At 40.5% G+C, this 142356-nt stretch overlaps 23 protein-coding genes across 23 annotated transcripts in view; 12 read left to right on the top strand and 11 right to left on the bottom strand.

Annotated features, from left to right (window-relative positions):
- The window catches only part of MELLADRAFT_123813 (uncharacterized protein), a gene marked incomplete at both ends in the record, with an annotated part of 748 nt that extends 468 nt beyond the window's left edge, over nucleotides 1-280 (bottom strand). The window contains 2 exons of the mRNA XM_007413962.1: nucleotides 32-91; nucleotides 151-280. Coding sequence (XP_007414024.1) covers nucleotides 32-91; nucleotides 151-280 — 190 coding nt within the window. The remainder of the gene's footprint in view (nucleotides 1-31; nucleotides 92-150) is intronic.
- Nucleotides 281-3538: 3258 nt separating this feature from the next.
- On the bottom strand, nucleotides 3539-4234 carry MELLADRAFT_91192 (uncharacterized protein; the record flags this gene model as incomplete). The annotated part of the gene is made up of 3 exons (XM_007413961.1): nucleotides 3539-3569; nucleotides 3631-3699; nucleotides 3768-4234. The coding sequence occupies 3 exons, from the start codon at nucleotides 4232-4234 to the stop codon at nucleotides 3539-3541; spliced, it is 567 nt and encodes a 188-aa protein (XP_007414023.1).
- A 3554-nt stretch (nucleotides 4235-7788) lies between these two features.
- MELLADRAFT_123431 (Xaa-Pro dipeptidase) lies at nucleotides 7789-12449 on the top strand (the record flags this gene model as incomplete). Its single annotated transcript, XM_007414039.1, has 14 exons — nucleotides 7789-8034; nucleotides 8132-8246; nucleotides 8329-8457; nucleotides 8550-8601; nucleotides 8682-8828; nucleotides 8900-9486; nucleotides 9573-9702; nucleotides 9779-9898; nucleotides 9996-10062; nucleotides 10157-10179; nucleotides 10248-10298; nucleotides 11657-11862; nucleotides 11947-12015; nucleotides 12093-12449. The coding sequence occupies 14 exons, from the start codon at nucleotides 7943-7945 to the stop codon at nucleotides 12183-12185; spliced, it is 1881 nt and encodes a 626-aa protein (XP_007414101.1).
- Nucleotides 12450-15696: 3247 nt separating this feature from the next.
- MELLADRAFT_109947 (uncharacterized protein) lies at nucleotides 15697-17385 on the top strand (the record flags this gene model as incomplete). The annotated part of the gene is made up of 1 exon (XM_007414040.1): nucleotides 15697-17385. One exon carries the CDS (start codon nucleotides 15697-15699, stop codon nucleotides 17383-17385), a length of 1689 nt encoding a protein of 562 aa, XP_007414102.1.
- A 7250-nt stretch (nucleotides 17386-24635) lies between these two features.
- MELLADRAFT_91188 (uncharacterized protein) lies at nucleotides 24636-26305 on the top strand (the record flags this gene model as incomplete). The annotated part of the gene is made up of 7 exons (XM_007414041.1): nucleotides 24636-24738; nucleotides 24799-25370; nucleotides 25461-25568; nucleotides 25641-25716; nucleotides 25801-25805; nucleotides 25867-26170; nucleotides 26238-26305. The coding sequence occupies 7 exons, from the start codon at nucleotides 24636-24638 to the stop codon at nucleotides 26303-26305; spliced, it is 1236 nt and encodes a 411-aa protein (XP_007414103.1).
- A 2775-nt stretch (nucleotides 26306-29080) lies between these two features.
- MELLADRAFT_72734 (uncharacterized protein) lies at nucleotides 29081-30806 on the bottom strand (the record flags this gene model as incomplete). The annotated part of the gene is made up of 6 exons (XM_007413960.1): nucleotides 29081-29573; nucleotides 29651-29800; nucleotides 29873-30132; nucleotides 30194-30236; nucleotides 30311-30424; nucleotides 30534-30806. The coding sequence occupies 6 exons, from the start codon at nucleotides 30696-30698 to the stop codon at nucleotides 29475-29477; spliced, it is 831 nt and encodes a 276-aa protein (XP_007414022.1).
- Nucleotides 30807-51321: 20515 nt separating this feature from the next.
- Nucleotides 51322-53080, bottom strand: MELLADRAFT_72732 (uncharacterized protein; the record flags this gene model as incomplete). Its single annotated transcript, XM_007413959.1, has 3 exons — nucleotides 51322-52314; nucleotides 52477-52778; nucleotides 52878-53080. The coding sequence occupies 2 exons, from the start codon at nucleotides 52609-52611 to the stop codon at nucleotides 51604-51606; spliced, it is 846 nt and encodes a 281-aa protein (XP_007414021.1).
- An 8813-nt stretch (nucleotides 53081-61893) lies between these two features.
- On the bottom strand, nucleotides 61894-63925 carry MELLADRAFT_109943 (uncharacterized protein; the record flags this gene model as incomplete). Its single annotated transcript, XM_007413958.1, has 9 exons — nucleotides 61894-62168; nucleotides 62257-62459; nucleotides 62541-62582; nucleotides 62643-62683; nucleotides 62773-62921; nucleotides 62994-63237; nucleotides 63309-63449; nucleotides 63546-63689; nucleotides 63890-63925. The coding sequence occupies 9 exons, from the start codon at nucleotides 63923-63925 to the stop codon at nucleotides 61894-61896; spliced, it is 1275 nt and encodes a 424-aa protein (XP_007414020.1).
- A 266-nt stretch (nucleotides 63926-64191) lies between these two features.
- MELLADRAFT_72730 (uncharacterized protein) lies at nucleotides 64192-65731 on the top strand (the record flags this gene model as incomplete). Its single annotated transcript, XM_007414042.1, has 5 exons — nucleotides 64192-64690; nucleotides 64768-64859; nucleotides 64933-65079; nucleotides 65142-65255; nucleotides 65340-65731. 5 exons carry the CDS (start codon nucleotides 64234-64236, stop codon nucleotides 65607-65609), a joined length of 1080 nt encoding a protein of 359 aa, XP_007414104.1.
- A 912-nt stretch (nucleotides 65732-66643) lies between these two features.
- Nucleotides 66644-70275, top strand: MELLADRAFT_109941 (uncharacterized protein; the record flags this gene model as incomplete). The annotated part of the gene is made up of 5 exons (XM_007414043.1): nucleotides 66644-67392; nucleotides 67458-67535; nucleotides 67598-70144; nucleotides 70169-70186; nucleotides 70251-70275. The coding sequence occupies 5 exons, from the start codon at nucleotides 66644-66646 to the stop codon at nucleotides 70273-70275; spliced, it is 3417 nt and encodes a 1138-aa protein (XP_007414105.1).
- Nucleotides 70276-71420: 1145 nt separating this feature from the next.
- Nucleotides 71421-72230, top strand: MELLADRAFT_38436 (uncharacterized protein; the record flags this gene model as incomplete). Its single annotated transcript, XM_007414044.1, has 1 exon — nucleotides 71421-72230. One exon carries the CDS (start codon nucleotides 71421-71423, stop codon nucleotides 72228-72230), a length of 810 nt encoding a protein of 269 aa, XP_007414106.1.
- A 777-nt stretch (nucleotides 72231-73007) lies between these two features.
- Nucleotides 73008-74328, top strand: MELLADRAFT_49745 (uncharacterized protein; the record flags this gene model as incomplete). Its single annotated transcript, XM_007414045.1, has 5 exons — nucleotides 73008-73058; nucleotides 73156-73509; nucleotides 73596-73699; nucleotides 73829-73926; nucleotides 73995-74328. The coding sequence occupies 5 exons, from the start codon at nucleotides 73046-73048 to the stop codon at nucleotides 74191-74193; spliced, it is 768 nt and encodes a 255-aa protein (XP_007414107.1).
- A 230-nt stretch (nucleotides 74329-74558) lies between these two features.
- Nucleotides 74559-76516, bottom strand: MELLADRAFT_109938 (uncharacterized protein; the record flags this gene model as incomplete). Its single annotated transcript, XM_007413957.1, has 9 exons — nucleotides 74559-74632; nucleotides 74711-74754; nucleotides 75018-75069; nucleotides 75112-75196; nucleotides 75378-75423; nucleotides 75819-75855; nucleotides 75952-76011; nucleotides 76086-76274; nucleotides 76363-76516. 9 exons carry the CDS (start codon nucleotides 76514-76516, stop codon nucleotides 74559-74561), a joined length of 741 nt encoding a protein of 246 aa, XP_007414019.1.
- A 2306-nt stretch (nucleotides 76517-78822) lies between these two features.
- MELLADRAFT_109937 (uncharacterized protein) lies at nucleotides 78823-84395 on the bottom strand (the record flags this gene model as incomplete). The annotated part of the gene is made up of 16 exons (XM_007413956.1): nucleotides 78823-78884; nucleotides 79029-79149; nucleotides 79240-79420; nucleotides 79545-79696; nucleotides 79811-79968; nucleotides 80065-80257; nucleotides 80384-80684; nucleotides 80808-80935; nucleotides 81037-81153; nucleotides 81234-81301; nucleotides 81369-81424; nucleotides 81531-81655; nucleotides 81746-82024; nucleotides 82168-82817; nucleotides 83481-83552; nucleotides 83639-84395. The coding sequence occupies 16 exons, from the start codon at nucleotides 84393-84395 to the stop codon at nucleotides 78823-78825; spliced, it is 3420 nt and encodes a 1139-aa protein (XP_007414018.1).
- A 1890-nt stretch (nucleotides 84396-86285) lies between these two features.
- Nucleotides 86286-87573, bottom strand: MELLADRAFT_91179 (uncharacterized protein; the record flags this gene model as incomplete). Its single annotated transcript, XM_007413955.1, has 2 exons — nucleotides 86286-87257; nucleotides 87343-87573. The coding sequence occupies 2 exons, from the start codon at nucleotides 87571-87573 to the stop codon at nucleotides 86286-86288; spliced, it is 1203 nt and encodes a 400-aa protein (XP_007414017.1).
- Nucleotides 87574-95263: 7690 nt separating this feature from the next.
- MELLADRAFT_117508 (uncharacterized protein) lies at nucleotides 95264-97226 on the bottom strand (the record flags this gene model as incomplete). Its single annotated transcript, XM_007413954.1, has 5 exons — nucleotides 95264-95812; nucleotides 95883-96051; nucleotides 96128-96285; nucleotides 96370-96582; nucleotides 96654-97226. The coding sequence occupies 5 exons, from the start codon at nucleotides 97218-97220 to the stop codon at nucleotides 95459-95461; spliced, it is 1461 nt and encodes a 486-aa protein (XP_007414016.1).
- Nucleotides 97227-99663: 2437 nt separating this feature from the next.
- On the top strand, nucleotides 99664-101852 carry MELLADRAFT_109934 (uncharacterized protein; the record flags this gene model as incomplete). The annotated part of the gene is made up of 5 exons (XM_007414046.1): nucleotides 99664-100201; nucleotides 100437-100961; nucleotides 101044-101118; nucleotides 101186-101732; nucleotides 101834-101852. 5 exons carry the CDS (start codon nucleotides 99664-99666, stop codon nucleotides 101850-101852), a joined length of 1704 nt encoding a protein of 567 aa, XP_007414108.1.
- A 1035-nt stretch (nucleotides 101853-102887) lies between these two features.
- MELLADRAFT_66161 (uncharacterized protein) lies at nucleotides 102888-103818 on the top strand (the record flags this gene model as incomplete). The annotated part of the gene is made up of 3 exons (XM_007414047.1): nucleotides 102888-103344; nucleotides 103516-103689; nucleotides 103781-103818. The coding sequence occupies 3 exons, from the start codon at nucleotides 102888-102890 to the stop codon at nucleotides 103816-103818; spliced, it is 669 nt and encodes a 222-aa protein (XP_007414109.1).
- Nucleotides 103819-113768: 9950 nt separating this feature from the next.
- On the bottom strand, nucleotides 113769-113918 carry MELLADRAFT_91176 (uncharacterized protein; the record flags this gene model as incomplete). Its single annotated transcript, XM_007413953.1, has 1 exon — nucleotides 113769-113918. One exon carries the CDS (start codon nucleotides 113916-113918, stop codon nucleotides 113769-113771), a length of 150 nt encoding a protein of 49 aa, XP_007414015.1.
- A 5842-nt stretch (nucleotides 113919-119760) lies between these two features.
- Nucleotides 119761-121823, top strand: MELLADRAFT_91175 (uncharacterized protein; the record flags this gene model as incomplete). Its single annotated transcript, XM_007414048.1, has 10 exons — nucleotides 119761-119786; nucleotides 119860-119884; nucleotides 119959-119973; nucleotides 120041-120114; nucleotides 120188-120485; nucleotides 120559-120938; nucleotides 121024-121104; nucleotides 121208-121260; nucleotides 121323-121738; nucleotides 121797-121823. The coding sequence occupies 10 exons, from the start codon at nucleotides 119761-119763 to the stop codon at nucleotides 121821-121823; spliced, it is 1395 nt and encodes a 464-aa protein (XP_007414110.1).
- A 1359-nt stretch (nucleotides 121824-123182) lies between these two features.
- MELLADRAFT_109931 (uncharacterized protein) lies at nucleotides 123183-124193 on the top strand (the record flags this gene model as incomplete). The annotated part of the gene is made up of 3 exons (XM_007414049.1): nucleotides 123183-123229; nucleotides 123533-123635; nucleotides 123711-124193. 3 exons carry the CDS (start codon nucleotides 123183-123185, stop codon nucleotides 124191-124193), a joined length of 633 nt encoding a protein of 210 aa, XP_007414111.1.
- A 6228-nt stretch (nucleotides 124194-130421) lies between these two features.
- Nucleotides 130422-133079, top strand: MELLADRAFT_117507 (family 69 glycosyltransferase; the record flags this gene model as incomplete). The annotated part of the gene is made up of 6 exons (XM_007414050.1): nucleotides 130422-130714; nucleotides 130855-131636; nucleotides 131761-131888; nucleotides 131998-132305; nucleotides 132390-132576; nucleotides 132649-133079. 6 exons carry the CDS (start codon nucleotides 130439-130441, stop codon nucleotides 132780-132782), a joined length of 1815 nt encoding a protein of 604 aa, XP_007414112.1.
- A 2582-nt stretch (nucleotides 133080-135661) lies between these two features.
- On the bottom strand, nucleotides 135662-136751 carry MELLADRAFT_53349 (uncharacterized protein; the record flags this gene model as incomplete). Its single annotated transcript, XM_007413952.1, has 3 exons — nucleotides 135662-136166; nucleotides 136237-136360; nucleotides 136442-136751. 3 exons carry the CDS (start codon nucleotides 136749-136751, stop codon nucleotides 135662-135664), a joined length of 939 nt encoding a protein of 312 aa, XP_007414014.1.
- Between the last annotated feature and the right edge of the window lie 5605 nt (nucleotides 136752-142356).

The following is a 142356-nucleotide window of genomic DNA, read 5'->3' as shown; positions in this document are numbered from 1 at the left end:
TAAATATTCATTCAAGGAGATTGATATTTACGATCTCTTCCGCACTGGTTTGTTGGGCAGGTCCATACCACAGCCTTCGAGTCTCTGCAGTCTGTAAAAAAGGAATCAGATCTTTTTAAGACATGAAAAGTTTGAAAAAATTGTACTTGCCTGAGTTATCTTTATCCCTGGTGAATCCCTTGATACATTTAATTTCATCCGCTTGGATGAGAGCAAATTGTGTGATGCAGATAGCAATGAAGATGAAAACAAGCCTTTGAGGAGGTTGGTAAGCTAACATGACGAAGTGTTCAAGAGAAGTTGTGGTTTTTTTAGATGAGAAGAAGATTCGTGATACGCTGGAACTTTGACTCGTACTGTGAGGAGACCTCTGAGCAGCGCCGTAGACCAGCGCTTATGTACTCGTTTACAACGAAGCATCAGGAAGTGAAAGTGGGGGGAATCTCATCATTGGCAACCTGACATGAACTGTACATTACACGAATGTTTTGAAGAGCAGTTTACCCGAAAAATCAGCATGTACATCCTGCTCTTCTTTTTCATCGGAATAATTATTATCCTTACTCTCTCTTTTCTATATTGCCGTTGCAGAAAACAATGATTGTCGTGTTTCCTTTCATTTCTTTTCCGATTTGAGACAATCCTTTCAAAGAACTCCGCTCTGAGTTTTCTCCAAGTAAAGATTCTCTGATTTGAGATCTTTAGAGCAACCGCCAGTTTTGACTTCAACCTTATTCATTACATTTTTATTCCGATCCCTTTTTTTGATTGATTTTTTACGTTTCTTTGAACTTTTCTCGGATCACTGGATCACTGGATCACTTTTTTAACTTTTGTTTCCTTGGATTATTAAATCGCTTTTTCGCATTATTTTTGAAAGCCTTTCAACATCGCTGATTTCTCTGGTTTATGTTCAGATTTCCTGTTTCTCGTATTTCTATTTCTCACAGACTTCTCACACATTCAAGTATCAAACACACTCGGATCTACTGATTAGACTGAATTGCAAGAGCTGTGTGACTGATGATGATCCAGGTTTCTTTGAGGGATTGAAATTGTCCTTTTCCAATACTTTTACAGTGTCCTATTATCACTTGTAAGGCACTGATTGTGTTGTTGAACACATCTTCATGAGCTCCAAGATTATGGCCCCTAACTCGCTTGTCAGTTGGGATAATAATGCTCAATATGGTGTACGCCGAGTCTGCCAATAGATACTCCCCCGGTGAAAAGTACCTTGAATGATTCTGATAGAGCTACTAAGAATAAAAGAATTAAGAATTGATTAGTCTAGTCAAATCAAATGAAAACCTGAAATAAGATACTAAGAGCATCCCCAGCCGCACGCCATAAACCGTGACGTACGGAGGGTCGCACGGATTGGCTATGGTACTGTTTGGGGTATCAAAAAAACCCTGTGCACAGCCCTAATGCCGTACAGTACGGTTAGTAGCATTATTTAGCATCATTTTCTCGTATGCTATGAGTGAGTGCAAAGCACTGCAGTTTTGGAAACAAACTATTGTTCCAGACACTGTCGAACTCATCCTTTTCTTATCTTGTCATCAATCTTTCTTTCTCAAATGCCTGTTCAATCTGATCAAGACGAATTCATGGATATCCTCCTGGAAGACGACGAGGATGAGGACGCAGCCATCCAGAATTTAATGATACAAAACCGGGCTATCCTTCAACATAGACTTCATGATAGATATAGACAACCTTGCTGTCGTCTTCAAGGTTCACGTTTGAGAATTATTCGAGATCGAGCTGAAGGTCACGCAAAGCTTCATAAGCACTACTTTGCTGACTCTCCCCAATACCCACTTCATCGCTTTCGACGTCGTTTTCGCATGAGCCGCCCTCTCTTCTTTCGCATATGTGATACTTTAGAAACTTCGAATCGCTACGTTGAGCAGAAGCAGGATGCTGTGGGCAATTTGGGATTTTCTTCACGACACAAGTGCACGGCCGCGATACGTCAGCTCGCTTATGGAACAACGCCTGATCTGTTCGACGACTACCTGCAGATGGGTGAATCTACAGCAATCGAATGCCTCAAACATTTCTGTCACACTATTGTAGAAGTATTTGGCCCTGAATATCTCCGAAAACCCACCAAAAACGACCTCAAGCAACTTCTGGCTGTAGCAGAGGAACAAGGTATGCCGGGTATGTTAGGTAGTTTGGATTGTATGCATTGGGAATGGAAAAACTGCCCAACAGCATGGCACGGTCAATATTGTGGAAAGGAGAAGGCTCCAACCTTGGTGCTCGAGGCGGTGGCATCGCATGACTTATGGATTTGGCATGCCTACTTTGGATTACCGGGTACTCTCGAAGATCTCAGCGTACTTGCTTGATCACCTCTCTTTCTAGATCACCTCAATGGAAAACAACCCGCGGTCAAATTCACTGTTAATGATACCGAGTACAGCACTGGGTGTTACTTGTCCGATGGAATCTACCCGGAATATACCACTCTCATCCAGACTATATCATCTCCTGACACTCCCATGAAGCGGGTAAGTCTTTGGTTGTTTTTTTCATCCTCTAGTCATCAAGTATTAATCATTTTTTACTCTTTCCACTTGTCATGAACAGCATTTTGCAAAAGTCCAAGAAGCTCTACGTAAAGACATCAAACGAGCATTCGGAGTGTTACAGGGCAAATGGCATATTTTGCGTAATGGTGGGCGGCTGTGGTCGGACTCTGATCTCGAGGCGATTGTGTTGTGTTGTATTATATTACATAACATGAATATTGAAGATAATAGAAACACTCAAGAACCCGACCCTTACCTAACTCAAGAACATCTCTTTGTAGTCCGTCCGCCTGAAAGCAGTACAGCTTGGACAAACAATCGCGCTGGGTATTTAGCAAAGTTTAAGAACATGCGCGATAAGAAAGCTCATCATCAGCTCAAAGCCGACTTGGTGCAACACCTCTGGAATGCGAAAGGAGCAGCAGAAAAGAATGCTCCCCAATGTGGAGCAGATTAACTAGTCTCTTTTTAAACTTACTCATTGATTGTCTAGGCTACTTGTTTGGAAACATGTGAACTCGTGATTACCTACTTGTTTCTTTTTTTTTTGATTGTAATCTATGTATTTTAAAGAATGGTTTTGTTTTGGTTTTCTATTAATACCAAGTAAGCGAAATCGATAGGTTAATCATATTTTAGAGTCCCTTCAATTCTTTTTGAAAAGAATCAGCACTGGCCATTGAGAAAGATGTCATCGTTTTGGGATTCTCCAAATCGATTGATTTTTTTAATACTATCATGTTGAAAAATAAAATTGAAAAGCATTGAAATGGTATGATTTCATGACTTTTGCATAGCACACGGATTGACAACATCTTAGATTTCAAAATAAAAAGGAAAATCAATTCAAGAAATGTGGATAACACAAGCACTTTTACAACATTGGATAATTGGATGTAATATTGATCATCTACCAAGCATGATGTAATTTGATCAAAACGTTTTGTAAGATTTAAACATAGTGAACTGAGGTTGGAAAGAGTTCTTTACTCTCACTCTTTGTCCCAATGGCCATCAGTTTGGCTAATTGAAAGCATAAACCATCAGCATGGTACTGTACAATAAAAGCAATGGAAAACCTCACTTTGTTTGGGACTCGCTTTTGGTTTGTAAATCAAGATCCGTTTGTAAATCACCATCGGTCTGACTGGTTCTTGATCAGAAGAATCAAATGAACATGTTTAGCAGCAGAGAGAGAAGATCATGAGAGGAATTACTTACTCGGATTTTGTTTGATGATTGGTTTTGACCTTTTTATATCTTCCCATAATCTCTTCTTGTTTCATTCGATACCATTCGCGACGATGTCCACTCATCTTCTCTGGATCTTCCATCATGATCCGAGATTCAGATAAATCACGAATCGCGATACCTTTCTCCGCCACTGCATTTGCAAGCTTTTCCGAAGCTTGGAGAACTGCTCTATCTAATTCTTCCTGAGTTTTTGATGACGCTGCTTCTTTTTTAGCAGTTTTGGTGCCTGAAGGTCGTTTGGGAACTTGTGAGGTGTTCGAAGGTGTTGCAGACATGGTGTTCGAATTTTTGGATGATGTTGGACTAGATGGGAACGGTGCAAGTGTATTTTCGGATGTGTCTTGAAACTTCTTTGTGTCTCGGAGAATCACCCAGCAGTGTTCAAGGGTAAAATTCTCTCCGGTTTTGGCCAAGAACGTTTCCTTTGCATCCATTATCTACATATGGACGCAAAAGGAGTTCAATTGAAATCAGATAAAGTTTGTATCTGTTCACATGGGATCTTCAAATGAGGAGAAACTTACTGCATCACCGGCACCTACAAGTTTTCCACTGCGTAAATTGCGTACTGCAACTGAATGGTGATTCACAAACTTGGTGACTTGTGTGGAAATGTGGCTCCATCGCTTTTGAAGTGTAGTACTGTCACGAGAGGACCCTGGAAAGCCCCGATATACCCTCCTAATGGAAATCCCGAAATTTTCCCCTCCTACCTACACAAATTTCGCCGGTTTTCACAAAAAAAACTCGGATTCCTACCTGTTGACAAAGGACCATTTTTTTTTTCGGAGAAAGGTCCCAATATTCCTTCCATCTGCATAAGGACCCTCAAAATCTGTGTTTTTGGGCGTTTCAGAGCAATTAGACATCTTGATTTTTTTTCCGGAAAAACTTGTATATTTTTTTGGGAATTTGGTAGAAGAATCACAAGAGTTGAAGTTGTTGAGAGAGAAATAGACTAGTGAGTAGTATAGCTATGTAGTGTTATGTAGTTGAGTTTTAAAAAAAACGAGTAATTCAATTCCTGGCCAGCCACTGGAGGGACTGTGTTTCCAGTTCCTGGCCAGCCACTGCAGTCGGTCCACTGCTGTAACAGGTAAAAACATCAAAGTGAATCTCTACACATGAGGGAGATCAGGGTCTGAGAATTCAATATCAAGAAGTAGAAAAAGAGCAGTCAAACGTTTCAGAAAAGGGACTAAAGAGACTGGTATTTTTTTGAATTTGGGAGAGATGAAGCGAAACAACTTGAAGAAATAACACAAAATCAAATCTCTAGATAAGGTGGAGAGAAATAAAAACCAAGTTAGATATTACAATTCAAGTATAGCTTATTTTTTTCTAGCTTTAGCGTGTTCAACAGCAAGTTGTTCGAGAATTGCCTTGATGTACTGTTTCTGGCTCATAGCCTTTAACATAGCACGATAAGCTTGAGGAATCCATATGGTGTTAGCCTTGGGTTCAGTAATATTCATTGATGAGGTGGGGGGAAACACATAGTGAATATCTGCTATATCAAGATGCGAGAATATGAGGCGATTTGGAAAGTTTTCTTCAAAACTACACGCTCCAGGATTCCCTTTATACATGTAAAGCTGGGTAGATGCATATGAGAGCTTAGATCGAGTGGACGATTTGGTGATCCACTCGTGCTTACCATTCTGGTAAATGTAGAGAGCACAGATCTTACCCAAAAAAAGCATCTAAAACGAATCAAGAGTACATTAAATGATCAGAGTCGGCAGCTTCATATTTGAAACAGGGGATGACATACATTGTTTTTTATAACCACAACAAACTTGTTTACTTCAAGTGGATTGTCTTCTGATACATTGCCACTTGTATAAAGTGTTTGTGTTGCGATGTCGAGAGTTGTTGATGTATTTTTTGCAATCCAATTGAGGTCAAGCTTTACATGAATGTTCCATCGATGTAAGCGATCCAGAGCCTTGTCCATCTGCTCAGAGTTTTTCAGCATGATGGCTACCAATTTACTACATGTCCGAGGGTCCAATTTGGTGGCTCCATTTGCATTGGCGTGATCAGAAGCCACAGGATCCTGGTGGTTGTTTTTTTTCTTTCGTTCATTACCTTTTCCTTTTGCTACGCGAGATATAGTAATTGTGTCTAATATCAACGAAAACTATCAAGATCAAACAAAAAAAATGTTGTGATCGAGCAGAATCAAGCTGTTTCAGCAACTTTCAGGCCATTTCAAATGTTTGGACTCGGTTGAAACTGGTTGAAACAACCTTCTTGCTGACCCATGCCAGACTGTCAGACATCTCGATTTCAATGACCATCAACTGTCATAATATGACATTTTTCCACACCCTTTTACATAAAAATGTGCAAAAAATTGTCTTACCTGAGCTTCGAACTCAATACTATCATGATTGGTATCTATACACAATAACATCGGGGTTCATTGTGACTCGATGATCATTGCTACTCACCTTATGTATTGAAGTGGGTAGCCTGGTGGCCCTGAGAACCCTCTTTCCTACCTAATGTGTAAGAAACCTATTTTTTTTTTCCACACTTTTTGACATATTCCTACATACAAAATAAGGCTCCTGTGTGACTTTTTTTTTCAAATTTTTAGAATTCCTACACAGAACATAAGGACCATTTTTACCCAAAAAGGCCAATTCCTACATACCCAATTAGGCGGGTATATAGGGGCTTTCCAGGGTCCTGTCACGAGGCAAATCGGAGGGTTGAGGAACCTTATTATTCTTGTAATGCTCCTCGATGCGTTGCCACAGTCAAAGTATCTTCTGGCTCTTTCCAATGATGCGATCAGTGGATATGCTTATGTACAAATGGCAAAGCTGCTCATCCTCCGAATGAGTGAAATTCTTGCCTCTTTTTTTTGTACTCTTCTCTTCAGGTTGACTTTTGCGCTTTTTGGAATGGACTAATTCAATGTCTGTCTGGTGAGTTGTGTTGAGTTCCAAGGGAGATTGATTGGCGGTGTTTGGAACCGAAGATGTGAGAGAGGGATCCAGAATTGGATCCATGACGAGATGATGAGAATGGTGGTTGAAAAGAAATGTGTGTGATCAAAAAAGACGTGTTTGAAGCAAGAAGACGCGCTGAAGGATGAAACTGTAGTTGGGGGAACTTGTGCACTGTGGTTTTGAAATCATGGTAAAAGGAAGGTACGGACTGGTTTGTGGTGCGAGCCAAGATAGAACATCTTTGGCCTATTTGGGCTCGCACGGAGAGAACTACCTAAGCTAAGTGAGTGTTTGAGGTAGACGGCTGTGCACGAAACTACCTCAAATATCCGTACATCACGGTTTATGGCGTGCAGCTGGGGATGCTCTAACTTGTGAATATCAGAAAACTCCCTTGTCATGCACACTTCCGCACCATACCAATTTGTAGTACAGTCAATTTCACAAAGCTTGGAAAGAATTCCACGCCAATTACGGGATACAAACTAGAAACCCGGATTTGTTCCGGGTTTCCCAATTCGGACTTTTTGGCTGTGTTTGCGCAAACTGGGAAACTGGGAGAACGTGGGAAAGTTCCAAACACAGCCAAAAACAAAAACTGGGAAACTGGGAAAAAAACCCAGTTTTAACTTTGTATCCCGTAAATTTGCCCAAGTTTGGCGGGCAAAAGTTTCCAAGCTTTCTGCAATCGACTGTAAATAACTCTTCAACCAATGCCACATACAAGCATCACATCATACACACTTCAATACCAACATTCCAAGGAGACACATCGGTAGGAGCAGCTGAGGGAGCTTAATCTTTCTATATCTTCTCAAGTTCATCTGAAGCATTTTTAGATTTTTCTTTCTTTGGATTGTTAACGTTTAGGACTGGACATAGGCTAGGTACCTGACCCCTTTAGGCACCTCAAGTGGCTTCTGTTTTGAGTTCCTAGGACCGTAAGCTACCTTACCGCCTTAGGTACTCAGCCCAAGGCCCAAGGGCCATGGTGATATTTACAATTGTGTTGTTAAAAAGATTCTCACCATTTGGGATCAGTCCCACATCTTGTGGTGAGAAGCTAGCACAGAGTAGTCTTTAGTTACTGTATGCGGGAGAAACCAAATCAAAGTTCGAACAAAGACCAACAACAACAACAACAACAACAACAACAACGAAGACACGATCAAAGCAAAGATGATCTTATTCGACGACTCACCGCCTTCGCCTTCTTCAAACCATTTAAACGAATTACGTAAATTAATGAGAAATGAAAACTTACAATTCTAGTTAAGTGTCAATTCTGTTGAATCCTTTCTTTTCCGAAATCGAAAACAAATGTAAAGAATGATAAACTGATTTTCGACTTTTTGTTGGGTTTGATAGTGTTGTACCTTCAACTGATTCACATCGATCTGAATATCTTGCACCGTGTGATGAAAGAAGAGCATTTATTTCAAATTTTACTGGTTCGGCTGGAACTGCTATTATTGGTTTAGATGTGAATTCATTTTTCTTCTTCTTTTTGATTTCAAGATTTGAAAATTGAGTTTGAATTTTGAATAATATGCTTTAAAAAATAGGATGCTTGGTTGTTTACCGATTCTAGGTATTGGCAACAAGCTGAAGATGATTTAGATTTGAATTGTTGGAATTTGATGAAAGTTGGAACTTCGGGGGTTTTTGATTGGATTCGTTGGTTGGGATCTGACGTAAACTCCAATTACATTTCTTGATCGGGGTTTTGTTTCATTTATGAATTTTGATTTTTGGTTTTATTTGGGTTGAGAGGGGTTTTTTGTAGGATGTACCCAGGATGAGTAGGATTGGAATTGATTCAATGCTTGTTTCTCATAGTTGAGTTCCTTTATCCTAATCTACTACAAAACTTTTGTTGTGACGATTAAACTGATTTATCTCTTTTTTGAAATTTTAGCTGAAGTACAAACTTTGGAAGAAAGTTTACATGATCGGGAGTCAAGCTTAGTGTGCTCGAGTGAAAATTTGATTGATCAAGTATGGGGATCAAAAAGACCAATCTTATCACAAAACCCAATTTATCTACATCCACTTGAATACTGTGGTAAGTAAAATCAAACTTCATCGTTGTTAAAAATTTTGTATTCAATCAACTGATTCAATTTTTCTTTACAGGTCAAACTTCACAAGACAAATTAGAAAAACTGAAATCCTATATAAGAGAATATAAAGCAGGAGGTTATTTAATCAATTCATTATCAGAATTATGTTGGATTTTGAATATCAGAGGTTCAGATGTACCTTATAATCCTTTCCCCTTTGCTTACTTATTTGTTTCAACTTCAATTTCTAAACCTACAATACTTTTTTTACATAATCCAAAACATCAACATCAAGAAGTTCAGCAATACTTGAAAGAATTAGAAGTTCAATTAGAAGATTATGATAAGATTTGTGAATTTATGGGATCACTTGAAATTCAAAATCATATAATTATTGATTCAACTTTACCAATTGGATTATACGATACAATTGATATCAAACAAATTTCTGAAACTCCTTCAATTATTACTCAATGGAAATCGATCAAAAATCTAACTGAATTAAATGGATTTCGAAACGCTTATTTAAGAGATGCATTGGCTTGGTGTCGTTGGTCCGCTTGGTTAGAACATCGAATTTTGTCTGGAGATGAAATTAATGAATGGGACGCTGCAATTAAATTTGATGAGATCAGATCGAGACATCCAATGTTCATTAGTGTAAGTTTGTCCGATTATCACATCAGAAGTCAAAAGGACTGATCATCGATTCTCTTTTATCTTCTTTTTTACATTTTGTTAAGTAGTTATCGTATGCTAATATCAGTGCTACAAATGAAAATGCTGCTTTGCCTCATTATGAACCTACTATTAAACAAAATAGGATTATTGATTTACATACATTTTACCTAAATGATTCGGGAGCTCATTATTTAGGTCAGTTTTTGATTTTTGATTATAAAGCTTGACGAAAAACTTGAGGTTGTTCATTGGTTTGGTTGTTTGTTTATAGATGGAACTACTGATACGACTAGAACTGTATTCTTTGGAAAAAGTCCAACGCCGGAGCAGAAATTAGCTTATACTATTGTTTTACAAGGTCATTTGGCTGTTGCTAGAGCTATCTTTCCAGGTGAGTAGGTTATTTATTTAAAATTTCTTTTTTCTCCTAAGATTTGATGACTTAGGATGGGTTTTGTATCATAATGTAGGTGGAGGAGATGCGGCAGCTTTGACATTGACTCAAACTACTGGTAGTCAATTAGATGTATTGGCAAGAGAACCCGGATGGTTTGTGTTTCTTTCTTCATTTCTTCTTGATCAGGTATTTGTAACTTTCGGAAGATTGATGTTGTGTGATTTTGATTTTCATTTGGGGTTGGTTTAGGAGACATGGAAAACTCTACGGTCATGGTGAGGGATTTTTTTGAGGGATGTTTGTTTGTTGGAATACTGATTTTTTGTTTTGTGATTTTTATTAGGTACTGGACATGGGGTTGGTAGTTGTAGTTCAGTACACGAAGGACCTCATGGTAAGATCAACAGATGAACTCACCTTACTTCAAAAATTGATGGATTTTTTTATTATAATGTATGTTTACAGGAATTGGAACTTCAAATAGATCAGTAGATGTACCATTAAAGATTGGGGGCTACTAAAAAGCGCCCGCAAATAAAACCTGAGACCACCCGCTTTTAGAATCCGGTAGTTACTAAAGATGTTTGACTGAACTGTGGTTCAGTCTTGAGGAACTAATTTGTCGAGTGTCCCAAATGTGATTGAAATCAAATCAAATGGAAACCGGGCGGTCTTGAAAATGATCGACAACAGTCAGAAACCCACTGTGCAAAACCCCTCCAAAACCTCCCGCTCTCGCTACCCACATCTCATCCCTCATATTGATTGTTTATCTTGACTGGATTGTTCAGATCGGCTTGAAAGACAATCACATCACTGAACAGGACCTGAGCCTCTTAGCAATCCCCTCAGGCTTGACTATTCTCTGTTTTGTACCAGCAACAAGGCTAGAAGGCAGAAAAGATTCCAGTCTCTGAGCTCTTGTGAGCATTTGAAGGTTTTACTTGAGTTTGATGACTTAATTGCTTTGTCTGGCTCACCTATAGTCTCAAAGGTTGAGGCTACGTTCAAACACGACTTGGATTCATCCCGGTTTTGTGGATCCTAGGGGTTTATCGCGAATTTGTCTGACCTGTAAGTTGAATAGTGTCAAAACCCTTTCAAACCAATGCAAGAAGTATCTCATTGTATTCCTGCTTCAACAACTATGAGCAAGACGTGTATGCAATGAAAAGGAGAAGGGGTGGCGAGAAATCGGTGGGTTCCGAAGCGAGATAGGAAAAAGAAACGAGTGATAATCAATCAAAATAATCAACTATGTAGATTGACCGAGTGTCTTTGTGATTTTATACAGCTCTTGGATCAGATACAAGCAGATAAAGGTCTTCAACGAATAAATTACATTCCAACTTGGGTAGGAAGAAATGGACAGACTTGCAGAAGAGGGGCAGTTCTAGCTTCATCGAGTTTGAATCTAGGCAAGGAGGGTGTGAAAACCTTTTTCGCGTGTACTCATGACCACTTCTCTTAACACCAGCCCCACCAGCCGGAGCTTTATAGGTGTGGTACAGAACTTGGTTAGAAAAGAAGTAAGAAACACGCCAACTATCCTGCTTAGATGTGGGTAGCGAGAGCGGGAGGTTTTGGAGGGGTTTTGCATGGTGGGTTTTTGACTGTTGTCGATCATTTTCAAGACCGCCCGGTTTCCATTTGATTTGATTTCAATCACATTTGGGACACTCGACAAATTAGTTCCTCAAGACTGAACCACAGTTCAGTCAAACATCTTTAGTAACTACCGGATTCTAAAAGCGGGCGGTCTCAGGTTTTATTTGCGGGCGCTTTTTAGTAGCCCCCTAAAGATTGGTCATACTTTTACAATCGAACCTGGTCATTATGATTTTGAAAAAAAAATCGGAATTCGTATTGAAAGTTTTTTTGGTGTTAAAGAATGTGATGATTTGAATGATGTTAAAATGAAAGGTACTAAATGGTTAGAACTTGAAAGGTTTACACAAGTTGAGTAGTTTCACTTTTTTCGTTTCTGACAGTTTGGGAATAGTGCACACTTATGATGTGGGTTCTTTTGGGGGGTTGCTTAGGTACCTATTGCTAAGAATTGTATTGATTGGGATTTAATGAATCAAGTAGAAAAAGATTGGATTGACAGTGTAAGTTTTCTTTGACATTCAGAGAAAGGAACCAGTCAAATTGATTTTCAACATTCTCTTTGTGAATTGGGATAAAGCATAATGAAGAATGTAAGGATAAGTTGAAAGGATTGTTTGATTTAGAAAATCATGAAGATAGGATGGCATTTGATTGGTTGATGAAACAATAGAGCATTGGTATTAATCCTTGATTGGCTCTTTTAGTGGAGGTTTTGTTTTGTTTTCTTTTAATGATAGTATACGTTTTTAATGTCTGAATGCGTGGTAAGGGAATTAGATGAGTAAATATATATATATATGTGTGTGTGTTTGGTATGTTTGGTTTTCTGCAGCTTGAGTTTTGTCTTTTGTACAGTTCTTGATTGATATTGCTTTAGTATCTGGCTATCAAATTTCTGTGAATGTGATGCATCTTCGAGATTTCTTTGAACTGTACTTGTGCAACTAGCTAATGGTATCCAAAATCCTTTCCAGGATCACAACTTCAGAGTCAGAGAAAGATATTGGCTCCTGCTATTTAATGCCAGAAGATACCAATCTGGAACTTGCTGTTTCGATTGAAATTTTGTGAACAGTGATATGGGTTCCTGTAATGTCAAGATCCAACAAATGTAGTGTAAAGAAAAAAAAATCGAAAATCTGTTGTATTCGGGGACCTTGTTTGAATTCTACTCCTTCATCTATAACAAATGAAGGGCTTACATAGCTTCAAGAATGTTTGATCTGGGTGTGATGATTTGATCACCCAAGATAACCACTTTTGTTCAATTGTGTGTAGCATGAGAATGAGAAAATCTGTGCTGGTATGGATTTATCCTCTTTGGGTTATTTACTATCAAGATATTTCTCCTTGCTCTATGTAGTCTAGTATTTCTTGTCTGGCCAGCCCCATACCAGGTTTGTTGAGCTTACAACATTTCCACTTTGGCACCTTCTTATTGCTCATCACACTTTAGTTCAATTTTTGAACCTTTATCTCTCACTTTAGCTGAGGTTCCAGTGTCACTTGGCTTGTAAACGGGCTTGGCTTGTATCTACATGATCTCATTGATTTAAGTGTTAATTCAGTTTGTATCTGTTGATATACATACATGGGAAGCTGGGATTCTTACTTAAAAGATCTACATTTGAAAACATCTCCAATCTTTTTTGTTTTTTGAGACTACTTTGAATGTTTGAATAAATCCTTTGCCAAGGTTTGAAAATTAAGTTGAGTTTGATTTGGCCTCATACCTGAATGTTCCTGGTAGCATACATCATCTAGTGACTTGAGGCCAGCTTTAAACACAAATCCAATCTTGGGGGCAAAGCACTTGACCTGATTAACCCGTGGGTACCAATCTACTTAGCTGTCAGTGTCCCAGAACATGTTGGATGCCTTCTTGGCCATGGTGTTGTTGGAACACCTTAATTGGTGGTTTGAGCTAGGACGTAAAAGAAGAGATGATGCCAGCATTAAACAGAAAAATTCTAAAAAAAAGGAAAGAGAAAGAGACAAAATACTCATCTTTCTGTGTAAACCGTTGGATATTAAAAACCTCCTAACTGGCTGAGCTAGGCGCGGGTTAACATAGGTGGCTGAGACACCTATGAAAGCCTTTTGACCCCCCTTTGTTGTCCAAACATTATAAATTAGACAGAACTTACTCTTATTTGACTGTGGCAAAAAGGCAAAAGTCAGTAATTAAGAGGGGTGAAAAGTTGAGACAGAGATGGATCAGATGAGTACAAGTCTTACCTTAATTGTACCAATCACTGTAGAAAATGAATCCTGGTAGATTCCCTTGGAAGTGTCAGATGCCCAGGCGGTACCTTGCATAGTTGCCAATCTATTTGACAACTTGAACACTGCTTGAAGGGGGGATCAGTGGATCTGGCAAAAGGGAGCCCATGTTGGAGGATCCAGATGGGAGGTCAATGCTGAAAAAGGATTGAGATAAAAATGAGTCAAGAGTGATTTTTGGGTTGGCACTAGCCACTTGAGCAATGTCTTCCTGCTGTTGTTTCCAGGTTCAAGGGAGGCTGTGACCTTTTTGAATTTCAAGTCATCTTCTGGGGCATGCCGGTCAATCCTCAGCTCAATCTTGGTGTGAGTATAAGTTGTAGGGACTGTGCTTGCCTTGAGTGAAGTATCTGCAGCATTATTGACACCTAAATTGACACAGATTATCACCACTCTAGAACAAAGCTTAATGTCAGTCAGATACTCACTCTTATTATTACAGGAGAAAAGATGAAATAAATTCCAAAACCTACCTTGCCTTTCACATGTATTGGTGTCTTGAAGAACTCCAACACTTTGTACCAATGGCCAAGATGGGAACACCTGACCTCTGGGGACTCCACAACTTCCACATTGGAATCTTAATGAACATCCACCCCAACAGGAACATCATAGTCCTATGACTCAGTTTGGATACAATTGAGAGAGATGAGAAGTAATGTTTGATGTGATGACTCAGAGAAATGAGAAGGTGGCTAAAAAAATGGAATATTGACAGAAGGGATTGTTTGAGATGATTGAAAGATACATAAAAAATGTAAGAATGAGAGAAGTGAAGGTGTAATGTGATTGAGAGAACAGACAAGGGAAGTCTGAGATGAGCAAGAGAAAAGAGAAGGTAAAATAAAAAATTGAAAGAAAAATTCAAATCAAGGAAAATCAACACATGTGAGAATTAATGACAAAGACTGAAATGATCAAATGATGTACCTCAAGTACTGTAGGACTAGTTGTACCTTTTCTCTTCTTCTTCTTCTTCTTAAGAGGTGGAGAATGGTGCTGTGAGCAGTTTGAAACATTTCGAGATGCTGAATTTGTGTTACAATTCCAAGAGTTTTATTGGATAATTGTGAGACTCTTTTCTTTGGTTTTGGTTGAACACTAGCTGGTACTGAGGTGGGTGCAAGTTGCAACCCATCCTGCTTCTGAATGATAATCCTTGGTTTCAATTCCATTGGCATTGTCACTAGAATTGTCACCACCAACACCTGGTACTTGAAGAGCTTGTCAAGATTCTGGTGACAGCATCACTGTTATGACCAAGAAGGGAAGTGCGAAGAGAGAAGGAACTAGTTGTGTTGATGATAGGATTAAAACATGAGGAAAGACCAGTACAGGTAAGTCCAGCCTAAGAGCCGGTATCAGTGGGAGATACAGTACAAGCATGTGTAATATGGTAGTATGCTGATAGGCTCATAACAATCACCAGCCAGGTCAAGGGCAAGCTGGTTGACAATGTCAAACAGATTGGATGGAAGAGGGTGGAACAAGACTATTTGAGGAAACGATATTGAGGGTGGTTTGAGTGTAGTTTCTGGTTTCAGTGGTAGAAATTGGTACGAGTATTGATAGATGGGAATAGGTCAAAAAAAGACGGATCGGATAATGTGGTAAACGGGTCACAGCAGTCGTCATTCTCTTCTCAGACGATGTTCATCATCAATAACTATCAAAAGTTGACTCGAACCAATGATGTCAGAGGAAGAGAATGGACGTCTAGGAGTTGCGCTTCAGAAGCAAGTTCCCTAGTTTCCCAACAAAGAATTTCAAAGAAAATATCATATTCTTAGAAATCCATTCCATCACATTATCATTATCCTGATTTCCGTTTTTTCTCTACATCCACATAAAAGAAAAATATTTCAGCGATAACATTTTTTCATTTGCGTTTTCTTATTATGGTCATTAATAACCCCGTAACTTTGACAAACGCTACCACCGCTATTTTCGATGACATTGATAAAATCCTCACGAATTACGATGATTCAGGAGGTAGCAAAGTCACTACCATGGCGCAGTTTCGCACACAAGTCGCTTCTGTTTACTCCTATGAGGACCCCGACTTTCTGTTCCATTTCTCAGCAGTCGCACGCTGTGCGATCTCTTTGGATAGCAGAGCAAATAGGCCCGTCTACCCTGTTACGGACGTCTTGCCTGCGGTGGCTGACCCCCAAGTCATCCCCCCCATCGTGCTCAGTGATCGTTTCTCCCCTCCTCCTACAATCGACATCTACGGCCCAGTCAAAGGATTCATGGCCAGGCCAATTCCTTCATCTCCTTCTCGGTTCGAGGATTTATCTATGTTCCCAGCCAACCCTTCGACCAACTCTGGAGGGCCACCTCCCCCTCCTCCTCAACCGTCCTCTCCTAGACTTCGTCGTGGTCCGGTTTCCCATGCCAATTGCTCACCTCGAGCTTCTCCCAGAGGTCCTGACGCTGGTCCATCTCTTCTACGGCGGATTCAATTCTCAGGGAGTCCTCGAGCTCGAACTCCTTGTGCAACGACTCCAATTTTTCCGGTTTTCGAAAGACTGGATAAAGGAAAGAGGAAGAGAACTCCTGCCTCCCCGCCCTCCTCACACTCCTCTGCTCGACCACCTGTCGCAGCACCAGCTGTCTCTGGTCCCACCTTCTTGTCGGGAATCCCAACCATCCCTGGTCCCATGGTGCCAGCGCAAATCCTCACCGCTCCGTACATGGACGATAACGAACATCTTGTTCCCGAGGATTTCACTCCTATATCTTTTCACGTCAACCAGATTGCTCTCCTGTATAAGTCTGACATCAAACATCACGTCAGCGCTTTCAATTCTTGTAAGAACAGGCCTGCAAACTGGCAAAACTCCCTTACCAAAGAACTCCTGGAGTGTAATTTTGTCGATCTTCGGAAATTTTACGGAGCAGTTGCCTCCTCCGATCCCCCTCAGAGCCGCCTTTGTATTAACGCCGATGGTGACCTTAATAACGTCGAAGGAGCAGCTCCAAAAGAGATCACCGATAACACTCACTGGCAAAATCTTCTCGGCGTTCTCAAACACGCTTATATTGCCGCCTTTCCTCCTGCTGCCATTTCTATCAAGAAATACTTCGAGTACATTCTCCGCCTCCCAGGCCTCTTCCAAGCACGCGTTTACTGGGAGGACGTCAGAGACTTTGATGTCGAGCTTAGGAAAGAATTCGCTTCCCGGCCTAGTCTCGTTTGGGGAGATTACACTCACGATTCCCTCAAAGGAATCGACAATCGAGTTCTATACAGCAGCACCAGCAAACTTGGTCGTGCTTCTATTCCTACTCAAAAGTACCAATCTGTTCAATCATCTTCTCGTACTCCGAGGCTGGCTATTGAGGCTGCTCCTCCCTCCTATCAATCCTCTCGTCCTTCAGCAGCGAAGAAGCAAAAAGGAAAAAGAAACAAACCAGCGTACAAGATCCGGGACTCTAGATCTCTTCCTAAAGCTGATCAACCTTGTAACAATTGGAATCTGGGTGTCTGTCCACACAGCGACGATTCATGCGAGCGAGTTCACGGGGTATGCAACAAAGATGGATGTTTTGAACATCATCAAGGAAGCGACGCTCACAAATGAGCCTAACACCAGAACATTTCTTTGAGGTTTAGACATCGATGTTTTAGACAAAGGCTATTCAGCAGCAGTGAATTCCTCGATCCACGCCGAACCTCTTCCTTCTGCTCCCCCCCTCGACTCGGACCCTTTAGCCGCTTGCGCGATAAAACGTCGCCCAGACCTTTTTAAAATTAATTGTTCCATAAATATAGAAAATTTCAAAAGCCTTCTAAAAAACCATCCGAATAGGCCATTCGTAGACTCTATTATCCTTGGGTTGACAGAAGGTTTCTGGCCTATCTCTGAAAAACCCTCGGACAATACTGTGTTTAACACGAATCATGCCTCAGGTACGGAAGCAGAAGAAGTCCTCATCAAAACTAGAGATAAAGAATTGAAACTAAACCGCTTCTCTCCTCCCTTTTACACTCTTCTTCCAGGGATGAAAGTTTCACCGCTTTGTCTTGCCACAAACCCCTCATCCGGTAAAGTTAGGATGTGCACAAACATGTCGTTTGGCAACCCTTCTCCAAACGATCTTATACACAAAGACGACATAAAAATTGATCTTGACGGTATTCCTTATTTTATCCCGTTCTTGCTTTATCATTATTTCGGCAAACACAAGTTCATTTTATGGAAGACAGACGTTGATGCAGCTTTTCGAAATCTCCCTGTCTCTCGCCAATGGCAATTCCGGCAATTAGTCAAGATCGGAAACGCTTTCCACACTGACAGAAACGTCAACTTTGGCTGCTCTAGTTCCCCAAAGTTATGGTGCGCTTTCTTTTCCCTTGTCCTTTGGATTGCTTATTTCGAGTTCAACATAACCGATTTAAACGCCTACATGGACGATTCATGGGGGATCAGCCTAGCTTCCAACATGGTCTCGTTTAAAGGACGGAAAATTCCCTTAAATCAGGCAAAGTTTTTACACATCTTCGACTTTATCAACCTCCCTTGGGCCTGGGAAAAACAAATCTCGGGCAGCACCCTCGACATCATAGGCTATTCAGTCGATTGTGTAGAACTCTCCATCTCCCTACCAGAAGGTAAAAGACTCGCTTTGATTGCAGCTCTTAGAAACTTCATTTTGGAGCTGTCTCACCCCCTAGTCAAGTGGCAACAGATCACGGGTTGGGCCAATTGGGGGTTAAACATCTTTCCTTTAGGTAGATGGGCATTACAGTCTTCTTGGGACAAGATAGCTGGAAAAACATTAAGAAATGCCCATATTCCTCTCAACCGAACCAACGTTGACGACCTTTCATGGTTAGCAAACGCCCTGGAATCCTGGCCAGGTCGTCGCATTCTGAAACATCTACATTGGTCTTTAACGGATGCCGACTGTATGTTCTTTTGCGACGCTTGCCCAACCGGTTTCGGTTTCTGGCAACCATCCAACGGATGCGCCTGGAGCTGTCCTATTCCGCCACCGTCCAGGAACAGCTTCTGGGCTGAACTTCTAGCAGTTGCATCAGCGGTCAAGATGGCGGTTGAATTCAAGGCCTCGAAAGTGGTGATCTTCACTGACTCAGAATCGGTTTCGTACCTTTTTTCATCCCACCGTCCTAGCCCTGAAGCAAGATCCCTATTCAAGTACATAGTGAACATGATGCTCAATCACCCTATTGATGTAAAAGTTCGATTTGTTCCTCGTCAACACAATCAAATCGCAGACGCCCTTTTTAAAAGAAACTTCGACTTCGCCAGGAGCAAAGTTCCCCGTCTACATCTACGTACTTTCCAACCTGACCCAGAAACCCTCATAGGAGGATATCAAACTAGATCTTTGCCGGCTCTGCAATAACTTCTACCTCCTCAATTCACTGCTCCGCTGCTATGGCTCGAAAAAAGAAAGATAAAATCGTGCCCCTTAATTTCAAAGAACGAGAAGCCCTCTGCAAGATTGACGTCAAAAATAAACTCGAAAAATCAACAGTCGCCAAATACAATTCAGGATATCGTCGTTTTGTAAAATTTTGCGAAGAGCATTGTGTAAGACTCTTCCCAAGCAAAACAAACCTGTGCCACTTTGTTACAGTGGTCTCACGAGAAGTCAACCCAGACACAGTGGGGAAATATCTTACAGGCATATCATTCAGCATGCGCGAAGAATTTCCATCAGTTATACAGGCCCGTCTTTCTGTCAGAGTCAAAGACACCCTTTGGGGTTGCCTAAAGCTATTCTCAAAACCCGTAGTGCAATCAAATGCATTCACTTTCCACGATATCCAACTCTTCGCTTGACAATGCGCTCTTCAACACAATCCTCGCACTAGGTTTCTCAGCCCTCCATAGGTTGGGTGAACTTACAATCCCTGATTCAATCAATCTCCGCAACGATCAAAAATGCATCAGACGATCGTCCTTAGTAATCTCTCTTTGCGGCTCTGTAGCATGCTACAATCTCCCATATCACAAGGGAGATCCGAAATTCAAAGGAACTCCAGTAGCCATAGTTAGCCGTCCAAACGACCCTACTTGCCCAATCAGAACGATTCCCAACTACACAATCCGCCGCGACAAACGATTCCCAATTCACCCGTTTTGGTTAGTCAGAGAAAACGGACAACAACCTACCAGAACTTGGTTTATGAATCAGCTTCAGAACATCTTCAGTAAATCGAGATCAGGACATTCTCTCAGAGCAGGAGGAGCTACCGCTTACGCTCAAAACGGAATGGATATGGATACCATTCAATGCATAGGTCGATGGTCTTCCGAGGCTTTTCAAACCTACATCCGTACACATCCTCTCCTCAATCTGAACAAAACTCAGCGCGTTATTCAAGCTTCAGGTTTTACCACAGGAGAACACATCAGATTTCCAGGAGCTGTTCTCGTAAGCCTCCCAACCATCTGAGTCATCATGACAAAATTTCTCCATGAGTCCAATTCTCGCATTTCTCTCATGACGACTTACTAACGTCAGAATGATTCTTCGTTCTCCACAGCCGTGGGCCAGAAACGAATAATCAAACCTGCTAGACCAACCTCAGTCTCAGGTAGCGCCGAGTGAGTCTCTCCCACAAGAAGACCATAATCCTCATCGTCGTAGCGCTCATCCAAGCAAACCTTTCTTTTACAGGTTTGTGACATAGGTTCGAGATCAACGATCGCGTCTCCTACATGACTAGAGAGCAGTGGCACATCACACTCTCAAAGAACGTCAGTCATTCTAGTAGAATGAACAACTTGTTTGATTTAAGACCCAGGCTGACATAGGCCTGTAAACAAATTTTTTGACTTTCAAAAATTCGTAACTATATGACTTTGTCATTGGTTGCAGTATATACATAGAGTTCTACACCTTTCCTGATTTTCAAGAAGCCACAGCAAAATCTCCTTTCATCACTACTCAGATACTACCATCACCACTCTATATATTACGAGGGTGGTAGAACTCTGTCTTCATTCTTAATTCTTCTTGATCAGTCCGGGGGGTTTTTCTCTTACGTCATGCTTTGTTAGGTATGCTAATCAAGCACGCCTCTGTGGCCATTGTAGAACTTATAACCCAACAAGGGTTATACAGAGCTGGAAGAGGATAATCTACTAATATAATGACTAGTAGAAGTTGTCTAAGGACTGCTCTTCTAAAACAACACAATCAGAAAGAGCTCTGTTGTATTGAGTACTGATAAGGCACCAGAGAAAAAGTATCTTCACACGTATTTTAACTTCAAAAAAACACACTTTGTATTACTATCAACACTGCTATAGTGTTATTCCCAATTGATAACTAAAGAAAATAAGCAATATCTGTTTGATATTATTCCCAATAAGTCTTTATGACTATAATACTAAAGTAAATTTCTCTTTATAGCTGTAATAAAGGGCGTATTTAAGTGACCAGGTACTATTAAAATAAGTTTATGATGATAAACAAAATAATAATGGCGTAAATGATAAAGAAAAAAGGGGAACAACAGTTCCAAAACCCTCTCAAAGTATATATAACAATGTACTAGAACTTTTACAATGGTCAACAGCCTCAAAACCAATCAAATCCGCCCAAAATTCCCTAAAAACCCTATGATGACGCAATGTAATGATTTTGTTACTAATAAATGATGTAATTTTCACAGCTAAAAGTGATCAATGACGCAATAATATGATGTACAGCACTTCTTATGATGAATACAGGTGATTTTTTCCTTGTAAACTAGCTGAAAACCAATTTTTGAGATTACGAATGTTTTCAGATGTGCTCCAATTTTTGATTACTAAAGTGCATCTTGTAGCCCACGTGTTACTGATCATTTCTGACACCTACATGACCTACTTTTGATGAGTGATGAGTAAGATATTGAGTTGTGAAGTTAAGGTTTTTGGTGTTACATGTGACTTGTGACTGTAAATTCGAGATTCACACCAATTCTTTATTTGCCTTATAACTTTTTACACACACCTCCGTTACTAATGATTTAAAGTTTGTACATTATGTAATCAACTCTTCTGCGTTGAATGAGCCATTTATCAACCTATTCTGACGTCATTTGACATATGTAATTAGCTGAAAACCTCCATTTTCCACGAATTTCACCCATTTTCTTCACTTTTCACAGCTACTACTCTCTTTTTCTTGCTCATGTAATATGGCATCATCATCTATAACCTTAAAAATCCCGGAAAATCCTCTTGGCAACCTTAAATTCCATCACTACCACTATTACACATCCAAACTACACGTGTACCTCTTGTTTACCAACTTCGAAAAAGTACCTTTTTCCTAATAACTTTTGTTTCTACTTATCAACCTTGAAGATTAAAATTTTCATAGTATAATATAATGTTGTTCTTTCATATTCTAACGTCATAATACCCATAACTTTATTTTTACTAACCTAAAAACCATTTTCCAACCTATGTACCTATATTTTCGAGTTTTTCTTATGTTTTTCTTTATTTCTTTTTGTAATAAATTTGTAAGTAAACTTTAATGATCTTATGTATAATGTGAAATAAAAATGATGTAATGTTGACCTAGTGACCAATACATAAGCCTACAAGAGCTTCAATTGATCAAAAACCTCCATTTCGAATTTTCTTTCCTGCTGAAACCTGCTAATAAACTGGTAGACTGGTAATTGTGAATTTTTTAATTGATCCCATAAATTGATCACCACACCGTATAGCGTGAACCACAATACACAAGTATCCAGATCCAAAAAAGACCCATTCCTGGATGGAGACATGTTCAAATCTAAATCTGACAAGTGACACAAGTGATCTATTTGTAATGTGATAAAGGGATTTTGGTAAAATATGGGTACTTAGCTGGAATAAGGATTGCCAATAGTAAACAGCAAGACCAAATTGAATGAAAATGGAAAGTTGGGAAAAGGATGAATTGACTCACCTTAAGGCCCTTCTAAGGATGGAGTAAAGATTCTATGTTTTAGTTCTGAATCTAATCAATCCTGGTCTGACAGGTAGGCTATTGACACATTGTAAAAAGTTGAGTATCCGGTCAACGTGCTCTACTACAAGGGGGTCCCATATTCTAACGGTTGAATAGGGACGTTGAAAGAAGGTCATGTATACCTGTTGCTTCCAAATCTAACCGCCAAGCAGGAAATCACCGTTGCCAATTCTTGGACACTTACAAAGGAGTGCTGGCATTTCATGGAAGTCTAACAAAGAAACTGAATAAAGCTTTTTACATTTTTTTTCAAACTTCCCTGTGTGTGCACATTGATGTGCCATAGGAAAATGGACACTGTGTCAAGTTTGTTATTTCTGATACATAAATTTTATTTTGTGTTTTTATAAATTTGTATTCCACAACAGCTGTTGTGATTTGAGCCCTACAAGCATAAGCCACCACATGCTGACATTCAAGAGTAGATTGCATTGTGCCACCTTCTTGTGCAATAGTCCTGGCTTTATTCTTCTGCCTTGTTTGCTGCCTATGACATGGTCAATTTCTTCTCCTCTTCAAGTGAACACAGCGGATGATTGGTATAACTGGTCCTGTGGTTAGTTGCTCCAGTTGATTGACTGGAGCAACTACCACCTAAGGCTAGGTGATCTAAGCTGGAGCAGTCAAAAGAAGAGGGTGTTATAAACAGTTGCAAGGACATGGAATACAAAACATGTGAGCCATATCCTAAATGGGAATCAAACATTAGCACAAGGCAACATAGGCAAGAACACAATGGATATACATATATCAAAACAAAAACAGTTTTCAATGTGGAAAGGAATGATAAGGATCAAAAGATTGTTGATACAAAGTCTGTATCATAATTCATACTTGACACTTAGTGATTGTGAGCGCTCATGCTTGTGATGCTCAGCATTACTTCTCGGGAGCTCAACTGATTGTCCAACATACCATAACTTGTTTCTCTACTCATTCAATGTTTAGCTCTAACATATTGTATATAAACTATGTTAATTGTTGTCTCTTTCTGATCTATGTTTCTGTCTCTTGTGTGCAACAAACTATTTCATTTCATTACTTATTTGTTTGACAATGTGCCTGTTCACTCGTGTCGAGAATCTCATTTGTCGCCTTGTTGTAAGGTCTTTTGATGACCTTCACCAAGGTGGTGGATTCTCTCTGATAAGACTCTTTTGAGAGCGCTAAGTTAGGACTTCTGTTTATATTGCAAACTAGGCCTAGCTCCAGATGATCCCAGGAGTGGCTCTCAGAAGAGTCAACCAACCCTCAAAGAAGAAAACCCATAAAAAGATAAAGAAACTCACCTACAGCCTTTGTGAGAAATAATGGTTTTTTTTTGTTCTCCAGATTTTACTCGTTTTCTGACTTTTCATTTCTTGGCCCTTTTGAACTTAGTGGTGGGTGAGGAACTTGTGTTTCTCTTGCACATCCATCTTGCAAACACAACTTCTTATTGCTTATTGCTTGTTTGAGCAGGATTCCTAATCTCTCATCTCTTGTTTGAGACAAAAGACCTTGTCACCCGCTGGACTGCAATGATCTCGCCGGCCAGACAAGATGGCAGCGGGTACTGCGATTACACCATCATTTCCTGGATGCCTTTGAAGACAAGCTACTCAACCAAAAAGTCATTTCATACGCCTGCTCCTCGACCTCTTTCATCCCATTTTTTGGACACCCTTTTGGCTCGATGAATTGATTCTTCCTTTCAATATACCATTTCACTTGCTTCTTCTAATTGTATCAACTCAACCCACCCGTTTCTATCTGTTTAGCGTGGTTTATCAATCTATCACTTTCAACTTTGACTTGGAATCATCAAATCGAATCAAGGCTCTGAACAGTCAGTATTCCTATCATGATTTGGGTTGATCAAACGCTGACCTCTCTATGTTTCTTGCCAGCTATGCCTTACAAACCAATTCAGAATTGGATCCACAAGGGCAAGAATCCCGAGGAGGGTAAGTAACATGACTCTGAATGCCTCACTTCTTCATAGGACTGATATGGATCTCTTGAAGTGTTTGATCTGGCCTATTTGATTGCGGACGGGGACAAGGCCCCAGCCTGTCATCCAACGCTCAAGCGGCTCTGGCGCCAAGGAACGGAGAGCCGTAGCTTGATGGAAGAAAGCCAATCTTTCATCATTGGTGTGACTTTCAAAATTCACACAAAGAATATGGTTGAGGTTCCGCTCGGAATTGCCAAACAACCGGCTCCTTCCAAATTAACCACTGGGAAAAAGAAACCACCGCCTCCTCCTAAGTTCGCCATCATTGATTCATCAGACTTCAAGGACCGACAGGTGTTGGATTTCAAAATTTTTATGTATGGCAAGTCACTGAACAAGTTGAAGGACTTGGTTGGCGACATGTGCGACCGTTACTTCACCGGGATCAAGAAAGTTGTGCTTCATAGCGAGTTGACTCTGTTGTTGAACTGGAATGCAAGCATTGGTTCAAAGAAAACAAAATTAATTGATTTCAAAATTTATCAGGAGTTGGTCAACAATTTGGGAAAGAGTTGTTCCTCCAAAGGCATCATCCATATCATGCTGGAGAAACCGCAAGTGAAGGAAAATAAGAACACCCAGGTGAGATTGTTTTGGTGTTCCACATCCTCTCAAGTGTTTTAACTGATTTCATTTGCTTTAATGTGCTCTTCTGAACCCTGTGGCTCATAGGCTAGCGGCGCGGTGGCTTTCATTCAAGGCACCGCTGGGCCCAACACAATTGAAGCGGAACTCACAGCTTCCAAGGAGGAAACCGTGGCGGCTAAAGAAGAGACTGTGGTAGGCTTGGTGTCAACTTTTAATCCTTCCACATCTTTCTCTGATCACTTGTTTCTTTCAACACTCATGTAGGCCGTCAAAGCGGCTAAGGAACTTGAACTTGATGCAGTGTCCATTTACCAGGATCACCTCAAGCGAGCCCTCAGAGGTGATGGAGCTATCTTGACGGCCCCTTGGGACCTGAACTTCCACTATTGATTTACACATTGATGTGCGTTCATATGGGCAACAGCAGTGGTAAGCTTGTCCATCCCATCCTGTTTTCCCAGCCTAAGCTGACATCAAAGATCCACTGCAGTGTGATGGCTTAACAACCCGCGGAATATCTCCTAACACGGTCAAATACAAGCGTGAGATGTTCAAAAATGCCCTTGTTCATAAGGATATGAACGTCAAAGACCATGTCAAGAAATGCTACCCTGTGGCCACCCCAAGAGCCAAACAAACTACCTTGAAGCAAAGGAATTTCTTTGCCAACACTCCTCCCGTTGAAATGAAGATCAAGGTTGAACCAATCAGTCCTTCCGGTTCCAAACACGATTTGAAGATTAACTCCTCCTCCAGCGAGGTAGCTTCCCACAAGAAAGTCAAGAAGGAACCTTGTGAGTGTATGCAGTGTCCAGATGACCGCCAATTTCTTAACAGAGCATTGAATGCCCTTCAAGTTAGCTAATTGCCTCATTGAGGCGGCAGCCGAGGCGGATTTTCAAAATCAACCTTCCACTTCCGCCAATTGATGTTTGTTCAAATGTCCCCACCTTTTGATTAACCACTACCAAAAATAAAATTGTTCTAAATTGTTTCTTTTGGCGATTCACTTGTATTTTTGCTCATACATGCAACATTTCCCTTTTTCAATACCTTTGTTAACTCTTTCAATTTGTTACCTAGAGAGTCACTCAGTTTGTAAACGGTCTCAATGGCCTTATTTGGAATTATCACTAGGTTATTGTTTGTGAATCAACGATGCCATTTTGCCCCTGTTGGCATCCCAAAGTTGTCGCGCTACCAACTCCCCATTGACTTGTGAAAACGCCAGGAATACATGCTACCAAGTATCCCTAGCGTTTGGCAAAACACCAGTTGCAAACACAAGTTCACCATATTGAGAACTTGTGTTTTTGTCTTCGAGAGTCTTGCGGTCATAACCCTTGAAATTTTCAAGTGGCTGTTCAAAATCTCAAGAATCTCATGTGGATTTGATTGCCAATACAATATGAGACTTGATGAGCCATGGCTTTGGTTCTAATGATGGTCTCTTTGAAAACCACACAAACTACAGGACAAGCTGACTCAGCAAAGGCATGCTTTTGATTCCAAATCTTTTGATGGTTTGATTTCAACTGCCACTGTGGCATGACAGGAAACAAAATAAAGCATAGGGTACAACATCTCGATTACAACTGGTCTACATATAGCCACTACCTTTGAAAAGCTTCTCGCACAAACACTCTGTGAAAACTTCCATCATGGAAACCCATACCACAGCTTGCTCGCCATCAGCATCAATGGCCCCTTGAGGTCCCTGGGTCCTTTGGAGGTTTGCTTTCACTGGTGAGAAACCCTTCTCAATTGGATCCATGGGTCCAGCTCACCAAGTTGTCTTCCAAAAAAACTTTGAAATTGATGTGAGAATACCCACCTCACTTGATGGTGATTGCCAATAAGCCATCCAATGAAATAGCCGGTAACACTGACGAACAGCCTGATTGAGTTGGCCTGGCGAGTTAGGGGGTACACTCTCCAATGGGTGCATGTGCGTACTCGCGATACATACACCGTTTTGCAATCACGGTTTCATCTAGGGGTCCAAGACGATTGAAGAATCAGTATATAGCGAAACAATCCATAAAGAAAGCATTGACTTACCAGCAAAGACAAGGCAACAAGGGTCAATGTCCAGTACCCTTGCCATATAAGCCCCTCGGGTTGCCAAACTTTGATTCAGATGAACGGTATGTGCTTTCTTTGGTGTCCAACACAATCTGTCGCGTAGCTCAGTTGAAAGTGTCTTGATTGATACATGTTTATTAAATTGATCCATGATCTTGCTTTGGAGTTTGTCTAGGTATAATGTTGGGTCAAGGCAAAGGCTATCAAGGACAAAGAGACGCTCGGATCCTCCTAAGACTAATGGTGCACCACGATCCATACGGTCCAAGGGATTTGTTACAACGGCCTGAGTTTCCTGGTAGAGATTGACCCAGCGATGGACCGAAGTAAGGGCTAACTCCATTCCAAGAGTCCTAGAAATATTGTGAAATTGAACCCCGGTGAGGGCTAAGCAAACAACTGCAAGATTGATTTCCGGGCTATGATGAGAGACCCAGAACTGGAAAGCAGTCATATGAGCCTTGCAAGATATGAGATCAGGAAACAAAAGAAAAAGACTCACCGGTGGCATATCAGTTTTGTGCCAAATTTGAGGTAGGATGGTTGAGGTAGAAATAATAGAGGGACAAAAGAATAGGTGGATGAGGTGAAGCAAGACAGGAAATCACGGATGAGGGATACTCGAGTTGGGAAGAATGGGTGGACAAGGTGAAGCGAGAAATCACAGATGAGGTCTAACCCACTGACCCCTCTAGAACCGTGATTGGAACCTACCAGAAGATCCACCACGTGCCGCGTGAGATTCCGTGGGAATATGTCAAATACGTCGACAGTTCCCTTAACTATATCCCACTTGAAAAATAAAGAAAACTTGTTTTTTCAACAAGTCAGAAATTAAATAAAATCTAGGAGAACAAAAAAAACCATTATTTCTCACAAAGGCTGTAGCTCTAGATGATCCCAGGAGTGGCTCTCAGAAGAGTAAGGATCATCCGGAGCCAGTGTGGAAGAGGAATGTATACAACGTGTCTATCTAAACCCATCAACTAAACCCATGATGACTCTACATGTCTATGTGTATCCTTACACTCGGGCTTGACCCTCACTACAAGCATTCAATTGCTCCTCAACAAACAGCCTGTCTTAATAAAGATACATCCAGCAAAATTGGGATATCTCAAGATACGTTTCAAGAGACGATTGAGATTAATTGTAAAATAGGTTTGTAAAGTATGTGGGGCACCTCAGATCTTGTGATGAGATAGTTACACAACCTCAGATGCAGATATGGTGCTTAGTGCTCAGCTGATAATCCAAAACAAAATAGATGCCCCAGTCAAGGTATGACTTAGTGCGAAATTCTATTTGAGAGAAGGTATATGTGATTGAGGCATGCACTGGGTGGCACACATTCCAGAACTTCATTGATGTGTCGCTTTATTCTGTGTTTTAAGGAGCAAGATTTTTGTGGAAATAGAGTTTCAGTTAGCTCTGATTCTATGTGTTGTGAGGTTTCTGTGTCGCGTGAGATCTCTTCAAAACGAAAAGTAGATGAGCCGATAATCTTCGCAGGCTGAGAGTGAAGAAAGTGGGCCCCTTTGACATATTTTTATTTTGGAAGGTTATCAACATTCACAGGCATGTGTCTGGATGGCTCCTCACCAAGGCAGAGTAGAATTATGTGGTTTTCTGAACTTCATGAAATTCAAGGATGCCTCATGTCTGATAAGTTTTTGTGAACCCAAACGTCGCCGCTGTAAATTAGTAAACAATCTGAAAATCTGCGTTTTTCTCCGTGTGAGTCTGAGGTAAGCAATGAAGACATGTAAGCTCTCATTTAGGCTTGAAGACACAAGTTAGGTCAAAAGATAGGCTCATTGCTTGCATGCGTCGAAGTGAAAAATAATAAATTTGAATGATAACAATGACTGCAACTGGCGACATATAGTTCAGTGCGAGAAACGCGAGTCAGAGAATAGACAAGGCCACTGGCATACATCTATATCGTTCTGACAGTCAAGGGAGCAGATACCACAAAGGGAAGATGGAGTAACATCAAAAGAAAATTAAACCTCAAAGGAAAGATGAGACAAATACAGTCACAAGAGTGAGTGACAGAATGTCAACAGTGACCGAAAGAGACGAGCCACTAGTCTGGGATTCCGTCTGGTTCTTTAGGATAGTAATGGCGTAAGGCATGGTCAATAGTAGAAGCGTGAAAATAAAACGCGTGAATGAGTAAAACATACCGATGCAGAGGGTGTGTTACCGGTATCAGTGGCATTATTAGTCGTGGACGAGGCAGTGGGGTTACTGCCAACAGCAGCGGTAGGGTAGGACGAAGTGCTGATGGTGGCGTTAGTACTAGCTTGAGTAGCACTTCCGGCGGGAGCGGCAGTCTACATGTCCGTGGTACTTGCTTGTGATAAGTTTTGACGTGCATAGGTTTTCAGTCAACTGTGATAACGTACCACACTGGATTGGGTGTCCTTTGAAGTAGCTGTATAGCCATCGTTAGCAGTAGGAGCAACGGGATCGGGTGATGGTTGGTTCGAGCTGTCAGAAGTTGGCTGGTCTTTCGGTTTGTCATCTTTGGGTTTGTCGTCTTTGGGTTTGTCAGTGGTAGGGGCTTTCTTAGCAGGAGCCGGTTTCGCTTCAGTGGTGTCATCAGATGAAGGTTTCTCTGGGGCAGGGGTTTGCTTGTTTCCAATATTGACCCCAGCAGCAGCAGCTTTAGAAAACAAGTCAGCTCTCGATGAGAATGAAGAGAATTGAAAAAGTCTGCCACCAACCTGCTTGAGAAAGATCAAGTGAAATTCCAAGGGAGGCAGAAGTCTGAAACGAAGTGTGGTGTCATTTTCGTAGTTCATGCGGCCCCAATTGTGAATAAAAAGAAAAAATGGTCATACCTTGACCGCCCAGTTCGCCATTGCGATTTGGTCTGATGGCGAGCAAGAGCTTAGTGCACACTTAGTGACAGAGTCCTTGAAAGTGCCACTGTTAGCAAGGCACTTGAAATCGGTCTAAGCAGTGAGAAACATTGCCACATGGCAGTACAAATGAGTTAGAATTTGTTCATATAAATTCTTGAACTGGAGCAGATGATAGTCAAGTAAAAGGAGCTCTACTTACCAACGGACAGCCTGAGCTGCCGGAGGTCGCAGCTGTAATAAGACAGTTTTGACCACAGCTTGGCAAGCTAGAGAAGTCCGCAGGGAGAGCTTGTCTACGCTCTGCGCTGAAAGCGAGGGTGAAAGGAAGAGAAGCTAAAAAGAGTGTGCTGTAGACTGAAGGCATGGTTGGTGAAATCGTTATAATAATTTAGATAAATGAGGTATATCCTAGTAAAGTGGCTTCGTGGTCAGAAATGTAGAAAGTCTGCGAGTGATGCGATGAAGAAATTGGACTACATGACCATGATAGAGGGCTTTAAGTACTCTGAGCCACAGGAGGGCTAAAGCATGGGCTGCAAGAGAATCCTTCATGATTTACCAAAGAAGTGAACGTAGCATGGGAAAGTCAAGATGAAGCTCGATATGGTTAGATATTGAGCTCAATGCAGAGGCTTAGCGCGGAATTGCTTCGACTGATTATGAGTGCAGATCTGGGCTCTCACTACAGCACAGCACACTTGATCACGCAGTGCCTACGATACTTAGGTATAACCGAGATAAACTCGGGGGTGTGAAAACAATTGACGAAAGAAATGTAATTCAGCAGCCAGATCTGGTAAGAAATGATACTCTACAATTATTAAATCTATCAAGACAGCGGCGGGGAATGCGGCTTTGCTTGCACCCACCCGAGATGGGATCTGTTCGGTGTGGTCAAAATGACATCACTGCGTTGGCGAATTTGTAGCCGCGCACAAGACCTTGATGAATGACATTGAGAAGGCCATGCGTGACGCCGGTGCACAGAGTTCAAATGCCATATCCAGGATTGCAGTCCTCCCAGGTACCTGAGCGATTCCGCTTTAGGTTGGTAGGCTTTCGAGCCGAGCTAAAACGGCGCAAATTGTGTTTGGGCTTTTTGGGATGCAGTAAGATACGCATTGGAGACCTCTTGTATCCGCGGAGCTTGAAAAGATACCGCATCCGTGTGCTGCTTGTGCTTGTATATACTCCTTTGTGAACCTAAGTAGCACCTGTACTAGACAAGCTGACCATATTCACTTATGGTGTTTTACATTCAGCTTTCTCGAATAAGCCCTCCAAGAAAATCTTGTTGAACTAGTCTGAATCGCAAAAATCGCTCTTTCGACTGTGTTCTGTAGCAGCCAAAATTATGAAGGGAGGTTGAACGTGCAGATGCGCATGTGGAATAAGTTTCCAGTAGGTATGCCAGACGGCATTGGAAGAGGCTAAGCTTTATACTGTGGCCTGGGCGCGAATTTTGGGGTTTTCAAAGACACGCCTATAGTTGGGGCGCTGAGACGTGCCTCTGAGGTGTTAAAATCCCCTCAAATAGCAAAAAAGAAGGTAACATAACGCTCATGTGGAAAATAGAAGATGAAAGCAGCAGACCGTTCCTTTTTTTTAAGTGCTTATTGGCATTAATTGCATACAACACTATCTAAATAAGTTAAATAAGAAATTTAAGGACTAATTTACCTTAGAGAAACGGCCATATAGTCGGAGCAAGGGATTTCGTTGACGTTTTGGACTTCTGATGATGAACTTTTTTTTACCACATTTAGGGTGGATACTGAATGTTATTATCTTTCCGTAAGGAATTGAGGTAATTGAAAAAAAAATTGAGCTGGAATATTGAATATTCGAAAAAAACTCTTTTGTTAATCACCTTTAGGCATTTAGCCCACCCGAAGGAGGCGGTGATCCTCTATTCCTTCGCGTCTATGTGTGCGTTAAGCACTCCCAATTGAGGGATTCGGCGTTGGAGGTATGAGTCATTTAGACTCAAGCTTCTTGTGGTTTTGCAACAGCGCTGGGCAGGCATTTGATCCCCCTCCCTAACCCCCTGTCCTAGAGTCAACCGGAGTCACGGGGGACAGCAGACCGTTCTAAATGTATTGTATCTCATAATACTGCTGTAGATTAGCGGGTCTCAAACCTAACCCGGTTGCCAAGAACCCCGGTACACCCAGTTGCTTTTTTGGCGGTAATTTTGTGTATTGAGTTGACATTTTTGAAACCTCCCAGCCAAAAACAAAACCAGGTTTGGTTTGAAACTGGCTATTTGATTGACGATTATTAAAAAAAACATCAATGAAAAGATTGTCTTTGTCCCAATATTTGTTCCCAGGTCCCTGATCTATAACAATAGGAGCAGGTGTTTCTGCTTCAACTCTAATATTAAATAATCTTCAATCAAAAAGTGTATCTATATAGCTACTTTCAGTAGCATACTCTTGCCCTTCTCCCTGATCCACCTCATCTTTGCCATGAATTCCATTTTCAAACTCTTGAACTTGGTCAAGACTTTCAAATGGAGGATCTAAGTATTGCAAGTCATTGGTAGCAGCAGTTTGATTGGTATTGGTGGTTGGTCTGGGCACACAATTTGGTTGCTTGGATTCAAGGTCCATCTTGTTTTGAGACATCAACTACAATGTTGAGACAAGATGTGATCTGGAAATTTTATGGATGCTACATAAGGTTTTTTCACCCATAATCACATGTAAACTGGGTGGTATAAACATGAGCACACCAGCCCCAAAATCAAGCCTGGAGGCCTGCCCTTGCACCCTGCCCACCACATGATTTATGCCGCTTATGTGGTGTACACATATGTAGTACTTTAGCACTACCACAAAGCAGTAGAATTAGATTATGCCCATGAAAACTAAACAAGAAATCTGTAGACAGAAATGTGACAGAGATAGAAGAACACCAGCCCCTTCGGAAACAACTTGTCGTCAATAAATCTGAGGCAGGATTGGACTTGGTTAAGTTTGGCTAGCAGAGTTGAGAGGAACAACTTGTGTGATGCATAGAGTTTTGTTGGAAGCTGAAGAGAGTCTTTGGCTTTTATAGTGTCCCTATTCTTGAGAAAAATGATTGTGAATCAGACAAAAAATAGGAGAATCATTTAGACAAAACTCAAATGATTTCAAGAAATGACTGAGAAGGTGAACTTACATGAGTTCAGTCATCTTTCCATCAGTCTTGCAAAAAAAGCAACAGATGGTTTGAATATGACATGTTTGCCTGATCTTTTCAAAAAAGTCCTTAGCTTCTTGTAGGCTGTGGCCATTCAAAAGTGTGATCTTGATATCCTGTCATGAAATCAGTGTTTGATTCTCATCAGGCGCGGCTGAAAAAAAATGAGAGAATGATTCAAAAGACTTACGTAATTTTATGTAACACCAAAGATGCTTAATGGGATCAAATTCACAGTGAAACTTAGGCAGAAAATTGCAGATATGACCCGCCTTCTCAATTTCCTGCTGAAGCAGTGGCTTTTCATTGGCAAAGTCAGATTGGTTTGCTAGCACCTTGTGTGCACAACAGTTTGGAATATCTACCACGGGTAAAGCATTGCTAGGAGTTGGGCAATCTTTTTCTTCAGGAATATTAGCATGTCAAAGTAACTGCTTGGCTCAAGCAATTTTATCCTTTGCACTTCCAGTCATCTTGCAGGCCTTACATTTCAGACTCATCTCTTTTTCACCTCGCGAAGCACATAGTTTGTTGTGATGATCCCGCACGCCATGCTCAATGAGAATTTTCTTGATCCCTTTAGGTTTTCCTGCCAGGTCTTCTGTTTTAGCAGCTTTCCCACGTTTAGATTTCTGGGATGGAGCCGGGTTGACATAATTGGGCAAGAAGTTCATGGTTTGAACTTTTCCTCAGAGTTCTATTGGAATATTAGGATTTTCAGATGGGATAACAGTGTCCCTAAGCTTAGCCTTTGCACCACCCGGTTTGAGATTCATCTTGATAGGTGGAGAGCATCTGAAGCACAAGACTTGTGTGCTGCAGAGCATTCAAAAATAAAGCATCCTTGAGCCTTTGGATGCTTGTGTTCGAATATCAGAATGGCTTGAGTGACGATCTGTTTGATAAGTTGCTGAGCATCCCACCATCCCTTCTTAGATCCGGGTTAGATTGTGACAGCCGCATCTCAAGATGGCAGTGTTGAGATGGTTTTGGGAGGTAGTACAAGCCATCCAGTTGCGAGGCAGATGAAGTCGGAGATGTGAATCAATTTACCAATACTTTCCTTGACCCTTGTCTCAAGCTCACCACTGTTGCAGCCCAAACAGTTGAATCACTTGCCTGGGGACCTGAGGACCTTGTCAGGAATGGTTTTGCCTCAAGTGTTGTAGAACTCCTACGCAGTGTAGCGTAGGCTGAGCCGGAGAAGGTAAGAATCACCACTTGTGAGAGCGGATGAAACTACGGTGCAGTTACGCTGCCTTCAACCTTAAAATTATTGCAGTTCGAAAAGAACTAGAACAACTCTTAACAATTTTCTATCCCCACAAATTCCTCCCGTAACACAAATTTAAGATTTTCAAAGGATCCGCAAGGTTTGGCGGACTCCGATGATACCACACACAACTCTACACGATGTTGTGGTGTAAAACTACGTTGATTTCAATGTTAACACGGCTAGGTAGCACATGTAACAATGGACAGGGCCGAAATGTAATTTCGGATCCCTGACTCGACCCGGCCTCGACTTGGATCAAGAGGCGGGTTTGGCGAAGTTGATACAGTCCTAACTCGACGACTCCACAACTAGTTTTCGACGCAGCTCAGCAACAAGCAAATTCAACACTAATAAACAGCACAGCAACTTCGATTTTAACGCTAATACAACCTTTCTTGACGATGCTGCAAGGTGAAGTAGTTTCTCTAATCCACCACTTCTTTTCTTTTAACTGATTATCTAATAACTAACTAAACAACTCCTGTGGTCTTCTAACTCTTGAACTTGATATAGGTCGATCGCTCACAACGCTTGTACGGTCACTTCAACACAAAAAACACTTCTAATAACTCTCAATTCAAACACAAAGAAAATCACACTAGGACACAAACACACACCCAGAGACACTTGCTCTTCAAGACACACAGATCAATCCCCCTTTATATATCTTTCCCTAACCAAAACCACAACTCGGCCTCAAGGCTCTTTCCGCAATCTTTCCCCGCTTCGTTCCTTTTGCTCTGACCGATTCCGACCGATCTCTTGGCGTTTCTCATGCTTTAAACAATCGATTTCCTTCGATTCAACATCAAAATTTGACCTGTGATCGACTTTGAACTAGTAAGTCCTTCCTTTTCATCCTTATCTCCTTCCTTTTCTTCCATTCCCATACTAACTTTACTTCCTGTCTCTTTCTTCTTATTGATTTCGATCCTGGACCCTGAAATTGATATTCATCTTCTCTCACCAACAGTGTATGTAATTCATTTTCGATTTTGACTTTCAATTTAGATCTTGCATGCCAAGAAGTGAGTTTTTTCTTTCAATTCATCTCTGATTTCTTCATTTCGCATCCCACTGACATCTTTCTAATTCTTTGTTCTAAGCATACACCCTGGAATCGAACCTCTGTTTAGTTTGTTATGGTGATCTCAGCCTGTAATCTTGGTATGCCATGCTTGTTTCTTTCTGATCTTAAATCTCGACTCTGGACCCTGATCTTGATGTTGAATGATACTGACAACTTTATTTTGATTGTAAGCTAGATATCCTTTACTTTACACAATAGTAATCACTAATTTTCGAGTATTTCTTTATTTATTTTTCTTTCAAGCTAGATACTGACTTGTGTTGTTTTAAGCATTCCTTCTTTTGTTTTTGTTGTTTATTTTGTATGTAGTTTATGTATTGTCATATTATGAAGTAATCAAAGCACCCAACTCAAACCAAAAATATGATCAGAAATGGCATGAGCCCAATTGACTTGAGAATGAAAGTTGAGAATCGATGAGCCTTGATGTTATGAATGTGAGGATAATAAGTTGCAAAGACTGTAGTGATCATAATTTAATATAAGGTGCTGCTGAAGAATTTGCTTTCCACAGTGTGTGAACAGATGTAGACTGCCTTTTGCTTGGCAGCCTCTTGATATTGGATAATCTTCTTTATCATTGGCATAATTGCAACTTTGAGCACCTTAAACTTGGAATTGGCCCAGGCCTATAAAAATCAAAATCAAAGAAAATGACTCAGTAACCGTAAAAGTTGTAAAAAAATAGAAATCAAAAGGAAGACCAAAAAATAAAATAAAATAATACTGACATGTGCAAGACAACACACAAGCCATTGATAACCCTGCATAATGAGAGAGAAAGTAGGGGAAAGGTGGCCTTCAATTGTTTTTGTCACCATAGCAAGAGGAGACAAGCATTGGACCAGGTTTTCACCCAAGATCCATTCTTCATGATTGAGTTTGAAGCATTCAAGAGTTGGGTTACAGTTTAATTGGTACTACAACACAGCTCTGAGCTTGAAAAATCAAGCAAGATATGAGTGTGTTGGAGACCAGAAAGTCAAAACCTTGTGTACTGTTTTTTTAGATGATGTTCAAATTTGGGTTACTAAAGTGCATCTTGTAGAGCTCGTGATACTGATCAATAATTGGCGCCATATTAGGTACTTCTTATGAGTAATGGATGAGTTATTGAGTTGTGAAGTTAAGGTGTTTGTATGTAAATGTTGTCACATGTATGCATGTAAGTGTAAAATTCAAAGTTCACACCAATTTCTTATCTCTCTTATAACTTTCATCACAAACCTCCGTTACTAATAATTTAAAGTCTTTAAATTATGTAATGTGCCATCTACCATCCAATTCTGACATCATTTGACATATGTTATAATAAGCTGAAAACCTCCATTTTTGACAAAATTCACACCTTTTCACACCTTTACACAGCTATTGCTACTAATCTCTTGCTACTGGAATGTTACATAATCATCTATAACCTTGAAAATCCAGTAAAATCCTCTTGGCAACCTTGAATATCACTAAAACCACCATTACATATGTAAACTCCATTCATTGTTGGAAGGCGTCAAGTTGGGTGGGTTCAGGGAAGACACATGAACAAATTACATGATGTAATCTCATGTTGTTTCCCCCAAGGTAGAGTTATCAAAACCTTCTCAGGAAAGTCCGTCCGCATTAAATACCTGGTCTTTCCCTAAGACCCAATACTCTTCTGTGGTGTGGGGATGGCCCCAAAAGGGAGGTGGTACTCAAAAGGTCATAACAAGTTCAATTCAAGAACCACATCCCGAGGGGCAAGAACATACCTGAGAAGGTTCAACTTCTTAACCCAGGAGGTGGGTGGGTTTTTACTAATTTTCTATGAAAATATCTCTTAGAGAAGGCGACTTGCTGAAGTAGTGCGTATGCGGATGAGAGAAGATTTTTGAATGAAGAATTGAGGAGAGAAAAATTTTCCTTCTCAACTTCTAAATCTTCTAAAATCATTCGTGGTCAACTGTCAAGCCTTCTGGCTTTGTATTTACCACCTGTGATTCTCGTCCGCACCTGTCACTACTTCCTTCCTCAAGAATGGACTTTAGTGTACATCCTCAGGCTCCTGAACACTAGGAAATACCTGTAAAATCCTTGTTTTCTTGATAACTTTTGTTCCTCCTTATCAACCATCAACATTAAAGTTGTTACTGTATAAAACTATGCTGCTCTTTCATATTCTAACCTCACTAAACCTATAAACCTACTATTACAACCCTAAAAACCATTTCCAAGCCTGTATACCTATATTTTCAAATTTTTCTTATGTTTTTGTTTCTTTTCTTTTCACAATTTTTTGTTAACAATTTGTACTGATCTTAATACGTTGTTTGAAATAAATGTCCTCATGATAATATAATGTGAAATGTATAAGCCTAAAAGATCTTCTATTGATTAGATTCCATCAATTTTGAGTTTTCCTTTGCGCTAAACCTTTCTGCTAACTTGGTAAACAACCTATGATTAATTTTCTTTGATTGATCCCATAAATTGATCACCAAACCAGATGAGAGAATTCTTGAGGTTGGCTCTGCTGAAAACCCTGCAACCGCTCCACTAAAAAAAGTGTGAGTGGAGTGATTTTGGCATCTGCTCAAACCTCCGCTACCCAGAGCAGAGCCTGTGCACCGCGCTCCAACAGTAGAAAAGCCCTGAGTGGAGCATATTACTCCGCTCAGAGCTGGGGCTTGGGTGGCTTATCAATAGGTTTATAGAATTTTTGGGTCCTTTGTAGAAATGAGTGCCGCTATATAGTGTTGTGTTTGGTGTAGTGGTGTTACACTCTGCACATCCAGGTGAGAAGAAACTCAAAAATGAGCAATTGGGAGCGCTGTAAGTTATAGCGGAGTCCTCTTCTCCGCACCTAAACCATGCTGAAATCCTGTGTGGTGTGTAGCGGTTGTGGTGTTGGTTGCTGTTGACAGGTTTGACCTAAGATCAGACAAAGGAATAGAAGACTCATCAATCAGTAAAAGAAAAACATACAGCATTAAATTATGGATAATTGATTAGAAAATTATGCATCAGAAGTTGAACTCTTGAAAGGATAAAACGGATGATTAAAGAGATGAAAATGGAAAAGATGTATAAAATCAAAAAGAAATTCAATAGATGAAAGAGAATAGATAGAGTGAAAAAAACTCACTCTGATAGGTTTACCATTGATAAAAAAGGCCACAACGGTTGGTTGATTGATGTGAATTGGTGGTACAATATGTTGGGCACACCAAGGATGTCAAATCATGAATTTAATACTGGTGTTCTTGTCACTGGCAAGTGGTTTGTTGCAAATTCCAACTGTCTCAGGATCTTCTTCCATGGGATTGTGAGTGTCAATGAAACCCTCTTAAGCATGGCACATTCTTGTCATAACACCAGAGACTTCTTCCTGGACAAAATAAGTCCACACCAACAAGGTGCAAACTGGGGAGGTGGTATTGGAGGTGATTTGGGAAATAGAATCCAATGGGGCAAGACTGGAAGAGGATGGAGTCATAGCGAGGGTGGAAGTTTGTATAGATCAAAGTAAGTTTAATGATCAAGTCACGGGGGTAGACGGGTTTTGCAAGCACATATTGGAGGCTGTGTGACTCTGTCAGTAGATGATTGTCCACCAGCTTTGTTTTCCAGCGATGTATGATGTATTGTGAAGGTTCCTTGTGTCATGTGCTGTTATCTTATGAGAATGGCATTGGGCAACCTTGGCCAGGCAGGGTTGGGTCCGGGTCATGGCCCTATGCATGATGATGCACTGTCTGGATCAAAGCCAGGAGGCCCTTGATGTGACAAGGCTTCTTACGTCAACATATGCAAGTCTTAAGTCTGCAAGTTTGGTGCAAATTCTGTGAAAAATTTTGAAAGAATTTGCACAAAACTTGCACAAATTGATTTTGAGGTTTGAACACCATAAATGATTGATTTTTTTAGATTTGCATTGCTGCAGTGGCCAAAAGCAATCAAACATTGTTATTACACAATTTGTACTCTCTTGATTCTCAAGATCAGAAGAGAGACAGAACTTGGTCAAAAAGAATACCAGGTTTTACACTGTGGTGCACTTTTCAAAAAAAAACATTCATTCTCAAATTGGCTGTAGCCAACACTGGTCCAGCAGCACAAAGAAAAGCTGAAGCACAGTGTTTTCAAGCTGCACTTTGAGGTGTTTCATTCGCGCGTCAGTGGGTTAAAGGGCACCCCAATCTTCAACTTTCATCCATCCATTAGTCCCAAATTTTTTAACCATTTGCTCAACCCCAATAAGTTCTTCCTATAAAATCCACCAATAAACACCAAAACAAGCAACACATCAGGTCCTACCTCATCTCCTTATCTTCAACTTTCATCCATACCACCTCAACATCTCCCTTTTCCAAATGATATCCTGCGACCTACTTCACTTGATTTATAATACCATTCACCCAATTTTCCATCCAGCAATACGTTTCAAAATCATAAAACTTTAAACTCACCTTTCAGCCATCATCCTTGACGTCATCAAAGTCGAATTAAATCTAATAATCAAAGTATTTATCCTCATCATCAGTTTCTCAACAATTCATCACTTGTCAGGGTCTCTTCACCTCTTCCTTCACCTTCAGCCGTACTAAATGTTTTCACCTCTTTTCTCACTTATCCTATTTATTGTCATGCTTTCAACACAATCTTTTCTAACCTTTGATATATTCTCTTATCACAATTGACTTTTAATACATCTATTCACTCCAATCTTCAATCATAATAAAATGCCTGTTATCTCAACGCTTACAGCGCTTCAGCAGCATAGTGGCACTTTTTACCGTCGCGCTCCTGTAAGGGTACACAGGCTCAGGGCATATGGTTAGGGAGGCATGGGTTTACGCAGGTCTTCTTTATATCTTGTTGTCAGCGCCCGGCTTCAAAGGATCCTCACTCCTCAGAGAGCTAATCTTGGGATCCTTTGGAGCTAGATGAGTTACAGACTTTTCATTACTTCTCGGGTCCTTTTTCATTTACTTGTAGTCTTGAGACTCCTCAGAGAGCTAATCTTGGGATCCTTTGGAGCTAGCTCGTAATTTAACCGAGGTTCTAAGTCAATTGCTCCCACTGTGCTCTCTCGAGAAGTTGTGCCGGACTAAAGTTTCCAGACCCTCCAGTGAAGATCTGAGAGATCTTACACTTTTTTTGACTTAGCAACTTCGAAAACATATATTCGGAGTCCGGATCAAGACACCCTCTGCCCTTATCAGTCCTCAGATTTTCTTTTTTTTTGGTCATCTGTTCTGTCATCTGCCAACCAGTCAACCCGTTCCTGTCAAGATCTGCAATACCCGGTCATACATTCTGTCCTTGAAACCTTGCTACTGTGTATTCCCGCCAAATGAGAAACAATGTGTTGTTCAAGCCGGAATACTATCTCGACAACCCCGAAGTGCTTCTACGACAACGTGGAAAAGGCAAGCAACCTGTTAATAACAAGACTCCTCCAGAATCCCCTCCAGTAAAATTTTCCTGGAAACCAGAGGGCTTTGTTTCTGGATCCCCGGCTCCCACAGACCGAATTCTTTACGCTTCAAGCATAACAAGGGAGACAAACACAGCAGAATTGTCCAGAGTACAATTTACGCCACCATCCATTTCACCCTCACACTCTGAAGCCACAATCATTGACTTACACTTGATAAAGTTACTAGAAGAGAATCCAGTTCCCAACACTCCTCACCCTCCAGGACACCTGTCAACAGAAACACCAGTTGCACCTCGTCCAGCCGTAAGTGGAGGCTCCGCTACGATGACAGGAAAGTCATCCAACACAAACCCTGGGAACAAGGACTTGGTTGACTCGTTACGAAAACAGCTCGAAGCAATGAGACTTCAGAATGAAAAGTTGGAGAGGGTAACTAATGAAAACTTAAGCCTCCAAAAGTTGGTGTGTGAGCTACTGGAAAGCAAGGCTCAAATCTCTCGGTCAGTGGAAGCAGTGTTGGCACCACCCTCGGGCAACGTGTCTCACGCCTTCAAACGTTACATTAGTCATACTCCGGTTTTGCCATCACCGTTACCTCATGAGCCAGCTGTATCAGAAGTACAAAACGCAGCTCAGCAACCTCCACCGCTTGAGTCAACAACGGTAGGATAGACGATGCCTACCTTAGGAAACCAAGCGGAAAGCCCTCCTAGACCTTTCTCACCAAGGCAAGCCCCATCACCCCATTACCAATTGATACCAGCCATATCCCCGCAGTACGCTCGAGGCGCAGGCATGCCATACATGCAATGATTCCAGCAAGCAGTACCTGACAACCTAGTACCACCGATGCCAATTTCTACTACAGCTGATTGTGTCAAGCTTAGCAATCTGCCGAAGTTCACAAGAAAATTTGGAGTGCCGGCTGATCTTTTTCACTGGCAAAGTCTGATTGAAGAAACTTTTGAAGTCAAAAACGTAGTTGATGACGGAGAACAATTAAAATTGCTTGGATCACTTTTGAACAATGAGGCCATGGCATCGTGGTATCAGTCTAACAAGGAGAACCTGCGTCAAGGATTGTGGAAAGACACAATGGAGGTGATGACAAGGGGCACATTGCCTCACGCTTGGCTCACAGATACGGAAGAGGTGTTTAGGAGGCTAGAGATCAAACTGCACAAAACTTTCAATGCTTTCATAGCGCGTGCGCAAAGCCTACACTGGTTGATTAAACAATTGGGCCATATCACGGACCAACATCTGGCGCAACACATCACGTGTCTTGGGGCGCTTCTCAGCTTTTCCAAGATATGATTGACAGAGAGAAGCACCTGGTCGCGGAACCTTTCTCTTTTCCGGTCTTCAAAGACGCCGCGGACGGAATCTGGCGGTTCTTAATCAACAGTAAACTATCACTGGATCCAACTATCAAAGCTAAGATCCACAGCACAAGCGCTGGGACGACATTCAACCAGCCTCATCCATTGAACCCTCCTAGAGCGCAAACAGAAGAGGAATGAGCGGAAAACGGATGGAGGTACCATGAGTATCTCAGAAGAACCAGTATCTGTTCAGTTTGTAAAGAGAAGTGTAATGACTCATGATGCACCAAGCAATCAAATCGATTCCTGTCCGTCCCAGCAAATTTCGATGCGGGACCTCGACCCTCTCGTGCGACCACAGCAGCAAGACCAAATCCACCAGGAGCCCCTACTCACCGTCCAGCTGGACGCCCAGCACCCACAAAAACTACCAATCGTATTGCCGCAGTCGACCCAATTCCTGATCTTTTTGCGGAAGACATTGCAGCCTATGAAGAGGCAGAAAATGAACTGCAAAGACAAAATGAGGCCAAGGTTGGAATGGAGAACCGGTGCGTACCCCACGCTCCGCAGTCTCCTATCATCTTGGAGCTAACATTGAATGGCAAACCTCTGCGTGCATTAATCAAATCTGGCACAGGGACCAACCTGTTAGCGGAGAAGGTAGCTAATAATTTGAACATCCCTCGACGATCATTGGTTTCCCCAATTGAGGTATGCTTGGCCATTGCTACAGAAGGGAAGCCTTTAGTTCTGACAGAATTTGCTTTTGCTAATCTGAAAAGGGTCAAACCAAGCATACGATTTGGAGCCGTGTTTTTTAAGCTGGAGCCGCTAGGCTCATGATTCTTGGTTCTCCTTTCTTATCTAAATTCAAATTAGATGTTTCATTACATCGGCGTTGTGTTGTTCATACCCCAAGCGGAAAAGTTTTGTATGAGAAAGAAATGCAAAATGAAATTCAGAGAATGCTGTGTGCGGTCAAGAACTTAGAGAAATTGAGTATGTTCAAGAGTTGAGTAAGAAAGAAGACAGAATGTTCAAAGAATTTGAAGACCTGTTCTCACCAGAACTCCCTCCAGTGGAGGAAGGTGAAGCATCAACTGAGACTTTTCCCAAAGGAATGCCAGAGTCAGCGCGAAGGTTACGGCATAAAATCGTGCTCACTGACCCAAATGTGATCATTAACAAAAAGCAGTACGGTTATCCTCAACGACACCGCAAGGCTTGGCGAAAACTTTTGGATCAGCACGTGAAGGCAGGACGACTTCAACAGTCGCAGAGTCAGTATGGGTCCCCCTCAATGATCATACCAAAGAAGGACACAGCTGAGTTACCACAATGCGTGTGTGATTACAGAAGATTGAACAAATTTACGGTGAAGAATAGGGCAACACTGCCCAATGTTAATGAATCAGTAAGGTTGATGGCAACGGGAAAAATTTGGTCAGTGGTTGATCAAATCACCTCCTTCTTCCAGGTTTGTATGAGAGAAGAAGACATCCCTTTAACTGCAGTGAAGACGCCATGGGGACTGTATGAATGGTCAGTGATGCCAATGGGGTTGACAAATGGGCCGGCAACACATCAGGCACGTAGCGAGAAAATTTTAGGTGACCTAGTTGGGAGGATTTGCGTGGCTTATATTGATGACATTGTCATTTTTTCTCAATCAGTTGAAGAACACGAAACTCATTTGAGAATAGTTTTAGAAAAATTACGCCAAGCCAAACTCTACTGCTCCATCAAAAAGAGTAAGCTTTTTCAACGTCAGATAAATTTTCTAGGCCACAAAATCAGTCAAGCAGGAGTCTGTCCTGATGATTCAAAGGTTGAAAAAAATTCTAAATGGTCATCTCCTTCAACATCAAAGCAGCTTCTCAAATTCTTAGGTACAGTCCAATGGATGAAGAAATTCATTGATGTACTGTCTCGTTATGTTGACCCTCACTCCTCTGACAAGCATGAATTTGAAAGGTAAACCTTTTCATTGGGGGAAAGCTGAGGAGGACACATTCAATAACATCAAGCACCTCATCACAACCTTACCGGTCCTGCACAATTTGGATTACAAATCAGGCAAACCCATCTGGCTCTTCACAGATGCTAGTGGTAGCGGACTTGGCGCAGCATTGTTTCAAGGCGCGGAGTGGGACACGGCATCTGCAATAGCATATGAAAGCCGCACCATGAATCCAGCCAAGAAGAATTACCTGGTACACAAGCAGGAGTTGTTAGCAGTAATTAACGCTCTCAACAAATGGAGACTTCTGTTATTAGGTATGAAGGTCAACGTTATGTCTGATCGTCATTCACTCACAACTCTCTTGACTCAGCGAATCCTGAGCCAACACCAGGCTAGGTGGCTGGAAATCTTGTCACAGTTTGACTTGGATTTCAAGTACCTCAAAGGTCTGGACAATTTGGTTGCAGATGTGTTATCGCGCAGGGACAACATTGCACCATGCGAGATCAAATCAGGACTCAATGAGGTAGAGCTTCAAACAATCCGTGAAGGTCTTAATCAGGATAAATTCTGTCTCAAATTATGCAAGGTGCTACCTCTACGGGATGACTGTATCATCAAAAACGACCTGTTATATCTTGACGGTGTAGTATTCAAAGCTCAACAAGAGCTTTACAACACCTAAGAAGGGATAATCTACTACGTGTAATATAGTAGAAGTTGCCTAAAGACTGCCTTCTTCAAAGAAACCAGCACAAGGGCACTTGCTGACCACTTTGTGATAACAGAGAAATAAAGCAATACTGTTGTGTAGTATTATTCCCAGTTTTAAGCGCAAAAAAAAGTCCACACACTATGTTTATTACTAGCAATACTGTTGTTAAGTATTATTCCCAATTGACTTTTAGTCTTTAACACACGTAAATAAATTTCTCCTTGCTTTGAAGGGGCGGATTTAAGTGATCTTAGTACAAATATAGTAAATAAATGATGATTTATAACACTACAACAAAGGTATAAGATGCAGAAAAGGGAACGACAATCCCAAAATCATCAAAGAGTATATATATCCACATGTAACAACCTCTACAACAGTCAACAGCCTCAAAAACCAGTCAAATCCGCCTAAAGAATCCTAAAAACCATGTAATGACGCAATGTAATGATCTTGTTACTAATGTATGATGTAATTTTCACAGCTAAAAGTGATCAATGACGCAATGATGTAATGTAGAGCACTTCTTAAGATGAATACAGGTGATTTTTTCCTTGTAAACTAGCTGAAAACCAAATTTTGAGATTACAAATTTTTTCAGATGTGCTCCAATTTTGATCTACTATAGTGCATCTTGTAGCCCTCGTGATACTGATCATTTCTGACACCCATATGACCTACTTCTGATGAGTGATGAGTAAGATATTGAGTTGTGAAGTTAAGGTTTTTGGTGTTACATGTTGACTTGTGACTGTAAATTCGAGATTCACACCAATTTCTTATTTGCCTTATAACTTTTTTCATACACCTCCGTTACTAATGATTTAAAGATTGTACATTATGTAATCCACTCTTCTGCGTTGAATGAGATATCTACCAACTTAATCTGACGTCATTTGACATATGTAATAAGCTGAAAACCTTCATTTTTGACGAAATTCACCCATTTTCTTCACTTTTCACAGCTACTACTCCCTTTTTCTTGCTCATGTAATATGAAATCATCTTCTATAACCTTAAAAATCCCGGAAAATCCTCTTGGCAACCTTAATTTCCACTACTACCACCATTACATATGTAAACTACACGCATAACCCTTGTTTACCAACTTTGAAAAAGTACCTTTCTCTTAATAACTTCTGTTTTTCCTTATCAACCTTGAAGATTAAAATTGTTACTGTATAATAAACTGTTGTTCTTTCATATTCTAACCTTTAAAAACCCATAACTCAATTATAAATATGCTAAAAACCGTTTTCCAACCTTTACACCTATATTTTCGAATTTTTCTTATCTTTTCTTTTTCTGTCTTTTTGTAATAACTTTGTAAGTAAACTATGTTGATCTTAAGAATAATTTTGAAATGAGATGACATAATATTGAGCCAATAAGTATACATAAGCCTCTAAGAGCTTCAATTGATCTGAAATCCTGAATTTTGAATTTCCTGCTACACTGAAGTTTTCTAATAACTTGGTAAAGTGAAGATGATTAATTTTTTTGCTTGATATCATAAATAGATCACCACAACGGCCGGCTGGTTGTACCTAATCATGCAGGATTGAGAGAAAATTCATCAACCAGACACACAACGTGTTGGGTCACCTAGGACCACTCAAGACCCTTACATGACTACAACACACCTTCTTTTGGCCCGGCATGACCAGGGAAGTTGGGCAGCAATTGAAGACGTGTGATTCCTGTCAGCAAAACAAGGCTCAGACAACCACGACTTCCGGCAAAGTGCAAGCCAAATCCCTACGCAGCCAATGGAGGCAATTGCTATTGACTTCATCAGCCCGTTCCCAAAAGCTTCTGGCTACAACATGATCCTATCTTGTACGTGCCGACTAACAGGATTCGTACGTCTAGTCCCTGCATCACAGCGTGATACTGCTGAACAATTGGCAAAGCGGCTGTTTAACTCTTGGTCCTCAATCTTTGGTCTCCCGGAGTCTATCATTGGTGATAGAGATAAAGCATGCACTTCGAGGTTCTGGAAGCGTCTGCATGACTTACTAGGAGTGTGGGTTAACCTGTCTACCGCTTATCACCCGCAGGCAGATGGGCGAAGCGAGCCCTCCAACAAAACTATTGGACAAATCTTGCAACACTCAGCCGTGAGTAAGCATGGGAAATGTCTGGAATCCTGGCCATGTGCCGAATTTGTGATCAACTCCGCGGTGAACGTCTCCACAGGTGTCTCCCCATTTCAATTTGTTTACGGATGTATACCACCAACGTTGGCTTGCTAAGCTAAGCTAAGGATTTTTGCCACCTGGGCTTAGCTTAGCTAGAAGCCGCTAAGGAAAAATGTGCTAACGCTAAGCCATTAGCTTAGCGGGCATAAAATGACACCCGCTAAGCCAATTAATTGGCCGCTAAACCGCTAATAGCGGCTTGGCGGCCCTTTTTTGCACTTAGAACATGTTCTTTTTGATAGCTAAGCTTCCGGCTTAGCTTGGCGCAGACCCGCTAAAGGAAAAATCAAAATTTGATTAGCTTAGCTTGAGTGCGCTAAGGATTTAGCGTTAGCTTAGTGATAAAAAACTGCTAAGCTAATGCACCGCTAAGCGCTAACTTAGCTTAGCCATGCCACTGTTGATACCACGACTATTCCCGGTCAAATTGCCGACCGAAATTGAAGACGAAGACGTGCACTCATGGAATCAACGGCGGCAGTAAGAGTGGGCATCTTGGCAAGACCATCTTTGGAGCAGCCGAGTTGACCAGGCAGTACAATACAACAAACAACGCCGGGAGGGAGACACACTACAAGTAGGTGACCTGTTTATGGTAGATAGTCACGATCGGCAACAAGTGGTAGGTGGGGCGGGCCGTGGAGTTGGTAAACTCAGAGCTTGCTACGACAGCCCGTATGAAATTCAGGAGGTTCTGAACGGAGGCCGCGACTTCAAGTTACAACTTCAAGCGGAGGACGCAACACACCTGATCTTTCACATATCTAAGTTGAAGGCCTACCACAGCAAATCCAAACACTTAGACAGCAAAAGCATTGCGGCCATGACTGTGGTCTTGTCACATACGGAACCAATCCCCGAAGGTCCTAGAATGGAGCCCACGGGGCACACTACGAAACATGACAAGGGGGTGTGCTTTGAGATTGATGCATTAACACCCCCGCAATGTGAGTGTGCTATTCCTTTTTCAATCTCCAGTCTTGAAGATGTTGGCAAGAAATGTTCTCTCCTAAATAGCAGAAATTCTTGACTCAAGGCCATCGGACCAACATTGGACACAGTAGGGACCACTTGCAGTCACAGAGGTGACTTTGTCAAATCCAAAAACAACCCCATCAGGCCGGAATGTGGGGACCAATGGGGAAAGCTAGGAAAATTGACAAGGGGGTGTGCATTGTATTAATGTGCTAACACCCCCGCAATGTGAGTTCAATACAGCATTTCTTTTCCTCAATTTCCCCAAAATGGCTGGCAAGCAGTTCTCTCTCCTAATTAACAGACTACTACAACAATGACACGAAAGATCAAATTACGTATAATTCAAGATCATTCACGTCAAAACCTCAAGACAATTCATGTTTCACAAGTATTCACTTCAAGACATCAAGGTTCAAGAACAAATTGATGCAATGGCGTACAGCAAGACTTCAAGATTTAATTAAATTCAGAAAAAACAATTCTCCTATTTCATTTTCTTCAAGATTTTACAACTCAATCAAGACTTTTTGCTCTTTTTTTTCTTTTGCTTCTTTTTTTCTTTCACAGTGACGAGTTATGGTCAAACTTTCAGGGGCGAGTTATGCCAATTTGCGAAAAATTTTCTTTTTCTTTTAGGATTTTTTTTTGGTGTTTGTCTATTTTCAAGAATTTTTTTGGATAATTAAGGAGGAGGCTTTAATTTTTAGGAAGGGAGGGTGTAAGGGTACACTTAGGCTCAGGGCATATGGTTAGGGAGGCATGGGTTTACACGGGTCTTCTATAAATATCTTGTTGTCAGCGCCCGGCTTCGAAGGATCCTCACTCCTCAGAGAGCTAATCTTGGGATCCTTTGGAGCTAGGTGAGTTACAGACTTTTCATTACTTCTGTGGTCCTTTTTCATTTACTTGTAGTCTTGAGACTCCTCAGAGAGCTAATCTTGGGATCCTTTGGAGCTAGGTGAGTTACAGACTTTTCATTACTTCTCTGGTCCTTTTTCATTTACTTGTAGTCTTGAGACTCCTCAGAGAGCTAATCTTGGGATCCTTTGGAGCTAGGTGAGTTACAGACTTTTCATTACTTCTCTGGTCCTTTTTCATTTACTTGTAGTCTTGAGACTCCTCAGTGAGCTAATCTTGGGATCCTTTGGAGCTAGCTCGTAATTTAACCAAGGTTCTAAGTCAATTGCTCCCACCATGCTCTCTCAAGAAGTTGTGCCGGAGTAAAGTTTCCGGACCCTCCAGTGAAGATCTGAGAGATCTTACAGCTCCCTTTGCCACAATTTTTGAGCAACAGGAAACAGCTGCGCTGTCAGTCACAGCGCAGCTGTGACCAATTCACTGCTCACCTTTGAAATTTCAAGCAGCGGGAATCTGCTGCGCCCCCCGCTGCCACCCCTGAAGCGCAGCTGTCCCAGTGTTGCTGTAGCTTATACTCAATTTATAGAGAGATACGAGATTACATACAGAGTTTTGTCAGAGACAGATTTCTTTTGAATGACAATTTCTATGTCCTGCTTTTTTCACCCTATATTAGGGGGTGTCAAGTCAGGATATGTTTGTGAAAAATTTTATGAAGCGGACCAGTTTTCAAAATTTTACGGTGTTTTTTTTGCTGCATTTATACGGTCAACAGCATTTGGGACACCTAAAACGGTGTCCCAAATTTTTGAAATCCACATAAAATTTTACGGTCTTGGACAACTTGTTGTACTGAAAAATACTGTAAAATATTTGACTTGAAACCCCCTATTTTTGTGTTGATGTGGGGAACTCAAGTTGTACAAAACCCACGGGTCCTTGCGCACCAACATTAGGGCCTGGGGGTTTCAAGTCAAAAAACTTTTGTGAAACTTTTTTGAAAATGGACAAGTTTTTTGAATTTTACAGTGTTTTTTGGGTTTCCGCTACCTTTTTTTACGTATTTTTACGCTACAACAACTTGCCCGTTGCTGTAAAGTATGCGTAAAATTTTTGAAGCAGGACACCTTTTTAGGTGTCCCAAATTAAAAATATGTTGGTTTTACAAAGATTTTTTTTTACAAACAACTCATCCAAATTTATAAATTCTGTGCAAAAAACAAACAAACTTGAAACCCCTTAATTTACGGTATATTTTGCAACATCAGACAACTTGTTGGACTGTAAAATACTGTAAATTTCTTGACTCAAAACCCCCTATTGAGCAGGCTGCTTGTCAGTGTGTTTGATTGGATAGCTGCTTGATCCCTTACCTGGCCTTGCTTGAACAAGTAGGAGCTTAGGGTGCTCTGTTAGAGTAAACTAGGCTCAAAAAATGCGCAAAAGGTAAGGTTTGTAGTGAATTTCACCTCTTTATTTCAAATATGTAATATCTACACTCTGAAATAAAGAAAGGAAAGAAAGAAAGAAACAGAACTACATAATCCTTTTTTTGAATTACGGTTCCTGTGCCGGTGCTTCCTAGCGATGATTCAACACCTGTCAACGCCAATTCTCAGCTTCTAGGCGCCGCAGAGCATTTGGTGGAGGTAAGCTAATAAGTCACATAAATGAATGTCAAAAGACGTCCTTACGAAGAAAACAGGAAACTGGTCAGATGATACATTGAATCTCAAGGCGCATCCTAAATGGGATACGTTTGAGCCTCCGTACACTCCGGCGTATCACGTTAGCTCACCCATATTTCCCTTCGACTTTGGGCATCCTGAATTCTTAAGGGGTAGGGCTGGCCTCGTCAGTGTAGCCAGCTTTGACTCTCAGCAACTTTGAAAGTTGAACTGCTTCAAACTGGATTGAACCTAAAACTACGATGCTCTTGAGCTCAGCCAAGAAAGTACTAATACTATCTTGTGATAGCAAAAACATTATGTTTCCACTTCTTCACACAACAATGCTGATTTCTCTTCCACTAACACTAACCAGGATGGAAACTAATAAACTAGATGTATATAGATATGTTGAACATGGTTGATGAAGATAGAAAGGTATTTTTTTGGTCTTGAGTCTTATGCTCTGAAGTGTTGGACATCTTAATCCGGATAAATCAACCATCACATCACAAATCAGAGGGGATAAAAAATTCTTGAGACTGGAACTCATAGAGCACACAACAAACTGATCAAAGGAATATTCTAAAGCCTTCCCGGCACATCGAAAACACATTCATTTCCTCTTCTACTACAATGCTCACATGGTCCAGGTCCAGGTGTACATCTCAATTTTCTAGTTCTACAAAATGTACAAGCAATACTTACTCTTTGTCTAGTAGATTGCAACAGCGTAATAGGAATTGAGCCACTAGGTGTCGTCGTAGTCAACTGCTGAGATGATGAGGGAGTGGGTACCGGACGTCGATGTCGTGCTGGTTGTCTAGTACGGGGTTCGGTTTGGTGAAGCCCTGTTCGATTTTTGGATTTGGGCGGACGTGTAGGTGGCAATGGATTTTGTGGAGGGAAACCGTGGTTCTGATGAAGTGGTTCGAGTTGTGGCTGTGACGCAGAGGCTCCGGCTAACATGGCGGCGATACCAGGTAAGGTGGGAGCGCCTTTCGGTTTCTTGACCGCCTCAGAGCTGATCAGAGATGGTAGTGGTAATAGGTGTGAAAAGGTTGAGGTATGGGATGAGGTGGAAGGCTCGTTTCGATCAATTGACACTTCACATCTCCTATCAGTGTCATTGGGTTGAGTGTCGCGTCGAGCCCAAGGCGGAATAATTGAGCCGTTCCCATCACACTTGGGTTCATAGAGCATCCAGTGAGCAAGGTCTTCTTGTCGCTCAGTTGATTCGAAGGCCGGTAGAGTGGGGAGTGCACTTGTGGATTGGGTCGGATGAATCGAACCAGGCTAGTGTATGATTGTGATCGTTGTTTGAAGAAGTTTAAAAAAAGGGATCATTCAAGGAAGGTTTGCGGGAGTAGACAGGAGATTAGTAAAGATTATATATATACTTAATTGAGCCAGATGGAATTCTGAAAGGAACATTTGACAAAATGAGAAGAAACTGACACTTTGGATAGAAGGATGATGGTGATTGAATGAGTTAGTCGAATGATAATCGTCCGGAGCTCGAAACTTCTTGGCCATCATCAGCCTAAGGCTATTCTTGGAATAGTAGTTGGAGTTAGTCCTCGAATCAGCCATCAAACTAAGAAAGTGAGGTGAATGATTTAAGTAGGGTGGTAGATATGTCGATCTGATCCACAATCTTCCTGACGCAGTTTAGCAGTAGGGCTGTAGATGTAGGAGGCGGAAGCAGCCAATCCGTGAAGCAAGTAGCTATCTACCTTACTGTAATTAGACTGACCGACCTATGCGCGGCTCATGAGCGATGGAAGCATCAAGTCAGTCCAAAGAGACAAAAGACTGAGGATGTGAAGTCAAGCTTGCGTATATAGTTCATAACTCACTCTCTATTCAGAGCTCATCCTAGTATGTGTAAATCTATTGAAAGCAGCTTAAACAATGACCGGACACCAACAAGGAACCGACCGACAATCCACTCTAAAAAGTGACTACTGTATGTAAGGGATGGGCGAAAAGCTGGCGAAAGGCGTCAGGGTGGGATTGATCGACTTGATGCACCTCTATTTATAAGCGAGAAATCGAGGAGGGCACAAAGACAGCAGTTCATAACACCATTCAAAGGAATTCCAATCTCGAAAATTGAAATCAGACAGTTCTAGGGATAAACTCGAAGAGATATAAAAGGCGGAGCGTGGGGAGCTTTCTACGTAAATTGTCGATTGAAAGCTTTTACAAATTTGAAAACTTCAAACTACTTCAAAGAACACGACTCCGAGCTTGTTTCATGTCACTCTCTCTCGCTTACCTCCACCTCTACCGGTCCGCTCCTCGATAAGTATGCCACCCATCATCTCAACCGGTTCGCCCCTCATCGGCCGACGGCAGTGGCCTGCTACAGACAAGATGATCAAAACAAGCAACAAATACACTCGAAGACTGATCTCTATTTCCGCAAGCATTGCAAACATCAAGTCTAGGCCTTGTCCCATACTTTGAGAAAAAAATCAAAATGTACATTCACAGCTGATAAATGAGGATAAATGAAGCTCTGATATCCGTTCCCAGGCTTAGACGTGTTCAAATGGATTCATTTAACTTGTGTTCGTATAAAATTCTGTTCAAGATAAGTTTAGTTTGCCCCACATATGTAATATAGATTTTAGCATGAACAGCCGGGAACAGCCGCTCATCAAATCGAAAGATGCAAACCCTTGCGGAAATTTCTATCAATCTTGTGACACATTTTCAATTCTGCCTGTGTGTTTTAAGATCAACTTGCCAAATCTTGTTTATATACAAGTGAAGATAATTCTACTATGTACCTGTGTGTTTTAAAATCAACTGGCCAAATCTTATTCATATGTAGTGAAGACAATAAATCCAAAAGAAACACCGTGCTCAATTCTATCACATTTTTGGCAGCGGATGGGAAGGAGAACGGCTGTGGCCCATAGAAGTCCGGGGGAGTCATGCGGCGAACATCGGAATAGCTGAATGGTCATATGTACATACTTCCAACGGCAAAAACTAATCTGCACCTCGGGATCTTCTGAAGAGAAAACTCGGATCAGCAAAGTACGTACAGGAATTATTGCGCCATGTGACGGCAGCTTAAAGCCGGGGATTTCTTTACGTATTTCGGACGTAGTGGCCTGGCCGGTCGATCTCGGACTCGTTTATTCAACTTCATATCTTGCTGTGACCCGCGGGCTCCCGCGGGTACTTACCTGCAAGTGCATATATATTGTCCAAAACACCAATTGATCAAGACTTTATGGTTCCACAAATGCCCAGAGCTAAGCCAATGTGTGCGCATTATTATCAAGATATGCCCAGCTTTTCAACTCTCAAGGAGTCTCGTTTTTCTCTATCAAACTGTAGTTTTTTTCTCTTCGTTTGCAATCGAAGAAAGAATCCCGAGATGAGTATTTTCTCGTCTTTTTGAACATCTCTTATTGTTTTTTTGGAGACCATATGTACTAACCCTGACCCTTATCCGACTCGTCTCGATTTTGCAGAACATGGTTCTCGGTCTTTGACATATATGATACTTATCACAAAGCTCATACATGTACCGTGGATGCAGATCCTGCAGTCCCGGTAGCTACTCAATTTTCTAAAATGAAGATCTGTTCTGGTAGAGTTGAGGGACACTCAAGATTGACTCCTCTTTAGAACCAGAGAGAGGCATAATAGCCTCAATCTCATCAATTCAAAAACCACATAAATCACATTCTCAGATGTGTTTGAAAAGTGTCTCAGTCTTAAGGTTTGGAAGATGATGGACAAGTAAGTCGTGTCACATTGCAGCTCCCCCCTTTGGTCCCCAAAATGAAACAAATGCAACACAAGGTTCACACTGGCATCAGCGATGTGCACTCAGCCACCTGCATATCAACGGAAGCACAAGCCCCCAACCTCCTTCAAGAGAATACACCCTGATGACTACATTTCTTGAGTCTCTCCAACAGTCTCTGAATTTGAGATCCCCTAGGCGATAAAAGTGAGATGTAAAGCCAGTATGCTATGATCTACGCTGCTGGGATGATGTTGAGAAATCCGAATGCGTATCACACATCCTGTCCCGACTCAATTTTTGTCAAGTGCCCACATCGATAATTCCCGCAATGGCCGGACTCTTCCAGCCTGTCATTTCATGCGTGCCTCGACAATCAAATACCCTCGAACAAGAAGTTTTTCATTCATGATCTCACCGATGTCGCATCTTTTGATGAGCGTGACATGTATGTACCAAATAACTTACGATTTTCACGGTGCGATACTGTATGCCTCTACTTTGATATACAGAATTTCGCACTGATAATGTCTCTCGCGATCATGAAATAATCGAATTTAACACAATGTGTTGCAGAAATTCCCAAATATCGTCACATGAATGGACAATAAATATTGCAGAGTAAGTCAAGCACATAATATATGAAAGCCAAGCAGGCGAAATGGTTTACAGTGATAGAGAGATTCAAAGCAACCGACGGAGAGTCATTGGTAGAAGCCAGGTTTGAATAATGATCAGCCTGCAGACTAGATGAACTCTGGTACGTTGATCGGTAGACTCGTTCAGAGATGTTGCAGAGACCATGCGTCCGAATGCTACCAAGTTCAAACACCCTCTGGTACGTAACAAAGAAAGGGCGGTTCAGAAGTCGTTAGAACTGGAAGATCGGCTGGGTGTTCTGCTGCGCAAAAGCGGTCTAGCTGATAGCACAATCAACCATTCAACAGTCCGTATTGATCAGTGAAATATGTCGAGTTACAGGTGACAGTAAATAAACAAACCCTTTGGACATCAGGATCCAAGTGACTGGTAGTGGGAAATGAAACGTTATCGAGGTGCCAATGTGGATCGAAGTGTTCGATGGCAAGAGTCATGTTGGAAGCAAGAAGATCATTTATAAAGTGAGCACACGGTAAACCTTTGGAGTTGATAAAACTTCGGGTGCATCTTGAATCTTGATCAAGCAAAAATGCCTTATGAAATTGTTCGAAAACCTTGAAAAGGAAGATTGATAGGCGCATTCAGGACATCACACTATATGTTGATTTCTCTTCCCGCTGATGATGAACGGTCAGACTTACTTGTTCTAAAGCATAGTGTGATATTCTTTTGAGAACAGCATGCCAAAATGGTCCTTCAGTTTGGAGCAGATCATGACAGCGATCATACACCATCCTATCAGCGATCCGATCTCGTTGTTGTTGAGAAGCCAAGAGAAGTTCCTTGTATACACGTGCTGAATTATCAGTAGGCATACTTGTCCATTGCTTGAAAGCGGTATGTCCACCTTCGACTTGAAACGTTTCCAGATGTCCAAAATGTAGAATTTGCTTGGTCCAAGCAAGTATAAACTTCTCCTTGTGGACAATCCAGGTACTGTTCAAGTATTCAAAAGTTTTTGCAGTTGTATGCATTTGGATAGTACTAAACCGCTCAACAAACTCTTCAGATGTTTCGGAGCTGCATAGATTTCGCCATTCCGAAATGAAACGCTGCCACTCGTGATCGGCAGCAAAGAATGGTTTTACGTTGAAAAGGATATCCTTATCAATATGCCACATAGATATAAGATTGATCGCTTGCGGAAGCACATGACTCATTGCATGCATGAGGGCCCATTTTTGTTCGGTGAACACAACGCATCGTTCGCATAAATTCAATGCAAAACATGATTTCAGCTGGCATAAGGCCCAGGCAAAGTCGTATTCGCTCTCGTCTTGCATAAAACAATAACATAGTGAGAGAGATTGATGTGTTGAGGTGATTCCCATTATGTGAAGAAGCGGCATGTTGTAGCTGCAATGATGATAATTGTGCCACAGCAACTTGTTAGCTTAATTCACTGACTACTTTGCATCAGCACGATATTAAACTTTGTTATCACACCTATTGCACCTGTCAGTGGACTCGATCAATAGAACATCCGTGGTGCAGAAATCTCTTGCGGCCGAAACAGAACTATTCGGTGCGATAAAGAGGCGGAGTAATTGACCATCCAAGTCACGCTCAAATGTGTGATAGACGTCATCCTGTCGGAGGGAATCAAAAAGCGCTTCTAAGGGTGGTCGTCCCCGCAAGAAATCTGTGCGACGCTTCTTCCTGATATTGTATAAGTCTTGTGCGATAGTCCGGTTACTTGGATCTGATGCTTTTAGAGTCCTGATAATGGCTCGCGGCGGCGCTCCCTCCTTGGTCATTTCGATCACTTGATCTAGTTGATCATTGGTGAGACTTCGCGCAGCAGGTATTTCGGCTAAATTATTCGACGGTTCGTGGTTGTGCGTGTTATTTGTAACCTCGATGATCCATTTACACGCATCTTGCTCCGCGCCTTGTCGTTTGATTTTCGCTGACCATGGACAATTGAGAAGTCGACTAGTCGTTTTACGGATCGGGTTATCTTTCGGTTTGTGAACCCCTCCGTGTGCGCATGCGAGCCACACCTTGTGAAGGCGCTTCTGCCGATCGTTCTTTGATCTTGCGCGCTTCAAAAAATACCCAGCTTGCGAAGCACAGCCTTTTACCGCATCTTCGGCTTGCTTGCACGAGGTATAAGAGGAAGCAAGACTGTTAAGATCCATCTAGGAAGTCCATTCACTGTGCCCGCGTACGAATGTTGGGTGAAGGGAACCTTGGCTAGGATAGCGAATACTGGAATGACAAGCTGAGGAAGAATTCTGAAAAGAGAGGCGGAAGATGTGATGGGGTGAGATTCTCGAAGTAAAACCAGATTTGCTGTATGGTAACCAGGAGTTAAGTCATCGCTTAGTTATGTTTGGCTTAACTAAGCCCCTCGTGCGGCCGCGTCCGCGCAGGTCCGCGCCCTCGAAAGAGGGGCTTATGACTCAAACGGGTTTTTTGGAGGTGGGACTCCAGCAATCAAGTCACCTTATGTTGTCTCCTTTCTTCCCTGTTCCATAGGGTTTTCAGTCCTTCTAGCATATTATTTTTCATCAGATTGTACATAACATAGTATCATTCACTTTGGTTCACATAGAACAGAATGGCTCTGAAATTGCAATGTAACATTTGTCATCTTATGTGCTTTCAAGTGTCAACCAAGGGATATCCAGCTGGCTCAGGTGGTCTTAGAGCATCCACAGCTGTGCTGTAAATTTTTTAGGGAAGCATTTGAGGCATGAATTCTGACCAATGCACAGCTGTGGTTCCGTACAGTACGGCTTGAAGCATGTTTTGTGAGGTGAGTTATGGGTTATTGATCATTAAGGGAGATGATTTGTGGGAGTGTGGTTGAGGAAATGGGAGTTTATGGGAGAAGCGAGGTACAGATGAATTTAGGGAGAAAGCCAGAATAGAAGAAATTTCTTCTATAGCTTGCACAGAGAAGATTCCCTTAGCTATGTGAAAATTTAGGGCATTGGCTGTGGATGATTTTGCCCCAGATTCCCGTACAACACGGTTTACACTACACGGCTGTGGATGCTCTTAGGCCTGTTTTTTGCATTTTCAACACAGCTCTCAAGCCGTGCAGGGATGTCTTTTGCTCATCAAAGTCATATCACAATATCATGGGTAACAACATAAGGTGACTTAATTGCTGAAGTCACACCACCAAAAAACCCGTTTGATTCATAAGCCCCTCTTTTTGAGTTATGTAAGCTTAATTCCTGCTACTTGATTTGGTTTGGGGCACACATGTGACATGATAGAGATTGGTATGTGTGTGTAAATCTTGATATTTGGGAATGGGCTGGGAATGGGTTGTCAGATACATACATTAGTCAATTGAACACCAACAAATCTGCCTGCATGTTAGATTGAAGGGGAGCAAAGTGCAATACTTCAATGTCCAAGAATGATCAGACAGGATCAGACTCATGGGTTATAAGATATTGAACTTCATTTTTTGATTTTCACTTGCCGGTACAATGCATAATCTATGAATACTTGACAAGTTTGCTGACCAAAGGATCACATTCAGTTTGGTTCAACCTTTATGTGATATATGTGAAGAAAAAACACTGAAAGGTACAACCCATTTACTCTGCCAGCCCCAACTAATGGGTCATGTCTTTTCCAGAAGCACTTGTACATGTACATACTTTTTGGCACATACTTTTTTTGGCAGGGAAAAGAACAAATATACTTTTGGCCTTGTTTTGACTGCCAAAAAAAGTTTATAGCAGAAATTATGTACACCTACATACTTGCTCTTTCTTTGGGTACCCCATGTCCATGACTTGACATTGAATTTATCAATTGGTAATGACATATGCACATCACAATTACACAAATCACTGTGTTGCAAAATCCCATCAAATGAAGTATTTTGCATTGGACACTGTGCGAATGATGAGCATACCTTTTGTGGTCCACAAAGGTATTCATCAATGTCCCATTAATCATCAGAATCTTTGGCAAATACTTCTCCAACATCTTGTTGAGTCAGATTATCCAATGGAAATCAAGATTCATCTGATTGTGGGGTCTCATATTATTCTTCTGAGTGCACTAGACAAGTTCATATAACTTGAACAAGGTATTTGTGAGACCATGCTAGGATACCCAGGCAACACTTACATGATTGAAAGTATTCAAACCTGTGTACATTGCTTGGAACATAGAGATTCTTACTCCTTAGTTTTTGTTCTCACTAATCAACAAGGTCACAAAGGACCAGAATTTGTATTGCTCTCAACATTTTGTTCAAAATTAAATTGTATGAAAAGAATCAGCTATAGTGTAAAAATGATGAAATTTTAACACACCAAAAAACAATCTGTTCAAAACAAATTTGGCTTGCTATTGATCTCAAGATCCTAATGCCATTCTTGGATTTCAAATTCAACCAAATTTGTGGCTTTGGTGGCATTTTTGCTCAAAATACCCAATTTCACATGTCCAGGAACTACCCACTATACACAATTTTTGTTGGACAGTTTCCTCAATTACAGTTTGATGTCATGTCATGCAACCATGGTTTTGACCATGGTTGTGAAGAGGTTTATCTGGTATCCTGATTCCTGAGTCTTGGCTCTCTCAAGCACTGTGTTCTGATGTGTTCCCTTCACCAATTTACATTCATAACATTTGTTAAGGGCACATTCACTTGAGCAATCTCTGGGAATAGATTGCATTCTGCAGAATTTAAAGTCCTGGTTTGGTGGAGTATGGTTCAATTTTGCATTTTAAAACTTACAGAATGTAATCTCTGTCTAGGAATTGTGTGCCCTAATCTTTTGAGTTTATCAATCTCAGCTTCAAATACCCTACCACTCTGTATTTATATCTAGTGCTCCTCTCTTGCCCATACCCCCTAAATCTATCAATAGCTCAAACTCACAAGTCAACATTACCAAATCAGATGAGCTTGTTGCCTTTGTGGTTGGGAGTTTTACAAGCCAATTCTATCTTGAACATGATTTGAAAGCTCTGGCAATTCATCCAGTTGAGTTAGAGAACAAATCCTGAGCTGCCATATTTTTTGTTAGTCTGATAAAAAGTGAAAGAGTTGTAATTTGTGTTGCATGATTACAATGATTCTTTTGTATATCATAGATAATTATAGGATGGTTTTGTTGCTTGAAGGCAACTAGCAAAGCTTGAGTTATGTAGGATGAAGTTGCACAAAAATAAGAAAATAAGAAAAAGAAACAGTCAATCTTGATTTTACTCTCATGACAGCAATATTTTGTGCTACCATTATTGAATTTCTCAACCATTTGCTTCATACAGATGATCTTGATTCTGACTATTTCAAACTCTGGCAACTGGTTCAAGGCACAGCCAATATAGGCAGAGTAATTTGGCCAGGTGGGTATCAGACTTGTATAGCTATAATATATATCATTTATATAGTTGTACTGGATGTGAAGATACTTTGATTGAAGATTTGAGGGGAAAAGCAGCCACTCCACTAACATCCCAACCTTACCTCTTTCTATAGTATGTAGTTGCAGTTTGTTTACACAGCAGTTTTGGGCAGTGTGATACTGCCTAGTATATATATTATTATATCAGAACCTTACACCACCAACTACAAGGATAACTTGTCATAGATCCATGGAGAAATTGACCATGAGCCAATATAAACATCAAATTTGAACATTGCAAAGCTGTCAGTATCACTACCAAGAAAGTAATATTTACCATGTGGTCCAGAAAAGTGGGGGGTTATATAACCTATGTGATAAGTATGGGATATATGAGGGAAATAAAATTGATAAATCCAATTAGATGATTGCCAACAATCAGTCATGTTATCAATTCAATCCACATTCTCTGATGTGTATTGGTATGCTTTACTTGAAAGAACTCAAGGTAATAAATCCATGACTGATTTGTTGTTGATTCAACTTGATCTCCTTCCCAAAGTAATCAAACAGAGAGTTACTTGGAAACTATAACTCTCTGATAGTTTGAAAGGATATTGTTCCTTGTCCTAACCGAACCACTTGATTGAGTCAATCAGATTCAGAGCCTTCAATCTCGACCAAGTTAGGGACAGAAAGACAATTTTTTGCCTCTTACCCATTACATACATGCAGGTTATTGCATTTCGCCAGAGCCCTTCTTGTTGAATATAACTCGAAGGTAAATTTTGATAATCACATAGCTTTGATCACTCCGTGGAGAGAGAGAGTCAGCATATATAGATGTAATACTTATTCAGTATCCTGATTGAAAAATTGTTGAACAAGGTGATACAAAATTTACAAATCGGCTGCATAGTATGCTTCTATCAAACAGTACATACAGTTCTAACGAATGAGAGGAGTTTGATGATGATGATGATGACATGAAACATAGACAAAGCTTGAAAATTCCCTTGGTAACACAAAACCACACCAGGAAATATGTCAGTCAAGTGAAAGTCATCATAACTTGATATCAAATGATATAAAATAAAACCTCAAAACGTACTAGCTCTTAGTTTTCGGAGATGTGATGAGATTCTTAAACACAGTTTCACTAAGAAGTGCTGCTTCTTCAGGTGATAAATTAATAAATATCTTACTCATGTCACCTTTTTGTACAATAGATTTCCAATTTTTTTGTACAAACTCATAAGCCGACATACGTAATTCTTGATGTCGTTGAAACATCGGGCTCAGAATCTCAGATACCACAGTATCAACCTTCAAGGAATGTGTAACCCGTTTTCGACATATGGCTTTCAATTCAGGAATTATTAACACTAGAGATCATCAGATAGATTCGTCAACATCACTCAAATGGACCCCTTGAGTCTTGACCACGGTTTATCATTTTGAAAACCGACTTACTATCGGCCAAGCGATATAAGCTCTTGGGGCTTGTGATAGTTTTGTACCCTGGTACATTAGTATGAGACATACTAAAAGATGTGGCCCACACAGGCCAAGCAGGAGGCCACGGGGGACCGCATGGAGGAAATGGTAAAATATCGACTTGACACTCTTGCTGAAATTGTCGGTACGTAGACCGAAGAGGAGCAAAGTACAGAGCCCTAGTTTTCAGAAAGGATCAGATCTATAGACTATGTTACATCATGATGGCAAGTTGAACTTGAAATTATGATTGCACTGACCCGCAAAAAGCATAGTCTAGAAATGCCTGATAAGTTCGCCGACTGCAGAATGTATCGAATGTAAATTAATGTCGTGATATAGCTGAGCTTCCAAAGACTAACGCTGTATCCCTGATGTGAATGGTGGCTTTGAATGTATCTCCCTGTAGTCACACTTATCAAATTAGTTCAGTGAAAATTTTATTGCAAGAAATGTGTGATGGCAAAAGGTGAAAAGTTGATATGGGCTTACTTTTTGTGGTTCGCGAGGATCTTCATCAATGTCCCATTCATCATCAGAATCTTCAGCAAACAACTCTCCCACATCTTGTGGGACTGGATCTTCCGATAGAGATAAAGATTCATCTGTTTGTAAGGTTTCAGAAAAGTCTTGAGAGTGCACTAGACGAAGTCGAATCACGTAAATCAAGGACTCGGGAGGCTATGTGGACCGGTACATTGAGCAAAACTTACATAATTGAAAGTATTCATACTTTGTAAGTATATGACTTGGAACATATAGATTCTTAACAATTCCTCCACGCTTTGGATGAAAGACGAGACGAGTGATATCCATCGAGCGAGGTTGGAAACAGTCAATTGTGGTACGCATTCGACGCATCGATTTTTTCAGAACATCTAATTCACGGTCTAGACCGATCATGACAGTACCTCCAAATACTTGATGCAATAAAATTACTTTGAAGTAAAGGGCTTCCTGTGAGTATAAATTCAGTAAGATGAAATCCATAATCTTCGGACATCAGTCGAGGTAGATGTAGTACTTACATAATCAGAACTGTCATCGAACCATTTCAAGATTTCTGGCGCCCTCCCGATAGTCACTTCCCTCCATTGGTCTGGCTTACTCTGTGGAGTGAGGAATACCTCTCGAAAAAATTTGAGTTCGCCTTCACGACCACAGCCAAACTGAAGGTGCATCCAATTGGTTAGCATGTATACACAAATATTTCGTCAATCTCATGAAGTTTCCAAAACATATGAAGAAGTTACTGTCGAACTAACACAGAGCCTTACAGACCATTTCTTATTATTATAAGTCTCCAAAAACGATTTGCCCAGTTTGAAAACCAGTTTACTTTGCTCAGCTTCGCTTGCTTCCTCCATTATAAGCAGACCATCTCCCCAAAAGAAGCTATTGTCTCGGCTCTGCACATGAAAATCATGGTGTCGAGTTGGATCTTCTATTCTTCGTAATGATACGGTTAGATCAATTTGCTTCCTTGCCTTCAAATGGCGGGCAATTTGCTTGAAGTAACCGTGGATCTAGAAGTTTTGGATCAGATGCCTGATCTTTCGGATAACTTGAATAGTGAAGGAACGTTGGGTGTATTTTCATCTGAGCTTACCTCCAAAGTACGGTGTTCTACTTGACCGGCTGCCATGGTGTTTGGGGTTCGAAAGCCGTTTGATGAGGTTTGATGTCCATTCCATGGGCATGACGTCAACCTCTTGCTCCCGAGCTCAAATGTCATCTGTTGAGACATTTCACAGATTATGTGGTATCGGCCAGGTCTATGACTGGATTTGGATATGGGTTTTAGGGGGTTTTCCCTTTTTGGTTATTCTGATTTTCTATTTCTTCATGAGACGCGTTCGATTTGACTCTTTACCAATTTCTCGCATTCGGGTTGCTTGCTGTGATTTTAAACTCATCACTCTCACCTTCAAATTGCCTATCGCTCTTGACACCATGTCTAGCGCACCCTTCTCGCTCGAACCACCTCAATCCATTGATGGCTCAAACTTACAGGTCAAGGTTACCGAATTAGACGAGCGACATGCCGCCTTTGTGGTTGAGGGTGTTGATTTAGCACTAGCCAACTCATTACGTCGAACGATTATGGCTGATTTAACAACTGTGGCGATTCACTCAGTGGAGTTTGAAGAAAACACAAGTGTTCTTCCCGACGAAATGATTGCACATAGACTTGGATTAATGCCTCTGATGAGCGAAGACCTCGACAAATATCTCAAGAATTGGCAGCGAGATTGCACTTGTTTATCATTTTGTGACGATTGTTCTATCGAACTTGTACTCTCCGTCAAAAGTACCTTACCAGGAGAGACACTCGAGGTGACTAGTAAAGATCTCGTCATCACTCCACGAGAAGACGGGGGCGATCGAGGTGATGTTGGTAAACCAGTCCGTACGCCAAGGGATGCTCTTTGCCAGACTGTACATTAGTCGTCTCACCTCGTTCCTGGTACCTCTCTTCCTCATTAGAGTTCACCTTACCTAATGGAGAGCAACCCGGGGTTTTGATTACGAAGCTCAGGAAGGGTCAGGAAGTAAAGCTTAAGTGTCGAGCAATCAAGGTGCTTTTGCTCACTCTTGTGTCTTTGACTGTTTTCCACACTTACTCACCTCAAACAATTTGCTTTACATCAGGGAATCGCACAAGAACATGCTAAATGGTCTGCTGTATCTACAATCGGATTCGAGTATGATCCTCACAATCGACTGGGGCACACTGATCTTTGGTATGAGGTCGGCACGGATGCCCGAGCCGAATGGCCTCTAACAAAGAATGCCAAAGTAAACATATTACTGTAAAGTCTCAACGTATCGCTTCGGGCTGAGATAAGTTTGTCCTGTAGTTCGAAAGACCTCCTTTGGACGATGAACCAGTGGATTTTACCACAAAGCCATCACGTTTCTATTTCGATGTCGAGTCTGCTGGAAATTTGCGCCCTGAAGATATTGTGGTCAAGGTCAGCTCAGTTGTGGGAATCCCAGGCGGAGATTGTCTTCTCAGCTGACCCTTTCGTGCCCACATCGCCCTCAAATGATTCCAGGGCATCGAGTCGCTGATAGTCAAGCTGGCAGCCGTACAACAGGGTATTGCTTCCGCTCTCGGGGAAGGAGGTGGACCCAATGCAGATGGACGAAATACGCCTTACATGGGCACACCTTTTGGTGGCACTGGAACAGGGCTGGGTGGTGGTGCAACTCCAGGCGCTCGTCCTGACGGAGCAGCTTACTATGGTGGTGCAACACCAGCTCGGCAAGTAACAGATTGGGGACCACCTGCGGCTCCACCTACTCACGATACTGGAGGTTGGTAACATGGACATTTGTATTTTAGAATGTTTTTCATAACCCATAACATGAGTAAAACAGATATGTTTTTGTTGTTGGCCCACAAGATCTTGATCAATCTCCAAAAGGTGTTTCCAGTTGGAACGATTACAAGGCCTCGCGAGAGGTGTGACCTGCCGTCTCTTAACTTTGTCCAGCTCTATGGTTCATAGATTCGCTCACGTCTTCGAGAGTTTAGCCCAATACACCAAGTAATACGAATGGCCCACTGGCGTAGATGCCCAAGCTCCTGGCAACGTTGCTCATTCATGCGCTTAGGCAGAGATTTCACAATCTCGATTCTCAAGTTCCTTTATCCAGCTGGTCTATCTTCGACAATCCCGTTGTGATCACAATCTATGTTGGAAGTTCTGATGCATTTGCGAGGCTGGTCCGATGGGCGATGAAGGAATTGTCGAGTCACTTCTTTGATGTACCTCATGAAAGTCCTTCAAATCGGGATCCTCTTGGTCAAGGAACAAGAGTCATCGGATGGATGTTTTTAGTCGCCAACCCTTGGAACGTGCCTGTTGACCCATCATACATGCCATTGCTTCCACGGTCATGAATGAAATCCAGGCACACGAACAATTGTGCAACATCTTCCCGATCTTGTGGCCTCAGGTTCTCAATCGACGTGCACCAACACTTTTGTACCTGCCATCTCGGTGTCTGGCAATCTCGAAACATTTATTAAGAATCACTATCTTGTCTTGAAGTCTTCGTCCCCTCTCCTTAGCCCTCAGCTAATTCAATTCCATCCGTACTATCTGTTATTTTTATCTGTCAAACTCCTACCTAGAAATCCTCACCCTCTCTCCATCTGTTAGTTGAAGCTGTGAAGTAGAACAATATAATATCTTCGTCTATCTAATCCACCGCCTATAATTTTGCAACCCCTTAAAATCCACTTATCACTTATCACTCATCAAGCTTTCAAATCAAAACGCCTCCCAGCTTTAACTCGTCCGATCTATAACTCCAACCAGCCAAACCTTAGGCCGTTGCAATACTGTACACCATGTCGTCATTACCTTTGAACGCTTCCCCTCTAGCCGTCGAGGTCGCTCCAGTGGTTGAAGGACTGTCTTCCCCATTTCGAGTTGATCTTCCCAACACTCTCAGCTCACCGTATCATGTAATCGACATATCCCCTTCACCGCCTCCGCCTGTGCTTATGAACGCCCTCGGTCAATTCGACGATGCTCCCTCGCCAGAGGCCGCGATTGCCTCCATAGACACCACTGCCGCGATCGCCAGCAAACTACCCGACAAGATCAAGTCCATCTCTTCATCTAGAATATCTTCCGCCCCCAAGATTGGCCTCGGCCTGGGAATTGATACTGGTGGAGGCAGTTTAATCAGTCTTGCAGATTCGGCTGCTGCTATGGCCGGCGGCGTCGGACGCGGAAAACTCACTTCTCTGATTGACCGACACGTTCCTCTGCCGCTGTATAAGAAGAGCTCCTCGGTTTATTCCCGCCGCAAACGATCGCGTCGAGCTTCACCCAAAGAACAAGGCTATCTAGGTGAAGACGAAGATGACGAGAGTGATCATCCTGTGTCCAATTACCGATTGGCTGGAGTTGTGCAAAGACTAAATAACGACACTCACGCTTCTACCATTGCAAGTAACCATGTCCAAGAGTTGATTCGCAATTCTCTTCGTCAATCTGCTAAAGAGGGAATTGAGCCTATCTCCAAGAATTTCTCGAACCTGAAGCCGTCGAACAAAGGACCCAAGCGATTGTCTTTTGAGAAGAATCCTAGGTAGGCTTGTCATCATTTGGTCAACTCATTCCCCCAACACTGATTTTGATATTACTTTTGAGTAGCATCGAGCCAATTGACAAGGTTTTGTCGCCACTTGTCAACCCTTGGCAGGTCTATCACGCTCACTCATCGGCTCTAAGGTACGATTTTTTCAATTGACATGATACCCGCACTTCACTCATCTCTGAATCCATCGCTACAGGAGCGTCATTGCGAAGGCTGCACCAAGACATGCAGTTCAAGATATTGCCGAGCCCGCCAGCAAACTGATGCGAAGATTGGTTTTACCTCGTGGTGATGATGAATCTTCAAGCTCCGCCAATATGCTCCCCATATATCCCAGTGACCTTTCACCCAACGTCACGAGCTCTTATACTGCTCCCGCAAGCTATACGTCTGCCATTTCCCTGGCCAGCTACACTACGTCTACCCCGTGCGCGCCAACACCAACTATGACTATGGCTGCGTCGTCTAATATTGCTAGCGCCACCGCTATCCCCAGCCTTTCAGCTTATGAAAGTCCAATGCTACTTCCTTCGTCACCTCACCTTGCACTCCATTCGCCCAATATGGCCAACACACCTGGAAGTTTTTCTCCTTCTCCAGTTGACACCTCGGTCTTCCCTGACGCGGCTCTCAACACCCCTCAGCCGAACGATGGCGGAATGAACTCTGGCACTGGAACACTCGTCCTTTCCCTCATGGCAGGTGGTCTAGGATTATGCGGTATCTTTGTTATCTTATTTACTATCCTCTTGAAGAAGAACGGAGGCTGGTTGGGAGTTTTCAATTGGAAGCGCAAGCCTCGGGGTACAGCATATGATGAGTTCATCGAGGAAGAGAAACGTTGGTGGGTTCGGGAGACCAAAATGGCAAAAGAGCAGTCTAGACAGTCGATTTATACTGCCGAGGAACAGTCAAAGGACGACATAAGTCATGCTACGATATCAGGTGGGATGCAACAGGTTAACATCGCCCGTAGTGCATCTTGTGCACCATCTATTCCGCCAATCGCCAACATAGTCGACGGAAAAATCAGCATGGATAGTATACGTATCGAGCTCCCTTGTTCTTCAGGTTCGGATTGTCTTTCCATCAGTAGTGAAAGTTCTGGGGAGCTCTCGAATCCGTCTCATGACGATCACAAGTTTGGTAATGCGGCTTCAATCTTGAGTGATATGGGTATAGTCCGAAGTTCAACCGATGAGATGTGTCAGCGAATGTTACCATCAGTCTCTCCAGGCCGTTCTAGGTCTGAAAGCAAATCGTCAATCCTCTCAAAAGCGTCCAAGAAAAGCATGAGTTCTCTTTCGTCATTTTTCCGTCTTGGACTCGCCGCCAATCAAGTTGATCCAAAATTCAAGCTGGGTGCGGGAATCAGCAGTGACGATATCAATCGTCTTGCCCGAGAAGGCCGACTAGATGCATCTGAATTGACCAAAGAAAAAGTCGGAAGTCTCCTCAATCCTGGTAAGATGCAGATCTCAAGCCCGATTATGAATGATTTTACACAAACCTCGATTGATTTGGACGAAGATTCCCCAGTGAACAAAGCGGATCCCGAGTCAAGATACAATCTTCCAAGCGCACCCGTCTCAGTGGCAAAGCAGCCAATAATTGTATCATGGACGCCACCAGCTATCTTGATCACCGACCATCCATCTGAACTTATTCCACCTTCGCCACCACCCCCGCCAGCTCCTCGTCCGATCTCTGTCGGTACAACATTCACTAGGTTCTCGACAGCGAGTTACCTATCTGAGAATGCAACCCCTGTCCGAGATTCCATTACCAATTACTTCCCGGTGGTACCCTCTTCTCCGCCGCCAGCTCGTGACGGTGTCAGAAATCCTACGTCAAGATACGAATCTTCTATCATTGACCCAGAGATGTTGGCCTCACTCAAACGTACTAGCCACCCTAGGAGGGGATCTTGGAAGACCTTTGGTGGAGAGCTTGCAAACGTCGAAACCCCGCTGCCTCCAAGAACTTATTCGTCATCAAGTAACCCGCGAATCACCTCCTTGAGTAGTCTTCTAAACTCAAGAGCTCAAGGTACCTCAACAACGCATGCCGGAATCTTCCATTCAAAGATAGCAGCATCGAGATTTGCTACTCCTCAACGGTCCAGTCTCAGTAGCATAGCATCTTCTAAAACTATCCGAGAATTGGCAGCTGTGACAGAAGATTTGAGGGCACTAATTGACTTGGATGCTGAAGCAGATGATTCGTGGCACGCCCCAACACAGTTTCATAAATCTGTTCCAGATCGTGTTCCAAGAGGTTCACGTGCACCACCACCAATCAGACCACCTAAGTCAGTCAATCGTTATAACCGAATCAAAAATATGTCAATCGAATACGAAAGCACATCTACACCTTCATCCCCCGTCAATCCTAATATGCATTTCCCTAGTTCGTCTATCAGTAGCGAGCACTCTTATAGTTCAGATTGGAGTTTAGATATGATTCGACCTCCAAGCAAGCTTTACAATCGAAACGGTGCTCATTCACGTCCGGTAGGTATCATTGAAGTCAATCCTTCCAAAGTCAAGAGTTCAAATTCAGGATCTTCACTTGCTACTGTCATCTCAGCGGATTCAAACACCAGTCTATTTGAAATCGCCAGTTTACACACTGCTCATACTGTTAGAGGGGCTTCGGTCGAGTATGTGGTACGATCTCCACCTCAAGTGGCTTCAAGTAGACGAAGTGGTCCGATGATGGCAATTGTTGAAGAAATGGATGAGTAAACTCTAAATTTCTATGATAGGATGTCATTGTCAGCTTTGTAAGTAAATTTCAAACGATCTTTGCTTTTGACTGTTACTCATCTTTTGTGGTCTTTTTTACAGGTCAACCTCCACTGAATCACATTAGTTTATACAACTCTTTTACTATCAAATATAGTAAGAGGAAAGTAGAGTCTTTCGTTTTTTCCATTGAACATAGCTTTACCTAATCAGTTTTAAACCTCTATGAACTTTGAAACCCGAGCGTAGTTATGGGATTTCTTGTATAACCAAATCTTTTTTATTGGTTGATTGTAATCTCAGTTAATTTATTTCTCTCTTAATACTAGTTATCTGTAGCCTCGCTCTCTCTTTTTTTCTCAGTTGTTAGATCTCATAGATTTATTATCTACATTTCAAATCATTCTTTTATTCTCATTCTTTTCGTTTTCTTCGTTGGTTTTGTTCACGCTCATTTGCAATATTGATCTTTTTTCGCATCAATCTTTGAGACCCTTTGTCTATGAGGATGAATTCTTTTCATCTGAAACATAGATTTGGTCAGACATGCTGGTTTTGATTATTGATAGATGTTTGAAGGGTGGGAAATCAATTCAATCCCTTCTATGAAATATTGTGCCGTGTGCTTTACTTTGATGTGAGGACACCCGATCACAACTTGAACAATCGGTCAAGATGACATGTTGTACCATTGTATTTTTTTTTGGAATAATTGAGTTTGTGCACAATAAAAATGTTCAACTATAAATCTCATCTGTTCAATTTCTTTTCAGAAATCACAATATATGTTGTGATCACTTTTGTGGATGGTCCAGATCTGAAGTACATTTGGATAAGCCTGTACATATCAAGCTCTTCAATATTCAGAGAGGAATATCAGAGAACGAGTTAATTCGATATCCCACATAGTCCGTGATCAAGCCTGATCCAGCTCCAAGTTCCATGGTCTTGATTCTCGAAATTGGCTATGACCATGTTGTGATCTGAGACTGCAGGAAGATCGCCAAATCCCAATGCTTTTGAGACTCTTTCAGAGTCACAGTGACAGGACTCTTTTATTTACATAGCTGGCACTTGTATGGCACGTGACCTCTCGGACTGCCCTTTCACGAGCCTTTCCGCGATCTACATAATCGAAATTTTTATTCTGCACTTTGAAGATTTTGCAGAGTCGCGCTGAGTTTGTATTCTACTTTCATCAATATGCCCGAGGAAGAAGACCACAAGGGCTTTGATGCTGCCCGGGCGCGAATCGCGACAGAGCTCGCCGACATGGTGGATCGATCTACTAAAGGCTCCATCGACGAACCAGCTCTTCCTTTCTTACGACTCTTCAATGCCCATCCCGATTGGATTACCACCAGCACTTGCAGCGGACGTCTGGTTACTTATCTACCAGGTCCGACCATGGCTACGGGGACTAGCAAGATATCTCCTGTTAATGGAAAGGGGGGTGGTGATTGGCTCTTTGTATCTCATTCGACCCTTTCACCGTCACAGCTCGCTAGCCCAATTTCCACACTCTTTGGCGGGCGTGATGTTGACACGACTCACTGCGTTCGATCCGAGGTGTCCGACCGGATTATCCAAATGACCTATCAGCCTCCGGTCTTACATCTCATGGCACGCTCTATCAGCATCGCAGCCACAGTTTTACATGCGGCGATCGGAGCTGGTTTCAGAAATTCAGGAATCACAGTCGGACAGGGTGGTCGAGTAATCCTGGCAATTCGTTCAAGTACAGGTGGTCTAGATGTACCTATCGCTCGACTTGCTAAAGAAACAGATGATGCAAAAATAGAATTACTTGTGACTGAAGACTATTTATCCGACTTACTAGCAATGGGAAATAGGTTAATGGAAAAGAATGAGTCAAGGTTATCTCGATTATTAGCCGCCTTTGAATTAGCTCTAAAACAACCTGAACCTAATGTTGAATGGGAAACACCTGAAGAACGACGACGCAGAATGAAAGCTGAGGGACTTGCTTTACAATCCAAAGGCAACACTGTTCAGACGAATGAAACGACTACTGAAGATGACATAGATCTAGATGGTATGCAATTACTTGATGATGTATGAATACTTGCTTGGGTCTGTCCTCTCATATCCCGTGATTGCCTATCAGTCACTTCTAATCTATGGGAACGCCATACCTTACGAGTGGACTCTCCAGTGCAGATCAGAACCTGTATAGTTTGTAAGCGTTGAATATGTCTTTATGTGAACATCATTACCTTCGACACGACTGTAGGCAAGGCTTTGATTTCACTAATTTAGGGACAAAAACCATCTTGAGAGTCTTTTCTGCTACAATAACTTCAACCTATGCTGCCTTGACCTAACTCTCTCTGAACATCATGACTGCTCTCCTTTGTGAATAAAACCACATGTTAATCACGCTTCACTTAAGTAGAGCTGTCTTCAATCCGCGTTATAATCTCTTCGCAAGTACTGGGTCCGCCTTGAATTTCCAATTGCCATCCATGAATGACTTCATTCTACAACTGTTGGAAGGAAAGCATGACGCTGCCTCCTGTCCATGTCCACTGGAAGTGGATGGAACCGCTTCGGCATGAGAACCTCTCTTTTACAGCATTGCAAAGATCTGCGGAAAGGAAGTTGAACCATCTCTGTTCAGGGTATGTAGTGCACCGCTGAACTTGAACATCAAACCAACAAAGCTCTGCCGAAGATTCATATATGTATCTTGATACAAGGATATCCCTATAGCGAGAACCTCTGCCTGTAACCTACATATGCAATTTGGCTGAACTGTAATCTGAGTTGATTTCCGTCATCGATTCAGACCATTTTGACGAAACTCGTCTTCCCAACGATCTCAACAGATAACCCATTCTCTCATCAACCCTCTTCCAAAATATAAAGCTTTCAAGATGTCAGGATCTGGTAATTTTGATTTTCATTGGCAAAGTGACACCCATTCAGACTGTTACAACCATGCTGACTATTCCCTCCTTGGCTCTCATTTAATCCAATCGATCAGGTGTACGAGAAGCAGTTTTTCCTACTCGAATGAATTTAAACTTGATAAAACAAAGACTTAAAGGAGCACAAACAGGACATTCACTATTGAAGAAGAAAGTAGATGCACTTACGAAACGATTTAGAACGATTACACAAAAAATTGATCATACTAAAAGAGAAATGGGTAGAGTGATGCAATTAGCTGCCTTTAGTTTAGCAGAAGTTAATTATTCCAGTGGAAATGATATTAGTTATCAAGTTCAAGAGAGTGTAAAAGAAGCTAGTTTTAAGGTTTCTACCAAACAAGAAAATGTATCTGGTGTCATCCTCCCTACATTCGAGGTTGATCGAACTAAAGGATCAGTTGCGAGTGGTAAGTGTGAACTGATGAGATTCAAAGATCAATTTTTCTATTGTTGCTGGAGGATTGTAAATTGACGATTGACTTCTTGTGTTTAGAATTCAACTTGACGGGGTTGGGTCGTGGTGGTCAACAAGTCACGAAAGCTCGAGAGATCTTCGCTAAGGCCACAGAGACGCTCGTAGAATTAGCATCACTACAGGTCAAACCTCTTTTCTTGTTTCAAACTCCTATCCTTGTTCAACACGGTCCATCTGCTCTGGCATTAAGAGGGTTTCTTACCTTGTAGCTCACACTCCTTTTGGTTTGGTTCACTTCTTTTGTTTCGTAGACCGCTTTCGTGATATTGGACGAGGTGATTCGGATGACAAACCGCAGAGTTAACGCCCTTGAACACGTGGTTATTCCCAAGCTAGAGAACACCGTAAAGTAAATCTATAGTTGTATTCTTCTTCTAGACCAATCGGACTGAACGCATCCCTTTGTTTTCTTTTCAGATATATTAATTCGGAACTAGATGAAGCTGATCGTGAAGATTTCTTCAGATTAAAGAAAGTACAAGCTAAAAAGAAAGAAAGAACAGCAATTGCTGAAGCAGAGAATCGTAAACGTAATCAAGACCTTGGAGTTGATTCAGGAGATGGAAATGATACGATGAACTTATTAAATGATAAAGATGAAGATGTGATCTTTTGAGGATCTATTCATTTATGGTTTATTTTAATTGAAACTTGCTTTTTCTTCTTATCAGAACATTTCTTAGTTTTTTTGTTTTGTTTTGTTTTGTTTTGTTTGTAGATTGATTTGATAGTTTTAAAGTTACTATTGTATTGCATGAGTTTTCAGATCTTCCTCTTCCTCTTTCTCTTCTTCTCTTCTTCTCCTACTTGGAATATTCACAATATTTCCAATTGCAATCTTTTCAGATCTTAGTTTTCTGTTTGTTTTGAGGCAATAGGCTCATGATTGCACAAGTGTCTAGAGTATAGCAGAGCATCTGGTAGGATGTTCATCTGAACTTTTCAATTTTATTCGTCTTATCACAATCTTCATTTCATAAACTAAGGTTTCTTCTTTGAAGTTTTAGCTTCCATGAGGCTACTTTGATGTGAATTGGAATTGTGAATCATGTCAGCTTTGGTAAGCAAATAGGTTATCAGAATTTGATCAACCTAACAGAACAGGACTTTACTTGACTGAAGCAGCCACATACCATATTCCTCTGTGGCCAATTCTGTCCAAGCCACACTCAACTGACTTTTGAGCCCATCAACCACTTCTATGAATATCAAAATCATTCATTTATATTTTCAAAATAGGGCTGTTGGATGTTTCTTGCATGTCAAATTAGATGAAGTGAAAAAACACCAGGCAGATTCAGGTCAAAGTCATACAACCTATCATCTCCACAAATAGCCCTATGCACATTCACAAACAAATGTGATTGTACATATGAATATAGATACAAATACCTTACAAAGCTACTAAGTGTTCAATTTTTGTGCAGGGAATCATTTTACAGGTGTTCATGAGTGACAGGCACTGTAGGACTAGGTGCTGTTGAATTTTGATCTGTTGCTCAAAAATATGGGTTCAGGGTTAGATATGACTTACATAGAAACTTTTTCACAGTTCTCTTATTGTCAGTAGTATCTTCATAGACCTGGACTACCTCAACAATCTTTGGAATAATGAATAGCTTTATTTATTGAATGGAAACCGTATAAGTAAGACTTACTTAAAAATGTATGACAAGGTGATCTCAATGTCTTCAGATATCTCTTATTGTTCTCTCTTTCATTTTGAATCACATTCAATTTTATTTCATTTCCCATAACACTTGCTTATAAGCATAAACCAGATCATTATCAAAAAATTACTTTACTCTGAGCTTGATCATGTTGTTTGAGGTTCTTTGTATTGGGTCTACTTCACAAATCAGTCAAGATTTGATAACAGTGTCATGATAATATAACTTTAATGAATGATTTTCAAACACACATACAACATATAATGTGATCATACAAATATAGCTGTGGTGTTATAAGAAGGGCATAGCAGATCTTAATAAGAGTAGTTACACATCAAGTTCTAGGACGGATTCCAGTAAATTCAAGTAAAGTGAGTGGGATATGTGAAATCAAAAACACTTGAAACCATATTGTCTATGAGCAAACCAATTCATTATTGCTGTCTGAGATACATCTCGACTTCCCTATGTAAATTAAGTTGCCATTCCAAAAAAAAGCGAATACATTAAACTCAGATCTAGAAAGTCTTTATATGATTTGATTATTTTATAAATATAATAAATAACTCACACTTGTACGCCATCGGCCATCAAACAGTTTTGAGCAGCTATAAGATAAGAAAAAAAGAACAAAAAAATCAACAAAAAAAAACTCAGTTTTGATAATTTTCACCACTGCAAAAAAAACTTTAGTGGTTACTAACTCATTAATGTTTTACCAGGTGGGTCACATCTATAGGTAGATTTCCAATTACTTAAACAATCTTTATTTAAAAGAATATCAAAGGATCAGTTTTTTCAATAATCTAAAATCATAATTAGGTAATGAATCACAAACCCATATAAGCTGGAGCACTATCAGGATAACGTGTTTCATAAGCAAGACAGGTTACGCTTTCAGGATCTCCATCTTGTGAAACTGGACTTGCTAAATTCTTGGGATTGCTGTAAGGTCTACAATTCTCGGCATTAGGTAAAAACGTAGGTTTTTCACATTTATATAAATATGAACCTGAATTACGACAATCTATTGAAGAGGATTTGATAGAATTCCAATCAGAGAGTTTATCATTTGATATATTAGAATCAGAATCAGATTGGAAATTGAAACTTACAGAATTGAGTATTGTCTGAAAGGGATACAGGACCAAAGAAAGTACCACATTCTTGTGTACTCACACCGTTTGGTGAACAAAGACTTGGGTTTGTTGATAGTAAGAAATTGATCACTTGAAAGTAAAGGAATGATTGATATTTAGAACCCAACATTTTTGAAAATTGTAGAAACTCTTAAATAGTCTGTTTTTGAGAAATAAATAAATAAATAATCAAGAATTGAATAAATGTAATGGTATGTTGATGTGGGTAAGGTGAGACCTATAAGTGGTAATCAAGTTTTTCTTAAAAGGTTTTTTTATTTTTTATAAAAATGATGAAGATATGAGATTGATTGAAATAAATATGAAGAAGCTTGTATGGCTAGAAAATAAGTTGGAATTTAGATTGAGAGAACAGAAACCGATAATCAAGTAGGTTTATATATTCTTATCAATCGGATCTCGAATCATCTCCCACTCATATGAAGAAGCAAGGCGATGTTATTTGGCTGTAAATGTTCATCGACTCCATCCTTCAAGATCACATAGCCTCTGTTTCGGTGTTTATCGGATTTGAGCCTCTTGATTGACTCGTGAAAACGTTGCTCAGCGAGTGCAGCGGATTGATACTATTAAAAACATATTCAAGCTGGTGAAACACCTTCAGCTAACGCGGTCTGCATCCGATTGCCGGGAGCCCAGCGGTGATTGGGCTCTCGAGTCTCGACGTCACTCAAGCTGCAAGCACATGTTGTATGTTCCATGGAGTTGTCCAAGATATGTATCAAGGAGGCTCAGAACCGAAAGCTGAAGGCGCCGAACGATCAGACCAGTAATACAAACTGATAGAAGTCACAAACCTAGAGCGTGAATGTTTGTTAAAACAACTCCAGCCAGCGTTGTTGACATCCAGAGCTGTGATGGGATTCCCTTCTCGACTTCACTCAAGCACATAATAAGATCTTGAAGACCCAAACTTGTATCAATGAAACTCATCCAATGCCATCATAGAAAGCTAAAAGGAAGAGTACCGATCAACATCTATCACGCAACCCAATTTGTCTTTTTGGCTTGAACGTTAAAGACAAGTTTTTTTTTGTTTAGCCACTAGAAGTTGTGAAGAAAATGTCAATAACTATGATTGTAAAAATAAGTTTCTTTCAAAGATTCATTTTGAAGAAAAACTTCAAGTGAATGATTTCTACATATAAGACAATGTAGGATCAAGAAAAGGTAGCAGTGTGCAAATCCAGCAGAATTCTAATACTATGTACAAAAAGAACAAAGAAGATTTAGTTTCTTTTTTTTGGGTGAACCAGTGAAATTTTACGTCTTTCCTGTTTCTTTGTGCGTGTTTTTGAGAGTAAATACGATTATCTAGAGGATCAAAGGAAATCAGAATCAACCTATGAAGTAATTAAAAGAAAGATCTTAATGAATCCCAATTTTGAGGTCCGACTCCCTTCAGTTCAAAGATTTTCCTCACTAGGCTCATGCATACCATGATCAATCATTTGAGGGCCGATAAGTAAGATATTTTTCTGTAGCATCTTTAAGATCAATAGAGTTTATGAGATAGCTCAAGGCTCAACCACGATCAAAATGTAAATTTGTTACAGTCGTTTTCAAAAAGCTTGTCACAAATTCACTGCCAAATGATCCCAAATCGCTCGAGTTTTGCGGGCAAATTTGGACAAGCTTTTTGCAAACGACTGTACATTTCAGAATGCATACTATGTACATACTTCTGCTACACAAAGACAAAGAAAACCATTCAAATCCGAGACCGAACAACAAGTTTGTTTCTTACCACTTACATAAAGTGATAGTAAGAAAAACAAAACCCATCAAAATGAATTTCATAAACTCTTTAATAATAATCGAATAAAAATGATATACAAGAAACAAATTCAAATCAAGCCGCAACGCAACGGAACCAAAAAAAATCACATGAAGATCAACAAAAGAAAAACCTCAAGAAAAAAAAAGAAGAAAAAAATCCATTCAATTTCAAACTACATATGCCTTTTCCCTATATGTCTATCTGCTTTGTTTAGAAAAAAAATCAAGATACAAGTGTATGTATATATATATGTAAAAAGATCAAGAAGAAATAAATACCCACCACCACCAAAAAAAAAGATAAAGGATCATCAAAAGATAAAGAGAAATAAATCAAATTCTTCAAGCAAAAGAAAACAAAGAAGTTCAAGAAACTATCCAAGAAAGAAAGAAAAAAATATTCAATAAGATTCAAAATCTAATTCAAGCAACAACAAAAACTAAACCCCAAGAAAATTTATATATATCTTTTTCTCTTCAAGATCTTCATAACCGACTCACAAAACCGTATAAATAATATATATATAGAGAGAGAGAAAAATTGTACTAACTAATCCAAGCATTATATATATCATCAAAACTTTCAAATTCCATACTTCAACAATCTCCAAACCCAAAGAATCAATTTATCTTCTATTAATCTAAATCTTTACTTTTACTAACAATCAATCCATCTAAAATCTTAGCACCTTCCAAAGCTAATAGTAAAAGAGAGAGAGAGAGAGAAAAAAACCCATCAATCAACACCTTTCCTTGCTCTTCAATCATCCAAAAAAAACAAGAGAAAATCTTTTCGTATGTTTCAAGAGTGTTTTTTTTGGTAAACAAGACAAATCACATACCGATTTCCCATCTAGAAGATTTAATAACTTGATAAATCATTTCAATCAATCCAATCGAATCAACTTGATGATCAACGACCACTTTTAAATCTTTTAAATCTTCAGGACAACCAGTACACATCTATTTGATGACCCAAACCAAAAAACAATCAAGTTAGTTTTGGTTTTGGTTATGAAAGAAGAAGAGGAGAAAAAAAAGGAAATGACGAACCGTATCAAGATATCTCATGGCGATTTCTAAACTATGTTGTTTATTTTCATTTTGATAAGATGAGTGTCGATTCCGATTCCGATTCATTTTTTGTAAATTTTGATCTCGATTAGTGATTTCCAATTCTCTTTCCATTTCATCTAATGCAGTGCCATAAGCCACAACCGTAAGAACCGAAATACTACCAAGAAAAAAATCAACCACCAAACGTCAATCTTTTTCCTTTTTTTTGTTTAGTTCTCTTAGAGAGTCTTCGAGTAAAAACAAAAGCGGATAAAAGAAAAACGAGGGGGGGTTTCACATACTAGCATGCCCAAGTATAATGTAAAGAATGTAACATTTCACTAACTTGATCTAAATCAATTAAACTAGATCGCAAAAAATGAGCAGCATGCCAAGTAGATGCTCTACCTTCTTTACTATCTGCCCATCTTTTAACTTTCAATTTAGTACTCTTCTCAAAAATTTCCAAAAAAAAAGTAAATCAACCCCATCATTTTCAACTTTTCTTGTCTTTTTGTTCTCTCTCTCTCTGAATTATAAAATAAAGATGAGAATAAAAGGTACTCACTTCTACTACTTGATTTGCAACTGTTAACCCTAAGGTTTTCTCTGCTCCTGCATATATTTGTAATTCATGTACATCAATAGATAAAACAATATGAGCTAAAGCATAAATCGAAATCGAAGCCGTTAATAATTGATGAGCAGGAGCATTAGAAGAAATCACTTTTAGAAAAGACAAAAAACACAAAAAACACATCATCAATTCCTCTTTACTGTTTTTTGTTTTACGAAGTGAGTTTGAGAAACAAAAAAACTCACAACAACTATCTAAACAAATCTTCCAAGAATTAAATGCAGCCGCAATCGTTTCTCTCCAATCTTTTTTAACCCCATTTTGATTTTCATTGGATTGATTCGACGAATTTGAAGTAGAAGAACTAGAAGTCACCAATCCAATCATAAACACATCTCTCCATTGTAAATCAAATGCCACTGAAATCAATCCATGTAACTATTATTAAATCCACTCAATTTTTACAAATCAAATCAAATCAAATCATAAATCAATCTTTGAGAATCTCATCAAATCTTAAACTGCCTTTCAAACGAAAATCGAAACGAAAACTTTTGCACCTACAATCACCACCCTAGAGAACGGATTTAAGAAAGGAGGTGCCATTCCAGGCATCAAACTCGCTTTCAAAGCACTCATAAATAACGTTCCATTATTGTTTCCAATCCCATTACTCTCTCCTCCCATTCTTCTTTGATGTGATAAGATCTTACAATGAATCTCATTCCAACTCATCGAATCTTTTGCGTTCCATTCTTCTTCATCTGAAGGTAAAACATGTTGAATTTGAAATGCAGAAAGCGTTGGAGCATGTCTAAAAATTGCTGCATGTTGTACATCTATCAAAAAGGCTGCATATGCTGCTCTGTTTGACAAAAACCAAAATAAATGAGACGTTTGGTTAGTTCTTCGTTTTTTTTATTTGGATCGTCTTTCAAAGAAACAAAAGAGTAATTTTTGTTTATCAAAGGATCTGTTTCTGATTTACCTTTTTGATGATTCATCTTCAATCCAAACCTTCCATTGAACATCAATCGAATTTTTAAATTCATTAGGAATCGAAGAAACTCTAGGCGAAAAAAGTGCACTTCTTCTATACATCGTTAAGATCGAACCCTAAAATTGATGCAAAAAGAAGAACAAGAATCATCAATTTAATTCGTTTTTTTGAATATTTAAAAGCCAGAGAATTTCTTGAAGAAAGATTGATGACATACCCAAAAAATATGAGCCATTTCATGATGAGTTCTAGTAGAACAAAGTTTACCATATAAAATCATTAAAAGTGTGACTTGAATGATATCTAAAGAAGCTCTAGGTTTAAATTCAGGTGACTAAATCGAACATCGAGAATCAAAAACAATCAAATCGGTTTATCTAAATCCGTTGAAAATCAAGAGGCTGAAATCCTTACACTAATCACTCTCTTTCTTATATCTTCATATAATACAGTAGCTAATTCATGACCTTCGGAATCCGTAACTATTTTTTTACAAAACTCCATGTTAATCTCATATCTCTCTTATTGATCATAAGAAAAGAAACTCACAATATGCTCCTAAACACATCATCAAACATAACAAAAAAACAGAAGCTTCACTCGTCCTACATACCACCCGCAAAAACACACACCCACAGATATATCAGTTTGCTTGGTTTGTTTCTTAGTTTAGAAGAAAGAAAAAAAGGAGAATGAAAGATTGGATTTAACTTGAATGTAGGTCGATGTAAGATTGGAAAACTAGTTTGATGAACATGAATCCAATATAAGTTTAAATAAGTTGACATCTCTTTAATCCCAAACCTAACATCATTTTCAAGAAAACTTAATTCGTTCTATAAACACCAAAAAAACTCAGCCAGTCAATATGGATCGATAAATGAAAATAAAGCTTTTTGGGGAGCAGGAGGTAAAAGAAACTCAACTTTAACAGTTTGAATAATCCGATCTCTAGTTTCAAAAGAAACATAAACCGATAAATCTCTCATATGATTCACATGATGACAAGAAGCAGGATGAAGATCTTCAAGTTTAGAATGAGTTTGATTAATTTCAAATTCGTTTGATAATGGATGTGAAGATGATGATGAACTTATGATCCTTGTCATTGTAGGTGGTGGTAATGGTGTGAGTGATGGTGATGATGATGATGGTGGTGGTAAAAAAGGTATGGTTGTTAAAATTTCTCCTGATTTTTCTTGTACCTATATACCATTTTTTGAAAGAAGTATCGATTTTTGGGTTAAAAAACATACACGTATATGTGGAAAAAATGAAGGATGAGTGAATGAAAAGACTTGATACTGACTTGGATTGGTTGATGATGTCCCATTGGATTGAGACTCACTAAAGAATCTTTAAACTTTGTCACTTCATTTCTATCTTGTGGTTGTTGATGATGATGATGATGATGAACCAATTCCAACCCGTTTCCATTCCATCTTTTCTCTTCATCTTGTGGTTGTTGTTGCTGATGCTGATGATGAAGTGATTGATACCCCAATAAATTATGAGACCTATTCACATCCTTCCCAAACCCATTCTTATTCTCTTCTTCGTTCTGCAATGGATGATGTTGATGTGTGGTGGCGGTATTGTTCGTAAGATGATTAGGTTCAATTAAAAGATTAGGACTAGGATGAAATAAATGTTGATGTCGATGTAAATCATCCAATGTACCATCAAAGAGCCATTGAAAATCCTGTCCAGTAAAGAACGGTACATCTACTGCAAAATTATCATTAGATGAAAATGTACCAGGTAAGCCTTGAGTTATATTAAATTCATCAGTTGGATAACTTGGTTTTTCTTCTACTAATTCTTTGACTCTACTTATTAAGGGTGTGGTATTAGTTGTAGATGGAAATCGAATTGAACTGTACGGGGTGGTACTGTTGATTTCGTAATCTGGATTCTGGACTGATTGTTGATCTGGGATGATCGTGGGTGGATCTGATGTTCTTCTCCCTCCTCCCATATATTCTACTTTTGCTTCAGCTATAAAGAAAAGGCGAAGAGAATGATAAGATCAGTTTGGTTTTTTCAAGACTGTAAAATTTGGCAAGAATCAAAATTCTTGAAAGTGAAAAACTTACGGATCAGAAGAGGTGATGGATGTCCCATCGAGAATGAAGTTGATTCATTAGGATTTGATATTCGATTAGGATGTATCAGATGAGGAGAAACAGGAAATTGTGGTTGTGATTCATCGGTGATTTCTAATCGATGGGTATTAAGTAAAGGTGAAGCAGGATATTGCTGTGTTTCAGTACGACTAGATAATGTATGTGTATGAATTGCATGAGGTGAGACTGAAGATTGTTGATCTTCAACTTGACAATGTGGTGGTGGATCATGTTGTGTTGGATGTGGATGATGAGTTGGAAGTGGATGTGGCGGTGGATGTAATTGTGTTGAATTCAATGGTGGTGGTTGAAGTTGATTAGAATGAGGATTGGAATTTGGACTAAGGTTACTGATCGGATTTGTAAACCTAGTAGAAGGTATTTGATTATACGCTTGAAGTTTTGATGAAGCTGCCTTCTTTTCATGTCGTTCAACATGTCTTGTCAACAAATCGGCTATGTGTGGATTGCGGATAAGTTCATAGTTAGAATCCCAGCGGATGCGCAAAGCGTTTTTTTGGATTTTCTTGCTTACCTCTTACGAATTTACGTGGACACCGATCACATGAATAAATCTTTTCAGGTTCATGATTCAGTCGATGTCGACCTGTATCAAGTATGATCGAAAATCAAATCATTAGATGATATTCCTGATCGTCAAAAAAGAGTCATGTGAAAAACAAAATTGCTCACTAAGATGATCAGGTCTTGAAAACACTTTTTGACATCCGATCCAATCACAAGCAAACTTTTTCTCTAAACCATTAGAAGATGAAGAGGTTGGGTTTGATTTAGTTTGTAATTTCTTTTGAGTTTCCGTGACTACTACTGTTGATTTTGATTTGTTTGATGAAGGTGAATTCAATTGATGATTAGGTTGTGATAAGATCTCTTGATCTGGATCTGGTTCTTCATCTGGATTATAGAGTGTTCCGGTGATCGCACTTCTACGTCTTCTTCTTTTTTTAATAGTCGTAGTAGGCGTAGTACTGGTTTGTGTGATTGGCTCTGGTTGAATTGGTGGTGGCAGTTGATTTTGATTGATCGGATTTAATGAATCATTCGAAGATGATTTCCTTTTTGGATTATGGTGATTGATCTGATGATGATTAGGTGATATTGGGTGAGGTGAATGAAGTTGTGGGAATGGTGAATTCAATGGATGATTCGTATAGTGTGATTGGTTTGATGGAAGATGTGAGTGATGTTGTTGTTGTTGTTGTGGATGATGATGAAGGATGCTTAAGGGTGGTGGTCTGGATTGTGGTTGTGGTTGTGATTGGGCTGTACAGTGTTGATGAACGTTAGATGGTGATGGAAGTGGTTGCTGTTGCTGTGGATGTGATGTTGAATGTTGAAGAGGGTGATGATGTGGATGAAGTGTTGATAGTTGATGCTGATGCTGATGCTGATGTTGTTGTTGTTGTTGAAATGCAGATTGATTGTTCATGTTCTCCATGTAAAAATTGTACGCTAATGGCACCACAGCACTATTTTTTTCTTTTTCCTAGACAGCTGCTGACAGCTGCTGACCGATGAAGGTTGAAAGAGTGGGGGTTGGACTTAGGATGGTGTTCGTGGGGGTGTTTGAGTGGACAACTGGTTCACAATTCGTTATAATCTTCTGTATCCTCACTCGTTCTGCTTTTTAGATGTCTCAACTTTCAAGTCTTTGATATCGATTTTGAATTTCTTCCCCCGCCCGAGTCACTGTCACCCTTGAAATCCGAATCCGATTGTGAGATCGAGACCACTGGAATTGTCAATATAAAACAAACAAGTTCATCAAAAGTTTCACATCAGTGATTGACTTTCAACTTCAAGCAAACTAATTAAGCGATCCTTACCTAGATTACCTATAACCCTATCGATCGATCCAACTTCGTATACCGATCGAAGTTACAGAAAGATGGAATGCGTTTAGAAAGACAAGAAAGAGATTTGAATAGAAATAAAGATCACAAGTGAAGGATTGATGAAGAAGTTTAAGAATGGAGATGTATATCTCGAGTCAAGAAGATGAGAAGACGGTAAGAAAAACAAGTGAGTGATATTAGCAATTTACTGTTGTTGTACTTCAAAGTTTGTAAGAAAGCCAATCAAGAAGAATAAACTTGAAACCATGCTTCATGAATCATGATGAAATATGATGCTGATGATTCTGAGTACGATTGAATTGAATTGGAAAATAACTCAATCTAGAAAACACCAGTAACCATACAATCAAGTTCAATTCAAATTCCATCTCCATCTCAAAAATCGTAATCATCAAAACCAATTATCATCAAGTAACCAATCTTTTAATACAAAAAAGTTCAATATCAAAAACTAATATCCACTCCAATCGTCACTTCAAGATCTGTAACTCATAAGTGGTGCATATCCATATCCTGCAGCTTGACGATCTTATCAAACTTTGAAATCTGATTCAACCTAGAGGAATGGGTCTGGAACGTGGAGTCTGGAAGGTTTGGGCAGGTTTGATTGGCGACTTGTAGACAGACTATGATTTTGATTGACCTAGGACGACTCTAGTAAAGGGTCTGACTCAAAATTCACTACAGAGGTAGAAAACCAGAGACCCAACAGGGTGGTAGTATACTAAAAATTAGTATAAAACCTCCACTCCATTGATAGTTTGTAAAAGAAAGGACGGTGACAGACAAATAACTGCTAAGAATTAGAGAAACTCTACCAAGTTTAGTGGAGTGTGATTTGGTTGATAAAGAAGTGGATTAACCAATTTTAATGAAGAAAGAAAATCTAAGTAAAGAAGAAAAGGAGTAAAGTCAACAACCACTTGAAATTGAATGATGTGATGAACAAAATCATAAATCATAGCGGTGCTGTTGACCGATTAAAGATTTCTGAATCAGATGATCTGGAATGAAAATCTTATCCGATCCTCAGCAAACTTGCCATGTAAGCCATTCCTGACAGTGACAACTTCTGTTTACCAAAAGAATCAAGATTGATGGTTTCAGTCATCGACCAATCTGATCATCCAATCAAATCATCATCACTCATCAGATTTAAACAAGAACTCTTCAAATCATCAACTGATATTTTCTTAACCAATCAATTTCAACATCACCATCACGTGGCTTAGTAGACTCTTTCTTCATACAAAACCAAATATCCAAATTGATTCTTCAAAGAAACTCATCTGACCATTTTTGGATCTCAAGCTTTTTTTCTTCTTGATGATCATCTTCAAAACACATTCAATCAAATACAATACAACAAACAAATTTCAATGCAGATCTTAACCCTTCATGTTCTTCAATCAAGTTCCACCCAATCCCCTCAATTGTTCAAACCAATTGATCATCCCCAACTTTCAATTCACACATTCTAATAAACCAATCTGATACAACCCACTAGCCAACAGTTTCATTTTATTCTCAAGTTGATCTTTTATGATCAATCCAGTACTCGAAGTCATAAAGAATTCACCATCGTCTTGAAACAAATCTTCAAGTTCACTTTGGAATCCGTTTTGAAGGTTTAGTAAAGAGATCAAACTACCAGGAGGAGGAAAGAGATTCGAGTTAAAGACCCATAGGAAGATCTTGGGTGCGTTTGGATGACCTGAGATGATTAATCGGTCTTGAGCGTCGATGGATAGGTTATCAGGTCCAAAGTTCAATTGACGTGAGTCTAGGAAACTGAAGTTGATTGGATTGAGATTCGAATCAGGGTGATGGATTTGGTATGATAAGAGTTTCATGGGAGTAGAAGTGGCGATGATCAACATCGAACGGTCTTGGGTCATGGCGATTCCATTGGGAAAAGTGAGGTGATGGATCTTCACTTGAGCTGATTCTTGACCAAAGTCTTCAAATTCTAATGAAATCACATTCCCACCTGGTAATCGGAATATCGTTTCAATACTATGAAGGATTGCACCCAATGCACCATACTGACGACGATTGATGAAATGATCATTAGTGACTAATAAAGAATTCGAATTGAATGCTAGGATCGAATTAGGAGTGTTGAGTAATGGATCAGTTAGAGTAAAAAGCCATTTGACTTGAACTTGGATTTCATTTTCTTTGGGTGTTCTGATTTGAAAAACTTCAATCACACTTCGATCTCGTCTATGATTCACTACAAAGAGTCGTGCAGTAAATTGATCTTGAGGATAAAGTTCAATGCCAAGTGGATGGAAATCAGATTCGATTGGAAATCCAATTAATTGAAGTGAATATAAATTATCTTTGGATTCATTGGTTGTACTACTTGAAGATGGTCGGTCTAGATGATGAATGTAAAGTTTGCCTCTTGGATTCGGATTTCTTAATGGTCCCTTTATAACATAAAGACCAAAGTTATCAGTTAATTTTTTGTATTAAGAATCGGTTCGAATATCGTTTTGAGACTTTAGAACGTACCATGACCGTATTCCAATCTTTTCTACCTCCATCACAACTTACGATTAAAAGATTTCCAATCTCCCAATGAATTAAATCTTCACAATATTTCAATTCATTCGTATTGGAAGGATGATGATGATCAGATGAATATTTCAAGATTTTACAAGAAGTAGTAGGATTGTAGAAAGTTTTCAAAGTGGGTTGATCGATTGATGATTTGTATCTTAAACCGATTCCAATGATGATCATCAAAAGACTGAGAAACTAGGAAAGATTGGATTCGATTCGATTTAAATCAGTTTGAGTGTTTCATTTGTGTCAACTTTGAAAGATCATAGCTTACACTCAATCTATTTATCAAACTCATCTTCAGTTTTTATGTTTTCCAATCACTCGATTCTTGGACTACTATGGTATCTATGTATCTCTATGTCGGCTCAAAGAAACCTCATCAGTCATTCAAATCTAATCTATTTGCTTCAACTTCAGAAAAAATCAACTCACACTGTTAATTATTCAAATGATGGTGACCCAAAAAAAACTACACTTTGAAATCTCAATCCAAGAAAATCCAAGGATGAAAAACTATCAAAAAAGAAGTCAAATCAATTCTGTACGGTCACGGTCGGATGAAGAACAAGATGAAGAAATTTATGTAAATACAATCACATCACATCAACTTTAAACTTACTTTGACATCTTCTTCTTGGCACAAAGAAAGCTTATCTCGAGATCATCCAAAACTTTGTTAATCGTTTTCCTCCTTTCCAAGTAGTCCCTCGCCCCGTCCCCGATTCATTCGGAGATCCCCTATCCCCGTCCCCGAATTCGGGGATCGTTTCTGTTCCTCGAATTCGGGGAAATTCGGGGACGGGGACGGGGAATGCCGGGGATTCTGCGAATCAATCTTGAGAAATCGTAGGCCGAAGAGTCTTCGAACGACTCCCAAAGGATGACGAGCTCAGGAAGTAATGTCGAATTCAAATCACATCGATCAAAGTTTAGAAGAAGATCTCGAAGTACAACTATCAAAACTAGAACTGATCAAATTACTTCAACCTCATTTCCAAATCAAAATTAACCAGCACAAGAAGAAGAACATAAACATTCTCAAGATGAATCTCAAGAAGAAATTGAAACTGAAATTGAAACTGATATTGAAATTGAAATTGAAGCTGAAAATGAAACTGAAATTGAAACTGAGGAACTTCATCATCAAGAACCTATCCGAATCAAAGTAGAACCATCTCCTTCATCACTCCTTCATTATCAATTGTTGTACTCAATCATTTTGTAAAGTAAGAAAACAGGTGAAATGATTTTGAGAAGACTGTAGGTTTAATGAGATTACAAGAATGTGTTACTTGTGAAGTGAACATTGAACAATCAACATATCGAGGTGAAATCAGACTATAGCATCAGCATTGTATGTATAATGCACCAAATGCCCGATACCATTCTTTTACACAAAGGAGCATTTCTAAATTTTCGGGTTTTAATGATGAGCGCTGATAGCGAAGGATTCCTCTACCTTGAGAGAAGACTCGTTCGGAGGGAGTACTAGTTGCAGGAATCGCCAGGAAAGTTCTAGCCATGCGTGCGAGGCAAGGATAAGTGGTTTGACTCCCTCTCCAATACTCTAACACATCTCTGCCTTGTTTCTCAAGGGGTTCCGAGAGGTAGCGAGCAATCTCATTCTGAATTGAAGGATTATCGTAAGTCAATGATCCAAACAAGTCCTCATCAAGCGAAGAAGTAAATGTTGATGGTTGTGGGGGACCCGAGCTCAGCAGTTCTTCCGGCGGGCTGAACTTCTCAGCCTCAGTAACAAAATGAGACCTGAGCTGCTCAGTTGTTAAATTGTATCCAGACATCGAATTGGAATGAGTTTGGAAAAAGTTGAGCTTAAAGCGTGGATCCAGGATTGTTGCACAGATTGGTGCTCGCCGGGTGAGAACTTTGGATAGGTAGGTCTCCAACTTATTGATCATATCGTTCGCGGCTGGAATCAGTGATGTCAGGTCGTAGGTGCTACGAACCTGAAAGATACAGTTGGTTAGATGATTGAGTCGGCAATAAGAAGCCTCTGAGATATGATGACTTACCGCTTGAAGTCTATTGATGACCGCTACATACATGGGTATTATTGTGTTGACTGTTGGATATCGAGTAGCACATAGCTTATCAGTTGCCTCACTCAAAGGTTTGAGAAATTTCATCATGTTCTCTACTGATTTCCATTCTTCGGAAGTAAGCTTAAATTTCTCTCCTTCAGGAGTGTCACAGAAATGATTGCATGCGTTCCTAATCATAAGCAGCACAAGATGAGTTTTAGTTGTGCTATGTATAATCAAGCAAATTCACCTACTTTAAGAGTAAAGCTCGCTCAAACATAGCAAATGTAGAGTTCCATCGAGTTCTAACATCAAGAATCAGACATTGCATTTGAGGATCTTTGGGTTGATTGTTGGTGGGAAATAAGCTGATGAACTTCTTGAAACCTTCACGACATTGAGGAGTTGCACGAGTGTAAAGAGCTAGACCATGTACACGTTTATAAACTGAAGCAAGATCTATTTGGGCTCCGTCCGGTTCAGTGACTAGATTTCCTATATCCATGGGACCCGGTTGATTCGAATCAAGGTTGTCTTCATTTTCATCAAGTGTTCCGAATAATTTGAGGCCATCCTGTGCTGCAAGATTCAAGACGTGTGCAACACATCCTAGGAGATCTTTTCCTGCATCAAACAACCCTCCAGTTTGTTGCTGAATTGCTCGGGCCATACTCCTATTTGAAGACGCATTGTCAGCTGTAATGGCAACAATGTTATTTGAACCTTTGTAGGTTTTGAGGGTCTCGCAAAATAAATCGGCAAAGGACTGTCCTGTGTGTGATCCTACAAAACAGGAACATCAGCAAGTGATTATTCAAAGTTCGAAAATCTATAGAGAAATTATCACCTTCAATATGAGGGATCCGAAGTATTACATCTACCTTCTCAAAGTTTTCATTGATTGTATGAGCTGTTATGGCCATGAAAGCATGTTTGGAGATGTCCAAGCATCCAGAGTATATGCAACACCAGTTGCATTTGCCAATACTTGTTCTTGTAAGAACTCTTGATGAAATAAAAAAACTTCGCGTAAATGTCGAGAAATTGCATCCTTTTTCACTATAAGGGCCTCAGTCTGAGGATTGCAGATTTTGAGAAGATCTACAAAAGACTTCTTCTCCATCATTTCAAAAGAAAGATCACAATCACATAGAAAATAGGTCATTGCAGTCTTGAGATTGTGGCTCGTCAATGGTTTCTGTAGAATAACATATCAGTTCAAAATTGAGTACACATTAAGGAAAACAACACACGTTATCATCGGTCTTGTTAGTCCTATTTTCAATCATCGCTTGCCGTTTGGCTCGTTTAACCGGATCACCTATCTTGTGTACTAAACACAAGTGATCGGACATGCTCTTTGTACTGCCTGTGGAATCCTTCTTCAAAGTTTTGCCACATGCAGAGTCATCATCAAGGACAACATTGCATTCAACTTTTCCTTCTTGAGGTAGTTCTTGAAAGTAGGTCCAAACCCAACTACGTTTGCCTGAGGTAACTGCTAGTTGAGAGTTTCCAATGGATGAGGAATCTGTAGTAATACTAACATCTTCCATCTTGAAAAGGTTGATGATGAAAAAGATGGAATCACACTTGAAAGTTAAAACTGAAAATAAAATGGGTCAATAGTTCTATCTTCTTAAGATGAGAGTTGACTCTTGAGACTCGAGACGGACAAGCGTTCTCAAAAATCCTCTCGATTCCTGATTAAAATACATCTTGGTCTTTATTCTTTCAATTGATTTAGTGTGTATTTATTTCAACAGTCTTAGTTTGTTTGGATGAGTTGAACCACTTTGAACAAACTGATTTGATGGTGTCATTGGCACTCATTGCATTGAAAGACAACAAAAATTAAACAAATTGAAAAGTTTCAACTTTTAAGTATCACTTCTCTTTCAAATTACTCTTTTTGTACGTTATAAATTATAATTTCCAAACATCTGAATGACATGAAGAATCAAGATCCGTTTAAAGGAATCTAAAACTTGAAATAGAAGCAATGATAAAGAACCAATGATAAAATGATTAGCTCAGATGTTTGTAGGATTCTTCATGAAAGACCTGATCACAATTGAACCTTACTTTCAAACTTCCATTGATCCCATCAACTCGACATTGATTGGAATAACCTTGAGATTTTGTTAAGTATCATTGTTGAAGGTCCTTGATTCCTTTGTGGTCTACCGTGAACGGTCTAATCGTTCGTTTTTGTATTTGCGAAAGGGCGATATTCCCCGAAAATACCGATGTCATTCCCCGTCTCCAAATTCGGGGACGGGGATTGTTCCCCTAACCTAATTAGGGGAAGGGGATCATTGCCCGTCCCCTAATTCGGGGATCATTCCTCGTCCCCTAATTAGGGGACGGGGATCAACCGGGGCGAGGGCCTATTTCCAAGATCAGATGACCAGGCGCAATTTGTCCATAATTTCGCGCGTTATTTGGAGTGATTTATGAATTTAGAATTTGTGAAAGAGTTCAGTTAAAACGTGTGTGAGATGCTAGAGGATGTCACACGCGTACCTATCTAAAGCCATGCACGATGTGTGAGATGTCTGATGAATGAAACCTCGGCGTGAAGGCTGAGCTTGCACTCTGACAATGTCAACAGTTGATAGACTCCTCTCACTCACACCAATGCCTCTTTTCCCTTCCTGTCGCCAAAAACCTCTCTACCTGGAATTTTGATCAAAGACATGGCACCTGCACATCTGCTCTGCAAACTCATGAATTGTTACTACCACCACAAGATACTTGAAATCCATCACTGGGGGGTATCCATTTGAGGGCTTTACCAAATCATACTTACCACACCCAAGACCTTTCAAAGAAAGAAGCTCGTAAAACCCATAAGGGTTCTCTGTGATTTGATTTAACAAAATTTGTCTTGACAAGAAAGTTTGGATAGAAGTGTGAGATAGATTACTTTCAGAAAGGTAAAATCACGATTAGAACTATGTATTAGACAATCAAAATCTCAAATAGTCAGGAATTCAGGATGTCTAGAAAAGGACCTCTTCATTTACTTATTATTCAAGGATAGAGAACTGGACTAAGGCATGGAGAACCATCAAACACTCATATAAGAGATGAATGGTTGATCTTGTGCCTCACTGAAGCTGTATTGTACATGGCTTAGAACACTTAAGTACCTACAAATATAGTGCACATTATTAGTGTGCTAGCTTATAAATATAGTGCATGTTATTATCACTCTCCTCCAACAGCTCAGCTATGCAGACCTTTGCTAACCTCAAGGTTTGGGAGGTAAAATTTGATACAAGAAGAAAGTCAGTAAGCTCAAAGGCTCTAGTGCAGGTGGGTGTCAGTTGTAGTTTCCAGCCTGCGGGCATACATGCAGCTGTTATTCAGGTCAATGTGTGCACAAGGGGGGGTGCAGACAGTGTGTGGTAGCAAGCTTGTGTTGTTGAGTGTTTTCATTCAAAGAAAGTTGGAAAAATCAAAAACCAAATAAATCAGCTATAGACCATTCACCTTCTACAACTATAACTGGTGTAAAGGATGAAATGTTGATTTTCTTTTGATTAGATAGACAAAAATCAAAAAGATTATGCATGAATCCCCAAGGACCAGGTTGTCCAAAAAGTCTTCTGACATAGGTTCTACCCTGTCTTTGAAAGCCTCAAGCTCATCAGTCAGTACAAAACACATCCCCATCATTCTTAGTGACATCAGTCTCAGAAAAATTGTTTTCATTTGTTGTGATTGGTTTCTGTGAATGTTTGGCTGAGAGGCTCAATTGTACTTGTGACATCATATTCAAGGTTTTGATTTTCATTCTATTTTGTGCCTTTGAATCCAATAAACTCATCAGTGAAAACAAGGCCTTGACACCACCAGCACATGGAAGACCTTCAAGGATCTTGATTGCTAGATTCTTGAGTGAGCTTATGTCCAAAATCAATGACAAAGTATGTGAATGAGCTATAGGCCAATGATCTACAAAGATGATTGAAGAAAAGATAAGGATTAATCAGGATCAGTCTAATAAATTGTTTTGGTACATGACCAAGTTATGTTGAAGGGTGAGTCTCCATTGTGAAATCAAGATACTTGTGATGTTATAGCCTAGCCTTTGGATCAAGATCAGCCCTATTTACATGTAAGCTCAACTGATTTTTGGGCCATCCATTCAACTGTGTATTTCTTGAAGGTGTTAACTTGACATTACGTTGAATTGAGAAAAAAGGCAAAGATGTATACATCTCCATCTGGAATTGTGTGCTACAATCATGAAGAATAGAAAAGGCATGTTGTTTGAGCAGCTTGTATTGTTCACAAACTTCAAAATCTTGAATGCTACAGTGAACAATACCCAGCTCCTTTCAATGACTGAGCTTGTATCATCAATCTTTAAATATGCAATTGAACCAAAAATCAGACTTAGAAGCTTAAAAAGTACTTGATTTCGGGTGAAGTGATTGTCATTGATGATGATGTTCTGAACATCTCTGTTCATTTTGGCCCTGGGTGTATTGATTGGCAAGTTGTTTAACATACTAAGATATTTGATAAAGCCAGATTTGTGATTTCTGACTGAGAAGCACACTTTGCCCATTGAAAACCATTGAGTGAGACAAAAGGTTTGAACCACATGCTATGCATCAACTTCAGCTTGTCAATCCTCAAGAGTTTCCCCCCTCAGTAATGTGATATGGTGAAACAATTCACAATGAGCTTTTTGTGTTTGACTATTAGCAAAATGAGAGGGAATGTAAACATGTCCTTGATAATAAGATTGAAAAGATAGATACAGTATCCTAGGGGAAAAACATGTGGATGTGATTCTGAAATACAAAGAAGACATTACAGAATCTTGTCAGTTAGGCCAACAAAAATCACTAAGATATAATCAAGAGTGCTCACTCAAAACTTGTCCATGATTACAGGTGAATCAGTGAACACTGCACATACTGTTGCCCAATGAACTCTTGGTAAGAGTTCCATTGGTAGACTCAAGGAGATTCTCAACAGTATGTTGTGTGGCATGAAGATCAAGATTACCAACATAGTACTAAGTTCCCCATGATAACATGACTGTATAAACATGAATTTTTGATCAGTTGGTCTGTCCATCAAGAGATAGTGTAAGATTTTTCTCTTTCTTGAACACTTTGAATAGCTTGAAATTGATGATTTGCATATAAATCTGGAAGTACAGTGGAATTCATCTTCTGACAAGTAGGTGGTTGATAGGTGGCCTGAGGCTGAGCAAGTACTTCCTAATACAAACAAAACTAACAATTATGAAGGAATCAGAAAGGGATGGTTCTGGTATTGAGGGTTTTTAGTAAAACTCTTGTTTAGCATGTTGGTTTTGGGCTTAGAAAATTCCACGAAATGGTACATTGTGGTGTCTTGCAAACTAGGTACATTGATGACTATCAGAGGAGCAGTTCAGGCAATTGATGTGGTTGTAAAAGGTTCAGGTTGGCCTTGTTTGTGTGGATTATTCTTTGAGCACTGGGGAACCTGAAGAATGTAAGCTAACTTGGCCTTGAGGGTCATCTTCTTCCGTGAGTTGATTGCATGCTTGAAGAGTTCTGCCAGTTTCCCATTGTCAAAGACTGTTAAACGGTGTGCATACTTGGCTTCACAGAAATTGGAGAAGTCTCCGCAGAGAGTGGACATAAGAAAGCCTGTCGATTGCTGACCGTGTGCTTTCCAAGGTAGATGTCACTTACTGGGCATGATGAACTTTGTCCAAAGAGAAAAGAGATACACATAGGGTAGATACATGCGCACAGGCCCTGCAGGCCACATGTCTACGCCGCCAAGCATGCGCCGCTGTCCACGTAAGTAAAGATTTATAGTGCTCCATGCTCCAATCTGATTTCAAGACTCACTACATAACAATGAGATCTTGAGCTTCACAATCATCATATAATAACGTACAAAATACACTGTGGACCATGCGGTATTGATGATCATTCCATCACCTTTAAATGTCTTAAGCCCCAAAACACCTAAACAAATCACTAAACCTAGAAAACCTCTTATGATTCAATCAAGACCTTTTCGCTTCTAGACTCTGTTTGTTTAATCGGACTACTCTGATCTTCCATAACTTCAGGTACACTTAACGATTTCATCCTTTCCTCTAAAGTCTTCATCTCTTCAACTTCATTTCCTTTTGTTTCTAAGTTCACCAAGTTTTCTAGTTCGATTTGAATTTCATCTTCATTGATTTCATTGTTCATTTCTCCATTGATCACTTCATTGATCTCATTTTCATTTAAAACTAAACTTTGTAAATCTTCGACAGTTCTTTCTACATTTTCTAGTTTGAGTTTAGGATTAGAAAGTAATGATTTAAGTGTACTTGATGATTTTTCATATGCTGTCATGATCTAAAAGAAGAGAGAAGCAGTGAGTGGAATGAGAGTGGAAAGATAAAGAATGGGGTTGAGAATCACTTACTTCGACATCTGAACTGGCTTGTTCGATCTTCATGTATACTGATTGAAGTGTATCAAGCGTTGCTAATCTACGTGTAAGTAATTCGTTTAATGATTTTCGGATTCTTAAACAAGAACTAGCTAATTCTTTACGAGAGTTTGTAAGATATTGTTTAGCTTGATCTGTCTGTCTGGAGAAAACAAAACACCATCGAAAAAGTAAGAAAAAGGTATATGATAAGTTAAATGGGAAAAAAACCGACTGACTGTTGAATACGTTTTTCGATCGATGAGATTTGTTGGTTGAGTCGATTTAAAGTTTCTCGTACTGAAATTATACCTGTATCTGTTTCTGTTAAACTTGGTGGTGTGATGGTTGCATAACCATTTGATGTAAGGTATTCAGGTGATAAAAATTTAATAATCTGAAAAAGATCCCCCCCAAAAGAAAGTTATTCAAATATCAATGTCAATTCAACAAGACATCAATATGGGTGAGAAGAACTCACTTGACCATCAAATACTAAAACACGACGATCTCGATGTAAATATTTTAATAAGATGGTGGTATCAGTTAAAGAAAATGTTGAGTTCTTCTTGGATTGATTGAATAGATTTGAAGTGAATTCGAGTTTGAATTGATCAAGTGTGAAAAGTCGATCAAGTTGTGAAAAAGTAGCTGATGTAGTTTTATAACGTTCTATAACTAAATCAGCAGCTTCCTAATCCAAAAAAATAGGAATAAGATATTAGTGAAGTTGAAATGATTTTATTGAATGTAGTATCAACTTACTGAAACTAGTTGTAAATGAACCCAATCTGATTTGACAGTTTCCCAACGTTGATTTAGATCAAGTTGTTGTAATCTTTGATCAGGATCAAAATAAGATCCTGTGACGGTATGTAATAAAGATTTCAAAACAGTTGAAAGGATTGAATAAGGTAAAGAAGAAGTTGTCTGAATAGGACGATTGAGGGACATAAAGTCAGATAAACGAAAAAGGGTGATGGGTTCATGATTCGAAAGTGAAGAGATTGGAATATAAAGTCCAAAAGGTCTTCCTATGCCAGGTCTTTTGAAATCATCAAGTAGACGATCGTTGACATGTAAGACTAATCGATCAGTGGATTGACTTGATTGAATGGATTGTAAACCTAAACGAAGGAATTGATAGATGATGTTTGACCAAGTGGTTAGATTGATGGAATAGCCAGCTGGATTCGATTGACTTGAAGTTGAGAAATCAGAATAAAGTGATTCTGTTCTATCAATCGATTGGAATTCATTTAAAGTTGATAAGTAATCTTGAAGTGATTCGAAATCAGTTGGAGAACTTGAAGTGGAAGTCGATGATAACATTTCGATTGGAAGTCTTTAAGTTGAACTTCAATTTGAACTCACAAATCAAACTTCAACTTATCTCAACTTATCTCAACCTATGTCTATGCCAGCCCCAAAGGTAAATCTGAAACTCACACCGCTCCTTTGATCTATCAGCCTGTCTCTTGTCTCACTCACAAACACTCCACTTTCTTTGACTCTCATATTTCATTTTTCTGGAAGCTTGTCTTCTGCATCACTCATCTCACTCAGATGTGGAAAACTTTACATGAAAAAGAAACTTGTCCTGATCATTGGAAAAATGATCTTAAATCAAAACCAAACCTCATAAATGTAAGTACAACTTTAACAATGTACTTGGAATGGTGATTTGCATGGTACAAACAAAATTCAACTTGCACGTTGTGTTCAAATTGTGTGATAACTGAAGGCTTTGTTATGAGCAGAGATTTTTACACATTTTGAATTTGAAACAGAACAACTGATCTCATGTACAAAACAGATTTGTTCTTCTTTTGATATGAACTTCTCAAGGAACGTGGTCAGAAACATTGTAAACTTGAAAGAAAGAGGACTTGGAATGTTTGAATAAAAAGAAATCTTGTTAAGTGGTTTGGTATGTAATATCAAGTTGGATCAGATGATTTGATTGACAATGTCAACATCCTTTTTGATCGAGAAAATGGACCTCTGGTGTATTGATAAATGATTATGCAAAGCCATTGTTTCTCAGTTGTAAGGGTGAATTGGAACGTTCCAATACCGATACCATCACCTAACATTCTTTCATTCACTCAACTTACCCTTCTCACCAGTAAGTGTAAAACTTCAATCGAATATTTCATTTAATCTTTCAATCGTAACACATATCCTGTTTTGTCCTAACTGGTTAAAATCATTTTTTGCTGTTGTGAAGAGGAAATTGTAAAATGTTGGGGCTCTACACCCTGGCGCTATTTTTCATCTTGAATCAATGAACGTGGATTGAAAGAAAGACGTTCAACTGAGATATCTAGGGAGTAGAAATATGAGAGATTTTATATCAAACAATCTAGAAAGTGGGTTTTCCTTTTCCCTTGCTAACAGTGAGCCAGTCACGCTGCAATGGAACAGGCAGCGCGCCAGGAATGTATTCAAACAATGGTGGAATGCTTAGCTCGCCTCGACAGCGGGTATCTTCTCTCCGGTTTGGTATCTGCTACTGCATTGGTACGTTTCTGATCTCAATAGTAAAAAAGCCGTTGATTGGTACGATGCGAGGCAGTAAAGCGCTGCGGCAGTGGTTGCAACGGCTACAGAGTCATGCTTTCACTTTGTCACATTAGTACTCGGATCAGAATGAATCTAGGCTTGCATAAAGGACCCATAAATTATGTGATGGTCCGGCGTAATAAATTTTTGGTTTCGGATCAGGCATATCAGCCAGTTTATATGCATAGCATTTGATTGTAGTGATTTTCGAAAACAGCAAGTTAAAGTCCGAAAAGATGAACGTTGCTGGCTGCGCTTCCCTTTGCCAGAGCATGGAGATATCCTACAATACAACGTGCGCATCGCAGCGAATTTTGGTTTTGCACGCTTCCTTCTAAGCCTAGCCTTAGTATCACGTCGCGGTTGCAAAACCGCTGCGAGCAGTGCAACCTTTTGGCCCTCCATCCGTAAAGTTACAAAAAACGAAAATATTGCATCATCTGATTTTCATTCATACATATCCTCCGGTTGCAAATCTTACGCAGAATCAACATTGAACCAGTCACAATTAAAGTATATATTTGTCAAACCAACTTAAAAACAAAGTGATTTGCGCTTCAGCGTGACAAGTTTTCTCATCTGGTGGTCGTTTTTCAATTGTGCTCGCCTCTTGCCGTCGGCTTATACATGATGCTATGAAATAGTTTCTTAGGTAAAGGTTTCATTTGAACAGTCTCAGGATGGGAAGAATGGTTCAAATATTGACCCTGGCACTCACTCGTTTTTATTTTTCTACTTGATTGTAAAACCTTGATGGAACCCTAAGGAACCTCATTTCACTGCTTTTTGTTGTAATTATAGCATCTCATGATGTTTCTCATCTATACCCTGGAAGTAATGCTCATCTTGAATCACTTGATACATATTCTAAGAAATATTTCAAACATATTCGATTAAGAAACGTGTGATGGTATGGAAAATTTTGGGGAAAAAATGAGAGATCTGAAAATTTTAGGGTTTAAAAGAGGTTTCTTCCCCCCAAGAGAAATGAAAAATTGAAAATATTAGGCTATAATTTCTACGACTATAAATTTTCTCAACTTTAGAACTAGGATCATTTCAGATTAATCTTCCTACTTCTTTTAAACTTTATTGCCTAAGGCTGGACTATACTTTCTAATTCTGCACCTTCAATCTTCAGCAAAGACGCCAAAAGGACCAAAAAGATCATCTTATACCATTTTTCCTGAACCATTCAGGATTTATCGTCATGAAAGTGCTTCTATACATCTTGATACATTTCTTGAGTGATATATCCTTGGGTGGATGTAAACCCATGCAATTGGATCATGTAGCCAATGCTCCCTCTACTCAAAGGTTGCGTGAAGTAGAAAATGGAGAGATGAACTTTGTTGTCAAGAAACAGAACCAACTTGGAATTTCTCACAAAGCCCATAACAGTTATAAAAAAAATCTAAAAATTGAAGATATATCTGAAGACTTATCACTGAAAGATCAAGATCCAAAAGCAAAAGTTTCTGATGAGAAACTTGAAGAAAAAGATCATTTACAAAAACAAGTAAAGGATTTCTTAAATAATCAAACAAATCAATCAATTCATAAAGTTTTAAAACCATTTGAAAATCTTGATAATCTCAATGTCAAGAATTTTGATGAATTGCTTGATCTGTTATATGGAAATTATTTTGGTGAATCTGCTCAAATGTTTCTTATCAATGTTATGATGAGATCTTCTAGATTCAATAAGTCTAATGCAGGATATCTTGATCATCAATTCGAGAACCTTGGTGAGCGTGTTTTCTCTATAACTTATGGAATCTTCCGTATATATATATCCATTAGACTCTGTGTTCGTAATGGCTCCCATGTGTCATCTGTATCATGACCGCTTCAGATTTACCCCTGATATTGTGATCCCAAAATATGGATCTTGCGGTGCACAAAGCCTTGTTTTACAAGACTCAACATAAGCTCATCTGGAGTCTCCAATCCATTTGTCTGACAGTTCTTTACTTTTGATAGATCCAGAAGGCCATAAAGTCTATAGATTCAAAACACAGCGCAAGCTTCCACAGACGGATGGTCAAAACACTCTCCATGAACAATATTACTCATTGTTCAAGCTCATGAACCCAAAAGGAGATATGCAAACCAAGGCTTTGAGTCATATGTCATTGAAAAGGGATATTCCAAAAGATTTACTCTCTTTCAAAAATTATAAATTTTTATCTGAATTAGTCATTAAGGACTCAAAAGACCCTGATATCACCAAGCTCGCTGAATCGATCATCTCTATCCCTATAAAAACTATTGACTCAAGACAATACCCCCTTCAAGAAAATTTCATAATAGGTTCAGCTTATGATTTGGCAATCAAGATGGCAGTTGATGTCCTTAGAAAGGATCTTGATGACGTATATAGGATATGGGCACTTGGTATCTTGCAACTCCTGCAGAGCTTTTTACCACAAGGTCAATTGCATCCAATCATCCTTAACATCGAAAAAGGTTTCACTAGAGGAGAGTTTGAACTATCTCTTTTGAAAGGTGAATATTAATAGATCATGAATCTTTGCATTCTTCAGGGTTCTACTTACAAAAACATTTTTTTTGGTTTGTAAACAAATAGATATCAACCTTCAATTTGTCAATTTTGGTCGGTTTGTTGGGGATTCTATACCTGAGATTATCGAAGACGTTCCAGGTGAGTAATATTGGTCAGTAAAAACAACAGACAAAATGCTTACCTCACCTGTTGCTACTTGATCAAGCTCTCAAAGATTCATTGGAACGTGGAAAACTACTTTCAGAAATCAACATGACTTTACAAGAAGAAAAATTTACTCCAAGTGACAGATTTGTTGGAATATACGACACTTTACTTTTACAAAAGAGCCCGATTCCAATAGATATTTCTGACTCTTTATCATTCAAATGTTTTTATCACATGACCAATCGAGACATTCCCACAATAGAGAAATTTTCAACCATGGCAATTAGTGAATACTTACATTTTGGTAAATCTGAAGCAAGTCAAGAATGGAAAAAAGATCTTTTCCAAAGAAATCTTTCAAAATTTGTAGCTCACATAAACGGAAACTCTTTATTCAAAAACTTATTGAGACCATTTTGTAAAGTCGACGAAGTGAATGACTCACAGATTGAAGGGGTGATAGAAGCATTGAAAAATGGTCAATTTAACACTCCAACTGAGGCTATCTGTTATATACATACCTTAAAGGTGACAAGTAGATATAATGAGAAAATCTTATCACACCTAAACAAAAATCAAGAAATAATTGATCATTCCATAAACATGTAAGTATTTTTTTATGCCAAACCGGATGATCTGCTAGATCACATCTCAATCAGACTTTGAATGTAATTTTATTGACACGCTCAAAATTTTTCTATTCCAGTTTGAAGAAATGTCCTTAATCTCAAGTTTCAATGATTACTTACTGGATCAAGAAAACAAAAGTCTTGTGAATTCCGTAATTCTGAGAGTCCTTTAGTAAAGAAAGTCTCATAAAGAACTCAAGTTTTAAACCTAACAGTCAACCTACAATATATCTGATAAAAACTAGAAGCAAAAAAACTCCCTACTTTCTCTTGATTTTCTTTTGTCATGAAATTCTGAAAAAATTGTCAGTACAAAGGATTCTATATTGTTTCCTTCACTCTCTGTTTCTTTGGTAAAAATAAAGAAAGTTGTCTCATGAGGATGAAACCCAGAAAATTAAATGACACAAGTTTGAGCCAAATCATGATTTGAGTTGATTCAAGTGAGTATATATAATCAGGCTTGAAAAAAGTCTGGTTAAGTTTCAAGGCCTTTTGAAAAATTTAGTTTGAAACTTTGGATCCAGATATCTTTTGATCATTCCTTAATTCTTGCAAGTTTTCTATTCTTTTTATGCCAATTTAAGTTTATATCCCCTGCTTCACATTAGAAAAATGTCCCACATATCTATGGGTGCACAGAAGCAATACTTTTTCACCATGCATCACTGACACTATAAATGAGATTTGATGAGCTCATTGATCTTGACATCACAACTGCCTATCATTTTGAGATTGTAGATATGAACCTTCAAAGATATTTCTTTGAGGATAGAACTGAATACATCCATTTAGTGGAGAATGCCTATACAGTAAGGGTACTCAAAGTAAGTATGTACGTGTACATACTTTTTGCTATATACTTTTTTTGGCGGGGAAGGCGAGACCAAAAGTATATTTTTTTTCTTTGTCCCCGCCAAAAAAAGTATGTAGCGAAAAGTATGTAGCGCTACATACTTTGCTTTGAGTACCCTTCTTTTTGGCCATGAAATATTGCCATGAAGGCCATCAATGTGGAGCTCATAAGAAATTTTTGTGTGACTTGGATTTTTTGCACCACAGTCAAGTGAATTCCACAGCATTACACTCGACTCGCTGATCTCCAGACCAGGTCACTTTTAGGATCCAGTGATGGCGCAAGGTGAACTCTTGAGTCTTGAGGTTAGGGCTGAGTCGCAGTGGTGCGTAGATATCACACACCTGTCCACACCTGTCACGCGAAGCTGCGAGATCGCGATTCGCGATTACAAGTACCCGGCACCAGAACGAATTCGAGTACTTTCTGACTTCGGCAGCAAACATTTTCACGCATCACCAACATTACGTTCATACCATCTTACCTTGACTAGAATGGTTCTCACAAAAGCTTCATCTGGACTTCTAAGGTCTTGCCAGCAGGCTGGACGAGCTACCTCAACTTCACTCCGGAATCCTGACGCTCGTCGACACTATGCTAGATTAACACTTATTGGAAATTTAGTTCAAGATGCCAAAGTTATCGAACGTGGGGCCGATCGAGATCCAATGATTGCATTAAAAATCGCTACTTCTGATCCAATAGGAAGGGAAGCAAGGGAAGCAGGCAAAGGTGAGATTTCAAATCACAGCAATATAAGAAGACTTTTACGTTGCCAATGATACACTTACTTCCAATCTGCGCAGAGCCAACTACCTCATACCATGACGTTCTTTCATTTGGATCTGGGATCAACAAATACCTGGCTGAGTTTAAGAAAGGGCGAGTTACAATATAACACAGCTATTTATCCGACTGCCCAATTCAAGCTTTCACTTATGCTCGAATTTCCCAATTGCATTGCTAATACGCGTTTTCTATATAGATCTCTGGTCCTCGTTCAAGCTGATGTCCGAATGCAACCACAAGAGCATACCGAAGCAGGCTATCAGCCTGCAATTGTTCGGCTAACTTTGCGTAAGACTTTCTCACCATGTATCATCTTGGCATTAGTCATAATCAGCACTAAATCTATTTCTTCTCATTTTATGCTCTTCTTGAAATTTAGGTGAAGCTACCAAGCTTCGAAACCCCAAAACCGAGTGAAGCGCTCATAAACTTACGACCTTTCTCGTCTATAATACACATCTTGACCCACCTCTGGCGTCGACTCACAGGCGCCAAAATCTTTGCTTTTCGGTATCTCAGTTGTCAATACAATTCCTGTCGTTCAAACCCACAATGGTTACTTGCCATCATTGACCTAGCTGGAAATAGCAAATTAATTCACCATTGATTATAATTGTTCTCTTGACGGCCCAAAGTCTCCTCAGACCGATATATGCGGGGAGTTGGAGGCCTCTTTTGCTGTTATGCTATTATCCACTAAATACTTTAGGCTCAAGAGAAACATAACGGGGTAAATTCGACAACTGTCAAGCTCCTTGATGATGGTGCTGAGTTTTTTCGGGTCCTTCAAATTTCACCCATAGCCAGGATTTATTCAAAGATTGGATCTTAATGCTAGCTTGCAGGCTCGCTGTGGCGCCAAAGAGCTGATGATTTGAAAATATTCAAAGTAGCCACCCAACTGATGCCACAAAGATCTGCAGAATTTGAAAGGGCACCCTTTGCTATCTCTTGGGAGCAGAAGGGTTGTGAGGGTTGGGTACTCTCTTGAGTACTCAAGGCTCACTAGTTGGGCAATTTGGCTTGTATAATTTAAGTAAGGATTGCTCTATCCCGACCCCCCCCTGTTTGCTGTTCAGACAGTTCAGACCCCCCCAATCCTAGGTCCGTTTAGGTATCCTTAAGCACCTTACATACAGGACAGCCTCAACCACATGCTTGGCAGTTGAGAAGTCCTCTCTTGCCTCCTGATGCAAATCAATCATTGATGTGCCCCAATATCAACATGGATGATTTCACCACCATGGTCATTGACCCTTCCTTGACAGGGGGCACCTCAGAGCCAACACTCAACCAGTCAACCTTATCCAACTCAAATAATCCTGTTTCCAAACAAAAGAATCTCAACTCCCTCCTCTCAGTCTACCCAAGCCTGGAAGAGGCTGAAGATGCACTTCAAGATTGTGCTACTTCCTCTGGTTACTGCCTCAAAAGAAGACACTCAAATTGCAGCACAGGGGTTTGGGTGTTCCTGACAACACCCCAGTCATGAGGCTGGTATTGGTAGTGTTGAGGGAATACTTTATAAGAATAGATATTAGCACAAGGTATGTCTTCTACACAAGTATAACAAGACAATATCACTCACCAAGTGATCTGTTTTGACCTTCTTGAGAAATGAAGCAATGTTGGATTGGTTTGGTAGACTGATCACAGACAGCATGCCTAGTTTTGAGGTGAGTTGACATTGATTTTGTACTTCCCTTCTTATCACAGGCGCCACCTTCCTTTCCATTCTCCATCATAAAACCACACTTGTTGAAATTGGTATGCTTACTAAAATAAAGCCATGTGTGGCTTCTTTTTGTTGTAGCAAAAACTATTAGTATTTGTCACATCCAATTGATCTGCTGGAGAGGACATATTGTTTTGAAAGTTTGAATTGGCTTGAGGCATGAATTTGATATGTAAACTTCAAACTTCAATGGAGGTTTATTGAGCAGTATTTGCGGCTTTGTTGTGGTAATTTGAATTTTCTGGATATATTGTGATGACTCAAGTGGGAAGAAAGTTTTTTTTTTGGAACAGAGTGCCAGATACCCTGGTTGGAGGTTGGTCTATAGAAACTTTAAAAATACCAATCACCAATCTCTGATTGGGTTGGAGAATACTTTCTATCTGGCGGTTGAGGCCTTGGGCAAGCCAGAGACCACCAGATAGGGGCTGGGGCTCAGCTTGAAATGTAATTCCTACACCACCAGGCGACTTTTGACTGGGACCACATGAGATGGGAATGAGTTATCCCCACAACAACTAGTTGTGGATAATAAGGTGACAGTAGGGTGACCACAGCTATGTGGCCCTCACCCAAGCTTGTCAGCTGTTCTACATGTGAACTTGCTGTGAGCAGCAAGCTCACGTTATGCTAATGTGATGTACCAGCCTAGAAGCGGGTGGGCTGATGGATGTGAGTGTGGCCTGAAAGCCAGATCCTGAGCACCCAAATGAGATTGGCTGCCAGTCATCCAAGCTGATGGCTGGCACGTGAGCTGGGATGTGTCAGGATGACCACCCATCCTGTCAGCTAGGGCATAAGTCACCCAAGTACTTATCACCTAGCCGACATGTAAACTCGTAAGATACCTTATCTTCTCAGAACTATTTCTCATTATATCTATTATTTCACTTTACATCTTTTTCTCTCATGAATATTTTCATATTCTTTTCTCACATTTCATTCTTTTTCATTATTTCTTTTTCTTTCATATTTTTTAAAGTAATAATCAGGAGTTATGTAAAAGTGTTCTGAATTAATTGAAGAAGATACGAACTTATGAAAGAAGTATGATTCCCAGTTATGATTCTTGAATTGGAGTGATGACCCAATTCAAGTCTCAGATACATCTAAAACCTGTTGGGTATCAACATGTGATGAACATTGATTGATGGTCTGGGATTTTGTATGACTGGATTAGGTAAAATATACTATTTGATTAATGGACGACACTTAGGGGTGGGAAGCTTTTTATGGAAAACCACTGATGAGGACTCTACAGTACTAATAGTAACAGAATTGCAAGGAACAATGTTCAAATCATGTAACAACCAACTATAGTCTATCTCAAATGTTGTGTGCGCGGTCATAGTCAGAATGGGTATAAAACCCAGTTGTTTCCTGCTTGTTATTTCTTTTTTTCTTCATCCTTTTTACTACCAACCAATCTAACACAACGGGAATTATTATGTCTGAAACCCAATTGAGCAGAGTTGCGGTGTCTGAGTCCGCAACTTTGCTCAATTGCGGGTTTTGTTCACAATACGTTCACAACATGTTCACAGGTTACCCTCGAGCCGTACTATGCACACCTATATGACCAGGTCCTCCTATGTAGCTTAACATGCGCCCGACTAACCGCATCTTGCACAAGCTGTCCCCCGGGCCCCAAAGCCTGCGCGACATGCTCAGCATTTCAAGGGTATACGCTATTTAGCAAGCCCTGAGCTCACCAGCTTAACTTCATCCAAGCCAACCGTTTCAGAAATTTTTAAAAGGCTTGTTTTGGAATTCGGGGATTACACACATAAATGAATATGTATATGTGTATTTTCAATATCTGATAAATAATATTTAATACATATGAAAATTTGAACAATGGGAAGGGGCCAGCAGAGCTCGAGGGTACCCTGTGAACGTAATGTGAACGTATTGTGAACAAAACCTGCAATTGAGCAAAGTTGCGGACTCGGATACCGCAACTCTGCTCAATTGGGTTTTGGACATAATAATTCCCATGGTGTAACAAACTAGTTATTTGCTTTATAAGCTTTTGCCACGACCAAATTCCTCCAGTTACCTTTAAAGTCTCTCTAAACCTCTCTGGTTAGTAATAGCCTTGCTTCAAGTTTATATCATTTCACTATCTTGTTTGATTCTTTGCTGCAAAAAGTTTTGAAGTTTATCTACAGTACCCTTCTACATCAAGTTACTTCACAACTCAGGAAGCGTACTTGTTGACACATCCTCAGCACACTCAGCTTGAATGACCAGCACATGATTTTACATTGGGTGCTGAGAAGATAGTTATTTTCTTAATGTGTGTAAAATACAAAGCAAATCAAGATGACTACTCCACAAACCAAAAAAATGTGTTGTTGCCAAGCCGCCCTTCAAAAAAATGGCCCCTCCATTGATTCTGAGTTTTTTTTTGCTTTTTCTGATGCATCTCATGTAACACAAGATTGGTTCTTTTGCGTTCATACTTGAACTGATTATGAATGTTTGAGATTTCTATTGAAAACATAATAACACATAAATGCTAATTACATCAATATTATACACAACCATCCTAATTATGCTATACAATGAGAACATTTTTCTTACAAAAACAATATGTCAACCTTGTTGGCACTTTCAAAAAAGAACAAAAAACATGAGTTGCTTGCATCATACATAAAAAGTAACAAAAAAGAAGGAACTGGAAAAATACTTACAACCTATGGGATTAACATTTATACCCAATTGATAAACCAATGTGATAGAAGATGGATTGAAGAACTATGAAAGCAAATATTGGAATGATACAAACTGCCCATGATAGCTTTGATACCCTAGAAAACAATTGAAAGACATGCCTAGTCGTACAACAAAAATTGAGATACAAAGCTATTAGTATCAAGTTGAGAATATTGGATGACAAGGGAGAAGAAACGACTTACACAATGGGGCGAGCTCAATATAAGCTAAGAGCAATCAAGAAGAGCTGTTGACCAAAGCAAATCTGAAACTTGAAGGCCGCTTTTCCAAAAGAAGGCTGTGTATATACTAAATGTCACAGCCAGGTGTCATTTTCATAACCGGGCTGATGGTACTGTTGAGCTTTATGCAAGCACTTTTTGCATGATGTCAAGTATGACATCACCAGTACATTTCGCAAATTTTACATACACTTTGTCAAATGTCCACTTCCCCTGTCTACACTTGAGTCCTGCATCACTCATGGGTTGTCACAACTCATCAACCACCTTTGCCTTGGAGGCACGTCATTTGACTTTTTTTGCATCATCATCCTGTTAGGTACCAGTTGGCTGGATTGATCAATTCTTTCTTTTATTTCTTACCACTCTCTTAAATTTGATTTGTTCAGATTCAGATTTACTGACACTGGTTCCATTCTGTTCATATTGAAGCCCTTTGATTGATTGTTTCATTTGTCCGTTTTTTATTTGTTCATATTTATCTCATTCAAGCTACTGTGAAGCTTGATGTCATGGGTTTTTACTGTATGAAGTATTCATTTCAAATCCCTTTGATTGGTTGTTTCATCTTTAAGTCCTCTTCTCCCCTTGTTTGGATGGTTTTCTGCTATATGTCAAGGAAGTTGAAAACTGATCTTTTGGTACTTTTCTGACCATTTGTTTATATATTTATGATCATCCATCTATACCAAATATCAATGTTTTCCTTTCTTTTTGTTCTTATGGTTATTATCACCCCGTACACCTGGATCAATCATGTAGATTGTAGGTCTTTCTTTTTCACCTTCTTTTCTTTTGGCTCTCACTAATCAATTCATTGGTCAATGTCTTGATGAATTTTTGTAAAAGAAAAAATCAATCAAATCAAAATATCAAGCACTACAATCAAAAATTGTAAATTTCACTTGCAAGCCATTTTTATTTTACTTTTATTATTTTTCAACTGTTTTCAATGTTATTTGTGTTTCTATAATTACTGTATGTACTTCTTTTCAATGCAAAGATCAGATTGGTTGTTATAGTATGCACTCTGTGAGCAAAACAATGAGAAACTCCCAGCCTGATTCAACTGGTGTGGCTCTTCAGCCATCATGAGGCTAGAAGAGCACTGGGATGAGCCAACACTCACCAGCTCAATACAACTTCCGTACAGTACAGGTGTGTAAGCTTTCAGACCTGGTTGTCACAAAGCTTGCCTTACACCCTAACAAGGCAAGTCACCTCACCCGTTCATTGAGTGAGCCATCTCACCTTGTGATGATATGAGATGACCCACCCTTTCATTGGGCAAGTCATTGGGTGAGTCATCACGTTGTAGCAACACAATCAGGTTGGGTGAAGCCCACACTGGCTGGAATGCGTAACTCACGTCGGGTATGACAATGTAGACAGCACTTATTTCAATGGCAGAGTGGAATCTCACGTGAGCATCACATGTCACCAGCACTGTGGTGTAGTATCCAGCCAAAGGCAGGACCCCTGAAAGCAGTAAATAAACAATCTGCCCTGGGTCTATTCTGGCCCCAAGGCTTATACTTTCACTATTTGCATCAAGAGGATGCATTACAAGTTGAATTCCTGTGTTGCAGGGGATGCGCCTTGGCCACAAACTTAACAAAATTCCTTGCCAACAGCCCAAGGCTCAAGCAAGGGACTTACCTCAAAAACCCAAATTTTTGTGTGAGAAGTAGGCTGTATTCAACAAAAAATCTCTACATCTTAATATTTCTTTGGCTCATTCAAGTGCTTTTTGTGCAAAGAGATAAAATAATGGCCACAAGCCGTCACATTAGCTCCAACTTCCAGAAGTTCCATTTGTGGACTGGAATTTATGCTGCTCAGTGATTTGTGATTGGACTTTTTCACCGCTTCCAGAACAGTGAGCGGGTTTGAAGCCTGTATTTCTCAGAAACCGGTGAAAAACTCCAACCTTGGGTCACCCAAAAGTGCAAGTTCCCAAAGACATATTGGAGAGCTTGAAGCACTAGCACATGTAATGTTCCTAGCAACCTTTTCTTTTTCATGAAGTGTTGATTATATAGCCACAAAAGCAAGAACACAATGTAGTGGTTTTGAGCTCAATACAGCTCACTTCTCAAGCCAAATTTCTCATTTTTGAGGTGAATCCCTTGCTCGAGCCTTGGGCAATTGGTGAGGGACTTAGTCAAGTTTGCCTTGGCCAGGGCTTTTTACAACGCAGCAACAGATACGGTACTGGTATCATACCTGCAATACCAGTACCGTACCTAAATTTCAATACTCGAAATTTTGAGTATCGAGTACCGTACCTCAGCCCAGATACGGTATTCAGTACCGTATCTTCTCGCTGGGCCCACCTTACGCTCTAAAGCCCAGTACTGTAACCTTGTTGAACGGTCGGTACGGTACTGTACCGGTACCTTGCTGTAAAATTTCGGTACGGTACAGTATCGTACCTGACCAGGTACCCAGCAGTACCTAGCGTAGTACCTGAAGAAGTACTTAAAAAAAGAGCGTGAATAGAAATTGAAATATTTGAAACTTAAATCAAAGATGTATATACACAAATGAATAGATGTTTAAAAAAAGACATAACAAAAGAGAAAACAAGGCCCCAGTAAAGAAGTTGAAATGGCCTTAACCCCGCCGCTTACGTGCCTTTTGATCATTTGCCAAACACTTCTTCATAGCATCTGATGCTTCTGTAAATTTACCTTTCATTTCAACTCCCTCTACAGACCACATACGCCCTGAAACAAGCCGTTCAATGGGTCTTGGCAAGAGGGAGCTCCGGTCAGCAGTGCAGACATCGGCAGCCGAGGAGAAAGTCCTCTCGACTGGGCATGCCGTGCCACTGATTGCCAAGTAATCCTTTGCAAGGTGGCTGAGGACCGGATATTTGCCTTGATTGACCTGAGATCAATATCATCAGTTTCGAAAATAATGAACGTGATTGTAAGTGAAACTTTCACTTACACTCCACCAAGCCAAAGCCAAGTGAGGATTTTCGCCCACCTCAGATGCAGGCTCTTCAGCCATCTCTAAATAAGATCGCAGCTCATTGGCAGTGTTACGTCGATGAAGTTCTTTGTGATGGAGAAAGTCTTCATCATCGGCGGCCAAACTCTTACCTTGAGATGAAGCTTTCCCAGTCAAAGTAGCAGTTGATTTGTAAGGTCCATTGGCCTCAAGTTCGGCCTTTCTCTTGTCATAAGCATGTTCAATCAAAGACTTTGCTAGAAGAGTCTCAGTCAAGCTAGACCCAAAAGCGTATTTGAAGTAGTCCAATCGTAGACTTGGGTGGAGAATGGTGGCCAGGTTGAGGGTGTCTGAAGCCAGAGCTTCCTTGAGATAAGCATCTACACGTACTAACATCACATGATACATCGGGAAAAGGGGTTCAGCTCGTGATTGAGTCTTGTCGATTTTCTTTTGAATGTTCTTCTTGAGCTTGACGTATTCACGTATAACAAGGGATCCTGTCGGCCCGTCTTGCTCAAAGAACTTTGTCAGACGCTCAAAATCCTATATTAATAGTTAAGATAAGTATTAGGTTTATGATGTTCAGCATTATAGAAAGATTACTTACTTGAAGAATGTCCATAAGGTCTCGGACCTGGCGCCATTTGTCTGGCGTGATCATCACCTTGTTGAAGATACCTCGAGGCCGGTGAATATCAGGAGGAAGAGGGGTCTCGCCCGGACGACTTGGCTGGGTTCCTTTCCGAGGTGGGTCCATTTGATCCTCTTTCAGGATTTGGTCAATGACCTAAAAACAAATCGTTTTCAACAAATTAATAAGGAATTTGTTAGAATTTAGATAAACTTACCTCTCGTGCGTTATAAAGCCTACGCCAACATTGTAGCTTTATATTCCACCTTATACCATACCCAGGAATAGGCCGCGGCAGTTTTTGTGATGTCATCGCTTGACTAAGAGCATCAAACAAGCAGCACATCACTGCTGACCCTCCTATCTTCCGTCCGATGACATCAAGCTGATTGTAAAAAGACATATTAGAATCCAAATTATCAAACGTAAACTTATATGTTTGAAATGACTTACTTTTGTTATCAGATTAAACACAGCATTCGCTTCATTACGATTGGTGGCCAGGATTTCAGAATCTTCAGAGGTAACCTCAGGCTCTGGATGCGGACCATCTGCAACCTCGTACCAATTAGCAGATTCCTGAGCTTGAGTTGATTTGATATCAGTATCATCAACCTCGTCGCACTCTTCTTCTTCTTTGACTGATGGCGGCAAATCTTCCTCTTCAGCTGGTTCGACTTCTTCTGGGATGGATTGTAAAGTGTGCGTTGGAATAGGAAACTCCCCCAGGATTGATGATTTCACAAGGGGAGGCGGCGGTGCTTGAATGCCCAGCGCTTGCAGGCCGGCGTTGACCATCAGCGCTAGCTTGTGACATATGCATCGAACTCGATGCTTCTGGTGGTCCCATTCAAAGGTCTGACCTCGATCTTCACTAAACTTTGTTAATCAAATTTTCATCGCCTCAGCTAAGGTGTTGTTGTTGCTACCCGAGTCATGAGTCTGCGCCAACATGTGGCAAAGGGTAAAAAGATAAGGTAAGGAATTAAAAGAAAATAACAAAATATAATCTAAGATGAACTTATCTTATTATGGATTCCATGTTTTGTAAGTAAATTGACCAACGGCTCGGCAAGCCAATCACCTTTATGGTGCCAAGCTATGAGCTTGAGGCAGAGGTGTTGTGTAACGTAGGTCCAGTCCTTGTTGATAAACGTCACTGTAGCTCCAAGAAACCCATATCGATTTCCTTTAGTGGTCCACGCATCGTGGATTAGTCCAAAAGAACTGGTAAGGGTCTGACAGATGACCAATATAAAAATTAGTAAATATAATGATTTTTATAATGATCATTATAAACTCACCTTTAGTTCGTCAAAGACCGTCGCTCACATCTCCATGTAGGCCTCATGGGTGAATTTCGCAACCCACATTTGGCCTAATAGATGGGCATTAGGGTTAGCATAGCGGAAAGTAGCTCGTAAGTAAGGATCCTCGACTCGGCGCCAAGGTTGAGCGGTTCGTATAACCCACATGCCCAACATTTGGTTGAGCACCTTGTTGTCAAATTTGATGACTGAGTGGGCATAAGTTGTGATCGAAGTCTGACCAGCTGAAGGAGTTGATTCCAGCTTGCGTTGCTCGAAAACGGTGATGGGAAGGACACATCCAGCCTCCAGTGCTTCATTCCGTTTTGAGCACCCTGGATGACCAGACTTGATTGGCTGTTTTGACCCGTCTCGATGAACCCAAAGACTGGAAGTTCCTCCAGCGCTACGGACGTCCTTCTTGCACCATTTGCAGGGATATGTGCTGAACTGACTCGGTGCCTATATGAAAAGGTTTGATTAAACATATTAGAAAAGTACAATCCAAGATAAAGAAGTGAAATATATAATGATCCTTACATCCTTTTCACCATGTACTGGTGGATCAAAATAATCCTTGATGCGATCGTATCGATCATCATCATCATCATCTTTAATGATCTCGGGTTTGGAAACTTTCAGATTTTCCTGGTCTGAGTCTTGAGTTAAGTTAATGTGAAGTTGGACACAATCGTTACTGCTGCTGGGTACATTGGTTTTGAGTGCTTTATCTTTTTGGTGTCGTTTGGAGGGCTTTGATGCTTTCTTGCGAGTCAAACTGGTGTTTCTAGGTTTAGATGAAGCTTTGGTCGAACGGGTAGAACACTGGTCTGACTCGTCTTCATCATCGGAGTCAGGCCTGCGTCGCTTCTGCTTCGTGACTGCTGTTGAGAATGAGGAGGCATCCGAATCGGAGTCCTCATTGCCACGGTGGACAGATCGGCGAGAATCACCAGGTTGGCTGATCATCTTGGGGTGTTTTCTCATGGGTGATGGTCGAGAACTCCTGCGAGTTGGTTGAGAAGAAGAAGACATGATGTAGCGGTTGGATGTGAAAGTAACCAATTGATGAAAACAAATACTAAGAGAAAATGATTAAGGGCAAGTTGAATGTAAGGGTAAAGAATGTCAGTTGATTGGAGCCAAATCGAATGATGGATGTAGAAATTGAAAGAGATTAGAAAAATATCACAAACGAAATCGGGATGTGGGATGACCTGTAGTAAAGGGTAGGTCTGCAATTATAGTGTTCTGCCAACCCATCGAGGCGCTGAAAAATGGCCATCGTATCCTATCGAGACGTAAATTGCTTGGATCGGGGTGGATTCAGACGCAAGGGGTCATATATGGCCCGAAAGGGATGGTGGTGGACCCTCGATCTGGACTTCGGAGACGTTTGGAGGTTGAGGGTTGGGGTCATGGTGACAGGGGCTCTCTGTGCCGAGTACAGTACTAAATACAGGGTACGGTACGGTACAGTATCGGATTTCCTAGATACCGGTACTACCCAGTACCGGTATTGAGTCCGAATTTAGGGTACTGTACCTGGTACCGTACCGGAGGTGAAAACGGCTCCCTCTGACCCTCCAGTGTCGTAACCAGCGAGCAGTTACGGTACTGCAGGTACGGTACCGGCCAAAAAAGATACGGCACGGCACGGTACCGGTACCAGTAAGGTATCTATTGCTGCGTTGCTTTTTACAACATATAATCTCACTAATGTATCACCTGTAATTTGGTTCTTATGCCTCAGGGCCAGTTGCACTAGAAATTCATTCATTTTTTTTTGAAAAAAATGGGTGCCTTCCTTACCTAACTAAGTCACTCTTGGCAAGCAAGCCTGCAAGAGAGGGACTTATATCTTATCCACAAAATTTGACACAGGAGCCAGAAAACTTTGGCTGGAGACTTTTCCCAACCACTACATCTCAATATCTCACAAATAAATTACCTGTTGCACTAAGAAAAGTTTTGCTCATTGGCTTTTTCTACACATGATGCCAATGGTACCTTCAAATTGTTCCATTCTGATCAGGAAAGTGTCAAGCAAGAGACTTGAAAAACACTTTTCTGTAACATTCCTGGTTAAAGATCTGTGAGATTCTCAAAGTTTGAAGCATAATACATCTGCAGAGATAGAGGAAAACCAAGAATGAATCAGATGTGCATGTGGGGAAGAAGCAGATGACCAAGACTTGTGTTTGTACAAGAGGGTATTTACTTGTAAGGTATCGTAGGTTGGTACGAGTATTAACCATGTGGAATCTGTGAAAGGGGCGTGACACCCAGGCAAAGGAGGCCGTGGAATCGCAGACCTCTCTGGAATGAGGTGCAACAAGGACCAGCAGCAAGACAGATTCCCCAACGAACCCATTGTGCCATCATCCGAGGGGGTTCAATCCGCTGCCTGTCCCAAAGTCCTGTTGCGTTAGAACTCATTCCGTTCATCACAAAAAAGTGTTCGTTAAGAATCCAAAAATCAGAATCCTTAAAAAATCATAAATACAGTTTATTTTTCTTTTCAGTAGCAGCAATTAGTTCCATTATTTTTTTGTTATTTTTCGTTATTATCAAACAAATTTTTCTTTTTTTCCGCCCACCACCCTTTTTAGTCAAACTATGGGTTAAGTTTCATGTGGAGCACTGTCAGCAATAATTATTTAAAAAATTTGTTATTTTCTTTATCAAAATGTGTTACTTTTTCTATTTTTTCATACTTACGGGGGGGGGGGCTCTCCAGTGGAGATGCTCAGCGCCAAGCTTGGCCACCCGCATGTACTCCCAGCTCTATCTTTCTCTCAGGCGCACCGCACCCTCGGACCGAAAGTTTCTGCAATCTAGGCCCCTAGCCTATCACGCGTAACACACCGGCCTCCTTTGCCAAAGCGCCCATAAAACAAGAACGAGAGGCAATCGGGACAACCCTGACAGTACTGTCAGGCCACTGACAGTCAGGCCTTTCAGTGACCTGTCCCTCACCCGTGAAAGCCAGCATGATTATTTCAAACTTGCTTTCCACCACGTCACATCCCTGATAAAAGCTTGGTGAGACCTTTAATCACCAGTGTGACATGCCCTGTGTTATCGTCCTCTATCCTCATCTCAGTTTCCCTCTGGTCTAATCCGTCAATGACCACCTCTGTTTCACCACCTCACCCCACATCGACTGCAACCGCGATGCCTTCAAAAGACCCACGTCATTTCGGATCTCACTTTCACCGCATCAACAAACTTTCCCAGCTTACACAGCAAGGCGGGTTTCACCTATTCTGATCTTGCGAGTAGTCAAAAACGTGTCAGGTTTCATTTGTGGAAGATGTAATGGGACTCCTGAGTTTTTTTACCTACAACAGGTAGAGCTGAAAGATTATGTAGAGAAGGAGTATTAAATCTATTAATTAAGATTCCATTAGATTCAAAAATCAGAAAAAGTTGTGATTTTGGTCAAGATCGGTTACAACAATCTCCTGGGTGTTTATCCACTCAAGATTATTAAACTTTGGATTGAGTGAAGGCTAAGATTTCTAGTCTTGAATGAAAAGAAACATCTCAAGAAACGTCTCAACCTTCATGATATCAAGATCTTATGGGGGAAATGAGAGATCTTCGTGAGTGGATGACGACAAACGAAAGAACGATATGTACAAAACGGTTGGTGCTTTCTTCTTTGCTTGCATGAATTCAAGAGTTGTGACCAATTCACCTCCCTTTTCAAAAACACCAACAGCTCGAAAGAACATAAAGATTGAGACACTTCTTGAACTTCTCAATGTCTTGAGTGTTTAAAAAATGGATAATTTGTCATGACTTTGTCAATGTGTAGAATCTATCAATTCTATCACTCGTCACAACCAAGCAATGTAATATGAACAGTTAATTGATCTTCTGCAAACATGCAAAGAACAAAAGATCAAGCAAACAAGATGGTGACTTCATTGCTTATCTGAACTTTGAGATGTAAAACAATTGCCTGAGGGTACAATCAAATTCTGTCCTTGTGGGTTATCTTGCTCCAATCAAAGTGGTCAATTTGAGTGAGACTTCAGACCTAACACAAGAATTAATGAAGCTCTTTCTTCTGATTCTCTTAGTGAGGTTTGAGTTTGTTTAGAGTGTTTACCATATAGATTGTTTGTTTTCTTTATTCCGGTGAGTAGTAAAGATTCCAGGGTTGGAATGAGTGAAATGTTTGGATGATTTTTACCAGGAGTGTCTTTTGTCTGTTAAGGGGATGACCACAGTAAAGACAGGGGATGCGACAGGTGGCGGGTGACCTTTTGGTAATGGGTTATGACCCATGATTACTCAGGATGAGCCCCGGGCAGTCGGGCTCGGGGACCGGCCAGAACGACCCACCGAGCAAAATCTAAGAGCCCTGCCCGGCTTCCGAGCCGAACCCGCCTCGACGGGGACTCTTCCCCGGACACGTAGACCGGTCCCCGCCACCAAGAAAACGGTGCCCTACCGATATGTCGGTTCTCCGTCAAGTCCCCGCGAGTTCTCGATTGGACTGACCTTTTCCTGGAAATATTTCAACATGAAAAGCTTGATTGGTGAAGTGCCCGCTGCTACCCATGGCTGATCATGCATGTATAAAGGCAGAACCTATAGCTGTGATTGAATGATGTCCATCTATTCAGTTTCATCTCCTCACCTTTCCCTCACCTATCGATCATGATTCTTTTGTCATCTCGATTTCTAACTCTTTATCGTTTTTATTATCTTGATATTTAATTCTTTATTGTTTTTATTATCTCAATTCGTAACTCTCTTTGAACACTGTTAATCGCTTCCTTGTATGTATCAACTGCTTGTTCACCCATCCTTGCTTGAATATGTATCATAACTGTTCATAATCTATGTACGGTTTCTCGGTTCTCCGAGAAAAATCGGGGATCTTGATACCTCAGGCCGGACCCCAATCCGACGGACCCGGGTCGGTGTTGGGGCTCTCAGAGCTCTAGCCCGGCTACCGTATCGACGGTACGGTAGACCGGGGATCTCCGCCTCCGCCGGAGCCGGGGCTCATCCTGAATGATTACAGTAGTTAAAGTCTACTCTGTGCTACACCTGACTACGGGCGGCCCCGGGGCTGGCCCCGGGCCCAATTGTCAGGCATTTCTGATTTTTATTTTTTTTGGCGTGGATTCAAAAAAAACCCATGTACAAGGGTCAAGTAGTGGTTGGAAACTTTCTATACCCGCTATACGTGATGTGACTTTGTTACATTGTTTCCTGCTCTTTTTCTTGTCATTTCCTTAAAATTTCTTCTTGATCCTTTTGTTTACTTTATTTTTTTTCTCTACTTGTTTTTGTCTTGGCTTTTGTTAGAATGACCTTGTGAATGAGTGTGAACTTTCAAAATGAGGTTCATGATTGTGTAGGAATTCTTGAAAGTGAACAATAGCCCAAATATACATCATTGGAGGTTGAGAGATTAAAAGTGAGGGCAAACCAATATGGTTTGAGAACATGGTTGGGTTAATGAAGATTAACAAAGAAAGGATGTTATACACTACCATCAGAGTATCAAAAAGCTTCTCAAGGCAACTTGTGATACATATGCAAAGCTTGCATCACACCTTGGTCAAACACTTCTCCCTACAATCTACCCTGCTGGTAAGCCCGTTGGGTCTACCACAGGACCACTGACACATAGCTGGCCCTGGTCTGTGTAAGTACACATTGTCACGGACACTTAAGACTATAAGTACCTAGCTTGAGACCTTAAGTACTTGACTTAAGACCTTAAGTACTTGACTTAAGACCTTAAGTACTTGACTTAAGATTGTAAGTACTTGGCTTAAGACCGTAAGTACTTGGCTCGAGACCTTAAGTACTTGGCTTAGGACCTTATGTACCTAACCCAAGGGGCTTAAGTGCCTAGCTTATGCTTGGGCCCAAATGTTGACCATCTAGTGAAAAAAAAAAATTATCAATGCCTCAGATGGTCCCAAGGAGATATAGATAGATTACACTTACTCTCCTTAATGTACTTGTCTAGTTATCAACTTAAAAGGTAGTCATTGAGGTAGTCATTTTTGATCTCAAAAACAAGATTTCATTTGGCTGGTCGGAAGGTAGTACAAAGTAGACGTTAACTACTGTACATGGTTTGTGAGGGGCCTGACAGTCAGGTGTCAGTGTCAGGGCATGACAGTCACGGCTCTCCCGGTGGCTGCGACCTCTGCATAAAACTGATTCCATGAGATATAGCGGGTGGAAAAAGTCTCCAGCCAAAAGAATTTGGCTCTTGTGCCAAATTTAGTGGATAAGATATCAAGTCCTATCAAGTCCCTCTCTCGCAGGCTCGCTCGCCGAGAGGGACTTACAAACTCAAGTTCAATCCTGTTCATGTTCGCAACAAGAGTGGACACAGATCATGATGGCATCGGAACATCCCGTGCTATGTATGTACTCAATCAGGATCAGCTGAACCCTCCAACGTAGACTGGCCAGAAAATCAAGCTAAAAGGATCTGCTGCATTGCTATATATTTACTGATAAACGCGCCCTCCCGCTCCCAACTATCAATGATATATGAATCTTGATAAGTTCACTTGAGATATTATCATGATCCATAGCTAGCTATCAAGATTCTAAATAGGTGGACATCAATCGATTAAACAGATCAATCAGACGCCTTTACTCAGCTTAAATCTATCACTATCATCCTGATCAAGATTCAAGACTTCTCGTCTATCCTCGGGCACCTCTTCGTTTTCTTCTACTATTTCAACACTTCCTAAGTTGTATAACGAAGGGATGTCTCCAATTGTTGATATAATATTGTAAGGAGTTTTGCTCTTCAATCATCGTTGACAGAAATTCATGACTTAAAGCTTTCTTTGAATCATCTTATAGAACCGTGATAGGAAGCATCTCGCAAGTCAGTTGAGAACATCTCCTTCCATGCTCGATATCATGCCCAAATCTTATTCACCCTTTTTCGAAACTTGATAGGTTTTCTTATTATCAGTACGTCTACTCGAAACTCGGCTATGTTATTCTTCATCTTGATACGGTCTGATTGTATGATTAATAGCTAGCAGGCTACATTCTCGCCCGAAGAAAAATCATCACACCTAATTCAAGAGCCAGCTTCAATGAAGCTAACAAGTAGATAGCTTCTCCTTTTGATAGATCAGACTGGTCCAATGAATAAAAATCTAACATATTAATCTCCTTACAGTTGCTTCTTCACTCCCGCATTCGTGTTCCAAAAAATCGCCTACAGTTTAACAACTGATCAGCTCGTCAAACTTTATGTTGTCGTAGTGGCCTTTGTTTTCATCACAATTGTTTCGGCTGTGCTAGCTTATATACCAGGTCGAATATTTCGATTAGCATCGTCTGATCGAAAATTCTGTATCGCGGTTTCAATGTTTATGAATAGCAACTCATTGCCTATAGCTATTGCAACCAGCATGTTAGCTGGCATGGGAAGCACAGGTGGATTTGAATGGGGCCCGACGGACGATCAAGACAAGGTAGTTAATTTTGTTTCTGAAAATCACGAATGCAATCTTACTAACAAAGGGTTTCTATGCGTTGTATTTGCAGCAAATGGCTAGAACCTTGAGTTACTTTGTACTATTTAGTAGCTTTGGATTAGTTCTTCGCTGGAGTTATGGAGTTAGACTGTTAGCGGTATCAACTGAAGAAAAGAGAGTCAAGACTGAGGCGCCAAAATCCCGACAGGCGTGGGGTTCTTTGAAATTTTGCGGAACCAACAAAGACAAAGTCGATTGTAAAATGAATCATCACGTTCCTGAGGTCGGCTTACATGTGGTTATTGACAATGAAATACAAATTATCTCATATTGTCCGCCTGATCCGAAACTCAAAGATGGACATGGAAAATGGAAAACATTGTCTTTGAAGATAATTAATATTATCGTTACCCCAGCGAAGATCATTCATCGATTCATGACTCCCACCTTGTAAGTTTTCACTCAAGCATCAAAGGGGAAGGAGGGAAGTTGTGAGAAAATTGTAAACCGAACTGATTTTTGGTCTTCCATCCAGATACTCTACTATCCTCTCCTTTCTGGTCGTGTGCATACCACCATTGCAAACCGCCTTGATGGGGTTCAAACCTCTACGAGGGTGAGCTCAATTTCTATCTGCGTGCGATAAGGCTCTACAAACCGTCGTTGATTAATTATTCATCCTTTCTTTAACATTTCTCACAAACCCATGCGCAAAACAGTGCATTCAACTTTGCCGGAAATGTGGCTGTGCCACTGACACTTGTGGTCTTAGGTGCGTGAACAGTGTCGACGGTTTAGTGCTACTCGACTCTGACCAATATTACACAATCACAGGTGCTTACTTTAATAAAGAACGACCTAGTGAGAAGCAATGTGAAATTAAGAAATCAGCAACAGTCGGAGCAGAAAAGTCAGAAGATTCTGCAGAGCAGACTTCAGACCCTTCACTCGAGTCACAAATCCCTGAACGAACTTCCAAGGTCTCTGAACCAACTTCCAAGGTCTCTGACCGTACCATCATGATCATTGCAATCGTTGCTCGTCAATTCCTTGCGCCTCTCGTTTTCATCCCACTTCTTTACTTCATTCCAAGAGCCCTTCCACCACCTTTGAGAGAAGACATGAACGGAAATGTTCTGGACGACCCTTGTTTTATTCTAGTGATGGCTTTACTCATTGGAGCACCTCCAGCAATTACCTTGGTACAGATGACTAATACAAATCGATTCCCCGTGGGATCACTTGCTCATGTACAACAAGAGATTAGAAATCATAGAATTCAACACTTAATCTCAAGAACATTGTTAGGTTCGTATGTTTTTGTCACACCGATAGTTACAATCCTTGTTACGATGGCAGCGGTATTTATCGTAAAAGCCAATGCTTAAGGATACATTTGGTTGCGTTTTATTTTTGGCGTTTCTGTTTCAAAAAATCCGTTGAAATCAAAAAAATGCTGTGCAAAAAATGCTGTTTGGCAGTGGTTACAGTACCCAAAAAAGCTCCATCCCTGTCCCAAAAGGAGTTTTTTTAGACGTACAATTGTTATGAAATTACACACTATTTGTATATAACGAGTCTTTATGTTGAACACCAGGAATATGCAAAACTAAAAAAATGATCAAAAAAAGTATACAACAATCCAGGATGACAAGCTAGGTTTTTGTGGTGCAAAGAAAGCAAAGGTAGAGCAGTGGATATCTCAGACTCTATGCCTGAGAAGACCAAGGCATATGAAATAAGCTACTTGATTGAACTACATATAGTGACAGGTGAAATGAAATTGTTGTAGAAAACCAAAAAACAGAAAATTCAAAATGGCAAGTGTTTAAAACCAAAAGAGTCTGAGAACCATCTAAATAGTATAATGAACCAATAAAGTCTACTTCCATCTTCTGCAATTTCCTACTCTGGTCCACTCTAACTTGGTTGGTCATTTGTGATTTTTGGTTAGATGATCAAAGGCTTTGTCTGAAAGTGAAATTTTCTCCATCAGATTCTCTGATACCTACTTCTTGTAACAGATGCATCAATGATAAGTTGCCATTTCATTGTCATCTACTATTTTAGAGCATTTGTTTATGTTGTGATCACCTGCACATCAAGCACACGGAGGTTTGTTTTTGCACCAATTCTGTGTATGACCAATTTTCCAACATTTGCAACATCAACATGGTTGTTGATGATGTTCTTGACCTGTGATTACGGTTCCTACATAAATAAAATAACCCCCCCTTTTTCTAATTTATCCGCTGATTCTTAAGTAAACAACTATTGATCTGTGTTTTTGCCAAGAACGGAGTGGCTAACCGTCTAGCTAATGTCACTAAATAGTTATCAACATTGTCATGCATGAGATGTAGAATTTCTGTTTGATTGTCTGGTGTAAAACTTGTGGGAACTCCATGTAGTAGGACCAGAAGTCTATAGTGGCTCTCAAACCTGACCCAGTTTCAAAAAACCCGGTCGCCCCAGTTGAATTTTTGGCTGGGAGCTGTCAACAAATGTCAACTTGATACACAAAGTTACTGCCAAAAACAACTGGGTCAACTGGGTTTTTTGAAAACTGGGACAGGTTTGAGAGCCACTGATGTATTGGGAAATGCTGTTGAATCATTATCTATTAGATGAGTCCATTGATGCTTGTTTTGTATAAGGAATCTAGCTTCAGAACTCCAGCCTGTAAAGAATATAATGTATTTTGAGCCTAGTTTTGCTGCACCTTTAACCCAAACTGGTTTGTTACAACCCTGGGCCAGCAACGCAGCTGTTACGCGCTGCGTTGCTGGTGTGTTGCGCTTTTTACGGGCCGCACCGTCGCGCAGCTTCAACATGTATGTTGCGGTCCGGACCGACACGTAACAAGATCCCTGAATTTGGGGTTTTTTTATGACCGCAACAATACATGTTGCGGTACGGCGCACATCCGCAAAGATACGGACGTTGCGGCTGTTACGGGCCGGGTTTTTTTTCCTAAGCCATATTTCCCGATTAGGCGAATCTTCCCTTCTTTTCATATCTCAAATCTGATCAATATCAATTAGTCTCAATCGATACGACACTATGCATTGGTTCCGTCCCAACAGGGGCAAGCCAGGGAGCGAGTGGCTTGACCGGTGTGAGGACTTGATCCTTCCGATTCAGAAGGTGAGGTTTTTTTCTTCATATCCGTTTTTTCTCTTACCTCCTTGTTGATATTGTCTGGTTTTCTTCAAATATTAGATACCTCATCAGGTTCATACGCTCGCCAGTTTAAAGAAATCACCATCTTTCTTTGTCATACTACCCACCAACCACAACATGTCGGAGAGTTCCCAAGCGAGCGAATCCAAAACAATTTCTACTAGACCTATACGAACCAGAAGGCCAGTTATCAATCCATCAATGGTTTCTCCCATGCCCGACTCACGCCGCCAATTGAGCTTGGACCAACCTGTAACCTTGAAAACCAAACGCAAAGACCCCAGTTATAATCGCAACGATGAGGACGCCGACTCTGACGGCTCGATCATGAGTAGTCACCCGGATGGACAGAAGCGCAAGAACAATCGAAAGACACCAAGCAATTCATCCCAGTCCAAGTCTCAACCAAAGAGGAAGAAGAAAGTGATATCCGATGTTGAATTGGATGACGACGAGGTAACTATTAGTATCACATTCCATTCATTTCAACATGTATATTTAACTTACTCACTTACGGTATAACTTGAAATACCACCAGGTCCAGTCTCAACCTCGCAGGAAGAAGAAGAAGAAAGTCCAATCCGACGTATTGGATGAGGATGAGGTATGTCTCAAATTCGTATGTATTTATCCAAATGACAGCTTACCATTATGACTACCGTCAAGAACATATCTTCAAATGTAACAAAAACCATGCTAAGAGCCGACTCCGATGTTGAGATCACTGGAATCATTGAGCGACCTCGTTGCAAGATCGAGACGGGTAACAGTGAATGTGACAAACTTAGGGCCTACTACGACACACCATTTCATGGGCCAGGTGATGTCAGTTTTGATTTTGTTACCTCGCTTATCTTTCACCTATTTACTTCTAACTTTGTGTTATGTTGTCAGGATGTATCAAAACCACCGCTATCGTATCCATGCCGATTCTGTAAGAAGGATCGAAAGGACCCCATCCGAGTCAGCTACAGCAACATGACAGGTATGTTGCGGGCTCACCGTGATGGATCTACCCAATCAGGACGTTCGGATGTTGGATGCCCGGGGCGCGTTAAAGCTAAACGAGAGTGTAAGGAACTTGGTATACCCATGTCGGTTGCAGAGCGACGCCAGGCAGACAGCAAGAAGTCCGGTCAAAGCCTTGACGGGTTTGTCATCACCACTCCCGGCGTCAAGTTCAACAACGAGACTTTCAACCAATTGGCTTGCGCATGGTTGATACGACACGCGCTCCCATGGTCTCGAGTCGAAGACCCCATTCTTTGAACTATGGTAGGCTATCTTCGACGTGAGGCAAAGCTCTATGGTCGCAAGTGGGCAGCTACAGAGGCCAAACATATCAATATGTCTTTGAAAGCGAATGTTTTCAATGAACTCCAGGCATGTTTTTTACGCGCACTTGACATCCTCAAATCATCTAGAACTGACATCAGTTTGTTTTCTTTACAGCAACTGACTTCACGCTTTAACCTGGTCCATGATGCGTGGACTAGTAAAGGTAACCGTCATGGCTTCATAGGCGCTTCAGTGACGTTCATCGATCCGAACTGGAACTACCACGTCCGGCATGTAGCCCTGAAGGTGGTTGCCTGGCACCATCACGGTCCCTGGCTAGCTGAGCCTATTGTCAACTTACTGGTGAAGCGTGATATATTCCATAAGATAAGAATTTTACTTTATTGTTATGTATCTTATATGTCTCATGTTTTGATATTCATCGCATACTGACACTTATTAATCGTTATCATATATTACATTCTATGCCAGACTACAGATTCCGGTTCCAACAACAAGACGATGGCTACTGAAATGCATTGACAATTTTCCTTACAACCTTCAAAAACCAACGGTATCCAGTATAAATGGAACCCCAAGAATATGCATGTATTCTGTTTTTGCCATAAGTTGGCCTTGATTGTGAATGCAGGTCTAGCCGAGCTAGGCGTGAAAGCACCACCTCCTGCAAAGGTCAAATCAGCAGCCCGGGGTCAATTTCCAACAATCGGTACTATTGCAGAAGAAGACGAGAGCACTGAAGACAATGACGAGATTACTGAACGTGACGTTGATGAGTTGGAGGAGCCCACATCAGCTGAAGAGGTGGCCACCGCAATCGAGGACGAACATGATTGGGACGTTGCTGATGCTGAGGACAAAATTGCACCAGCAGTTTTATTGGAGGAAGAGGTAGCTCCAACGCATCGGAGGGAAGCTAACCATGTAGACTTCATCCTACGCAAGGTATACTTTTGTTTCTTTTGTGTTGATTCTTTCATTATGTATCATTCATCACAGACTATCAACTTTGCATATCTCTGATTTGTTTACAGCTCGACTTTATCATTTGTCGTATAACTCGCTCTTCCTCTTGGCGTAAGGAATTCGAGCGAGTAAGTGCAAAGCACGATTTCTCAGGCTCACTTATTGCTGGATACGGTATTCGGTGGAACGTCAAATACGAAAGCAGACACAAGGCCTGGCTTGCAAGATCGGCACGTATTCTATTCATTCCTTTTCTGTCGGACTTGCATTGCACTGACATCTTATCTACACAGGTTATTGACCAAATGTGTAAAGAAGATATCAATCGAGTGCTTGCAGTTGGACGACGCCCGCGTAAGAATGGCAAGCCTTACGGGTATTTCCACCAGCTCGAAATCACGACTGCTGAGTGGGCTCAGGTCCGAAAAATTAATGTAGAACTTGAGGTAAGTGATTTATCTATTGATCACTTCAATTAAGCATAACTGTTGAAGACCCTTCCTTGTTTCTGTAGATGTTTCTGCAAACTACCCTCAAGATGGAAGGCGACGGCCCCACCGGCTGTATGGTAATCCCGGAGTATGTCGAGCTTCGACATAAGTTACAGGAAAAGATTGCAGTGCTAAGTACATCAGATGCAGTTTATCCAATGTTGGCAAAGATGTTGGCTAAAACACAAGAATACCTTGATGAGGCACTCGAATGTGAAACTCTTGTCATCGCCACCATCCTCCATCCCTTCTTCCGAATGAAATTCTTTATCAAGTGGTTTGGAGGAAAGCTCGCTGCAATCCCTATGAAAGCCGAATGTACTTTACGCCGAATTTTTTCTGATTACGAAGTTACTTCACCTTGCCAACGCCCAGGCCCTGCACATGATGATTCTGGTGATCCTTCTGATGTTACTCGGCCTGCTAATCAACCAAAGATCTTTCATGACAACACCGACGACGAAGAGGATGAGCCAACTGATACAATTGATAACTCATTAGAGAATTATTTGTGGATGTCTGACAAGATGCGTCAGAAAGATTATGATCTATCTGACCCTAAGGCGGGCCTTTTATGGTGGTCTGTAAGTGAAATTCTTTACAATGATATCTAACGCTTGATCCTGGCTACACTCCATGTTTAAACAAATCGCTCTTGTTTGTAGCATCACGAAAAGGACTACCGAGTGTTATCCATCATGGCCCGCGATTACCTGGCCACGACTGGATCATCATGTGCTGCTGAACGTATTTTCTCATGTGCTGCTGACATCTGTGCCAGCGATCGCGGCAGTCTTCTAGCACGCACAATTGAGGCCCTCGTTTCGAGCCAATTGTGGTTAAGGGAGGGTGTCTTGTTAGGGGAGGATTTCGCTGATCTTGCTGCTGTTTTGAAAGCGTTCAATGTCAAACTTGATTGAATGCATGTTTGGAGATAGTAACTAGTTACAAGTTTAGCTTAGGGATGTTGAAAATATGAATATGTTCTTCGGCTTTTAACAAAATTTGATATTTTTCTCTTCTCTACAATTTTTTGCGCTGTTGCGTTTTTTTGCACCGGTTACGCTGCGTTGCGCGACGGGCGAGCCGACGCGCAACCAGCCCTCCTAAATTCATGTTACGGTGCCGAGAGCAACGCAACACAATTTGTAGCCCGTATGCTGCGTTTTGCGGAGCAACGCAGCGCCATACGCCCATGTTGCGCTGCGCTGCGTTGCTGGCCCAGGGTTGTTTGTTATCTAGATTCATGTTTAAAGATTGTAATACTGTATTTGTCTTGTCCCTGATTTCAGCCTGAGATAAATCTGCCAATGGAGAGACTTTTGGTTGAGTATGTATTACAAAGCTGCCTGATATAAATTCATCAATCACTTGTTTCTGTGGAAGAGTAGTTGTATTTGAAATTGGAATTTTAGTTCCCTTATGTCTTTTATTTACAACATTTGCCCATTGATGTGTAGGTTGACTTTGCATGGATGTAATAACAATTGGTGGAGGAGATGTCATTGGAGTTGGTTTTGAGCTTGAACTTTTGATTATCTTCTCTAAGATATTGAGGAATTTTCTGATTTTTGGTTGTGTCCTGAAGTATAGTCATTAGCGGTGTACAAACCTACAACCCAACATGAAAACCCATGAAAAAAACCCATGAAAACCCAACTTCTTTATGGGTTTTTTTCATGGGTTTTTTTCATGGGTTGCCCTGGAAAGGTTTGAATGCCCCAACTCCCATCACAACCTAAAGAGTCACACTGACAGGCCACACGCAGCTCTAGTCATCACTTGAGGCCTTAACTTTACTCCACAATGAGTCCACATCTCTCTTTTGGCATCCACCTCAACCATGACTCCATCCACTAGCCCCAGTTTCCTTCCAAATTCGAATTTTAGTTTTAAAAGTCAAAAGTCTCATCTCTTTTTGTTTGAAATGAAACAATATCTTGTGCTTTTTCTGAAATAAAACGATCCCGTTTGAATTCGACTGAAAACAATATCTTACCTATAGAAGTATCCTCTCAAAGTCTTAGAAGTCAACTTAGCCATGTTCTTTTTGAATTGAAACAATATGTTTTTTCAATTGAAAACGATTTCTTAGTTTCCAAAGTCTCATCCAAAGTTTTGAAAGGCGACTCAGATCAGTTTTTGTTTGAAATAGAACGATCGATTGTGCTTGTTTTAAAATATAACGATTGCTTTTGAATTCTTCACATTGCAAATGACGAAACAAACCGAAGAGAGAGAAACTTTGAAATTGGAATACATCAGGTAGACAAGCAAGGTGTATTTGTTTTATGGAAGGATTTGGGTTATTTTGGGTGTGATGGTAATGAAGGGGAGGGGTTGGTTGAGTCTGTGTATATCAAGCTCATCTTTTTTTTCAACAAACGGGTGGTCAGATCTAGCCGATCTCAACCCATGAAAAAAAACCACAAAGAAGTTGGGTTTTCATGGGTTTTTTTCATGGGTTTTCATGTTGGGTTGTAGGTTTGTACACCGCTATTGAACCTTTGTTCTGAGTTTGATAATTCTGTTGATGTTTGCCATTCCCATATTTGTAATGGAGATGCTTTGCCTTTGTGTTTAGTAACCAGATAGCCAATAAAGTTGTATAAGCCTTGTTGAAATTTTGCTGCAACCATTGAGCTTCCCATTGAAGCCTTGCTGATGCTCATTCCTGTTGGGGGGGGAGGAGGAGAAATAGGAGGGGGGATTTGCAAAGGGCATATGACTGATGATTTGATGGCAAAGCAATGGTAACACTTAGATAATGTAATGGATGAGGTGTTCCATAGTGGCTGCACAATTTTTAACTGTAGTTGTTCAAAGTAGAAAACACCCCAAAAGGATTTTAAAAGGTTGTTTTGGAAAACCACAAAACGGGAGTTTTTCTTGTTGATAAGCTTCTTTTTGGATGTGGCAAATGTTCATCTTACCACTGATCATTGAAATCCAAATGAACAACTCAAAACTGGTGTGACTCAACTCACTGAAACATTTTTTCCATCCCAAACTCCAGGTCATTAAACAACTGGCCAAGACATCATCAATTGAATCATTGAATTACCACATAGTTCCTCACATTAACATTACCAGGGCTTTTTTTGAATTCAAGTCATTTTAATCATTTTAATCATTTCAAGTGAATCATTCAATTCAATTCAATTGATCCAACAACCAACCAAAAACATTTGTTTCTGGTTGTAATCCTTATCAAATCTAGAAGCATGCTCTGCACAACAGGAATTAGAGTCATTTTGATTCATCTTTCCTACAACTACACACCCAATTGACATAATTGACTTTTGCATGCAGGCTCACAGTGCAATGGAACAAAAGCATGTTTAATTGAAAAAAATTGAAATAACAAAAAAATTGTACATTAGAAAGTTGACAAAACATAAAGAAAATGAATGTGAGAAGAAATTTGAGAAAGATGCTACAGGAGAGATACAAAAGACACTTGCAAAGTAATAAAAAATCTATGTTATACATACCTAATACTGCAACACCTTCAGACTTCAGCTAAATAATGCTATCACTCAGTTTCTTTATGGGCGGTCTCCGCCGGCACCACTCTGGCCCCATGGGTTTCTTCCAGGTGCTGGATTTGGGCCTTGGCCTCATCTTTGGTTGGCAACTCCAATTTGGTGGTTTTCTGCATTTCGTTGAAGGTTCTTTCGCCATCAAATCAGTCAAAGTCTTGGTGTAAAACACGAAGAAAGTAGGTCCGATTCGCGGAAAGTAAGGGAAGTGTTCTGAAGAAATTTAATCACATCTATGATCTCTCTAAACTTGACAAGCCTGCGAGGGCTGACTGCGTGTTTGTTATGTGTACAAAGTTTAAAATCTCTCGCGAGTCGCGAGGCAAGGATGTGAGTAAACTGCATTTTATTTTACAGTGTTTTGAATTTACATGGTTTAGACAGTTTGTTTCACTTCGATCACTTTCACTTTCATCCTCATCTCATTCACACTTCTCGACCATTTCTTTTCAAACTTTCTCATTTCATCATGTCTCAAGCTCCACCTTCTCCAGCATTCGGCTCGTCATCATCCTCTAATCCATTTCCAGAAGAGACTCCACTGACAGTCAGAAGAAGACGACAATCTAACGCACCTAATTATCCAAGTCACGTTCGTACTAACTCAAGTGGAATGCCTATCGATCAAACTTTCAATTCAACCTTCATTTTAAATTATCTCAAGTCAAAATTGCCAGCTCTGGCTAGTTTGATGGTCGGGGTAATGGTGGGCTTGTTTTGTGCATCAATGTTGAGTGGTGGTGGTGTAAGTATAGTCTCACTGGATCTTGTTGGACAATTGTTTTCATTTAGAGAATTGAGTTTCTCAAAGAAATTCAATTGCAGTGAAGGGATCTTTAATCATGTTTTTTTTTCGGACTGGATTGTTTCCTTGTGTTCTTTTAGTCAGAATCTGCTCCAAGATGGCGTGGTGGGACAAGTGTACCCACTTGGACACATTCAAGGACAGCTCCACCTAAATTCTCTGTACCTAACCCATCACTCGAACAACGACTTCGAGTCTTTGAACTTCTCTCCACTCTTACCGGACATCACACTCGTACCTGTACAATGAAAGCTCAACGTGCTTATCGGCGGCAAGTCTATGAACGATACGAACCATTGATCGGTTACAACCCTCGTCATAAGCCTGCTAGTCCACTTCATCTATTACAACATATCCTTCCAGGTCGACCTCAACCTGAAGGAGAGTATGAAGGAATATCAGACGCAAAAGGTCATTCTAAGCTTAAGCTCAAAGCTCGTCGATCTCAAATTTCAGAACCTGGCTCCAAATCATCATCTTCTAACCCAGGTAACAAAGCTGTCCATCGAAAAGGTACTGGTCACAAATACTTCTTTGCAATCAATCTGTATAACTCCTTCGATGTGATTCCGGACCTTTTCTCAACAATGTTCAAGGTTTCTGCTATTCTTGGATTTCAAAATGTGTTTGTGTCGGTTTATGAGAATGGAAGTTCGGATCAGACCAAGGCCCTTCTAAGATTGTTTGATGGACTGAGTCGATCAGTAGGAATGCGTGTGGTGATTAGGACAAGTCTGAGAACTAGAGGAGCTTTTCACCATCGGATTGAGTATCTTGCTGAAGTTCGTAATGCTGCGTTAGCTCCTTTACAAGAATTAAGAGATTCAGAAGGTGAATTGTTTGATACAGTAATCTTTATGAAGTGAGTTGAATTAAAATCCTTCCTTTCTCCTTTCCAGCCTTTCCATCTCTCCTTGATCTGCAGAAATGTTTGTCTTTGTCAAAGTCTTCAAACTGATGTCGTCGCTGTTGGTTTTGTTTGCTAGTGATGTTTTGCCATGTACAGACGATTTACTCGAATTAATCTGGCAAAGCAGAAGGCAAAATGCCGGTATCACATGTGGTGCAGACTATATCTTTCACGATGAAATTGCACAGCCCGTCTTTTATGATAGTAAGGATCTTTTTGTTTATGTAACCATATTTTTTCATCAATCATAGGATTGTATCAAAATGTAAAATGACGGAACTAATTTTGATATTATTTGAATGAATCTTTCCAGATTGGGTAGCACGTGATATAAATGGAACTGCTTTAGAAAATGCACCCTTTGAGTCAATTTTCCGAGATCCACCTTCTCAACATCGATTTGAGCGACATTTACCTATTCAAGTTCAATCTTGCTGGAATGGAATCGCTATCTTAGATCCTGCACCTCTCTATGCTCATCCACGTGTTCGATTCCGTATGGCCAAACTCAGTGAAGGGGAATGTAGTGCTTCCGAATGTAGTTTGATTTGCAACGATTATTGGAACGCTGGATATGGAAGAATTGTGATGGTACCTAGGGTCAAATTGGCCTATGACAACGTATGTTGAAATCATATCTCCGTTGATTTATTTCCCTGGTATTTCATCCCAAAACTGAATTTGAGTGAAAACCGATGTTCACAGAAAGTTTGGAAGATTATCCATCCTGAACGAAAGAACTTGACGGTCATCAGAGGTTATACAAGATTAGGTGGTGCACCAGATGATCCAACGGCTGATCCACAAGATCGATCTTGGTTTGGTCCTCACGATCGACTATTTCGTCAAGAAGAAAGTGAAGCATTAGAGATGCAACCTGAACCTGACTATGGTAAGTTTTATTATTTTGTAATGATTTTTGATCAATTGCGTGATGGAGGACTAACCCCTGGTCTTGTAATAGTTTGGTGTTGGGGGTGGGATGGTGCAGGTGATATTGAAGGGCCAGATGTTGAACCGGTTTGGGAACCGACTAAGAATTTGACATTTGATCCTAGGATTGTACGCCATGATCGAAGTTTTGATTACCACTTCTGATTTCATGATTAAAAAAGGGCAAGAGAAAGGAAGGATCTCATTAACGGGCTGATGAGTTATGGGTGAGAGATTGGGTCTGAAAGCTTGAGATGAAGCAATAGGTGTATGATCTGGATAAGACTTTGGGATAAATAAATAGAATGGTCAATTGATAGAGATAGATTGAGTGAGCTATCCTATAGAAAGACTGAACGGACATAGTGCTCTTGTGATTTGTATCTTCTCCCTATCCAATTTCTCTAAGAAGACGACAATTATGATCTGCTTGAAAAAACAGAACGAATGCATTGAAAAACGAAAATACGGCAGGGTATGGAGGTACCCAGAAAGGTCTTGCAAAGGCACTGATCAGATTGAGATATGTTGACCAATTCATATTCCTCAAGACCATTTCTAGACCTCAGGTCTTAAGCTTCCTACCTATATGTATCTTTGACATATCGTTGAAAGTGTCTGAGTTTTTTGAAAACATTCTTGCTTCGACGGGACCCCGAGACAATAGGTTCCTCAACTATTTGAGTTTCGCAAAGTCCAGAAGAAGTATTGTGCCCAATGGAATTTTTAATTCTGGTAAAGCCTCACAGCTCGTCAAATAAATGTATTCAAATACACATTTTGGTGACATGACATACAAACTGTAACCGGCAGATTATCACCTCATATCACAGGGCTTCAAAGCTGACTTCACCGTGGCCCTACACATATAGTCTTAGGGCGCGTTCACTTAAGCAATTTCTGGTGAGAAATCACATTCTTAAAAATTTAAAGTATCTATTTGGTGGTGCATGTTTCATTTTTGCATCAAAATCTTTACAGAAAGTGATTTCTGGTCAGAAATTCCTTAAGTGAATGTGCCCTAAGGAGTACATCATACCTTACGTAGTTTCTTATATCTGTTTGGATCAAAGTAGAAAATGTACTCCATGAGTAACTGCATCAATGGGTGTGGTTTACACTCCAAAGAATCACAAAGCTCTAAAGAAAAATACATTTTTTTGTAACATGTTGAACTTATGTCAGCTCAAATCCCTGGTATATATCACTAAAAGGTTGTCATATGAGTGTCAGCAGCTACATTTTCTTTGAACGTATATTTGTTTGAATATATGCTCAACTCTATATTGTGAGGATAGCTTTGCCCTTTTTGATTACATCAAACAGGAACATTTGATCAGATTTTCCCTTCCTTTTCCATCTTATGGTATATACTAGACATTTTGAAAATGTTTGACAAGGAAAGGTGTTCTGTTAGCTTTTGTATCAATAACCTTGCCAGCTGATCCTGTGTATGTTTGGCTAGAGTGCCATATAGTATGAATAAAAACTTAATTTTTTGCTTGTACTTCTGGACATAAGCTGAGATATTACTACTATTCAGCAAATGTAGTCTACTGTGATTCTCAGTCTTAACTACACAGGCAAGGGCACATTGCCTTCCATTTGTGATAATTGCTGTGTGTGCCCAAGCGGGAGATCTAGAATGTACAAAGGCATGCCAATCCTGCAGCGCCTATCTTAAAAACAAAATGTTCCAAGCTACTCACAGGAGCCCTGTTGTCTGTTCCTCAGGTTGAGCAATCTTAGTTTCTTCCTTTTTCTTTTTTCCAGAGTTATGTGGTTTGCTCCCATGTTTCCTATTTCACTCATTTAGCTCATTTTCTTTTCACTATTGCTTTTGAATTTGGCAACTTAAGCTCTGTTTTGGATGCAGTTTCAGAGACAACATTGGTTGTGCTTCTCTTTTGTGGGGCATTTCACTAACTCTGTCTGATATGTGCATTCACATGGTCACTCAAAGACTATAAAAATGTTACCATTGCAAGAGTTTTTCCTTCCTTTCACATTAGCCTATCAACTAAATCCCAGTAACTCTTGCTCATCAGACCTTTCCATTAATTCAATTCAAATCCTTGTTCTGCACCTATTATCTATTCCTCCATTCTCCTATCTTGTTGTCTTACAATTCACTTTCATTGATTTTTGTTTTGCCGACAATTGGCATTGTTAACATTCCATCTATGTTTTTTGACATCTATTGGGTATTGAATTCTTGAATGCCACAGGCAACAGTAGATGAACTAATCACTCAACACCACAAGAATTCAGCCTTGCATGTGCATTCAAAACTTATATTGAGGACCCATTGTGCCTTGTAGTAAAATTGGGAATAACAGGGTTGAAAACCTTGGACAGGTTAAAAACTGGTCATATTTATCATACAGTCTTCAATTTTGTAATTAGGTTCAAGAATATTTCACCTGTTGTGGGCATGTCCGCATGTTCTCTGGTGTATATAAATTGTTCACAAGAGAACAGATATCAATGTTATCTGTATGCAAAATACTAATGACAAGAAGTACACAATTTCTTGAATGCAACTAATTACTTGGGAAGAATTATGAAAAAATTATAGTGTTACACCACAAAAAATCTACCACCTGAGTTGAGCAAGACTTGAGAAGAGAAAAAATAGATAATTTGCTATCCAATGGTGACTGATGTGTATATGCATGATGCCTTTTAGAATTAAAGGAAATATTGATGTATGCATGTATGCCATTATTGTGAAAGTGTTTATTACTTATGACACGACAGAAAACAAACAAAATGAAATAGAGTGAAAGGAAGATAATTGAGTTGTGACTTCGTGTAAAGAGACTTGCATATTAGACATGATTTTGACTTGGCCTGTGTGATTTGACAGATCAAGAGAAATGTGATGAGACATGAATGGTAAATTATGATTGGCATTGATGATACTTTGATGAGGGAATAATCCAAAGGTTCTATAGAGAAATAATTTTAGTCTGGCTTTAAACATAACCTTTGAAGAACAATTCGATAAAGTTCACAAACACATACCCGTGGATGGAGCCTTGTTATCTTTTCATTTTTGAAAGTACTATGGGCATTCCTATATCGATTATCACATCTTTCCAATGAAATCCGATTTGATAAGGTTCAAAATCCGGAAACCCTTTGCCATCTGCAAATCTTTTGACTCCATCCGAGGATACTAAGCTTCCTTCAGCTTTACGAATTCCAACTCGACCAGAAACATCAACGCCAAATTTCTTCCAAGTAGATGTACCCACACAACCTAACGTCACATCCCCTTCTTCAAGAGGTGGCTGCGCAAGTATGGTACAAATAGGCAACATATTGGTTTTGATTGGTACCCTTAACATTTCTGGACCAAAGAAGTGAAAGGTAGTTGAAAAGAATGGGATAGAGGCAAAGTTTGGTTGAAAGCAAGCATCTGCTCCATTTTTCGGACTAGCGAACGTGTAGGATTCGAGGGCATAAACTTTGATAGTCACTGAACCAGATGGCTCAGATATGAAGTCAAAATGTGCCAAATTTTTGGGGGTGTTCCAATTGGTTCTTCCTGTGTTCGTGAAGATCAAATCAGTAACCACATTCTCATGATAAGTCAATTACACAAGTTGGCTACTTGCCATTCAGTACCGATTGGAGCGAGGATACATATATGCGGGTGATCTGGGGCATGGAACCTCCGCCAAGTTCCTCTGGTACGTTGAAATTTCCAGGAATGTACATGAGTTCGTCATATGGACCTGAGGATATCCAATATATAAGCCCATGATATCTTTTAAATTATATTGATTTTTAAGAATAAAGGTAGAAGAGGAACAGACCAACGGGACTTGAAAAATATCGAACAATTTGCACCGTGCCCGCTCCACCTCGAAAGACACCAGGAGTATTTGCGAATTCACGAGACGACTGGTCGACAGGATCGAAGTGACCCGGACCAAATCGGTATTGACCAGGTTTAGGAGCTGCAGCGTCATCTTTTGGTTTACCAAACAATGAGAGCAAAAGCCACCATGCTTCACCGCGAAGTCGCCAACTTGGTGGAGCGAGCTGAAAGGGAATACGGAGGTCGGTTTTTTGCTCAGGTTCAACGAGCTCCGTGGTTTGACGTATGTTGAAAGTTTCGTGCATTTTTCTGATATAAGACAAAAAGCACAAAAAGAGTTGAGTCGGCATTCTGGAATATGTAGATGAGTGCAATACAATTGGCGCTATTTCTGAGGCTTGGAATAAGTCAGACAGAAGTACTGCCTAATAGCAGACACCCTGGGTAAATAATGAGGGGAATGAGAATGTACGAGGAAGTTCGTTAGCAACTTGACTCTACTCAACACCTGTGCTGATCAGTGTGTATACAAAGGGGCTATGTGAATGCACCTACAAACACCGTTAGAAATTGAGTGATGAATGACAATAAGCGCAATGGATGTCGGTGATAATCGAAAAACTCTGCTCTCTATCTCAGCTTGAATGGTATGTAAATGGAAGTGTCTCGAATGTGTGATAGAATTTTTAGCGCCTTAAAAAAGAAGAAACGTGAACCCAGAGTCTGGAAATAACTGTAAGAGTGTTGAAGATAAAAGAAGGTGAATGATTGGGGTGAACCAAATGAGACATAGACCAGGGAGTTTATTGGATCATGTAAAATCGATGGTGTCTGTTTGAATGGTCAATGACTGGTTTTTATTTGAAATACATAGATGTTGTCCTTCATGATATCAATTACATATCTCCGCCCAGTTAGGGAGTTCAAGCAGACATTTCTAGACATTTACATGAGCCGTTGTAAGAATCAATGGCACTTTTTTCGCCTTTTTTGGTGTACAGTCAAACCGGAAAAGCTTGCCACCAATTCCCCGCCAATTTGCTCGAGTTTTGCGGGCAAAATCGGTCAAGCTTTTCCGGTTTGACTGTATGTGTTACGCTCGATTCACAGGGGAGTATTGCCTGTCAGTTTTGTAAATTTGAACAACTGCACAGGTCATGTCACAACTTTTTCACATTAAAGGGTACTCAAGATTTGAGGAGTGGCCTCCAGAAGTGTCAAGAAGTGACATCCAGAAGTTTCTCGGACATGTTCTAACTTCTAGCTTCTGAATTCCATAAAAATCAACAAAGTCACACGCCGTCGCTCGCGACCCGAGCCCCGGAGTACTCCAAGGGCTGCAAAGCGTTTTAAGACCCGCCAAATCGGGGATCCCCGCGGTACATCCCGGCGGGTGGCTTACTTAAAGTATGCACACGTACATACTTTTTTTGGCGGGGAAAGAGAAAAAAAATACTTTTGGCCTCGGTCTTGTGATGTATAGAAGGATTTGAAGATGTTGCAACAGTTGTTATGCGCTTTTTCTCTTTTTATATCTCGCAGGACGTGTTATTTTGTTTAGCTCAGCATTTCATTTCAAGTTATGACGTCATGACGGTTATATTTCGCATTTTATGATTATGTTATCTTATATTTTGTTAGTATTTAGACAGAGTGTTTGTTTCTCTTTTGGCTCGATTCTCTCTTTCTTTATCGAGTTTTCTTGTTTCATTAGATCATCATCATCTATTCTTTGGGTAAAGAAATATTGTTACGCTTACAGGAATTATCTTAGGAGAGATTCCGGATTCAGTTACTAAGGAGTTCTGGATTCTTAAACCATAAGCTAGATCACTACATTAAAACTCAATCTTTCATCATTCTTTCTCTCACTCCGTATTCACGAGTATTTGAAATCGATAAACAAGTACACCAAGGGGTTGTATTCATTCTCCTTACCAAAAGAAGATTGGACAAGGATCGAAAAGTCGCTATCAAAAGCAGTAAACAATCCATCATTTATTTTAAAAGATTCATCTCATTTTCTGGAAAGAAAATCAAAAAAAAAAAAATTGCGGCCTAGGGGCTATAGAAAATACAAACTCATCATTCTTAAATTTTTTCTTTTGTTTTATTCTTTACATTTTTCTTTTCAGTTTTAAAAACCTTTTGATTCTAGTTAAGTCATGAGCAACGACAGCACCGAGTCAGCTTCAGAGCTTACTTCCGATCAAGGAAGGTCAAATACGACTGCTCGAGGCTCACCATCCGGTAACGTTCAAATGTCTGATGTGACTCCTCGAAACTCTCCTGGAAATCTCCGCGAACCGCGTCCTTCATTCAATACTACATCAGGCGTTTCCGAAAACAGCATCGGTTCTAGTGTGGTCACTCAGCATGATTTGGAGGCCTGTTTAAGGCGTATTGAGGAACACTTTGAGAGTTCAATTGATCGACTAACCCGGAACTTAGTTGCCCCTTCACAGATTGACAAGATCACCAGTCGTCTCGATCAGCTTTCGGTTTTGTCACCTACCCAGACCACTCAAGGTCCTTATCGAGCTCGGATGGGTCCTACCATGTACACCAGACCCCAGCCAAACCTTGGTTTTCCCATGCCTGCTGGGTTTCAGCAGCGCTTTGTAGAGCCTTTTTCCCACTTGCAGGTTCCTCATCCTGTTCGACCAGCCGTAAATCATCAACCGTCCCAGGAACCGGTAGGTGTCACTGCAGCACCGGCTAACACTACGCGTTTCCATCCAGCTACTCCACCTCATCAGGCTGGGTATACTACTGCAGCGGCAACGCCAACTGCGACACCGCCCGCTCAACGTTTCAATCCAACCGTTCCAATCCCAGTCGTTCACACGCAAGCGCCTTCGCCCGCTCCTGCTCAAACCTTTCCGGTCCGCAATGCTTTGCCAGGTCCTCGCTACGACGCTGTTCCCGCGCAACATATCGAACCAACCTATGTTATTGCCGAGCCTCCGGTGGCACGCGACATCTTTTTCTCTGGTCGTCCATCTGACTTGCGTGATTTTTTGCAAGACATCTGCAATGCTGTGCGTAATTTCGGTGACTGTTTTGCTAACGACTCTCGCCGTATCAACTGGATTGCCCGCCATTTCCGCTCTCGCGACAACCGCGGTAACACTTTTGATTCGGCTGCCCACAGTTGGTTCAACGGACTATTAGCAACTAACGCGCACGCTCTGGGTCAATGGAGTGAATACGCTGATTTAAAAAGCTTTGAGTATGTAATTCCCGAGCTTTCATCGATGCAAGGTTTCCTCACTGCTATGGTCAACAATTTTCGAGACGTAAACTCTGCAAGAGTGGCTAACGATGCTTTGAAGAGGTTCAAGCAGGGGACTATGGATTTGGTGGAGTATAATGCTAATTTCCGCACGATGGCCGCGCATACCAGTCTCAACACCGCCGGCACTCCGCTCCGCTTCGCTATAATTGCAAAATTTACGAGCGGAGCGTTTTGGCGCTATTATAAAGCGCCAATGGCTACACTATAATTTTGGAAGTGCTATGAGTTCTCAGAGCGGTGCGGCCTTTAAAATTGCTTCGCTCCGCTATGATGAAATCTCATGATGTTTAGCGCCTAAAAGCGCAGTCCGGTAGGGGTTTTTTGCTTTAAGATGTGTTTAGCAGGGTGGGGGTATGACGGATGGAACAAGCAAAACAAAAGAACACGCACAATTTATGTGCTGTTACAATTTATTCAACTTTGTAATGAAATTGTCATACAAACAGATAGATATACTGTGGGTGGAAGGCAAGCTTATGGGACACAAGCATGAAATACTAACACACCAGCATACTTCAGGTGCTTCTCGCCAAGCTCACCCGGTGGGTTTTCATGTTGAGGGACAAGAGTAGACAAGAATGTATGTTTTTTACCCTCACCATATGAACCTGATGATAATAATTGACTTACATTTGGTTTATTTTCAATCGGTTCATTATCTTTACTTGGATCGATTGATCGATTGATTAAATCAAGAAGAAAACGATGATTATCTTCAATGGATCGATGAAAGATGGGATTCTGATTCAGGTGGATTTACCGTTCATCCTGATGTAGATTTAAGAATGGTATGTCACCTTCATCTTGATTATCTCTCTGAAGGATTTGACTAAAATTCCCTTTTCTTGATCGCTATAGCATAGTAATCCAGAGGAATCTCTGAACCAACCTCATATCGTCCATACTTCTGCAGCTCTTCTATTACTTGCTTTACTCTCTACGCCTCAGTCGGATAACCCAAAGCCTACTAATCCTTACACTGCTTGGGACGTTCCCGAACTCTTGAAATTCATTGTTGATTGCCAACGATCAAACGGAAGGTTCATAAGCTTACATTTGTGTTCAACGTTCATTTCAATTAGATAACCTGAAACTCGATTTCAATCGTTTCGATTTTGATCATTTAGTTTTGGTACATTTCCTACTTCTACAGAACAAGATGTTAGATTTGTTTATTGCGCTACTGCAATCTGTGTGATCTGGAGAATCGATCCTAAAACAGTGATCAATGTTCAATCAACTGTAGATTTCTTAGTGTCTTGTAGGGCAAGTTTTCAAATTATATCAATTTTTTTAACCCTCATCACAGATTTCCAATATTGTATTTTTGAAAATCAGCGCTACAATGGTGGATATGGCCAAGCCCCTTTTTTAAAATCTCAAGGGGAACAACGTATTATGTCTTAGTAATAGCATCTCTTAATTTGTTAAACAAACTTGATGATAGCCTTTTGTCTGAAGACGCTTTAGAAACTGCCAGATGGTTAGTACATACATATGTACAAGCCTCAAGGGACTCTCACTGCATGTCTTGGGTTGCCATGAGGCGCCATGGCGCTAAGCGCTCGTAGGCGCTGCAACACCTCATAGCACAGTGGAATTCCGCTATAGACTGCGAACCTGAAAACCGCTATATGTGTGGGAGGTTTCGCCATAGCTATAGCCCGGCGAAAATACCGCTATGGGTTGAAACGGGTAGCGCGGGCGGAGCGCGCGCTCTGCTGCCGCTATCCCGGGCGGAGCGCCGGTGGTGTTGCCAGTCTCAGCATCGATTCCCAGCTAGGAATTTATGAAGCCAACCTGTCTCCGGCCATCTTTGGAGCAGCCATTGGATTTCGTGAATGGGCTCGCGCGTCTTCGCTAGACGAGCGCATGTCTTTGGCAGTCGAGGCGGCAGCTATGGCGTCTCGGTATGCGACCTTGCCAGCGGATCATCCATTCAGCACCCGCCGTTCTTGATATAACGTCCCAGTTACTCAGCCGGTTCAGCACCATCACCCTACCCCGGTTCGTGTTCCCGTCGACCCTAATGCGATGCAAATCGATGCAATTACTGCCGGCGGTGATGCCGCCCCTGCGTTGAAATCAGCTGTTTGACGAGTATGTTGGGGGAAACATCTTTGTTTCAACTGTTTGGGTCCTAAATGTCCCCGACAAAATCAACCCAACCAGCCTTTCTGCCCCAATGCCCCAGCTTTGCCTCAAGAGTTGCTTGCTTTTCTTCGCCTCCACAACCCCAGCAATGTCCACGCCCGCAAAGCATCAGTCGCGCCAGTTGTCATCGCCCCTCTTGCGACCACCACCCCGGTGCCATCCACGTCTACTGCACCTGCTCGTTCAGCTGCTGTCACGGTGGAAGCTCAATGGTTGTCTTTGATGGGAAGTGAAAACGCCAAAGAAATGGAACGCATGACCGCTGAGCACTTGGCGTGGGAGCACGACTTGCATGCTATGGATGCTGAGCCAAGCGTAAGCACTTTGTGTATCAGCCCTCTTCCTTCTTTCCCTACCAGGTTCTGCGTGGGTTTGAAACTCGTATTGGGATCCTCGTCCGTGCTTGTCCAAGCATTGGTGGATACGGAAGCTATGGAATCATTCGTCCATAAGAGAGT

The sequence above is a fragment of the Melampsora larici-populina genome, assembly GCF_000204055.1.
Source record: "Melampsora larici-populina 98AG31 unplaced genomic scaffold MELLAscaffold_40, whole genome shotgun sequence".
In the NCBI taxonomy this organism is placed as follows: domain Eukaryota; kingdom Fungi; phylum Basidiomycota; class Pucciniomycetes; order Pucciniales; family Melampsoraceae; genus Melampsora; species Melampsora laricis-populina.
Note: the sequence above shows the minus strand (reverse complement) of the source record. Positions and strands in the feature narration are given on the sequence as shown.